This window comes from Delphinapterus leucas, chromosome 2 (genome assembly GCF_059928025.1).
Source record: "Delphinapterus leucas isolate spDelLeu-1000000601 "Yukka" chromosome 2, BTC_Dleu_Yukka2, whole genome shotgun sequence".
Taxonomy (NCBI): Eukaryota; Metazoa; Chordata; class Mammalia; order Artiodactyla; family Monodontidae; genus Delphinapterus; species Delphinapterus leucas.
In genome coordinates this window covers 155,306,704-155,450,265 of record NC_143130.1, presented here as the reverse complement: position 1 = coordinate 155,450,265, position 143,562 = coordinate 155,306,704, and the positions used below count along the sequence as shown (strand labels likewise).

Sequence of the window (143,562 nt, the reverse complement as noted above, 5' to 3'; positions counted from 1 at the left end):
ATACAAAAAGTCATGCAGGAGCCCCAGGTGGAGACTAAGTTGCTGCAAGCAAAGCATCTAGGGAGCAACATTTAAGGAGGCGCTGACTCTCAGGGGCTGGCCATGCACTTGCATAACCCTGAGAGTCGGGGCCTCCTTAAATGCTGTGGTGTCTTGCCTCCCCTCTGCGGCCTGTCCCGCCCCCCCCCACCCCCCACCAGGTCTGGGTCTGTAGAAGCTGCAGGGTGACTGGATCTAAATCTTAACAAGGCAGGGTAGAGTCAAGAGTACTTGAACAGCCAAGGGGAAAGGCTCTACGCCAGGTGTACCCATACGTGTCATATCCTCTTGTCACAGCAGCCTGCAATGGAGACATCATTAATTTCACTTTACACCTGAGGAACTCAAGGCTTAGTGAGGTTGAAGACCCTGCCCAGTAAAAAGAAAGAAAGGAGGGAACTGGTAGATCTGGAATTTGAACTCAGGATTCCCTATGTTCTATTCTCTTCACTATTGACTTTCCTGTTCTTGTCGGATGTTAGTTAACATAGAATTGATTCCATCTCACAGATGAGCCCAGTGAGACCCAGACTCCTTGTGTTTTCTGTGCATTTAATAATTTATTGCTTTTAAATCACTCATTGCTCCGCAAGACTTTAGGTCATTCATATTCATTTAGATGTCACATCCATCCACCATCAAACATGACTGAGTGGCCATCCAGTGAGACACAGCAGAGAATTGCAAGACTTCTTTTGGGGGATCTGAGAAGCCAGTGGGGAGACAAAATTAGCTAGTGGTAAGGAATGAGACCAAGGTAAGTAAAGAAGGGTGACAGACTTATACCAGAAAACTTTGTCTAAAGACGATTGTCAAAACGTCACAGAATTGGGTCCTGAGTTTCCTTGGTAAACACAGCAGCTGTTGTTAACCAATAGAAGTGCTCCGGCTAATCGGACGAGAGAAAGGTTCCCTACACTAAACTGTAAGCATAATTCGTTGCTGAGAATCTTTACCTAAGGGGCACTGACAGCAGCAAAGCCAAGAATAATCATATGGGAGTAATAGCAGTAATAATGATAGCTACCATTTATTGAATAGGCACTGTCAAATGTTACTTAATCTAAGCCTTACAACTCTACCAGAAGCAAGTATCATTATAGCCCTGTTTTCAGAGTGGGAAACTGAGCCGTTAGCAGCTTGGCCACAATCCCACAGTCAGAAGTGGCAGATCTGATTGAGAGCAGGTTTTTCCAAAGTGGCCTGTCTCCCTCGGCTGTGACCAAAGCTGCCGGTCACAGGATGAAAATCACCTCTTACTACTGAAGGGATATATTAAATAAGTGACACAGACATTCAAGTTAATTAACTCTTCTGCCCTCTGCCCTTTCATTTCATAATCAATCCTATTTATCTGAGGCCGAATTTCCTCATGTCTCCTATTTTATTAAAGTCCTCTCTTCCTGCATGCACAGGATCTGTATGGAGCTATGGGGGGAGGGCTCTCATGAGGGAGGGGTGACACAGAAGGGAGATGCACAGTGTTTTGGGTGCCCAGTAGTATCTGCATGATTGGGTGAGACTTGAGTGAGGCCAACTAGAGCATCGGTTCTCAAAGTGTGGTCCAGCAGGGGCAGCGCCTGGGAACTCATTAGATATGTAATCCTTGGGCCCCATTCCAGAACTACTGAAAACCTGGGATGGACCCGGCAATTTGAGGTTTAACAAGTCTTCCAGGTGATTCTGATTTACTCCAGAGCTTGAGAGCACTAGTGTGAGAGAGTTTTTCAGCTGTGGCTGCATGTTGGCATTGCCCGGAAAGCTTTCAGAAATACCAAATCCTGGGTCCCAACCCAGAGATTCTGATTGATTGGGTCTGGGATATGGTCTGAGCATCAGGATTCTTTTAAATTCCCCAGGTGATTCTAGAGTGCAGCCAAGGTTGAGAAGCCCTGGCTTAGAGGGTCAGTGGACTCAAGACTGCTCCCCAGCTTGGTGCCCATGAAGGATAGGGTGGGTGGGCTCCCATGGGCTCAAGAGTTCAAAGTTGTCTCTTTGTCCTGGAATTCTCCTCAGCTGGAAGCTTAGAACCAAGACTTTGGGAGCTAGGAGGTAGGTAGCGTGCTATCAAGAAAAGAACCTGGATTGGAAACAAGGTCATAGTATTCAGCTCTGTAACCACCCCCTCTTCAACCTGGCAGGATACTAGAAACAGAAGTTGCTTAGAAAAGAATGAATTAGATGAGATTATCTGGATGGAAAAGAGCCTCTCCCAAAAAGCATAGTTAGCGTTTACTAAGCACTTACTATGTGCCAGGACTACTTGCACTGTCTCATTGAGTCCCACCATGAAGTTTTAGAGTAGACTCCACTGTCCTCCTTTGATTGATGAGGAAACTAGACACGAGGAATTCAAGTAACATCCTATAACCTAGAAGTGGTGGAGGCAGAATTTGAACCAGACCCCGTGCCTGTACCCAGGCATCTACCTGCCACTCAGGTACAAACTCCAGACCTGTCCAGGGACAAAGAAATATTAGCAAGAAAGGCGATCCTTTCCTGAATGACTGGGAGGTGAGTGAAATTAATCAGGGCCCTTAAGTGACCGAGAAATGAACCACCTATTAAAATCTGTCCTTTTTTTTGCGGCACGCGGGCCTCTCACTGCTGTGGCCTCTCCCATTGCGGAGCACAGGCTCCGGATGCACAGGCTCAGCGGCCTATGGCTCACGGGCCTAGCTGCTCCGCGGTACGTGGGATCCTCCCGGACCGGGGCACGAACCCGCGTCCCCTGCATCGGCAGGTGGACTCTCAACCACTGCGCCACCAGGGAAGCCCTAAAATCTGTCTTTAATAAGAAAAATAAAGTTAGGAAATGGGTGCAATTAGTAAGTCACAATAAAAAACAGGTAAAGGGTCACTTAGAAAAATTAAATCTAGGAAGATGCATAAATCAGAGCACATAAACTAAAAGGTCTAGCCAGAATTAGCTAATGAACTTAAGGAACTCTTGACATTTACTTTCAAAAAGAGAGTGAACCATGGGAGATGGTGTAGAGAGGAAGAACATGGGACTGGGCTTGAAAAACAGGAAGAAAACCGATTCCAGCAATTCCCCCCCCAGGGAAGCCGTAAGTTCCGTTTGTAGGCAAGCCACAGAACAAATTTTATGATTAAAAATTTACGATAAGTTTTATGAGTAGAAAATCCAGTAAGCAGCTGGAGGGCAACAGAGGCCTGAGCCATAAACTGTGCTGGCAGGTTTACGCAGAAGTCATGCCGGGAAACCATAACCCTTTTTTTATTCTAACTAATTTGTAATATTAGTGGGAAGAGTGTCCACTGAAGATTTAGTGCTTTTTGATTTTTAGAAAAGCTTTTGATTCAGTGTCTCATGAAATCTGACTGGCAAAATTAATTTAAGTTGGCATGGACAGGGAACATCTCTGGGATGGGGTTACGCTGAAAGGCTATGAACAAAGGTGTGATGAATGGGAGCCACAAGCAGGAGGGGCGAGGGGCCAGGGCCGGGCTGCTGCTGGCGGAGGTGAGCTGAGCAGAAGTAGATGCCTGCTTACATTGATGGGTCTCAATGAAGGAAAAGATGCTGATCGATTAAAGCTGCATGTATAATTCAGCCAGAGTGACACACACAGGGGAGGGTGGGAAACCCGAGAGACACGAAAAGGACAGAATTACCCCCAGGAAGCAGTGTGGGCTGTGCAGCAGATGCCTAAGACCTGAAGAACCAAGGTCCACCTAGCAGGAGAAACCTGAGTCCAGATGAGTGTCTAGCAAGACCCCCAAGAGATGGGGACACACGCAGGTGGTTGAAGCTGGAAGGGATGCAAGTAATAGAAAATCTGCCTTGAACAACAAAGAAACTTATCTCACAGGTAGGAAGTAGAGAGGTAGGGTTAGCTTGGTTTCTTTGCCATTTGTTGGCTCTGCCCTCTCCCACATGTTAGTGTTGCCCTCAGGCTGGCTTTCCTCAAGATTGGAAAATGGCTGGGGTGGGGTGAATGGTGGCCCCCCAAAAGATATGTCCATGCCCCAGAAGCTGTGAATATGACCTTATTTGGAAAAGGGTCTTTTCAGATGGAATTAAGTTAAGGATCTTGGGATGAGATCATCCTGGATTGGCCTGCTGAGTCCTGAATCCAATGACAAGTATCCTTATAACAGAGAGAAGAGGACTTAGGCACAGAGGAGAAGGCCACATGAAGACAGAGGCACAGACTGAATTATACAGCCACAAGCCAAGGAACGCCTGGAGCCACCAGAAGCTGGAAGAGGCAAGGAGGATTCTCCCCTAGAGCCTTCCAATCCTGCCAGAGCCTTGATTTTGGACTTCTGACCCCTGAACTGTAAGAGAATACATTTCTATTCTTTTTTTTACGCCACCTGTTTGTGGTCATTTGTTACAGAAGTCTCAGGAAATTGCAAATGCAATGCCTGCTAGGGAGCGGCGTGGCTTTGTTCTCGAACAGACTAGCTTTGTGTGGCCGTCTGGTGAGACTGAAGAAGTTCTTTTCCCGTGATCCCCAAGCAAGCCTCTCCCCACATCTCACTGGCTGACATTAGCCCAGCCTTGTCCCTGAATCAGTCACAGGCAAGGAGCTGAGACCATGTCGCATGGCTTCCACTCACCAGCTGGGTGGAATGGGCGACACCCAGTGACTACCTTCAAGATGATGGAGCCTCGCAGCCAGCGTCTCCTGTGAGGGTGACATGGAGCAGAGACTATCGTTCTCTGTGATGAACATGTGACGTACGTGAGAAAGAACCCTTTCCTATGAACCCACGTGGCACCGAGATCTGGGGGTTATTTGTTACTGAGGCCAACCTGACTAACACAGAGGGGAAGATTATTGATGTTACCTGGAAGAACTGGCAGAATTTTGACAGGAAGATATGAGAGACAGTCCAGGCAGGCAGAACTGCATGAGCAAGAGATGAGGGGCCAGTGTATTCAGGGAAAGATGGATGAGGAAACAAGCGCTAGAAAGGAAGAATAGGGCCCAGTCAGGGAGGGACAAAGGCTCCCAGTACAGAATTTGTATGTGAAAAGGAGGGAACACGGGGGTGACAAGATAAATTTAGGAAGCTGTTGCCAAAATCCAAAGGTGCTAAGGACCTGACCCAAAGAGGGGCAGTGAAAATAACAATAGTAGTAGCAATATTGTAGTAACAGCAGTAATAGCTACCACTTATTAAAGCCTCGTTATGTTCGGGGCACGGTGCTAAGTGCTTTATCTTCATACCCTAATGGAAAGGAGGGTTAAGGTTGAGGTGGAGGCAGCCAATGCAGATCCGACACAGGTTAGCCCCGAACTAGCCAGGCCTAGTGCCCTGGGCCACAGCACCTCCACTTTGTCTCCGTAGAGCTCCCACTGCTAGGCTTGCAGACAAGGAGAGTTGCCCTGTTTTCTAGGCTGGGGACCCACTGGGGAGGAGGCAGACAGGTCCGGGGGGCAGCAAGCCCATGGCCACAGGATCACAATGCAGGGAGGTGAGCCCTCTCTTGTCTTGATCAGAGATGCACTGTTCAGAGGTGACGAGGAAGAGTGTGCTCTCTCTCCAGGGGGCTGCTGAGCTGTCGTGGTTTTTGTGCACTCGGCCACCTTGGAAGCGGCAGACCCAGTGAGACAGCACAAGAAACTCCCAGTGTCCTTTGAAGACAGTCACCTCCGCTGGGGTCATGAGAAGCACAACATTGTAAGGAAACTAAGGGTTTTATCAGCTTATGTCACGGAAAGGTCCACAGGTAGGTGTGCTTTCTTGCGGAGCTGGGACCTGGGTGCTTTCATCCCTCCCACCTTCTCTCGGCCTTCTTGGCCTTGGTCTTTCTCTACTTGGTGATGAGGCTGAATCTGGTAGCTGCAGGCCTTCCTGGTCTTTGTGGCCAGTGACCCCAGTGAAAAAGGCTGTCCCCTTTTCCATACGCTACCAGCGAAAATCACAGGGATGACCCTAGCCCCTGCCTTGAGTCGGCTCCACCTGAAATGCATGAACGAAGGATGGTGAAAAAGTGAAGTCTTTGGCTGGGTTCCCCCAAAGACCCTGAGACAAGGGTCTGAGTGCAGGTGTTTTAATTGGGAGGTGGTCCCAGAAAGCATCATTAGGGGCATGGGAAAGGGAGACAGGGAAGGGAAGAAACAATTGAACTGCATTAACAGGCAGGTTACATGATGGGCAACTGGGGCTCAGCTCCACCGAGGCCCTTGGGAGACTGTGTGGAAGCAGATTTGAAGTTGTCACACCCGAGGGCTGAGGAAGTGGGGCATTTACCCACCACTGCACAATTTATCTTTAGTTGAGGATTGTTCCTGGGGACATTAACTCCCCAGCACTTCTTACCTGCTCCATGCACGTGGGCTGAGCATGCTTCTGGGGACAGAGAGCCCTCTGGCAAGTGCTCACAGTGAGAAGTCACCAGTGTGTTTGGGAAAATTGGTACTCTCTGTTGCAATTGGTCCCCAAGGGGAAGTAAGAGGCTATTACCAAAAACAGAGGATGGGGATGCAGGGCAGGCATAAAGAGCAGATATCCATTGTAGCCAAGCTCCTGACAGAATGTACTCTGACAAGGCAGGGAAGCTGATTTATGACACTGCCCCCCCCCCAAATTTGTGCATGTTTCTGGACAGAACATCTATAGATTTCATCAGACTCTCAAAGAAAGTCTGGTCTTAATTCCAGAAATATTAAGAACCATTTCTCTAAGGGATAACCTGATAAAACTGAAGGTATCACCACTCCCAAAGGATTCATACTAATAAAGAATGATGATAGATCCAAACAAGTACATCACTAATGGTAGAATTTCAGACTCCACAAAGTTGTTTACAGTGGAGAGATTCTAGGTGAGGTCCTTAGCATTGATACCCCACAGGAGGTCATCCTCCATGGCCTATTAGACATAAGGTGATAGGACCACAGCTAATAACAATCATCACTAACCTTGTTTAGCTCTTTTAATAATCTCTGAGGCAGAAGGAATAAGTATTATCCCACACAGAAAATTGACGCTCAAAGAGGTCACACAGCAGAGCAAGACTCTAACCTGGCTCATCTAACTCCAGCTGATTCCCCCCTTGCTGTCCCACAGGTGACAAAGGGCACTGGCAGGAAAGTGTTTGCAAATGGGGCGTTATGCTCCAACTCAAAGCACATTCCTTTAAGACTCTTCCCTGTGGTCCTAAGCCTTCCCCCAAATCCAGACTCCACATGGGGGCTGAGGCAGAATGGGACGAAAGCATGGGGCCCCCTGGAGCCAAGTGTAGAAGAAAACTCAAAAGAACACCATATAATAATAATGGCAACCCACATTAGACTAGGAAGACAGGAGAACAAAAGTCTCAGAGTCTCTAAAAGCATCCAATTATTGATTTTGCAGTCACTTGATTGAGCATTTTTGCCCTGTCTGTGCCCTCTTATATATGCACAAAACAAAGTTCTCACGTGTTCCAGAAAGCATTATCTTTCTTGGTAACTGCTGCACCCTCTTGCCAGCAAATTGTGCCCCACCCTAACCCATACCATCCAAAGCGCTCAGATCAACTCTCCAATGTTGGTATTCACAGTACAGACACACCTCAGCTAGAGAAAAATAACTTACAACACTCGTGTACGCCCAGGAGGGTTTGCTGGTGCCCTGTGCGCCTTTGTGTGTTATAGCAGAGGTCCAGAACGCTTGGCTCTGAAGCTAGACTATCTGAGTATGGATCCTCGCTCTGGTGCGTCTAGGTTTTGTGATCTTGGGCAAGATTCTCAACTTCTCTTGTTTCCTTAAAAGGCAGATAATAACAACACATACCTCTTAGATTGTTCGGAGGATTAATTGAATATATATACATATATATGTATATATATGTATATATATATAGTGCTTATATTTTTAAAATCTATTTTAGAGATTTTTAAAAATTAATTTATTTATTTTATTTTTGGCTGTGTTGAGTCTTCCTTGCTGTGCACGGGCTTTCTCTAGTTGTGGCGAGTAGGGGCTACTCTTCGTTGCGGTGTGCGGGCTTCTCATTGCAGTGGCTTCTGTTATTGCGGAGCACGGGCTCTAGGCGCACGGGCTTCAGTAGTTGTGGCACGCGGGCTCAGTAGTTGTGGCTCACGGGCTTAGTTGCTCCACGACATGTGGGATCTTCCCGGGCCAGGGCTCGAACCCGTGTCCCCTGCATTGGCAGGTGGATTCTTAACCTCTGTGCCACCAGGGAAGGTATTCAACAAATGTTAGCTATTTGGATCATTGATAAGTGAGTGAGGATGTGAGAGGCATCTAGCCTTGGAATAGAGCTGCTATTTGCAGGAGGGGTGTTCCGTGAGGGTCCCTTACAACTTCTAAGGTGTCCTTATTCTTGCACCATCAACGTTAGGTGAGCTGCCTGTAAGAAACATCACCTCTGTTTTCTTGCCCAGCAACTCTGCTGGCGAAGAGGCACCAGGCTGTGGAGTGGCTGTCTTGCATAGAGAAGCTTTAGATTTGCTTGAATTTCACTCCTAAAAGGAAAGAGGGCAGGCACCCTCCCTTAGTTCAGCTGGGGATATTAGACAGAAGACAATGGCCAGCTACTCCCCCACCTCCAAGAACTTGTAGAGAGGAAATTGTCCTGACGTGAGGATAGACGTAGGTTAGTTATTGGATCAGGCATATTTCGAGGTCTCCTTCCTGAGAGTCTTGAGGGTGAGTGTTGGCTGCCTGTCTGCACTGGGGACAGCCAGTTTTATTGCCAGGACCGCTGCCCTTCTTAACTCTACTCACCCCCCAGAATTTTTTTTGGCTGTCCCTCGAGGCTTATAGGATCTTAGTTCCCTGACCAGGGATTGAACCCAGGCCCTCGGCAGTGAGAGCACGGAGTCCTAACCACCAGACCTCCAGGGAATTCCCACCCCCCTGAATCTTGCTTGGCCGATTTTTTTCCAGGGCAGAAGTATCTCACTATTTTATTTGATCTTCACAATAGTCCTCACGAGGTAGGTATAATTTTATCTCTATTCTAGTAAAGAAACAGAAACACAGAGACGTTAAGTAACTTGCCCAAGGTCACACAGCTATGAAGTAGAAAAGTCAGGTTTCAAACCCAGGTCTCTGGATCCTATTCCAGAACTTATGCTCTGAACTACTGCCTGCAGTTGCCAAGGAGAAGAATGTCTGTAACTCCTTTCAGTGCAGCCATCAGTGATCTGCTCTAAGCAATTAGGACATGAGCTGCCTCATTTAGATCCCTAACTCTTGGCTGCTCTGGTTCTGCCCTTGTGTGTTGCAATGATGTATAACACCCGCAGAAGAAAGGAGGCTCCAAGGTTCCTGCGTTTTGTTAATGGGAGAAGAGATCAAAGAGGTTCCCCCCAAAGTTCCTAGTTGGATGACCCAGAGATGGTGGCAGTGCCATGGAGGGGAGAATCAAATTCATAAAGGGGAAGCCAGAGGCAGAAAAGGCAAACTTCCCACAAATTCTCAGTTTGCCAAAGACTGGCTCCGCCTGGCACTTTCCTTCCCAGGCACCCCTTCTGGCCTCCCCAGCCTCCCTTTCTGGCCTCCCCAGCCCCCAGGCCCTGATCGGGATGCAGCATCACAGTGGGCTGTTTTTAATCCTTGCTAGATCTCTTTTATTTTTTTCCCCCTTTGCCAGGCTTGCTGGGCTGTAATTTTTCCCTCTGTGTCATCCATCACAGACACAACGTCGCTTGTGCAAATTAAAATGCACCTCAGAATAATAAAAAAGGAGCCTTCTTTCCCCCCTCCTTTTCCTTCCCAGCAGCAACTCCTCAACACAAAACATTTGTCTCTGGGCAAGAGCCCGAGCATTAACCCTGCATGTGCCATCACCAGGCCCATATAGTCCCAGCAGCCTCGTGTAGCCAGTGATCAGGGCCAGGGGACGGCTGGAGAACTGAAGAGCCTGGTTCCCACCACTTCACTGTGTGCTGTGTACCAGGCACTGTTCATACATTGCCTCTTTAGTCCTTACTATAACCCGATAGGGCAGGAGCTAAGCTGTCTTCATTTTACAAATGCAGAAACTGAGGGGGGTGTTTAGCGACTTGCCTAGTTAGTTGGAGCCAGAGCTGGTATTTGAACACTGTCTGACTCCAAAGTCCATATTGTACCCTTGTTATTCAAAGTGTGGTCCGTGGACTGGTAGCACCACGGACATCACTTGAGAGCTTGTCAGAAATGCAGAATCTTGGGTCCTATTCCAGGCCTACTGAATAAGGATCTGCATTTTAACAAGATGCCCTGGTGATGCACATGAAAATTTAAGAAGTGCTGCTCTAAACTATTTTGCTATCCTTGCTCTCACCTGCTCCCCACTCCCACAGCTTTGATGTCCCCACCTTGACCTGCCAAGAAAGGGCCATTTCTAGGGATGGGCCAGGAGCTCCAGTGGACCCAGCTCAAGCATCTCCTCCTCCATGAAGCCAGGCCCCAGGAGAATTTGACCAGATCTCTTTACCTGGGCCTATTTCCATCACAGCAAGTGTAACAGGTATTGTACTTACTTACCTATGTGCTCGCTTCAACTCTCCAGGCTGAGGTCCTAGAGGCTGGAGTTGTGCCTTATTTTGTTCTGTCCCTGTAGTGCCAGTACAGTGCCTGGCAGCTAACCAAAAGGCTGACAATGAGCCTTGATGGGCCTGTGTCCTTTTTTTTTAATTAAAAAAAATTTTTTTTGGCTGCGCCAAGCGTCAGGCAGGATCTTAGTTCACCAAGCAGGGAGTGAACCCCTGGCCCCTGCAGTGGAAGCGTGAGGTCTTAACCACTGGACGCCAGGGAGGTCCAATGTGCCTGTATCCTAATGCTCCCAAACACACTGACACAGGCACACACACACCCATATACACTCACTGTTTTTTCTAATTTTAAAAGTCATGCAGTAGGACTTCTGCTTCTGGGAAGCTGGAATAGACATACTTTCCCCTATTACTTCCACTAAGTAAAACTAGAAACCCTGGACATTCCATATAAAACAACCAGTAAAAGGCTCTGAAAGGTGAAGAGAAGATGGCAGACCAGGTAGGGATGTCGAGGCCCAAGGGACAACATGCTGGTGCCTTCTCTGTGTTTTCTTTTTGCCTCATAACCCCCCAAATTGAAGCTGAAGAAGCTCGCAACCTGAAACACCAATAAGCACAGATTTTTAAAAGCCTGCTCTCCCCATCCAAAGGATCAGGAAAGGCAAGACAGAAAACTTATAGACGATAACTACTCTAGCCAAATACCACTGAAAAAAATGAGGCCACATCCCCTCCCAGCAGCAAAGGCCAAGTGCGAAGCCTAGGTTTCCATCCTTGCCAGGTTGTGATGAGGTACCCTACCCCTCAGGGTAGTGTCGGAGAAGGCCATGTAGGGAGCTGGGAATTTTACCCCATCAGTTGGTGATGAGGCCACTCCCTCACTCTGTGGTGTCAGTGGAGGCCACATGGAGAGCAGTAACGAGGCACTCCTACTCCTCCCAGCCAGGGAGGTGTCAGTGGACGGCTGGTGAGGAGCCAGAGCTCCCACCCCCCACCCAGGAGTAATAAGAAGCACTGTCTTCGGGCGTCCCTGGTGGCGCAGTGGTTGAGAGTCTGCCTGCCGATGCAGGGGACGCGGGTTCGGGCCCCGGTCCGGGAAGATCCCACATGCCGCCGAGCAGCTGGGCCCGTGAGCCATGGCCCCCGTGAGCAATGGCCGCCGAGCCTGCGCGTCCAGAGCCTGTGCTCCTCAACGGGAGAAGCCACAACAGTGAGAGGCCCGCGTACCGCAAAAAAAAAAAAAAAAAAAGAAGAAGCACTGTCTTCTACCCTCACCTAGCAGTACAAGGCTGCACCCCCTCACCCCCTGCTGGAGTGGAGTCAAAAGAAAAGTAGCTAAAAGAGAAGGCTTAAATAAGATCCAGAGTTTCATAATATAATACCAAGTTTTAATGAAAAATTATCATACCAAGGTTCAGTAAGATCTCAAACTGAAAAGAAAAAGACAATCAATAGATGTCAGTGTCAAGACAACAGAGATGTTAGAATTAGATGACAAAGATTTTAAAGCAGCTATCATTAAAAGGCTGCAATAAGTAACAAACATGCTTGGAACAAATGAAAGAAAAACAGTCTCAGAAAAGTAATAGAAAATACAAATTAAAAAGAAGTGGACATTTTAGAACTGAAAAGTTCAATAACCAAAATTAAAAAAAAAACAACAAAATTCAATGGATGGGCTCACTAGCAGAGTGGAGAGGGCAGAAGAAAGAATCAGTAAACTTGAAAATAGAACAACAATAGACTTTAAAAATGAACAGTCACAGGAATCTTTGGACTATAACAAAAGATCTAACATTTGTGTCATCAGAGTTCTAGAAGGAGAGAAGGAGGGTGTGGTTGAAAAGTACTCAACGAAATAATGCTGAAAACTCCCCAAATTTGACAAGAGATATAAACCTACAGGTTCAAAAGTTAAGCAAATCACAAACAGGATGAACCTAAAGAAATCCACACCAACACACATGATAGTCAAACTTTTGAAAACTAATGACAAAGAAAAAATCTTGAAAGCAACAAGAGAAATGACACCTTACTTATAGGTGAAAAATAATTTAAATCGCAGCAGGTTTTTCATTAGAAGCCATGGGGCCAGAAGGAGGTGGCACAACAGTTTTCAAGTGCTCAAAGAAAAGCACCATCAACCAAGAATCCTATAACCAGAAAAAATATCCTTCAGGAATAAAGGAGGAAATCAAGACATTCCCAGAAGAAGGAAAGCTGAGATAAGTCATTGCCATTAGAGCTAACCTTGAAAGAATGACTAAGGGAATTTATTTAAACAGAAAGAATAAAAGAAGGAACTTTGAAACACAAGGAAGAAAGAGAGAATACAGTAAGCAGAAATTTGGGTAAATACAACAGACCTTCCTTCTCCTCTTAGTTTTTCTAAATTACATTTGACAGTTGAAGAAAAATTATACACAGTCTGATGTGGCTCTAAATTGTGTAAAAGAAATATTTAAGAAAATTATATAAAAGAGGAGGGTAAAGGAATATAAAGGGGAGTAAAGTTTCTACAGTTCATTTGAACTTATAAAATGATGATACCTGTAGATTGTGATTTGTACATATAATGTAATCTCTAGAGCAACCATTAACAAAGCAATACAAAGAGAAATGCTCAAAAAATAGATGAATAAAAATGAAATTCTAAAAAATGTTCAAGGAACCCAGAGGAAGTCAGGAAAAAGAAAATAGAGAAACAAAACACAGAGAGAACACAAAGAAAAAAACCTCTAGCATATCTATAATTATATTAAATATAAATGACTCAAAGGTACTACTTAAAAGAGAGTGGGGACTTCCCTGTGGTCCAGTGGTTAAGAATCTGCCTGCTAATGCAGGGGACATGGGTTCAATCCCTAGTCTATGTGCCACGACTACTGAGCCCATAAGCTGCAATTACTTAGCCCGTGCACCTCAACTACTGAGCCCGTGCACCACAACTACTGAAGTCTGTGCGCTCTAGAGCACATGTACCACAATCACTGAAACCCACACGTTCTAGGGCCTGCAGGCCACAACTACTGAGCCCGAGTGCTACAACTACTGATGCCTGTGTGCCTAGAGCCCGCACTCTGCAACAAGAGAATCCACCACAATGAGAAGCCCGTGCACCGCAATGAAGAGTAGCACCCGCTCACCGCAACTATAGAAAGCCCACGCACAGTAACAAAGACCCAGCTCAGCCAAAAATAAATAAATAAAATTTAAAAAAAATAAAAAATAAAAGAGAGTGGATAAAATAACATGACCCACTGTCTTAGCTCAAGCTACTATAACAAAATACCATAAATTTGGTGACGTAAACAACAGAAGTTTATTTCTCACAGTTTTGGAGGCTGGCCGTCCAAGATCAGGGTGCCAGCATGGTTGGGTTGCCTCTTCTGAGTTGCAGACATCTGACTTCTTTTATCCTCAAAAGGCAGAGAGAGCTAGCTAGCTCTCTGGCCTCTTCTCACAGAGGCCCTAATCTTATTCATGACCTCATTACCTCCAAAAAGCCCCACCTCCAGATATCATCACATTGGAATAGGGTTTTGACATATAAATTTGGAGGGGGGACCCAAGCATTCAGTCCATGACACCAACTATATGCCATCTACAAGATATTCACTTTATATGTAACAATATAGGTAGGTTGAAAGTAAAAGGATGGAAAAGATATGTCTTGCAAATACAAATCTGGAGAAAAGAGAAATGTCTATATCAATAACAGACAAAGTAAATTTCAGAGCAAAGAAAACTATTGGTGACAAAGAAGTACTTTACATAATGATAAAAGTGTCAATCCACCAAGAACACCTAGCAATCCTAAAGGTGTATGCACCAAACAACAGAGCTGCAAAATATTGATAAAAATGCAAAAGTTGATAAAACTGGAAGGAGACATAGGGAAATCCATAATTAATGTTGGAGACTTCAATACCCCTCTCTTAGTAATTGATAGAACTAAACAGAAAACCAGCAAGAGTATAGAAAAATTTGACAACACCATAAACCAATAGAATCTAATCCACTCCACTCCACAAAGCAGAATACACATTCTTTTCAAGTGCCCATGGAACATATATCAAGACAGATCATATTTTGGGCCATAAACTAAATCTCAACAAATTGAAAACAGTTGGAGTCATTCAGGGTGGTTTATCTGACCAAAATGGAATCAAACTATAAATCAATAACAGAAATATAATAGAAAAATCTCCAACTATTTGGAAATGAAACATTACAATTCCATGCAATTCCATGTAATCTATAGGTCAAAGAGGAAAGTCTAAAGGGAAATTAAAAAAAAAATCAAACTGAATGAAAGTGGTTAAAACTTGTGGTTTTGTAGCTAAAGCCATGTTGAGAAGGAAATTTATAACATTAAGTGCTTATACCAGAAAAGAGGAAGAGTCTTAAATCAATAATCTAAGCTCCCACCTCAAGATCTTAGAAAAATAAGATCAAAATAAATGCAAAGCAAGAAGAAGGAAGGAAATAAGAAAGATGAGACCCAAAATCAGTGAAATTAAAAACAGGCAAAAAATTTAAATCAATGGAAAACAGAGCTGGTTCTTCAAAAATATCAATAAAATTGACAAACCTCTAGCAAGACTGACAAAGAATAAGAAGAGAAAATGCAAATTACCAATATCAGAAATGAAACAAGGGGTAACACTATAGACGCTGCAGATATTTTTTTTAAGTAAAAGGATACTACAAACAATTCTACACATAAATTTGACAACTTAGATGAAATGAACTCATTCCTCAAAAAACACCAACTACCACAGCTCACCCAATATGAAGTAAGTAATTTGAATAATCCTATACTTTTGAAAAAATTGAATTTGTAATTTAAAAACTCCCATATTAGAAACTCCTGGCCCAGAAAGCTTCACTGGAGCATTCTATCCAATGTTTAAAGAAGAATTAACACCAGTTCTACAGTAATCAAAACTGTATGGAATTTGGCAGATGGATAGACACATGGATCAATAGAACATAATTTTTACAAAACAGAAACAGACCTCCCATAAACATGCCTACCCTTAATTCTCCTTTGTTATATAACGTAACCCCCCAGGAATTAGGACATGGGCATCTTTGGGACGCCGTTATTCTGCCTACCACAAATATATCTAGAGAAATAAGTTTGAAGTAAGAGCAAGGAGTATGAGAATATAAAGAACAACTTAAATAGCTGGAAATAAAACAAAAGGAACTTGTAGCAGTGGGAACATAATAATTAAACTTAGAATGTCAATGAAAGGATCAAACAAAAAATTAGACACAACTGAAGAGAAAAATACTAATAATATGAAAGATAGATTTAAACATTTTCCAGAATTTAGTTCAAAGAGACAAAGACGTGTAAAATATGAAAGAGATGTTAAAGAGGCATAGAGGGTGGAGTGAGAAGATCTAAGATACGCCTGTTTTGAGTCCCAAAAGGAGAGAAGCAGAATGAAGAGCCAATGCTTGATGAAATAATGCCTGAGGATTTCCCGGAGTTGTTGAAAGACATCCTCACATCCTGGATGTCCAATAAACTCTAAGTATAATAAATCAAAACACATTCATTCCAAATACATCAGAGTAAAATTGCAAAACATCAAAGAAAGGGATTTTAAAAATAGCCAGAGAGGGCTTCCCTGGTGGCTCAGTGGTTAAGAATCCACCTGCCAATGCAGGGGACACGGGTTCAAGCCCTGGTCCGGGAAGATCCCACATGCTGCGGAGCAACGAAGCCCGTGTGCCACAACTACTGAGCCCGCGTGCCACAACTACTGAAGCCCGAGTGCCTAGAGCCTGTGCTCTGCAACAAGAGAAGCCATCACAATGAGAAGCCCGCTCACCGCAACAAAGAGTAGCCCCCACTTGCCACAACTAGAGAAAGCCTGTGCACAGCAACAAAGACCCAATGCAGCCAAAAAAAAAAAAAGCCAGAGAGAAAAGACAGATCACTTAAAAAGGAACTGCAACTGGGTGATGGCTTACTTATCAATAGCACTAATGGAAACTAGAAGACAGTGATGATATTATCTTCAAAATGTCAACCTAAGATCTATACCCAATGAAACTATCTTTTAAAAACTAAAGTTAAGTAATACATTTCATATGAATAAAGACTCAGTTTACCTCCAATTAATATTTTATTAAGTACCTACTATGTGCTAGGCACTCTGTGTGAGCCATCAGTCTGATGAGGTAAGTATGATCATTCCCATTTTAAGTATAGAAAAACTGAGGCTCAGAGAGGCTAAGAGACTTTCCCAGATCCTTCTGATTCCAGAGTCCATGTTCTTTACCCCACACCAAGGAGGTGCATCTTAGATTGACAGTGGATGTTCCAGGATCATTCTATTTCCAGGCTGGATATAGGATGGACATTTTGAAGACAGGAGGCCGCCTATTTGAGGAAGTGAAGCTTCAGACTCCCAGATCTCAAAGAGTTTACCACTTTCATCCAGCAAATCTGGGTAAGTCTGTGCAAACAAGCGATCAGGGCTTGGGTGGAAGAACTTTCTACACGTGGTGGTTGTGTGTATGCGTGTGTGTGCGTGTGTGTGTGTGGGCGTGTGTGCGTGTGCGCGCGTGTGTGTGATGCTGCGGGGGGAGGGCTCTGGGAAAAGCAGTTCAGCTCCATTCTCCTCCCTTTTCTCTCCTCTGCTTTGCCCTCTCATACCCACCTTGCAGGTCCAATGCTCCCCAGCTTGGACAGTCCTCATGATAGTTATAATATCATTTACCCTTGGTTGCCATGAAAACTAAGTGAGCAAATGTCCAGGAGAGCAACTCCCAATGTGTACACCCCATCAACATTACTCTCCTCCTCTCTGTCCTGTCCCCACTCTCAACAGCAACACTTGATGCCATGCTCTGTAACTGGCGCTGAGAATCCAGACAAACATGCCAGAATGGGATGAGCATCACCATCATCACCCAGCCAACATCCTCCCAGTCCCCAGGGGAAAGAAGAAAGTCAAGCGAAAATTCATAAAGAAGCAAACATGTAGCCTTTCCGTGGGAGGAGAGGAAAAGGAGACAGGGGAAGAAAGGGGAAGGGAAGTAGAAATCACCATTATTCTTAATCATTACATGGGGCATTAGAATAATATGATTATGCATTGGCATTCTAACTGGGCTTAATGGGTATGAGAGAAGGCCTAGAATATACATGGTTTTATATGCTGTACATACCCCGCTGCCAGGGAAGCACAGGACCTCACATCAGGACCCCAGGACTCAGAGGCTAGAACAAGATGGCGCCCAACCATAACTCCCTACATGTGTGGCTGATGGCATAGGTATCTGGGGAACCATGATACCAATGTGTTCAAGAACAGACAGCCCAGGATTTCCTTGGTGGTCCAGTGGGTAAGACTCCACGCTCCCAATACAAGGGGCCCGGGGCCCAGATTCCATCCCTGGTCGGTGAACTAGATCCCGAATGCCACAACTAAGAAGTCCACATGCTGCAACTAAAAGATAACGCACGCTACAGTGAAGATCCCACATGCTGCAACTAAGACCTGGCACAGACAAAATAAATAAATATTAAAAAAAAAAGAACAGGGTGGGGACTAGCAGAGGGACATTTTGTGAGCTGTGAGTGGTATGGACACTCGCTGAAGGCAAGCTGGTAGGTGGCATGGGTGTGATATCGGGTGAGTTGTGACCTCCTCTCCACTCAGGGTGTGTATACCTACCTATAAAGGGTGTCTCAGGGTACATATGAGTTAGGAGTGGGACGAGGGTCAGATTTAGAGGGTAAACTCACTGTGAGTTTTAAGGATCCCCAAATAACTGGTTATTTAGAGGACAGAGAGGAAAACTACCCAGCTCCCCCTTTGCTGTCTGAGGGTGGGCTGGGCTGTCTTCATGGTGGTGAACTCACTATGGATTTCACAGTTCTTTTTTTGTTTTTTGCGGTACGCGGGCCTCTCACTGCTGTGGCCTCTCCCGTTGCGGAGCACAGGCTCCAGACGCGCAGGCTCAGCGGCCATGGCTCACGGGCCCAGCCGCTCCGCGGCATGTGGGATCTTCCCGGACCGGGGCACGAACCCGTGTCCCCCGCATCGGCAGGCGGACTCTGAACCACTGTGCCACCAGGGAAGCCCTGGACTTCACAGTGCTTGAGGCCATGTCTCCCAAGTGGCCATTCAGCTGGGTTCCTAGTTAATGGTATGATGGCTTTCCTTCCTTCCTCCCTCCCTCCCTTCCCTCCCCCCTTCCTTCCTTCCTTCTTGTTTCTGGGTGAGAGGGGTATGGTTAGGCAAGGGTCAGCATGAGCAGCGAACTAGACCAGAATGAAGATAGAAGGATAGAATATAGTTTAGAAAGTCCTTTGGGCCCCAGGGGCTACATGGGTGTGTTAGTTGTGATAGGTAATGCTGGTTAAACAAAAAAAATCAGAAACTTACTGTAACAAAGGCTTATTCACATTTATCCCACATGTTAATCACAGGTCAGCGGGGGGCTCTACTTGGCATTGTAGGCACTCTAGGATTCCGACTGATGGAGAAGCCACCATCTGGATCATTGCAGGTTTTCAGAGCAGAGGGAGGGAGAGCTCTGGCATTAAATGCTTCAGCCTAAAAATGACTCTTGGTAATTCTGCTTATAACTCATTGACCAGAATAATCACATGGTCCCCACCATGTGGGGGGCTACAGGGGGGCCAGGGAGTGCAATCCTACTGTGTGCTGAGCAGGTGGGAAGTTAGAACTACTTGGTGGATAGCACTAATGAGTTTAAGAGGCTCCATGGTTCCAAGCCCCTTTGTCATGAGCTTTCCCAGGACTGTGGCCATCAGCTACTCAGTTGTCAAATATTTGCTGAGGGCCTATTCTCAGTCCATCATTGGGCTGGGTTCTGGAGATATAAAAGTGAATAAGCCGGGCTTCCCTGGTGGCACAGTGGTTAAGAATCCACCTGTCAATGCAGGGGACACGGGTTTGAGCCCTGGTCTGGGAAGATCCCACATGCTGCGGAGCAACTAAGCCCGTGCACAACAACTACTGAGCCTGCGCTCTAGAGCCTGTGAGCCACAACTACTGAGCCCATGTGCCACAACTACTGAACCCCACGTGCTTACAGCCCATGCTCCGCAACATGAGAAGTCACCGCAATGAGAAGCCCGCTCACCGCAACGAAGAGTAGCCCCCGCTCGCCGCTACTAGAGAAAGCCGGCGCACAGCAACAAAGACCTAATGCAGCCAAAAATAAATAAATTAAATAAATAAATTTTTTTAAAAAGGTGAATAAGCCATGGATCCTGCCTTCAAAGACTTTGAGGATTTATGAGGCAGGTGGACAAACAACTGGGACTCGTTATTGTAAGTACTAGGATGAGTAAGGGTAGGTGCTGTGGGAACATGAAACCCAAATTGAAAAGTCTGGGCTGGCTTCTTGAAGGAGGTGAAGCTTCAGTGGATCCTGAGGATTGAGGAGGAGTAAGGCAGAAGAAGAAAGGGAAGGGCATTTCAAGCAGAGGGAGTGGTATGTGCAAAGGCCCAGACGCATGGTGCTTTCAGGGAAAACTACAATATGGCTGAGGAGTGGGGTAGGGAATACAATTGGTAAGAGATAATGTTGGAGAGGTAGACAGAGGCCAGGTGACGAAAGGCCTTGTCTATCATTCTAAAGACCGTGAGTTCAACCTGTGAGCAGCAGGAAGCCATCAGGGGGTGGAGCTGCATTTTGGAAACAATCCATTGGCTGTTGGGTGAAAAAAATGGCTTAGATGTGGTAAGACTGGAGACAGGGACAGTAGTCAGGAGATAGCAACAAACAATATTTCAGGTGAGAAATATTGGTGGCCTGACCCGGGCAGTAGCAATGGGGATGGATAGCAGTAGACAGAAGGGGGGGTTTTAAGCTACTTATCGAGTGGTTGGGATTGGTTGACCAGTTGGACAGGATAAGCGTGCTGTGAAAAAGGGCTAGAATTTGTGTCATGCTTTGTTTCTGTGCAAGTCTACTCTGTGTCGTCTGCTTTAATTGTTTTCTAGAGCAAGGCAGGGCATAAAACTATTATTTAATCTGTCAGTACTTCCTATTTGCTGGCTGTGCACTAGACACAGAGGAGTCAATATGAACGAAGCCTAGCCTGTGCCTGGAGGAGCTCACAGACTCAAGGTAGGTTCCTCACCCAGCCACGCAGAGGCAGAGGTGTTGGCTGGAGGTGGTGAGGGGGCGGGGCAGGAAGTAGGGGGAGGCTTAGAGCTTCTCTTACACAAGTGCTGCCCAACTTCAGTTACTCCAGCTCCACCTTCTCAAAGGTCACCAAATTCATATCCCACTTATACTGTTACATGCTTGATATCTTTATTCAAACGAACTCACATTTTAGCCTTATGAACCTACTTTAGCTTCTTCCTAAGCAAAATATCTGTAGATCGTATTTGGATAGGTTAGTAATATTTTCTCTAATACACATTAAAATAAAATAAAACAAAACAAAATTTAAAAATTAAAAAAAAAATTTCTTTTTTGGCCACACCATGTGGCACGTGGGATCTTTGTTCCCTGACCAGGGATCGAACCCGTGTTCCCTGCATTGGAAGTGCAGAGTCTTAACCACTGGACAGCCAGGGAAGTCCCAATAAAAATTTTTTAAATGTCCAAGTGCCATGAGAAAATATTTCATAATCACACTTTGAGAAACACTGTCCTATAAGGAAGAACTAGAAAGTCCAAAAGAGAGTTCCTTTTCAGGTCTGCTCCCTAGGTGGCCAGGTGATCTCCCTTCATCATTCTTTATTTTTTTTTTTGCGGTATGCGGGCCTCTCACTGTTGTGGCCTCTCCCGTTGCGGAGCACAGGCTCTGGATGCGCAGGCTCAGCGGCCATGGCTCACGGGCCCAGCCGCTCCACGGCGGGATCTTCCCAGACCGGGACACGAACCCATGTCCCCTGCATTGGCAGGCGGACTCTCAACCACTGCGCCAACAGGGAAGCCCCCTTCATCATTCTTATACTCAAATTCATTTAGCAAAGATGAAGTCCCTGACCTCCACTCTTGCTCGAGTTCTTTTCTTTCCAGCTACCTAAGGTTTCAGACATTCAACAGCACACTTGTTAAGGGCTTCTTGTAAGGCCAGCTCTATAAGCCCATGGAGGGCACTCAGTGGCTCCTTCCTTGTTGACTTGTTAAATGCTATTGGGCAGTGTTGGGTCAGGGGCAGTTGCTGAGGTTATGTGAACTGCTGACTTACCTGGCCTGGCCTGTTGGAAGCATCATTCAGGTCACAGGTGCACCCAGGTCTGGGCTCAGGCACAGAGGAATACCCTCGTTGGGAAATGCCAAAAGACACTGGCATATATGGCATTCTCTCAGGGAGCCTCAGAGTTTTCTCAGAATTCTCCAAGGGATCCCCAGCTGCTGAATAGGCACCCTTTTCTCTCAGGAGCAGACAGTAAAACTTAACAAGATTACTCCCTGTTTCTCTATTAAAAGTCTCCCCAGCCGAGAGGCAGCTTTATTGACAATTCAATCTGTGCCATCTCCAGTCACTTTCTGATCCTGGATTCAGGATTCTAACAATTTATCATCAAGGTCACTGATTATAAGCACCAGACATTGACCCTGGAGAAAAAGGGATTTTATTGGAGCAACACTGGAGAGCTTGAAGAGCTGAGGAGATGGAAAATCTGACCTCAGGCAGGGCAGGAACCGGGGCAGCTGGGTAGCTGGACCCAGGGCAGGTCCCTTGGGGGGCTGCCGACACGTGACCCTGTCCCAGAGTCTGATTGGCCGAGCTTGGATCCTGGCCCCACCCCTTGTTGGGGAGGGCAGGATGGTTGACAGCCTGGCCAGGACTATGTGGAAAGGGAATGGTGAAGTGGGGTGCTGTTATCATAAAGACAGAAATGGGTCGAGAACACCACAGATGCCCATTGCTGAGCTGCACAAGGAATAACAGAATAAGAAAATAGGAAGGTAACTCGGGGTTCATTTACTCAACCCAACAAGTTAGGGATTAGGAAATCAAGACTCAGAGAGGTGAAATAACTTTTCCATGGCAAAGCCAGACCCCGAATCCAGGCAGGTTTCCTGACTGTCAGAGCACGGCTTCTTCCACTTCACACCCTACTGTGGACAAAGGAAGAAAATATGCAACAGTCAAGTCTCTGGGATCTTCTCATCACCCCCAGCAGGTGCATTTCAGTTTGCTTATTCTTGGAGCATCTTTATTTTAATATTTTAGTGCTCCATAAAAGAGGGTGGTGCAAATGCCCTGCACGCATGGGAGCCAACACCATCTGGTTGACCCCAGGCAAGGAAAGGACCAGCAGGGTCACATGAGACCACTACTGCCCAGGAAGGGGACATTGAAGAGGACAGCTGGCTCAGGTTGACTTCCTTCCGTCTCACCAACCCCAGGATACACATCTCCCCCCAGTTTCAGAAGACACCCCAAGGAAGACGAGCAGAAGGGGACTGAGAGTCTGTGTCTGTTCCGAAAGCAAGGCACTGCCAGGTGCCCGCGTCTTGGAATGTGTTGGCTTCATTGCTCTGACAGCATGAAAGATGTTTGGTTTTGTTCCCAGCGCTGCTATCATTTATCATCCTCTTATAAAAGCTGGCACCCTCTGCCTGGTCCCCCTTCCTTCCCTCTCTCTCCCCACCCCCATCTCCAATCCAACCTCCTCATTCTGCCACTGAGGGGAGCCCTCTCACATTTACCCCAGAGGAAATTCTCTCACATTTGTTCCCAGAAGTGTCCCAAGAGACACCCCAATTGAATTCAGCTCATAAATGTGTACTGAGCGATTCCTCTGGCCAGAGCAATGTGCTTGGGGCTTTGGGTGGTAAAACATAAGACAAGTCCCTGACTTCAAGGACCTTGCATTCAAGCAAGGAAATAACATGATGTCCCAGGCAGCAGAACACAGACCTGTGCAGAGGGTGAGGGAGAAGAACCACATGTTTAGGAAGTCTGGGAAAGGTGGTACTGACTGCCTTTCAAAGAGCAGAGGCCATTGGGTGGAAGATGGCAGAAGACAGAAGGCATGCGTGAGGAGTGAATCAGGAGGGAAACAATGAAGACATCAATATCTTCAGAACAGAACAGCTAAGAGCACAAAGGAAGAGATGAAAGTCACAGCTGGAAGAGGAGCTATCAAGTTTGAGCTAGTTTGAAGGTGAAAGAGGAGGAGCCAGTGGAATGGGCAAGGTTGAAAGTACAAGACAGAGGAAATAATTGACGAAGCAAAGGCCCCAAAGGGGCTGGGGGGAGGGCTGGCTATGGAGGGAAGTCAGACAGATTTCAAGAACAAAGGAAAGGAAGAAATTGGTGTGTGACCATGGGAGGAAACTTGGTGATAAAAGGAAGTGTGTTGCCTCCATCTTCTTCGTGAATCAGGAGGTGAGGTCACCTGCTAAAGGATGAGATTGGCTTGGGATCTTAAGAATACTGGAAGTCAGAATATCCACTGAAGATAAAAATAAAAATATAAAATAAAAATTCTGGGCAATGAAAAAGTTGGCTAACATTAAGCCCCACTGCTGAGATTCAGTCTCACCCCAGGGCCTTTGCACATGCTGTTTTCACTGTTTAGAACATACTTCCACTCACTCTGCACAGTTAACATTGTCTCATCTTTCAGACCTTGGCTTTAATGTCATCTCTTCAGAGTGACCCTCCCCAATAATCCCACCTAAATTAGCTTTCCTCCCCATCCCATAGTTCTCCATCTCAGCTTCCTTATTCCTTTCTATCCCTCACACTTATAATTACTTTATTAGCTGCTGCTGCTTCTTTTTTTAAAAAATCTGTCTAACCCAAGTAGCATGGAAGCCCCAGCGAAGCAGAAACCACAATTGTCTATTTTACTACTGGATCCTCAGTGTCTACCCATGTGTCAGACACATAGCATGAACTCAACAAACAGTTGTTGAGTAGAGGAATGAATATTGAAGACAGTGTATTTGGAGTGGAGCTCACAGCAAAGCTGAGCGGTTTTCCCCAGGGTTGAGGACCACAGGCAGAGGCTAAGATGGGGTTGGGAATGCAGGACATTTATGGGTGGGGGGAAGTATGGGGAACCTGTGAAAGATAAAGGGAAGGAAGTAAAGTTGTTGCATGTGGTCTGGAAGGCAGAACCGGGATGGGCTGGGATGTGTAGAAATAACAAGAAGGCAGAGGTGGGCTCAACCCATGACTTAGTGATTAGATATGTGCAGAAATGGAATGGATCGTCCAGGCTGTAGGGTTGCCAGATTTAACAAGTAAAAATACAGGACACTGAGTTACATTTGAATTTCAGGTAAACGACAAAAATCTCATGCAATATTTTGGGCATGCTTATACTAGAAAATTATTCCTTATTTATCTGAAATTCAAATTTAGCTGAGCATCTAGGATTTTACCTGGTAATCCTACCAGGCTAAGTTTTTGTCACTGAAGTTATACAAGCTGAGTCTGGAACACCATGATGAAGAGCAGGTACGGTGATTGGCTGAGATATCAGATGGTGGGCTTGAGTTTAAGAGGCCCACCCCACCCCTAACCAGGCCTTCGATTTCCCCAGTTTTCCCGGGGCAGAGTGTTCAGGCAAGGGGCATCCTCCCCGCTCACCCATAAGGATTTAATTCACTGTCCCTGAGCCTGTCAGCTCCTTGTTTAGAGCTCTGTCCTTCTATCACCTGCAGCAGCATCCCACGCCCTGCATCCCCATCCAAGAGCAGGTCGCCTGGAGCGGGGGGGTGGGCGGTGTGCGCAGGTGGCAAAGCTCATCCCTACTGCTGGGGATCCACCGACACCCCGACCCCATGCCCAGGGCTGGGCTCCCTCCTCCCACCCCCTTATCCAGCCCCTCTCCTGGGTGGTGAGCTGTCACCCACCCTTGTGCTGCTCCCGCGGCCTGCCGTCACCACACGCACTCGATTAGGGGATCCGAGTGACTTACAGGGGCTCCTCTTCCCCAGGGTCTGTATTTGCATAGGGTGATGGATGCTAAGATGTCATCTAAACACATCCGCACTTTGCATTTTAAACAAAGCAATTTCCAGAGGAAGCTGGGGGAGCTTTGTCTCCTTCCAGGCACATTGCCTCTGAGTCAAATTCTCTCTCTCTCTTTTTCTGTTGGCCAGCTTTTCACATCTGTCTCAGGTCCCTCTCCTCTACTGGCCTCCTACTCACTCCCCACACCCACCCCACCCTCATGGTAGTGATCTCAGTGTGGAGTAGGGGGTTACACATGCCGCAGGATGAAGAGGATGTAGGACCTGGCCAGGGACAGGCAGGGATCGCGCATCCCCTCCTCTGTGCTGGACACTTGTACCCCCTCCCCATGTCCACTATGCAGGAGACCTGTGACTAAGAAAGTGACCTTAGGCAGAACCAACCACCTACCAGACATGGTTTGAGGGACACAAAATACCTGCCCCAGGCATCCCTGTCTACCTCCACCTCCCAGGGTACCCTACGATCCTCCGTGTTGTATTTGGGGACAGAGGATCCCTTCTATCTAAGCTCTGACCTCTGATAGCATATAACTGAGGCTTTTCCTCTTAATGAGTCTACGCCTTCCATCCAGGGACCTTTCGGATAATGACAGAAATGTCATCACAATATTGGCCCGTGAGGCAAGGCTGAAATTTTTCAAAGACAAGTGGGTAAGAATGAGGTATGGAGATCCTGGAATTTTGTCCCCAGTAATGTGGTCTGAAGGCCAGCGGCGTCACCCCAGCTACCTGCAAGGGGCATGACTTTGGGTAAAGTCACTTAACTGGCACAGCAAGACACCCTCCAGAGGCCCCTTTGCGATCGTGCGCATGAGCTACATGGCACAGAAGAAGGCTCCCTATTCAGCTGGAATATTGGTGAGCTGACCTGGATGGGCAGCAAGCTGGCCCTGGCAGGGGTGGGAGCAGACATCTGTGGCTTGGGGTGGCTCCTGTAAGGCCATGTGGCCCCCTGCTGTGGGAGGAGATCTGGGAAAGGAACAGACACTTGCTGAGTGCCTACTATGTGCCTGGCCCTTAAATAATTAGTCCGAAATATGGTGTGGTGGTTAAGAGAAGAGAGTTTAATTGAACTCATACAGATCTGGATTCAAATTTGAGCTCTGTGACCTTATGCAAGTTGGTTAACCTTTCTGAGCTTTAGTCACCCATCAAAGGAAGACAGTAGCATTCGTGTCAAACACTCATCATGAGGAACGAATGGGATAATACATGTAAAGTGTCTGGGATGTAGCTGGGGTCCCACGAATATGTAACTTGTTAGCATCTTTACAGGGTATGGTAAGCTCCATTGTGCAGATGGAAAGGGAGGTGCCTGGCCTTGGCCAGTGAGGGCAGAGCAGGGACTTCTGAGCCTAGGCCGGTCTGAACCCAAAACCTGTGCTTCATGACCGGAGCCAGTCCATGGAGGACAGAAAGCTTGACCCACTATCTCTAGGTGGGAGAGACGGATCTGACTATGTCCCTTCCCTGTTTAAAACTCTGCCAGGCTTTCCCATTTGTTCTGGGATAGAGAGCAATGTCTTCAGCAAGGCTGACCAATCCCTACGCAGTCTGGCCCCTCTGACTTCCAGCCTTCTCTCCTCTTCCACCCCTCTGCCACCGACCAACCAATCAAATGGTCTTCTTCCAGTTTCTTGAGGAAGCCTGGAGCACATCATCGTCTGTGTGTGTGTGTCTCTCCTCTCTCTATTCTGGAAATTCTCTCCCCAAGACTCACCTGGCTTCCTCCTCTCCTACAGGTCTCAACCTCCACCTGCTCCCAAAAGATGGTTACTTGCACAAACCCCACTCCCCCAAACACCAGGTTGGTTGCCCTGTTACACATGCCCATATGTTGCTGAAAGTCTCCTGGATAAGATGGCCTCATAAACCGCTAGTTCGCCATCTATCTTCTCTGCTAAATCAGGAGCCCTCACCATACCCCCAGATCTAGCCCCACGCCGGGTGATGAATGAATGAGTAAAGAGAGCAGGCCAAAGTGACTAGAATTAGCAAGGAAAAAGAGGGCTTACTGGCAAGAGACAGCACATCCTGGATCGAAAAAGATTTGCCTTTCTGGGTGTTTCCCTAAAACAGCTGCCAGCCTTTGAGCCTGGAGGTGGGTTCCTGGATGGGCACATCCTGATTCTGTGGGACTACAGTCTGCACGGCAGAGCCTCGGGGCAGGTAAGGGACAGCTCTCTGGGATTCCAGGTAGCATCTGCTCCTTTGGGGGCGAAGTGAATTTGCATCAGAGGCAAAATAAGATATATGAGGTGGTGAGGTTTTCAGTCTTCTTCCACTGCTCCCACCCCACACCCTCTGCTCAAGAAGAGATTTTGCTGCTTGGATCAGCTTCTAACTCCTCTTTAGCTTGTGCAGAAAAGTGGAAAGAAGCTGGGGAGGCTGAGCTGATCTAGGTAGCAAAGAGCCGAATCGGGGATGGGACAGTTGAGAAGGGGCGCCCAGAAGACTGAGTTAGGGGGAGCTGGGACAGTATGGAGATGCACAAGAGAGATTTCCAGGAGCAGGTGCTGCCTGGGAGAGAGAGATGTAAAAAGAGGTTCCTGATGAAGCTTTGCTGTACATTGATAATTTAACATCCCACTGGTGGTGTTAAGCGTATGCTAAGGGTAAGACTACAGTCACTTTTAGTTATTTTGTGGTTGCTGGACTGTTGTTTCTTTGGAAGGGACCAGCTGGGCATTGAATGTGGTATTGCGGCTTTACCCGGAACATGTATTTAACGAGGGGCCTTGAGAACGGGGTCTAGTGCAGTCCGTGTGGCCCATGGGTTGCTCCGGAGTCTTCTCTCCTTTATGCCAGCCCCTGTCCCAGCCTTGCTCCAAGCTTGACTATAGGGCTTGTCATGTGCGTGTGTGGGAGGAAGTGACGGGAGGCTCTGGTGTTCCTTCTTCTCCGCAGGGGAGGTGGGGAGACTCTTCAGTACCCAACTGAGAGCCACAGTGCCCTCGCTTTGACTTGAACTGGCTGCCAATGGGATCTTTGCACAGATGGGCTGGGCATTTGGTCTGAGAATGGGGGGATGACTGCAGAAGTGAGACCAACTTCCTGGAAAAAGTAAATTGGAAAAAAAGGTCTCCTATAGAGAAGAAGGCTTGGCATCTGACCATCAGACACGGGATTTTGAAAGGCTAAGCCCCAGGTTCCCTGCCCATCCCAGGCCAGCGAGGGAAATGATCAGAAAAAACTCACAGATGGAGCTGAACTTGTAGGGACAGTCATGGGAGGGCCACTTGAGGCCTAGAGGAGGTGGAGGCAACTTCATTCTCAGCACCTTAGACAGGGAGCACAGGGTTTGCCAGCAAGGCTCTCCACTTCCTCCAGACAGGAAGCCACAGGTGTGATCTTGCTCCCCCAAACCAAAAGTTTACATGTAAAAGGAAACCAGATCGGCCTGACTGCAGGACCGGACCCCTCTCTCCCCGTACCGCTAGGTCGAGTCTAAGTGGGGATCGTTCACGTAGAGCGTGGGACGTGTTGGGGTCAGAGCGACACCAGGTGAGGCAGAGGTGGCATCTAGTGGTGGGAGGGGCTTGGTAAGGTGAGTTGACACCCCCAAATTCTGTTCCCTGGAACTCAGAGTGGGGGGTTTCCTTGATAATGCCCAGAATGTGTGTAAATCAGGGTTTTTCAACCTCAGCGCTGTTGGCATTTGAGGTCAGATTATCCTTTGTTGTGGGGCCTGGCCTCCACCCACTAGAGGCCAGTAGCGCCCCCCTTTGTGACAGCAAAAGATGTCTCCAGACGTTGCCAGTGTACCCCTGGGGACAAAGTCGTCCCCATTTGAGAACTTCTGGTCTAAATCAAGTCAAGCAGCTGTGCATGCCTGAGTCCAGCACCCCGCACTGTTTTAGAGAATCAAGGGTGAGGTTAGAGTTTAGGCTCATTTCTCATTTCTCACAACTGTCAAATAGGGATATAAAACGGTAGTTGCTAAGCCCCTTCTGATCCAAAAATCTGTGTTTCTAAGATGAATTCTACTTTACTGACTTAGAGAGCAATGGCTGCTGTTGGCTGGATGTGAGAAGGAATCCACAGCCGCTGAAGATGGTCAGTGCTAACATCTGCTCTCTAGGGATGCTCTCTCATTCCCTGGTCCCCATTTAGCAGGCCCCACACCTGCTGTCTTCTTGGTGTCTCCTCTGGACTTTCAATAGCTTCTCAAACGTAACACAGTTGATTCCCCCCCTCTGGCTCCCAGAGCTGCCTTCTCTGAGTCTTCCCACCTCAGTGGATGACAACCCTAGACTAGTTGTTGGGGCCAAAATCTTTGAAATCCCATATGTCTCCTTTTTTCCCTCACATTCCACATCCAATCTATCAGCAGATCCTGGTGGTTTCAAAACTGATCCAGGACTCAAGCACTTCTTAACCCCTGCTCTTCCCTGACCCCAGTCTAACCCACTGTCACCTTACCTATGGTCTCCTAATTGGTCTTCCTGCTTCCATCCTTGCCCTTCTATGGCCTGTTATTAACACATCAGCCAAAGGCTCCCATTGAGACATGAGATCATAGGACTCCTTTATTCAAAATCTTCCACTTAAAGTGAAAGCCACACTTACTGTGGCCTCAAGCCCCCTTGTGATTTCCCCACTCCCCCTCGCGTTACCAACTCCACTTCGGCCACACTTGTTCCCTTGATGTTCACTGAATGCACCAGGCATACTCCTACCTCAGGGACTTTGTACGTGCTGATCCCTCTACTTGGAGAATTTTTCCTCCAGACACTCACATGACCCTCACTTTTTCAACTTACTGTTCAATGAAACATTCTCATTGAGGCTGCTCTGACCACTCCTTTAAAAATTGTTTTTGTTTGTTTGTTTGTTTTTGCGGTACGCGGGCCTCTCACTGTTGTGGCCTCTCCCGCTGCGGAGCACAGGCTCCGGACACGCAGGCTCAGCGGCCATGGCTCACGGGCCCAGCTGCTCCGCAGCGCGTGGGATCCTCCCGGACCGGGGCACGAACCCGTGTCCCCTGCATCGGCAGGCGGACTCTCAACCACTGCGCCACCAGGGAAGCCCTAAAAATTGTTTTTTTAATTAATTTATTTGGCTGCGCTGGGTCTTAGCTGTGGAATCTTTAGTTGCAGCATGCTGGATCTAGTTCCCTGACCAGGGATTGAACCCGGGCCCCCTGCATTGGGAGCATGGAGTCTTAACCACTAGACCACCAGGGAAGTCCCTCCTTTTAAAATTATATCCCAACCCCCCATTCTTGATCCTGCTTTTTTCCCCTCATGGAACTTATCACATTCTAACAAACTATATAATCTGGTTATTTATTGTGCTCATTGTCTCTCTCTTTCTCCCACTAGACTGTGTGTCCATGGAGACAGACTGTGCTTGTTCTCTTTACTGATATAGTCTCTCTGCCCTGGCACAGGGCAGACCCTCAGTAAATATTTGTTGAATGAATGAATGACCCTCAGTTGTGTTTTTTCCCCTTTCTTTGAAGCTTCAATTCTTTTGCTAACATGAAGGGGGGAATATTTGGAGAACGAACAAAGAGAGATAAAGAAATGGATAAGGGTTAAGTCTTTGAAAAAATAAGCTATTAGCTAGTCTGATCACAATTATCTAGACAAATCGAAGACCTAGTACAGAAAATCCTAAAATAGAGAGTCCAATAAAAATTTCTGTTTTGATTGCATTATATGATGCTCTGGTTGACTCTTTCCTAATTATTTTTTCTTAAGGTAGTAGCATGAATACCAGCTGTGTGTTTGTGTACACACATGTACACATGCACCAGATATAGGTGAATTGGGAATTTACCTAAAATAATCCACAGATCAGGTACTTTCATTCCCACAAACAGCTTATGTATCAAATGCACAAGACTTGCTAGGTATTGAGTTCAAAGACTGCCATGTGGATCTTCTCTTTCAAGAGCTTCAGGAAACTTACAAAGAGCCCACTGAAAGTTGAGCAGACCTTGAGTTGTCTAGGTGTGTGGGTTCTGTGGGCATAATGATTGGTTGGTCACCTCCTAGACTTTCAACCTAACCCTTTTTGTGTAGCAGCTAGACTGATGTGTGGGACTGGCCCCACCCCCAGGTGGTCACAGTGGTCCATTAACGGATAGGCACAAAAGCTGCTGGGATTTAGAATGAAGCTCTCAGATATTTTCCATGGTTGTAGGAAGAGATTTTTTTCTCTCTCCCCATGATGCTAAATAAAAATCTGGCAGCCTTCTTGCTACTATGAAAGAGGCTAGTTTGAGGACAAAGCATACAGACAGAAGAGGGCAGGACTGAGAGAATCACAAATGTAGAGCCAGAGCCCTACTGATTTTGTGAACCTCTGGATCAAACCCTGCCTGAAGCCTGATCCACTTTTAGACTTCACATATATCCAAGGCAATAAGCCCAGTAAGCCTTATAAGCTGTGGTGTCTTTAACTTGCAACAAAAAAAATCCTGATATAGTCCTCTCGATTTCTTTCAGGCCCTCCCTTCTGCCTCTCACAGGTCCTTAGTGTGTCCTGTTACAACACGTAGGCTTTCTGCACTGTGTCATGTGCATGCATACACAGATGCATTTCAAAATCCTAAGGCAATGAAATGTTTTTGGTTCACATATACTTGATGCTCCATTTCTCTGACATTAATGAAAATAATAAAGGGCCTCACCACTAATACTACAAGTCTGAAAAGAAGTAGAAGCGGTTCTCAGACCTGTCTCACACCTGCTCAAGTTACGTTCCTGAGTTCTACTGCTGAATACACATTTTAATGCTCACCTGAATCCCCAGAGGGCTCTGAGGCTGAGGTGGTTCTCCTGACGGTCTCTTCTAGCATCAACCTGAGACCTGAGGGCAGTGCTGTCCAGGGGACAGCCAGCCAGCAAAGATAATGTGTGAAGAAACTCTCCGATAGGCCGTTCCTTATTTATTAGATTCCAGATACATGGGACCCGGATGGAAGCATCCTAGGGTGTTTGGGAGAACATATACAGACGTGGAAGTACGTACAGGTGGGTGATGCAATGAGGGACCGCCATTTTAAAAAATATATACATCTTAAGAAGCCATTCCAGCCATATTATCATTATTAGAAAATAAAACAATCTCCACATAGTGCTTTTCTTTGGTGCTCTTCCGTGGGCATGGGCCCCTCTGTCTTCTGGTCACAAGTTTGTCACTACCTCCCCTCGCCACAACCCCCCTCCACCTTCGCCAACTGCGCAGGGGGAGGGGAGAGTCTGGAGGGAAGGGAGACCCCTGACACAGGGGTGGGTGCAGATTCTGGCTCCTCTAAGGCCCTGCCATGGCCTCCCACCCAACATCCTACTCTGGTCTTCCTACTCGGTTCTTAAATTGTGCCCTGGGAAATCACTGAAGTTTCCTCTATACCCAAACTGGGAGCCACCATCAAGGTTCACATGAGACAAAACCAGTCTAGAATCTTTAGAAAGGGTGGGGACATGGGGACCAAACAAAACCCAGCCAATACCACCTTCTCCATGGTTGGATTTTTTTCATTTTATTTCTTGGTTCATTTCAATGACCTGTATCATGAGAGTACAACTGAGAAGGGCTATTTCCTCTTTACAGATTTTCCAGGAAGAGCGGATTTGTGGGTAAACTTCAGTTTTGCTCTGTTTGGGGGGATGGGGTGTCCTAAACTCTCCTTGCTCCACTGTCTTCCACTAAGTCAGGGTCCCCCCTCTTCCCAGGGAGGTCCCAAAGCTGGCTAGACTTCCAACTAAGAAGCTGGCTCCTAAACTTTTTCTCTGAATGCCAATGGATCCATCAAGTACACACCAGGGCCTTTCCCATTGGACAGAATTCTCATCATTACTGATACATTTCCTGTTGCCATTGGCGCTTTTTAAGTGTAAAAGCAGCAGCAGGAGGATCCATCTCGTTAGCACCAAGCCATCAGGACCACTGCCCCCTCTTTGCTTTAAAGGGGCTCTGATGCCAGGACACTTGCAGATGTGCGTGATCCAGCGAGGCAAAGCTGCCCTGCGTACAGAACACCCACCCACCGCAAACCAGTTGTTGCACTGTTAGCCAGAGACGCTTTTTCTAGAAAAGATGGACTGCAAAGGCCAGTTGTGCACAAGCCCCTGCCGCAGCTCACAGCTTGGGTCCTCATGCTTGAGCAGTGACGCTACAGACAGCGGGGTGATGAGGTGCGACTCTCTGCCCCACCTCCTCGAGCACACGGCACAGTGAGGGGCTAGGGGAGGCTCCCGCACAGCAGACCCCAAGTTCTCGCACTGTGCCATCTCCCTAGTCCAGACTTCATGGCATGGCCCCCAGTGGCTAGGTTAGGCCTGGGTTTTACCCCTGGTCCCTTAGAGGCACCTGTGCGTCTGTCCTCCCAGATTGGAGGCTGCACAGAGAGCTAGGGCTGAAGCATCCCGGATCATTCCAATGCTGACTGACAAGTGACTGTGGCCATCCCCACAGGCAAAAGGGAGGGGGGGCACACTTTGCTGGTCTGTGAAGTCTCTTGGAACCCCTGACATTTTCTATGTGAAGGTATCTGAGAGCAGCTGCTAGGATTTAGCCAACCCTCCTGCCTGGGGTGACCTCAGCACGTCCCAGCAAAAGTTCAGAAGGAGCGGTGTCTGGGGTTGGAGAGGTGGAGCCAGCGGTAGCTGCTTCCCTTGGAAAGCTGCGAGGCTGTGGCGGAGGGCGCCTGGCCTCCTGGTCCTAGCGACGGGTGGGTGGGATCTGCCTGCCTCTCCAAGTGACTAGAGGTCGGGTTAGAATGTGTGTGTGGATTCCCCAGGGATGTGCCCCAGGGGGGACGCTCTGATCCCTGCTTTAGAAGGCAGCTCATTGGAAGCAGCTTCTCCAGAATGCTCAGAACCATTTATCCTCGGGCGATCCCCTGAGCGGCCCTCAGCCAACCCCGTGAGCACCAGATGGCATGTTCAAGGCTGCCCCAGACCTACCACAAGTGGGTGAGAACAAACTTTCAGAGCCACTCGCAGAAATGGGTGACCAACTGTCCCTATTTGGGCAGGACTGAGGGGTTTCCTGGGAAATGGACTTTCAGTGCCAGAACCGGTCCTGGGCGAACTGGGGTGGTTGTCACCTTACACAGCAGCCTGGAGGACTGATGGGGGGCTGGAGTGGTTGTCCTGCCAGAAAGCTGGTCTTCTAAGTGCACCCAGGGAGCTATGCTACACCTCCTTAGGCCAAGGATGGCAGGAGCAACCCCTCCTGTGGCACTGATTCACCCAGCCCTTGGGATGCAGGGGAGGGGGCTTCGGTGTCCACTGCCCCTGGATACCAGGAAAGATCAGGTGGGCTGGTGACCTCCAGCAAGCCTCTGTCTTCAGGGTTCCCCCGCCTGCTCATCCCTGCTTCTGGGCCTTTCTGTGCTCGGCAAAGATTGGTTTGGGCTCTCCCTACTATCCTGACCCGGTCCTCCCAGGGCTGCCAGAATCAAGTGCCCAGGGTGCCCTCAGACGGGGTCAGGCCCCTGCATCTCCCTCACTTCCCAAGGCCTACCTGCTCTGGACCTGCCCCAGGGGAGTGGGAGAAGCCAGAAGAAGGGGGAGCGCTGGGGAGTGTTGCCTGGCCCCTGCTCTTCTCTGAGCCAGCACCAGTCCCACCCACGGGCCCTGAGGTCTTGGCTGGCTGAACCCACTGTGGGAGTGAGCTCTGAGGTAGGGCAGGAAGTAGCAGTAGGACTCCTGGGGGAGAGAGGGGGAGGACAGGCCCTGGGGCTGCGGTGACAGGCAGGCGGGGGGGGGGGGGCGCACCGAGGGGTGGGGTCACCAGGGAAACGCATGAGTTCTGGCGCTACTCTCCTGATGGTGAGCCGGGCCTGGGAGCTTAGAGGAAGGATGGAGGGAGGGAGCCGTCTGGACTGTGGAAGGCGTAGGGCCTCTTGAGGGGCCCCACAGAAGCCCAGAGTAGGCAGCACCCCTGCAAGAAAGTAACTGCACTCTGGGAGAGGGAAACCTCCAGAAGGTACCCCACTTGAGTATGCTGGGCGCTAAGCACTGCCCACCCAGGCCATGGACAGAGGACAGGGGGTTCGGGCATGGGGTTAGGAAACGTGTTCTGTTAGTGCTGCCTCTTGGTGATTTGGCAGGGAGAGGGGGCACTTCCTCGGTGGTCTCCAGCCTCAGGGGAGTCAGCTCTGGCCCAGGCCTCAGCGTTGCCCGTGGCGGAGGAAAAACATACCAAAGAAAAAGCCAGTTACAGATGAGCCCCGTGCCCTGCCCTCCCATCCCCGTTCCCTACCCCACAGCACCCAGGGCTCTGCACACAGCCAGGAGGCCAGGAGCCCCTTCCTCTGGGACTGCTCGTGGCCATGATACAGGACTTGAATGTTGAGGCTGGTGGCTGTGGAAGTCTCCCCGTCGGTTTGTCTGTCCTTGGGTGGGAGTCGGTCCTTGGGCTAGGCCATCAGACCTTGGCCTCCAGCATCTCCAGGAAGAGTTTGTGCATGGGCACCTTGCCTTGCAGTTTGAGGCTGTAGAAGTGCTGCACGGCCTTGGCAGCCGTCTGCCGAAGCAGGGGCAGCGTCAGCAGCAACTTGCCCGTCCTCCGCGGCTCCTCGTGGCGTTGGCTCAGCTCGTAGTCCTGCAGCGCCTCATGCAGCAGGTCCTGCAGCTTCTGGACCGCCTCCAGATCCTCGATGTACATGGAATCTGTGGACACAAGGCAGAGCATCAGTGGGCGTGGCCGGAGAGCACTGCCCTGGGCGTGGGGGCCACCCCGCGGTCCTTGATCTCTGCTTTGGAGGCTTCCAAATCCTCACTTTACAGAGAGAGAAACCCAGGCTCAGAGAGGTTACGTTGCCAGTCTGAAGTCACAGAGGCCAATGACGGAGCTGTGGTTCACACCCAAGGAGAGATCTGTATCCATGGAGGACTTTTCTTGAGAACCCACCAAGAGGTGGCAGTGGAGACCCTGAAGGGCTTAAACACGAGCAGACCTGTCATTGTCCTGGAGGCGTCAGGTGGACTCTGGACCCAAACTGGTGGAATTGTAACCTTGTGTCCCTCACCTGCTAGCTCTGTGACTTTAGGCAAGTTATTTAATTTCTCGTGCCTCATTGCCCTAACTTTTGAAAAGAGATAATAGCCATACCTACACCTCAAGAGGTTAAGTGAGTTAATATAGATCAAGGGCTTAAAACAGTACTTGTCACAAAATAAGTGCCCGGCTAGTGGTATCATCACCATCGCCACCATCACCACCAGCTCATCATTAGCACCATCAGCACCATCTTATCACCACCACCATCACCTTCACCACCGCCATCGCCACCATCATCACCGTCATGACCGTGACGACCTTCATCATGATTATTACTGTTACTGCTGCCACTAGGCACCAGCTCAAGTCTTCAGCGCATTCACTAACCTTACAGAATAGCTGTTACAGTTATTAAGGGGCTGAGCTCTGTGTCTGCGTGCCATGTGGTGGGGGATATGGGGGGACTAAGATAGCATGGCTGGACACATGGGGCACAGTGATGGAAGATGCTCTTGGGAGTTCTACAGAATCCTGGGGAAGGCTTCGGGCTCAGGCCATGAACTTCAAATGAAATTTACCTAAATCCCAGAGGGGCAGGGAGGTGCCTGCTGACTGCTGGGTCTGAGCAGAAGCAAAGTAGAACCCACTTCATGGCCTCGGGAAAAATAACCAGCCCTCTGCTGATGTGCCTGAAAGATATCGAGCCACCACCCTGAACTGCAGCCCCCAGGGCCTGCCAAAGGTGGGAGGGTATGGGTGCATGTGAATCAAGGGAACTTGAAGCTCTGGGTGGGTTGTCAAGGAAGACTGGGCAAGTTTCCTGAATTCTTCAAAAAAAAGCAGGGCAATTCCTTTGCATGTTGGGTTGGTTTAGATACCAGACTGCCAAAGGCAGTTGTACCAACTGGCTAACCCCAGTAATTCCCTCTGACGTTTTGGATCCATACTCAGCCCATGCCTCCAAGGGTCCTGTCTCTTTTTCTTAGGAGAATAGCAGTAGAATGAGGTGGATAAGACTCTGGAGTCTCAGATGCTGTGTGACTTTGGCCAAGTTACTTAGGCTCTCTGAGATTGTTTCCTGTCTGTGAAACGGAGCAAATGAGAGTGCCTACCTCACAGGGTAGCGGTGAGGGTTAAATGAACTAGCACGTCATCAGGCACTAATAAATGTTGTTATTATCATTACTGTGAAAACTCAGACTGCAGGAGAGTGCTCTTGCAGGGCCGGCCCCATACCTAAGACTCCTCCACATTTTTCTGCTCCTTGTTACCAAGGCGGTGAGGACTCTTCCTTTGCCAGCTGGGGATGAAGCGTGGCTCCATTCCTACACTCTTGGCTGATTCCAGAGCGTGCAGCCAAGATGCACTAGTCCCTGTAAGGCTGGGACCTGGCCATCCAGATTCCTTTCCTTCCTGCCGGTTTCCTCTCCCCACCACCCCACGCTCCCCAAGGAGGCCAAAATTGGCAGCTGCCTTCGACCAAAAATGAAATAAAATAACGTTGGAAGATTAATTCCTTTGCAATCCATCAGCGAGTCTGTATCGATGGCATTGATAAACTGTTAATTACAAAATCAATGGCTATGAATTCTTTCTGCTGTCAGGGAGCCTTGGAGAGGCCGGGAGGTGGGGTGAAAGACAGCCAGCAGGCTCCGAGGGGGCGTGGTTTGGGGCCAAAGCCTCTGACCTGCTACTGCCCACTCAGCCTCCGCAGTGGCACCCGCGGTGGCCCTCGGGGCTGCCACCAGCACCACTCCAGTGATCTCCTAGCCCCTGTCTCTCCTCCAGCTAACACGCTGTCTGCCTGGGTGACTGTCCTACCTCGCTGCTGGGGACAGGTCGCTCCTCCACAACCTTTCACGGCTCCCTATACTGACCCTATTCCACCCCACTCCCTTCAGAGTCCTGGAGCCTCTGCTCTGACACCAACAGCTCTTCTAGCCATACCTCCAAACAGGCCTGCTCTTTCTCTGTTTCCTGCCTGCATCTGATCGCTCCATGATGCAACCAAGGCCTGAGGCATCACAAACTCCTCTTTTTCCACTTGGAGCTCTTGAACCTGCACAGAGCTGCAGGATGGCCTGGTAAATGCCACTGGGGCAAGAAGTCCAGGTTCCCGGCACTTTGTCTCTCATGGCAAAGCACCTACTCCGGCAAAGCCTGATGCTAGCGGCAGCTCCTGCCGGGCTCCGTCGGTCCTCAGGTGTTTTATATTTGTATGTGTGTATGTCTGTGTGTGCGCATGTGCATGCGTGCGTGTCTGTATGTACTGAGACCTAAGGCCAGAGCAGCTGGCAGAGCTAAAGAGTCCTCTGAAAGCTTGGCGTTGAGGAGTGGGTGGAGGCGACAGATGAGTGGCCTCCTTCCTCCTCACGTTCCTCTCCTGGTCTGGGCAAGCGTGAGCTCCGGTTCTTGTGAGAAGTGGTCAGGAGAGTCCAACATCCAGGGGTGCCCTCCAGGATCTGGGCAGCCTCGCTGCATCTCGCTGTGCTTGCCCTGTGTCCTCTGATTTCACTGGTTCCCTCTCCTCCTCGGCCCACCCAAACCCCCAGCCCCTCTACAACCGCTGATGACAATGCTTCCCTTGGAATAGGAGAGCGCAGGGAACTGTGACGGTGTGAAACTATTCTGCATGATATGTGATGATGGAGATTTGTCGTTGTGCATTTGTCAAAACTGATAGAACCAGACAACACAAAAAGTAAGCTCTGAAGGCAACTGTGGACTTTTGTTAATAATAATGTATCAGTATTGGCTCATTGGGCTTCCATGCTGGCTCAGTGGTTAAGAATCTGCCTGCCAATGCAGCGGACATGGGTTCGAGCCTTGGTCTGGGAAGATCGCACATGCCGCGGAGCAACTAAGCCCGTGCGCCACAACTACTGAAGCCCGCGCACCTAGAGCCCGTGCTCCGCAACAAGAGAAGCCACTGCAGTGAGAAGCCCGCGCGCCACAACAAAGAGCAGTCTCCGCTCGCTGCAAGTAGAGAAAGCCAGCGCGCAGCAATGAAGACCCAACGCAGCCAAAAATAAATAAATAAATAAACGAAACTAAAAAAAAAAAAGCCGTCAGATTAAAAAAAAAAAATTGGCTCATTAATTGCAACAAATTACCAGACTAACGCAAGATGTTAATGGGAATTGTGTACAGGGGCTGGGGAATGAAGGTGGGATGGTGTATGGAACTCTATATACTATCTGCTCAGTTATTCTGTCAATCTGAAACTGTACCAAAAAGAAACCAACAGTGTTAGCATTCTCTAACAGACTACATTACAATTTTGGAATCAAGGTGTGTGTAGATGGTCTCTACAGAAGTATGTAAAATGTTTAACTCTTTTTTTTGCATTAGTTTTTTAATAAAAGGGATTTGAACTAAAAAAAAAAAAAAAAAAGCTTCCTTCTGTCTATTAGGTCACATTTCCTGGAAGCAGAGCCTGAGATGGGGGTTCGGGTGCATGGGATTTGTGGCGAGCGTGTTTTCAGGAGAAAGGAAGGTGAGGAGGCGGGATAGGGCGAGGACGGGGCAAGCACGGTAAGGATGCACGCAGCCTGGCTTGTGCCTGATCCCACTCCAGGAGTCCAGCCTTTGGCTCCCCTGTGTGGGTCCGCTTTTGGCTGAAGGTGAGAAGGGGGCGGGGGGGTTGGATACGTAACCCTCCAAGCAAGGCAGGTGAGGGTAGGTCTCTGGCGAAGGGGGCAGGTGTGTGCTATCAGCAGCAAAATTCAGCAGCTGGGGCACGGATGCACTGACCCAGTAAAGGGGGTCTGAGTGGGGCAGTGACAGCATCCCCTGTATTCTCTGTGAAGCCATTTGTTAGGGGACCAACTGTCTCAGTTTTACAGGGATTGAGGTTTCCCAGGACATGGAACTTCCAGTGAAAGTGTGACAGCATTAAGCAAACTGGCTGGTTCCCGTATTGGTACTGTCTCCATCTGGAACCAGCTCTCTCTCTTCCATACACTGATAACACTTGTTTTCTCTAATATTAATAATAATGATAATAATTAATACTTATTGAACATTTCCCCTAGGCCAGGCACTGGGCTAAGCGCGTTATCTTCAGTCAATCATTTAAAAAAGTGCTTGGAGGAGGGATGGGGACATCCCAACTTTACACACAGGACAGAGCTACGGAAGGTTGCCAACTTGCCCAAGGTCACGCTGCTATGAAGTATCAGAGCTAGAATTTGAACTTGGGTCCACTTTGAACTTGACTGAGATCTGAGCAATTGACTACTGCATGTGCCCAGCAGCAGAAATATGTATCTGCGTGCCTGACACTCTCTCTTTAGGACAGGGACCCTGCCTTTCTCCTTCTTCTGCAATCCCCACCACAACCCCTGCACCTGGCCTGGTACCTGCAGAGTGTGGACACAGGTTACATTGAAGCTCACTCACCTGAGTTACCAACGCCCGGTCCCTCTCCCCAGATAGTCTAGCTAGAAGTTGGTGGGCGCTAAAAGAAATGGAGTGAAGCCTCCTTTTTAATGCCAGGAAAGTTTTCTCTCTTGGGCCTGAGCAATTTGAGTGGGAGATTCAAGGAGTGTGTATAAGCTTGGAGTTGATTTTGGAATCAGAGGACCTTGGTTTGGGTCCTAGCTCTGTCTGACACTCTTTAACTGTGTGACCCTGGGCAATTTGCTTCACCTTTCCAAGCCCCAGTTTCCCCATTTGTAAAATGGGGTTAAAATAATAACTTTGCTCATAGGGTTGACTGTAAGATGAAATCAGTTCATGGCTAATTGATTTAACAGACTGAGTACTTATTATATGCCAAGCATAGTGTAAGCATAACTATATATAAATAAATCCCTTCCATAGTCTTCTGGACTGTTTGTTGTTCCCATTTTACTGATGAAGAAACTGAGGCACAGAGTGAAGTGCGGCACAGACCTGCCCAAGTGGCAGGAGCAGGATTTGACTCTTAGCAACCTGCCTCTAAAATCTGTGCCCTTAACCCTGTGCTGATCTTCATGGCAAGGGCCCAGCAGGATGCTCTGCAAATCAAGGCCTTAGGAAATACTCAGCCAATGCCAGTCTTCATCACCATCTCTTCGACTCCAGGCCACCCCTTGCACAATCTTCGGTGACAAGAAGCTCTGGCGTTCTCACACCATTCCTGCCCCTTACAGAGGTCCTGCTCACAGGCCCCAGAGCTGTGCTCCCCAGGCCCAGAAGACCTCTTGCAGCTCCCCCTGGACGCCCCATACCCGCCCGTACCTGAGTTGGCCAGGGCCAGGGCCTTGAGCGTCACAAACTCCTCCTTCTCCACCTTGAGCTTCTTATACCTGCGCACCAGCTGTAGGATGGCCCGGTAGAGCTCCAGCAGTCCCGCGAGGCGGGAGCGCTCCTCGTCCATGATGTAGTCCTCAGCGTACACTAGCTTGTCATCGTAGGGCAGTGAGCGGTACACGATGCCCAGGATGAGGATCTCCATCCAGGCACTCTGCAGCAGGCTCATCTGGTCCCCCAGAGAGAGGCTGGAGAAGCCTGCAGGAAGAGGGGGCAAGCAGGGCAGCAGAGGTCAGGGGGCCTCCCTGGCGCTGGTGGGGAACCTCTGGACCCTGCCCCTCCCTTTTACCTGCTGGTCTCATTGTCCTTCCCTTGGTGAATGAGTCAGACATGGAATTCACGGAAAAGACTTAACAAAACAAGAGCTCAGTCAATGCTGACGGTTGTTATTATCATTATTATTGTTAGTTCTATGGCATTTTTCGAATGTGCAGAGAGGCTTTTTGATTAAATGCATTTGTAATTTAAGGAGTTATTGAATTCATAGTAGAATCAGGAGGTGGCAGTATAGGGTGCCTTCCACTCAGAGGAGTTTCCATATCCCCCCTCTCTGCTCAGTGCAGGGGAGGCTTTAGTGCTTTCGAGTGACGCCTGACCTCAATGCAGAGTCTCAGCTGTGCTGAGACCCAGGGGTCCAACCAGGAAGGAGGAGGAATCAGCTGTTCCCGGCCAGTGACCACAGCCTGGGGCTGCTAAGAGCTCAAGAGCGCCCAGGGTCAGGGGGCACTTTCTCACAGGCAGCCTGTCCTCCCAGAGGTCAGACCCCCATTGGCCTGGCCATCACTCTCCACCTAACAATGACCCAAGCAGTCCTGTATTCTGTGAGCTTGGATCATGGGCGTTTCCCCCTCCCTACTAGCAAGGAGGCTGAGTTCAGAGTGAAAGAAGGATGGGGGCAGGGGCAGCTCCAGAGTTATGACACTGTCTTGTTCAGTGTGCTCTGGAGACTGCCTGGGCTTGAATCCCGACTCTGCATTTACTACCTGTAGGCTGACCTTGTAAGAGCTGTGCTACTTCCCCAAACCTCAGCTTCCCCATCTATTAAATGGGTATAACAGTAGTGCCTGCTTCAGAGAGTCACTGTGAGGTCTAAATGGGACCATGATTACAAAACATACATTTACTGAGCTCTTACTATTATTATTAATGATGAGAAGAAAGTCTTCATCTGCAAAATGAGAATGACGCACTGGAACTGTATTATATATGCACTTAACTTAGGTAAAGTCAATTAACATCTTGATTTAAGAGAAAGAAAAAAAAAGCAAGGAAGGAAGGGAGCAGCGAGGGAAGCAGGGAGGGAGGAGGAGAGTTGATTTTCAAATACCTTGGTCACTAAACACAAGGCAGTAACTTCAACCAGAAACTCAGTGATGGGTTCCAGGACTGACCACACCCGATGTACCAAAAAGGAAAGGTATCCACAAAGCCATTGCACTATGCACCCGTCATGGACAACTGAAATTAAGGGAGCTCCACGGGTAATTTTGCTTATGTAGGACTCTTTACTTGCTGACCTGGAACCTAACCCCACTTAGATGCAGTGTTCTGACTCAGGGTGCAGTGAGGGTGAAAAGAGATGGCCGCGGGAAGCACCTAACACCTCCCCCTGCACACAACCGGTGCTCAGTACATGTGAACGAGGAAGGTAGGTACTATTACTGTTGTTGTTGTTAGCACGCTACTGACGTGCTTCTTCTCCCCCGCCCCCAGACTGGAGGCCCGGGGCGGTCCCAAGCCTCTGGATTTCTTGGAGTCTGTTCCACCCTCATCTGCTGTCCTCTGTCTCTAAAAGCCACTGTCCCTCCCTGTTTTCCGACCAGCGCAACAACCAGTGTCCAACTGTAAGGGGCATCCCGGGGAGGAAGCCCCCCTTCGCTCAGCAGGTACCGCTTTCCCAGTAAGCACCCTTTTTAGTCTGACTATCACAGTTCACAGGCCGATCTGTACTACCCGGACCTGGAATCACCACCCGGCTGCTGGCATCCCTGGGTGATCGCCCACAGAGCTGGAGCGATTATACTGCCGACACGGGGTGAGCGTGGATTGATGCGCCTTCTCGGGGGAGAGGCTGTGGCACAGAGGGGTCAGGTGCTCGTGTGTTGTCGTCCAGATCCCAGAGTGGGAGCGGGTGTGGGCTGCCCGTGGTGGCGGGGAGAGCCGGGTGGTAATGAAAGATAGATAGAAATGGACATCCAATTTCCCTTATCGGGCCTCTGAGCAGGAGAGGCCTGGGGCGACATTAATTAACAGATACCAATCAGCCAGCACGGGGGGTGTGTGTACGTAGGGACGTGTGGGACTGCACTGGGGGTGCGGGTCTGAAGGCAGACAGACTGGGAGGGAAGATGTAGGAGGTGGACGGGGCAAAATTAATAGACAATTGAACTGGAAGGTGGCAGAGAGGGAGGGTGAGGTAGGAGCTAGGCTTCTGGAAACGAAAGACAAAAGATTCACGAGAGGCTCAGGGCTAGGAGAGCATGAGCGACACGCTCTGCCCCCTCGTTCACGCCCCACATACTTTCTGAGCACCTACTAAGTGCCAGGCACCAGGGACAGAATGGCCAGCTGGAACCAGAGCCGATCCCTGCCTTCCAGAGCTCAGTCAAGAGGGAAAGCCACACCCCAAGTTACGGCGTGTCCCCATGAGGTTACAGCTGTAAGAAGAGCTCCAGTGAGATGAAGGGCTGAGAACATGCAACGGGGGAATGTGGCCCAAATGAGAGAGTCCGGGGGACTCTGCAGAAGAGGAGACTTTGGGGCTGAGCTCTGAGGGGCGAGGTGGAGCCCTGAAGGGGTGTGTCTGCACGGACCGCTGTCACTCCTGTGCCCCGGGCTCCCAGGAGCACGGGCACCAAGCCGCTCACCTTCCGAGCCCCACTGCCAAGCGCCCAGCCTGGTGCAAAGGGGCCCCACAAACATTCCTGGCACAGAGGCAAGAATGGACAGATGCCACCGGGCCTCGACTCCTGGGTGACGAGAAGATGGGCCAGAAGAACATAGATGGACCCTCTTAGTCCTCTAGACATGAGTCCGGATTTAGCTGCCTTTGCTTATCATGCCTGAGTCAGAGGCAGGCCTACAGGGCAGGTCGGTGGCAGAGGGTGCGGTGGAGGGGGGGATGGAGCAACTTGGGGATGTGGGACCACCACCTGAGGGTGTCCTGAGGCCTGTGTACACACCCCTTGCTAGGCTGGTTTGAGGATTGACTCAGCCCCTGACTCTTCTCTTCTTCCTTGAGCTTCTTCAGAAGGATCTAGAAATAGCTTTGAAAATCCAGGTGCACACCCCAAAGTGCTGCACAGTGGATAGAGGCTGCTTGGTTTTGTGCAAGGTCAGGGGGGAAATATTGGATATTTTCTAATATTTGAAATAGCTCAAATATTTTCTAATGTTTGACAAAAGAAACACAAGAAGGAAAAATGAGAAAATAAAAATTATCTCTAGGAGAAAGGAGGGGGAGGGGATGGGGATGGAGGTGAGAGTTCTGCCTACGCGTTTTTGTCTAGTTTTGGCTTTTGAACCTGTCCGTGTTGAAGAAGTGACATTAAATCAAGCATAACACAAAAGGCATTCTCCCTTCAACCTAGCAATCTCACTGCTAGGAATTTCTCCTAGAAAGAAAAGTATGCATAAACATAAAAAGATAAATGTGAAAAGGCTGTTTGTTAGATCTGTTTGTAACGACCCAAAGCAGGCGACAACCTGAATGTAACCAATGTACTATATGTACTTATTATATAAATGTAATAAAATGTAATTATCAGCTAGGTGAATGGAACAGTAGAAGCCACTAGAGAGAATAAGGAAGAACCATGAATGTGGATGTAGAAAGATACTCACTGCCCAAGAAAGATGTTAACTATTAAGGGCACAGATGCCAGAGCCAGCCTGTCTGTTGGAATCCTAGCTCTGCTGACCACTGGCTGTGACCCTGGGCACGTTTTCTGTGCCCCAGTTTCCTCATCTGTAAAATGGGAATAATAATAGTACTTACCTCATTGGGTTGTTTGGATTAAATGAGCTAACGTGTGGACCGCTTAGAACACGGCTTAGCATATAGTAAATGCTACTATTTCATGTAACTAAATGAGAAAAGCAGAGTGTAAAGCAGTGTTATAGTATGAACGATGGCAGGGAGGGGACACACACACAGTGGCTATACACATACACAAATTCCCAGAATGAGGCTTAAGAAAGATGGGTATTTGGAACACATCACTTCCACCCCTCTGCCACATCTTTACTGGAAGCACATATTCTTTCTTTTATTAAACCCAAACAAAGGAGCTCAAGCACTCCTCCCTGCCCTTCAGCAATGCACCCTTCACTTCTGCGTTCCTGTGCTGGGCTGAGTCTCCTCCATCAACTGATCAGCAATTCTGGGGCAGAGGGGCTGCTGGGAGAGGCTACGTGTGGCCCGTGCCCCTGGGGCTCTCCCAGCTCGCTGCCTACTCCCACCTCTCCCACCTTGAGCTCTGCTGCCCCCGGAAAGTTGCTTTATCTGCACCAACTGATCTAATAACATTCAGGCTCTTCCCAAGCCCCCATCCCCCGGTGATTTGACAGCATGAGCTTCTAGAATTTAAAAAAAAAAAAAAAGAGCACATAATTTGTGGCAAGTGGAGTTCATAATCTGTTAATTTATTATCGTTTCTGTCGACCTGGAGGGCCATTAGCAGAGGTAATAAAGGGAGATGTAATTATAGGATCTGAGGCCACTCCAGACACAGCTGCTGTCACTCGTCATCCCATATTTCATCGGCCGCTGGTGTTCTTCTCTCCCCAGTGTGAGCCAGACAGTGGCTTCCTGGTAGCAGGGTCTCTGAGGGACCCTCCGCTAGGAGGCCCCTGGGGGGTGTCCCCTGCAGAGGCCGTGCACGTGTCAGCCTGGGCTGGGCAGGGCCAGCTGGAGGAGGCTGTCCTGGCTGGGGCACCCTCGGGGCTGCCTGGGCTGGGAGGATAACACCTAATAACATCTGCAGGCTGCAATTCATCAAGTGATACCCACTGCCTGTGAATGTTTGTTGCCTCTTGTTCTAATCTCTCGCTCATGGGGAATAAGAGGCGGACACTCTAAAGACTTGGGCTTGTTCTCTGGGCAGCCCAATACTTGGAAAATTCAACTCAAGGGAAAAGCCTGTGCTGGGGTGGGCAACTTCAGACTGACTCAAACGAAAGAGTGGCTGCTGCTCTGGGGGAATCACAAGCAGCCCCAGCTTTCCCACGGGACTCACCCTTGCAAAAGTATCCTGTGTGTCCAGTAATATGGGGAAAAGGGAGGGGAGTGCTGGGAATGAGTCCGTGCTCAAATGAGGCTTCCTTCCGGCTAAGCTGGCCACTCAGTGCCCGCATGGATATGTCCGCTTCTGTGCACAGCACTTAATGTCCCTCTGGACTTTTCCTCCATGGCCACTTGCCCATCAATCCTGAAGGCCTCACTCTTGTTCTACTCTCTCCCCACAAGCCTGTGGCATCCCTCCTGCCTCTGCACTCCATCCTGTGGTTCTTCCTGCTGCATTCTAACTAAGCACCTGCCTTCTCACGTCTGAGATACAGGAGGTGGGAAATGGGTGGGTAGAGAGGAAACAAGATTGGCCGTTGAGGGGATAACTGTTGAAGCAGGGTAATGGGGAGGCTCATCATACTCTTTGGTCTACCTCTGTTTGAAATTTTCCATGAAAAAAGTTTTTTGTTTTGTTTGTTTTTAATTATCTAACTTATTCCCAAATGAGACCCTTAGGGCAGCAATTAACCTAATTCTTTAGATGGGCCACAACTCCTAGCAAGAGAGCTTACACACAGTTAGTGCTCAATAAATGCATGCAAAAGCAAGTAGGAAGCACCCTCTGTGTGCCAGGCTCTGGATTAGACGATACTGACTCATGAAATGTGGTATCCTATGCTTAATTCAGGGCAGCGGCTTGGGCTCCTCTCCAGAGCTCTAACCTGAGCCGTCTAAAGAAGACAAGCCAGTCCTTCTGTCTGTCCAGGGACCAAGATGGACAGTTGCTGACAAAAGTCCCAGAGTGGGGCCCCGGCTTGTATCCTCCCTACTCAACCTGCCCTGTTTCTCATTCTCTTTCTCATTCTCTGACCAGGTCTTCAGATAAGTTTTCCATCTAATCTGAGATGGGATTAAGTCAATTAGTTTAACTATATCAGGCACTGGATTATGTCATCACCCTTAATATGAGGTTTACATGCAGTAGCAGGAGACCCTATTAATTAATTTTACCTTAAACACTAGAAGGTCAGGCCCAAATAATTCAGCATGCAAATGTATGCAAAACAGGCAAATTAGCATTTGAGACAGACAAATAAGCCCCTATGTTTATTTTATTTTTTAAGCAAAAAGAATTCAGCTTTGGACAAGGAGAAATGATGATGTGAAAGGAGGCTTTTAATACTATTAGCAACGACAATGGTCACAGTCTCTGCCATTTATCAGGTGCCCACCCTGTGCGGGGCCTGGGCTAAGCGAGCCAGGTCCTCCCAGCAACCCAGTGAGGGAGGCTCTACTACTCACAGGTGGGGACCCTGACGCACAGAAAAATGAAGCATCTCGCACAGAGCCAGTAAGGACAGAGCTGGGATGAGAGGCCAGGTCTGCCTGAATCCAAAGTCTGTGCCCTCAGCCACCATTCTGCTCTGCCCACTGCCCTCTTGGTTGGGCACAGACGGGAGGTGGGGCTGGGAGATGAGAAGGAAAATGGGTGCAAGGGAGGCACTGCCTCCTGGTTCTACTCTACCCCCTGGGGGTTAACTGTGGGCACAAGGAGGTAGAAGAAGCAGGCAGTGACCCATGGGCCCGCCAGGAGCCACTCCTGAGCCGTGGCTGCAATGCAGTATCTGCTCAGCCTGGGAGAGGAGTGTGTGATGGGAAGGGGGTGTGTGCAGGGGGAGCGGTGCCTAACCTGGCCCTGGGTTAGTGGAGCAATCCAGGCTGAGGTATCTTAAGCAGTGGCCTGACCCCACAGTGGTGCTGAATCAGCGCAGGGCAGATTCAAAAACTACTGAGTGTGTAATCCCAAGAGGCTGAGCTCCTTAGTAAGGGCGCTCCAGCCCAGATCCCCAGGGAGCCGACCCATGAGTCAGGGAGTCCCTGTGGAAGGAATTCTAGGCTTCCTGCCAGCTAAGTGACACCAGCACCCGCTCTGAGCCGTTGTCCGCAGGAAGGCTCCTTCCTGTAAGCTGTGCCCATAACATCTTATATGAGGACTTTCTGACTTGCCCCAATCAACTGTGGGCCTTGGCATCTAAAGTTTCGGACACCTTTGCTACATAACCATGCATGCTGTATTCATCTTTCAGAGCCGGTGGCAAACACAAAAAGGATCTAGAGACAGGAAGATAAACTGTCCCACATTACAAAGCTAGGAAGAATCTGAGTCCATGGCAGGTCACTGCCAGAGAAGAACAGGACGTCTCCCCGACAGTATGAGCCAAGCTGTTAGGGCCGCAAAGGAATAAACTGCACAGACTTTAGAAAGCCCCCCAAGAAGGGTGTGATGCAGAATATGTGGGTATCGGAGTCTACAAAAACAAATTAAAAATCAGCTCCCTCCCTTTATCCAGAAGGGAAAAGACTGAAAGAGGGGTTTGGGGCCACATGCAACGAAGAGAAGTCCGGATCACCCAAAACACATTTGTAACATGTACTTTTCATGCCAGAAATGATCTTAAAAATCATAGAATCCAAACTGAGAGACAGGCCTCCCTTAAGATCAGGCAAATGGCAAGAGTGAGCATGCAGCTGACGTCAGGATGTGCCAAAGCATCATACACACGGTCGCATTTCATCCCCACATCAAAGCCCATGAAGGAGGTACTGCTGGTATTTCCTGTTTGCAGAGAGGTCGGGCGACCTGCCTTGGGTTACACAGCTAGCAAGTTGCAGACCCAGAACCTGAATCTCAGTCTGATTCCAAAGCGCATGTTCTTAACCACTCCACTTCACCTGCCTCTAGTAGGAAACAAGAGTCAATCCCTCTTCTGTGTTGTTTTCCAGTATATTGCCAATAAGATTTAGGATAAAACCCTGTTCTTTGGCCTTTAAGGATTCAAAGAACCTGCTCTGATTATTACCTATTGTAGAAGCAATCACACCCCTGCTAGAATGATAATCCAATCTGAAGAGCCCCCAGCAGTTCAGGAACATCACTGGACCTTCCAAACAACTGCTCACCTCCAATCCCACAAAGAGAGAAAGGAGGCCAGAGAAAAATAGTTTTGCCAAGATTCCACAGGGCTCCTGGGTCACGGGTTCCCATTCATCAGAACCAGAGCCACGGAGAGAGCGGCTGTGAGCCTCTGACTACACTCTCCCCCAGTCCTATGGGACTCACCTGGGATGTGCTTGGCCCAGCCAATAATGACCACGAGCTCCCTGTCTGCCAGATCACAGAGAGTGGTCAGAGCCTTGATGTCGCCCTCTGGCATGCCAGGGGGTGGCATGGCGTAGAGTTTGTCTGGCTCAGCCACCAGCAGGTAGGAGACGATTTTAGTCACTGCAACAACAAAAGGGAGAATGTAAATGCCTGGGAAAAGAGGAAAGGGGCCAAGGTGGAATCTGAGATGGCTCAGGAAGAAAAGTCGGGTTCCGAGGAGCCCCAGGAAGCTCAAACATGGCTAAAAACACCCCTCCATTCCTCCCTCCCTCCCTCCCTCTTTCTTTCTCTCTTTCTTTCTCTCTCTTTTTTCTTTCTTTCTTTCCTTCTATTTTATTGGTGATAGTTGATTTACGATGTGTTAATTTCTGCTATACAGCAAAGTGACTCAGTTATACATATATACATTCTTTTTTATATTCTTTTCCATTATGGCTTATCCCAGAACATTGACTATAGTTCCCTGTGCTATACAGTAGGACCTTGGTGTCCGTCCATTCTATATGTAATAGTTTGCATCTGCTAACCCAAAACTCCCAGTCCATCCCTTTCTGACTCCACAGAGTTGCTGGCAGTGATGATTTGGGCTCTTGGGAAATATCCCAACAAGGGAAGTTGCCTGGTGAATTCTCTTGAGATGAACGTGATTCGAGTGGGAGGTGAGGGATGCTGGGCCTGTGCCCTCTTAGGATCATGCTGCATTTGGAGCTACATTCTGTAAATGCCACAGGAAAGGTCTTCTGAATGAAGCCTGAAGTACCCGATACCAATGCCAGACACTGATGCCCCTCCCCGTGACCCTCTGTGCCCCATAACCCAGCAGTGTGAAGATGGCATTTCCCCAAGGGACGCCAGATATTCCAGGAACAGATGCTGGCAAGAGGGGCAGGGACTGCCCTGCACTCACATGGCTTTTTAGCAGGAGGAGAAATCTGTAAGCTCAGGTATGGGCTGCTCTCTGAGTCCAGCCGTCGCTTGTATTTCTGGCGGCCTCCACGCACTCGATCAAGGCGCACACCTTTTGGGGAGGAAAGGGAGAAGGTCTCAGAGTTGTTCAACATCACCAGGGGTGTTAGCGCTGACTTTGGAATTTCAGCAATGGCTAAATCTTCAGGGCTACGCGCCGATGGCTTTTTTTTTAACAGCTCCCACATGGCCAGCCTCAGGCCAGGTGATTGGACAATCCTAAGATAATTGTCTTCACAGTAATAATGGCCCATCCGGGTTGCCCTAGGCCTGGTCCTGCCTCTCTGGAGTCAACATCCTCCTGAAATCCATCCCAAGCAACCTTCAGCTCTTGAGTCTTTCTGTCTCCAAAAGACAAAGCACAACAAACACACTCCTCCAACGGCTGGGGAAAGAAGACACATCATTTTAGATCTGCCGTGAATCCAGGCAGGACTGAGTTAGCTTTACCAAGAGAGGAAAGGAATCCCTGCCATGCGCGGCCCCTCCAAAGAGCTATAACAAAGATTTGCAAACTGCTCACATAAAAAGCATCTAGATGGGCACTCGTTACAGATGTCAGTTTCTGGATCCCTCCCTCAGAGATTCTAGGATTCAGTTCTGTCTGTCTATACAAATGCCCCACGGGATGAGCATGCTGTTTGTCCTGGCCACACCAGGAACACCGGTGCCCGGAAGGCTCTCAACAGCATGTACAGAAGCAGCTGTGGCCATTCCACCCTGACATCCCTTTCCAGGAGTGAGGCCCTATCCTAGGGAGACAGACCCTTTATTGTCACTGGGTCCATACCACCTTCAAGAGTGCTGCCCACCCACAGCTCCTGCTGTCTGGACAGAGCTGTTGGTACCATTTGACAGCCCCACCAGCAGGCAGGGCGGACAGGACCTCCAGGGGGCTCCTCACCCAAGGCTACACAAGCCTGTGTGTGGCCACCAACCTATGTGACCTGACATGAAAAGATGGATGGGACACATCAACCGAGCTCCAAGTGAGAACGAACACAGAAAGCAGAGCGGCTCTCCTTTCCTTACCATGAAATGGACCTTGACTAAAACACATAAGAAGTCAGAGACAGAGCCAGCGTCCCCAGAGGGAGCAAGCTCGGTGGCTTCAACTCCTCCTCCTTTCCCCAAAGGTCAAGAGCGTCATGGGCACAGAGCCCCAGTCAGGTGATCTTCGGGGCCCTGTCTTTCCCCGGCACTTCCTCCTGCCGGTCCTACCTTCTTCCATCTTCCTAGCTCACGGGGGTGCTCGGAGGGCCAGGAGGATGCTGTAAGCACACCCAGCCAGACTGCCTGAGGGAACTGTCTTTTGGGGGCCAATCAGTGCTCGCCCTTTCATCAGCAGCATCCTTTTTACCCCACAACCTGGCACTTTTGTGTTTGATGCTGAACATGGCTGTAGTGAACTCTTTTCCCCAGGAAAGGGTCTACCCAGCATTCCACCCCTGCTTCCTATTTCAAGGCAATTCCCCTGTTGTGAGTCATCTTACTGGGGAGGGTAGCAGTAGTGCTGTCAGCCGCAGGGGTGTGGGCAGCCCTGGGCCAGACTCTCCTGATTACTGCATCTCCCGTGCCTGGGCTCTCGGGGGCTTCCCTTGGTCCTTGTCTGGCTAAGTGTGGGCCTTGAGCCTCCTGACGGGCTTGCAGTGAACTCCCCTTCTGCTTCGAGAGTCAGAATGGGTTGCAACTGACCACCTCTATAGTGGGTTCTCTGGGACAAGACACTGCGATAAGGACATGAATGTAGGCAAGTTTATTTTGGAGGCGTTCTCAGGAAGAAAGTCAATAACGACCACAGCTTTCTAGCGAATGTGGCTGTATAATCCACGTCCATCAGTACCTCGGACCTTGAAGGGGCAGCCGAATCCCATCCAGCACAAGACCAAACTCATGTACTGATGGGACTCTGGCTCACCCCTCCCGGCCCCTTCTGTGAGGGTAGAAGGAGCAGGCACATAAGGGCAGGAAGGAGGACAGTTCCTCCCTTTGGGGAAAAGGTTTCTGGGGAGAAGTTCCCTGTTTGCAAGAGTCTTCTTGACCCCATCCTGTGACACAGCCACAAAGCAGCTCAGCCCTGCCTACTACACCCGAGGCGAGTCAAACCCTCCACCAAGCTTCTCCCCCTGGAAAGCTGGCAAGACCAAGAGTGAAAATGCCAAGCGTCAGGCATAAAGGACCGTGAGGACCCCAGTTTCCTGAGTACCTACTATGTGCCAGGGTCTGACTTGGAGTCCAAGATGAACCCCTTCCCCGCTTCACTGACTTTGTCTGCTAGATGCCAGTCTCATGAGCTTCCCCCTCCCACCCAGGCTGCCTGATCCCAGACAGATGTCAGCAGGAGAGTGAACTGTTCCACAAAAGTAAAAAGAGGCGCCCATCCCTCAGCAAGGCGAGAAGATGGGCAGATGCCACCTCTGTCGCGGCATCCATGTGAAATACTCTCTGTCCTGATACAGGGCCTGGCTCTTCGTGGGTGTTCAAGAAAGTCTTGACACATACAGGAATGGATATGCCTCCACCCAGGCTGGGTGCTTCTTCCTGGGCTCCAATAACACACCGGGCTTCCCCGAACGACTAGGCGCCCCTTACAGCCAGAGGCTGCTCACCATGCTACTCCAGGGACTGTCGTGGCACCCAATGTGCCACGTGTATGCTTAGAAAATGTGAGCTGTTACTATGGTCATCGCTGTCATCATTATTATCACTCTTCCCCTGTGCTGCGTACAACCCTCTGGTAAGTCACATTGATAATGCTAATGAGAACCACAGCATATAAAGCAGGTGCTATTATCCCCATTTTACAAACGAGAAAAACTGAGACTCACAGAGATTTAGCAATTTGCCCAATAAATGAGCCAATATCCAAGTTCTTTGCCATTCCAGGGTATGACTTCCCAGGGCACAGCAGGTATAAACTCTCTAAATTTTCTCCACAGATCTTTATAGCACAATGGTCAATAGCTCCAATCAATAAGTGTATCAATTAACAGGTTATTCTGTTTAAAAAAAAAAGTAGCCTGTTGTGTTTGATTATGCACGAATTGATCCCTGGTATGAGGTGTGTTTGTTCTCCTTGCTTCCTGTCTGCTTTCCAAGTCCTACTCTGAACACAAACCCAAGTCACTCAAGCCCACAGGATCCAGTGATCAAGGTCCCTTATGAGTTGTGTGGCCTTAGCCAAGCTGGCGCTCGTGGCCTTGGTCTGGGATACAGGGGAGGGGGCAATGGTAGTAGCAACTCTGCTCACCGCATGTGGCTGTTGTGACAAATGACATCATAGTGGGAAAATTATTGGTAAATTGGGAATTGGTTTCAGTAGCCAGGTGAGGCCATCACTCCCATGGCTCTGTGCTCTGACACCCACCTGGCACTTCACATGCCACCTCCAATTCAGTGGGCTCTTGGAGGACAGGGCCCAGGTCTGCCCCATTTTCTGAGTTGTCCCTTCCTCCCCTACACTGCCCCACAGTCAGGGTTTATCAAAGACCATTTAGGGTAGAGGGGTCCTGGGGCATAGACCCGGGCTGGGGTTGGGCAGATGGGCCCCCACCTAAGTGACCTGCCCATACCATCAAAGGTACCCTTGAAGGCCCCGTTCAACTATTATCTCTACTGGGAAACCTTTCCAGACTCCCCTGGCAGAGCTGGCCACACCATTCTTGGGCTCCCTTTGTTCTTTCTCTATACAGCAACCAAGGTCAAAACAACTCTTCACCATCATGCACTATGTGCCCATCTCCCTGGCGGACTGTGGGCAACTTCTGGACGAGGACTTTCATTTATCGTTGCAGCCCAAGCTCAGCACACAGCCTGCGGTCAGTAACCAAGTGTCTGAGTAAAATGACGTGCCCAGTTAAAATGAAGCTCTTCAGAGTTAAGAAACAAAAGAATCTCAGGGTCTGATCCTTGCCCCAGCTTCCATTTGTCTCTCCAGCCTCCAGAAATTCATTCTCTCAAGGCAGCCTATTCCTCATGAAACTTTCTCCTTGTATTGAGCTAAATTCTTTCTCCAGATCACTCCTTACCCTGCATCCCATCCAACAAGGCCACCTCCCTTCCATAAGACAACCCTTTATGGACTTGAACATCCTTGGGCATCCACCTTCTATGCTCAAGTACCCTTTATGTTCTACATTTATACAGTGTTTTAGGCCAGCCACCTCCTCGCCTTCCACACATTTGTCTGTACTGATGCGACCTGATGCGAGAAAGGTCAGCCCCTCAAGGGCAGAGACAGTGGACAGAGGTCTGAATTCCTTTGCACTCTGCCTAAACAGACATTGGTCTATGTTTATACTTATTATCTGCCAATGTGTGTTTTTTGGGGGACTTCCCTGGTGGCACAGTGGTTAAGAATCCGCCTGCCCATGCAGGGGACATGGGTTCGAGCTCTGGTCCGGGAAGATCCCACATGCCACGGAACAACCAATCTCGTGCGCCACAACAACCGAGCCTCTGCTCTAGAGCCCACGAGCCACAACTACTGAGCCTGCATGCCACAGCTACTGAAGCCCGTGTGCCTAGAGCCCGTGCTCCACAACAAGAGAAACCACCGCAATGAGAAGCCCGCACACCGCAGCAAAGAGTAGCCCCCGCCTGTTGCAACTAGAGAAATCCTGTGCGCAGCAACGAAGACCTAAAGCAGCCAAAAATAAATAAATAAATAAATTTATCAAAAAAAAAAAAAGAAAAAGAAAGAAAGAAACAGCCCCTCCCCAAGAGGTAATACAGCAAGATGTTGTATCATGAATCCTTTAGAAGTGGATCACCAAATACTAACAGTTGGATCTGGCAGACATTATTAGTTTCCCACCCAATTTCATTCCATTCCCCCTCTTCCATGCTAACAGAGACTGGATTTTCTTCATAGGCACATAGGGCTTTCTTCATAGAGAGCCCTAGCCAGTCCCAGCATTCCTGTTCCCCACTTTCCCAGTTTCTCTGGTAACCAAGGCTGGTCATATGACCTGGTTCTGGCCAATGGGATGTAAGGTGAAGTCCATGGTGGGGGCTTCTGGGAATGGTTTTGTTTTTCTGATAAAAGAGACAGACATAAAAAAAAAAAAAAAAAGAGAGACAGACATAGTTGGTGCAGCTCTTTTTGCCCTTCTACTGCCCTGACCTGGAAGATGAAGCCTAGAGCTGTGGCAACCACCTTGTAACAATGAGGCAGCCATGTGAGGATACCAGAGAAGAAAGGCAGAGCCTGAGCCCTTGATGCTGTGGCTGAGAAGCCTGTGCAATTGGCCATTTCTGGTCTTCTTAGGTGGGGCAATCAATCTCATTTATCGATGCTTAAGCCACTAGCAGTCAAGTTCTCTGTAACTTGTAGCAGAAAGCAATTTTCACTGATAAAATGGGCAATTACTTTTTAAATTAGGATGCTTAAGTCTTACAAACAGCAAATGGAAAAAAATAAAGGCGGAGACTTGAACCTGAAATAAGAGTTGCCTTATTGTTTGTGTTCTTATGTTAGTGAAATATCTAAAAAAGTAGGCTCAGGGAGCATATTAAAATACTAATTAACTTAAAATTGCTGTCCAGGATTATTAGATTATATCATCTTATTGATACTTTCTGAATTTAAAAAAGCATCAATAATATTCTCATGTAAAGTATACCAGAGCTCGAAATACTATAATAAATACTTATCCTTTGTTTTAACTACAGTTCAACACTGTGTCATCTTTTAACATGTGCAGGCCAAAATTTAAGTATTCATAAGTGTGTCATGAATACGTAGTGAGTGCTCAATAAATGTTAGCCAATGTAATTATTATTAAAAATATCAATACTTCACCCTTGAAACTGTTCCGTATCTTGACTGTATCAAAGCAAATATTCTGGCTGTGATATTGTACTATAGCTTAGCAAGATGTTACCATTGGGAGTAACTGGGTAAAGGGTACATGAGATCTCTCTGTATTATTTCTTACAACTGCATATGAATCTACAATTCTATCAAAATTTAAAAGGTTAATTAAAATTTTGTTTAACTACTTGTGGAAATGTAACCCAGCGATTCCACTCCTAGGTCTATACTCAAAAGAATTGAAATCAGGACCTCGAACAGATACCCAGCTGCAAATGTTCATGGCAGTATTATTCACAATAGCCAAAAGGTAGAAGCAACCCAAGTATCCTTTCTTTTTTTTTCAAAGGTCCTTTTAAAATTTTTTTAATTTTAAGTTTCTTTTTGGCTGAGCTGTGTGGCTTGTGGGATCTTAGTTTCCCGACCAGGGATCGAACCCAGGCCCTGGCAGTGAAAGTGCCAAGTCCTAACCACTGGACTGCCAGGGAATTCCCCAACCTAAGTATCCATCGACACACAATGTGGAATTACACACACAACGGAATATTATTCAGTCATGAAAAAAGAATGAAGTTCTGATACATGCTATGGCATGGATGAACCTTGAAAACATTATGCTAAGTGAAATAAGCCAGACACAAAAGGAGAGATGTTGTAGGATTTCATTTATAAGAAATAACTCGAATAGACAGAAAGTAGATTGGAGGATCCCAGGGGTGGGGGTGGGGGAGAAATGGGAGTTATAGTATAGTTTCTATTCGGGATGATGAAGAAGTGTTGGAAACAGGTAGTGGTGATGGTTGCAAAACACTGAACGTGCTTAATGCCACTGAATTTTATGTACACTTAAAAATGATTTTTAGGGAATTCCTTGGTGGTCCCGTGATTAGGACTCAGCACTTTCACTGCCATGGCCCAGGTTCAATCCCTGGTTGGGGAACTAGGATCCCACAGTCACACAGCTCGGCCGGGAAAAATAAAAAGTTTTTAAAAGGTGAATTTTGTTGAATATGTTTTGCCACAATTAAAAAAACAATGTAATATACCTAAAACCACTGAATTGTACAGTTTAAATGGGTGAATTATATCTCAATAAAGCTATTAAAAGATTTTTAAAAATACTTCACTTTTCTCTGATTAGTGGAATTAAATAACATAAAATATATGAAACATAGTAATGTGCTCAGTACACAGTAGGCCCTCAATAGTCATCTCTTTCCTCTCATCTGCCTATGAAAGCGGTAGTGTCTGCCTTAAACTGCTAGCTTTCTTCATGGGAAGAGAGAGAAGCACACCCCTTTAGTTATAACTACCGTGGGTCAGATGTTTTAAAACTCTCAAGAAACTAAGGTTCAGAGAGGTTGAATATTGTGCCTAGGGGCACACAGCGCCAACTCAGGTACGCTCTTGGATATGCTCGGCTGCAGCCATATAGTCCCCAGCCCCCAGCGGTCTCACTAGGCTGGTGGCCCTATAGCTACAGCGTCCAACCCCACTCCCCAGCTCAGGGCACAGGAAAGAGCAAAGAAGCTGCTGGGCTGCTCTGAGGAAGAAACTGCCTGTGGGGAGGGGAGTGGGGCTCCCCCAAGCCCCTGCCCCATCTACTGACCTATCCACACTGCAGGCACGTCAGAGCAGCCGGAGCCCGCGGCTGCTGCGTCCTGGATCACATGTCCACTTGCTGACTTGATAAGATGAGGCTTCTGACTTTTTTCTTAATGGAAGTAAAATAATTCCTGCTTCCCTCCAACTCCCCCCCTTCCCCTCGGTCGCCCCCCCCCCCCACGCTGGATGAGATCCCAGCCTTTCCGAAGTAAAAATAGCAGAGTGTGCCGGGGCGGCAGCAGCGTGGGGGCAGTTTTAAGTTTCTTTCTTTTATCCCAGGCACTAAAAATAACCGGTTAAAGCTCAGAAAAGCCTGGCCCTGCACCTGGCCCCCAGCCTGTCCCAGGCGCTGCCCCATCACATTTCTCTTCCCACAGGAAAGGCTCAGACAAGGCAGAGAGGGAGAGGTTCTGAGCCTGTGTCCTTCTCCTGCCTCCTCTGCAGAGCTGCCGTCCTGACACTGCAAAGCTGTCATGGTCAAGACTCTTCTCTTCCCCTTACCTAGAAACCCGCCCCCCCCCCCACACACACAATTGAATGTCCTTGGTTTATTAAGGATGTGTGCAATGCTTTACAGTTTACAAAGCTATTTCCATATGTCATTTGATCTATGTACCAAAATTGAGGGAGGGAGAACACATGATGACTATTATTATTCCCATGTGAAAACTGAGGCTCAGAAAGGTCAGGTGACTTTCTCAGGGCCACACAGCCAGGAAAGGTCTGAGGGAGGATCTGAACCTTAATCTCTAAGTCTTATCTCCTTTGCCCTGAACTTGAGACCACCTACCCTGTATGATTATCAGAATGCCCGAAAGCCTTTGAACTACGCAGACCTTAAGGACTTACCCACTTCGAGGTTCTAAGTCAATAGGGGAGATGTACAGGAATGGATAATTTTGCAATGCTCCTCTAATGATTCTGACTACCTACCAGGTCTGGGGAGCATGCACTAAACCTATTTTATGCAGTACTTTTGTCTAACCAGTGTTCCTTCCAGGAGACTTAGGTGTTGACTCTCTACCTATAAGTTCTACCAAACTATAGCTGACCCATCTCCAGAAAGAGGAACAAATCACACAAAAGGTGATAGGAGTACTCTGGGCTCCTGAGGGCCCAGGGGCTGTGGGTCACGTGGACACACTGATGGACACCCCAGCCCAGCAGAATGCCCTGCCTAAACACTCATCTACACCCCCCGCACGATCTGAGCTCCCTTCAGCCATCCTGTCTGGCAGGAGGTCCTGGGTGACAGGTGAGCTCACCTTGCTGTCTCCGACAGGACAGCTATCTCGGGCTGCCCCTTACCCTGGTGCCATATCATAATGGTGAAGAGTGCCTCACTCCTGACTCACTATAAGCCTAGAGAGCTTTGCAGGTGGATAAATACACATGCCACCTAATATTCCAGGGCTTGTGCCAGCTGCTCCAGGATGGGTAAGATGGTACGGGGTGATGAGACCCTGGCCTTCGGCTTATTAAGGAAGTGTCTGCTCTCCTGCTGCTCTCTCCTCTGGACCCTTCTCACCCAGGGCACCGTGTCCCCAAGGACATTTCAGTAGGGCTGTGCTATCCTTGCATTCCCAGCTGCCAAAAAGTCTCTAAAACTGAACACCTAACCAGGAAAGACTATTTCAGCTCAGCCTCCCTTTCCACTCCCTTCCTCTTTTTCCCACTTTGAGGAAGGCCTACAGGCTTTGCTACTGGCCAAGGCATCTCAATGAGTTGGATTGGGCTTCTTAGAAGGAATTCTTGTATAACCAAGGAGACTAGATTCCACCCAGCTCTGTTATTTACTAGCTGCGTGGCCTTGGGCAAATCACTTAAACTCAGTTGCACTAGATCAGTCATGGCAAAAAGCTGTCAGCTGTGCCACCACCCTCCATTTCCTAGTCTGTGGCAGACATTGCTAATCAGTCACAGCACTCTTGCCTACTGATCCCAGGCACTGCCTAAGAAGCCTTCCAATCATGCATTCTAGGCAGCTGCTCCCCACCCTACAGTTGACAGTCCAGCTAAAAGCAATTTGCCATCCTGGAGCCAGCTCATTGTACTCAAAAGTCAAGTCCAGCAGGATCCAAGACCAACATGGGTAAGGCAGACTAGGAAAGCATCTTTACAGTAGCAGGTTAAGTAAATAAATAATATATATTTTAATGACACAGAAGTGCAAACCATAAAGGAAAAGACTGATACATTCAGTTTATTAGAATTACTAACTTCTGTTCATCAAAGGATGCCATAAAGAGAAGAAAGCTACAAATGAGATTTTTACACCACCAGCTACTGAAAAAATGACTCATAAAAATGACCAGAATGTATAAAGATTTCTAAATAAAGCAGAAAATTTGAGGAAAGGCTCAGACAAGTACCTCACAGAATACAACTCTGTTTACTCCTCTACATACTGTCTGTGGCCACTTTCACATTACAACAGCAGATTTAAATAGTTAAGACAGAGACCTTTTGGCCCACAAAGCCTAAAATATGTATCCGGCTGACTCCTGTAATACAGAAATGAAAATAAATGAATGATAGCGCCATGCAACAAGAAGCATTCACCTCAGAAATACTGATTAAAATAATTAAGATGCAGAAGAATATGTATAGTATAATTTCATTTAAAACTGAAAAACATGATATGATTTGAGATACAAATATATGATAAAACCATAGAGAAAGGCAAGGGAAAATAATGTGGAATCAGGATGATAGCTGCCCCTGAAAGTAATGAATGCAGCTCAGGCACAGAGGGAAGCTCAAAAGTAAGGGTAAAATTTCTTTTTCTTAGACTGGGTGGAACGTTATCAATGTTCTTCCTACTTCACATATGTTTTTGGCAAATGACGATGCCTGTCCTTTAAAATATGTTATTCTTTTCCCATCCCAACATAGTTTTAGCTGGACACATGGCATCCCAGCTAAAGACTACAATTCCCAGACATCCTTGCAAAAGACGTGTGGCCGAGTGACTAGATTCCACCAATGGGCTGTGAATGGAAGGAACTTGTACTACTCTGGGTCCTGCCCTTCAAGGGATCGGATACAGGCTTTTCTTCCTTTTGGCTATCTCGGAGATGGGTCCACAAGTGGAAACCACTTGCTAAGGATGGCAAAGCCGCCAACCAGTCCTGGATCACCTTAGACATATTGGACTGTTATATGAGAGATGAGAGAGAATTAAAGTTCTATCTTGCTTAGGTTTGAGTTTTTTGCTTTGAGGGAGGGAGTCTCTTTGTACAGAAGTTTAGCCTTACCCTAACTAATATAACATACTATAAATATTTTTCTGGATCTACTTGATGCTTACTTTAAAAAAAAAATTATTTATTTATTTTGGCTGCGCTGGGTCTTAGTTGTGGCACGCAGGATCTCTTAGTTGCGGCATGCGGGCTCTTAGTTGCGGCACGCACGTGGGATCTAGTTCTCTGACCAGGGATTGAACCTCGGCCCCCCACATTGGGAGCACGAAATCCCACCGACTGGGCCACCAGGGAAGTCCCTCAATGCTTACTTTTTAAGGAAGTGTTTTGCTTGTTTTCATTTTTATTTTTAAAGTGCATAGATATACAGTAAGGGCTGTCAACCCTTCAGGAAAGTTTTGTTGAGAAAGGGAGCAGGGTAAGGTAGCAGCAGCTGAACAGAGATAAAGTTTGGATCAAAATACACTTGTGGGTGTTTTAAATTAAATTCTGTTTGGGTGCTGATGAAAATGATCCAGCAGTGAGGAAGGGTTTGATGGGGTTGGAAGCAGACATGATGCTATAGGAGTGAAGTCCCTAATAAAGAAAGAGGAATGCGATTCAGCGCAGAGATGGGGAGACTGGCTTTTGATAGGAACAGAAATACCTCTACCAAGAGTGAAGACAGAAAACAAGTAGGTAGGTTTGTGGATTCAACAGCAGGAGGTTTAGAAATTCCCCACTTGACTGTTTCTATTTTCTCAAGCAAATATCAAGCAAGGTCATCGGCCAAGGAGCAGGGAAAGAGGCTACAGGAGATTCACAACTGCCTTCTGAAACACGGAAGAAACCAGTGATGTAACATGATGCAGAGTATCTTAAATCAGTGACTAACATTTTACTCTGCGGTACAACTCTAGGGGTTTTCCCTGGTGAATCAGGAGCAAGACGAAACAGCAACTAACTACTATCATTCCCATTTTACAGAGGAGGAAAGGGGAGGCTTCAAGAAATTAGTAAATCACCCAAGGAGCTGATAAATGGTGCCGCTGGGCTTTTACTGGGTCTGTATGACCACTGAACCTGTTATCCAATGTCTGACGAGCCAGAAGCCCTGAATGAACAGTAATAAGGGCTCAGCACAGACAAGACCATCTCCTGTGACTTCATTCAATTAACACTTCCCCAACCAGAGGTCAACAGGTCATCGTGCCTGAGTGGCCCAAGGCGTGAGGCCACATGGGAAGGTCTTGTGAGGCGTCAGATGTGTGTGTGTGAGCATGTGTGTGTGTAGGGTGGAAGGTGGTGCAGGGGATACAAACAGCCATCAGAGTTCTTGGGCTCTAGTTCAAAACTATTCTTTGAAGTGCTCGAGAGTTGTTTTGTTTCAGAACACTAATGTATTTTGGAAAAGAAAAAGAATTTTTAAAGGCAAGTCATCTCTCATCCTCTTTCTTCATTCACAGGGCCAGAAAAGTGGTATTTCTGGCATGGGCTAGAGGCGGGATACTCTATAAATACAAAGCCATTAAATCCCATGCAGCGGGAACCTGATCAGGGCCTCCTTTTAATTTCCTGACATGAGCTGGCCACTAACCCAATTACCCAGAATCCCCGGAGGAGCCCTCCGCCTTCCCAACAAGCACAAAGAGATTGAGAGCGTATTGCATGGGTGTCAGCCCAGCTTTCACTGAAATCAAATATCTTTTAGAAAACACTTGGGGAAAGGCAGACCAGGGGCTGAGGGGAGGAGGAAATGAAGCGGGCCCGGGAGGCTGGTGGCCTGAGGGAGGTAAAGTGAGGTGAGCAGAAGAAGTTTGCAGGGACAGTCTGTGCGGGAAGATTTGCAGAATTCCCGGATGTACGCGTGCCCCCTGTGACGTGCAGCAAATGGTTTTCCAGGTTCTCCTGGCTTAGAGGCCATCAGGCCACACCCTCACCTATCTGGGGAGGGCTTCTCCATGGTCCTCCCAAGGGACCCTCTCATTCTCATTTTAGACACCAGTCGGGGTCAGCCTAAGGCGATGCCACCTCTAAGTCTCCCACCAGCCAATCCAGGAGGAAACTCAAGGCAGCTGGACACTAGTATGCCCCACCTAACACAACGGGCGCAAACGAGAATATCTTTGAATCCAATATTACTTTAACACGCCCAGGAAGCTGACATTTTAAAGCGGTCCCACAGCAGATCTTACCAAGGAGTCGTCCCATCTGGTCCTCACCTTGACCTAGTGTTAGAGAGCGGGTTTCAACACCCCTGCTCCACAGGTGAAGAAATGCAGGCCCAGGCTCGTAAGTGAGAAATCATAGACAAAGCAAGGATATTTAAGAGTCAGGAGGGGACACAGGCACTGACACCCAGCCCAGAGCACATTTTGTATTCAGTTTCCTATAAAGAGAATCATCACTCTTTTCTCTGAAAATACAGATTTTCATACATGGGATTTGCTTGAAGCAAGACAGACCCTTGGACATCACCTGTGCTCCACAGCCGACGCTTCCAGAACTGACAGCAGCCTCGAGGCAGAGGCTGAGCCAAAGAAAGCCCCACTTCTGACCTTTTCCCTGGCAGCTGCTGGGCCCCCAAATCACGTGGCGATCTCTCAGGTTATTTTACTTAAGAAAGGAAAGACCGAATAAGGCATCCAGAGCTTCTGGACAGAAGAGGGAAGCAGCGTTCTGATGTGCAGGTGAGATGCGGAGGAGGGGGAGGCTGGCCTTCCATTCTCCTCTTCTCCATCCCCCTCCCCCAGAAGACCCAGGACCCCAGCCCCTGGCTCCCCGATGTCGAGGAGCCTTGAAGATGGGGCGGGGGGGGCACCTGGGGAAGGCTGGGGTCTGCATTTCAGAGTCAGGTCAGAGTCTGAGGGAGACAGAGGGAGGCTGGGTGCCTGCACATGATGGGGGGTGCGGGGACGGGCACCTAAACAAAAGCAGAAGCCAGGGCAGCTCCCTGGCAGGGACACAGGCTTCTCGAGGAGGCGCGCTCCTCTTAAGGGGCTGGTCCCCGTGGAGCTTCAGAGCCCAGGATCTTGCCAAGGCTCTGTACTGCGGAGAAGAGCTGAACGAAGGCGCTCAGAGCCTTTGTGTCATCTTCCCCCGTCAGCAGCGGGGGCAGGGCAGAGGGGGGGGTAGGGAGCGTTCTGGTGACTGCCCTTCTCCTGGGGCAGAGCTCCTGAGGGCTGAGCCCCCGGGAAGTTCACCTCAGCACACCTGCCCGGCTCCCGCCAACAGCCTCAGATGCCCACCACGCGTGTGCTCCCCACCTGAGGCTCTCGTTCCCCCAGCAGCCCACACCATCATCCTGGGACACACAGCGTCCATCTCACTCCTTTTAAGTAGCTGGCGGGGTGCCTGGCCTGCTGTTGCCGATGGATTGCGCCCCTGGCCACCTGCTTCCCTGCCTCTGTGGATCCCCTCATCATTCTGCCTTTCTGGGGCGCCACTGGGAAGTACCCCTGCTCTCTTCCCGGCACAGGGTAACCCCTCAAGAGACTCTGCTCAAAGGTTGCAAGGTGGTCCAGGGATTTCAAGTGGCGGTCCCCACTTTTTCCTTATCTCTCCCTCCCTGCTCATAATCCTGGGGGGAGGGCGAGGTGGCCTGGGATTGGAAGCCTCCCCACCCCTGACCTGGGCCATGCGGAGCAGACACAGCAGAACAGAGAGAAGCTCCAGGCTCTGGGACCAGCTCCCCTCAAACCAGCGTGAGTCGCTGCAGGACTCAATTTTGTCTCCCTTCAAATTCAGGAGTATATTGATAGCAATCAGCTTCTTCTGTTCCAAGCTCCTAAGACGCTGTGAAGTAAGCCAAGAAGGCTACACGCTCCAACCAGGAAAGGCTGTTGGACAGCTGGCCCCTGCCCGAGTCAGGGCCCTCACACCTGGCTTCCCAGAACATCCTTACAAACTTAAGAGCAGAGTCTCTCCAAGGCTGACAAAGCCTTCGGTTGCTTCTCAGCAGCATGCAGGGGGGGGAGCCAGGAGACCAGCGCTGAGCCGCGCTTCTGAGGGCCTCTGCGCCTCAGTTTCCTCATCTGTGCACCCCAGGATGCTCTGGAGGAGCAGAAAGAACCCGGTACAGAAGACAGAGGACCTGGTTCAGCCACTAGCTGGGGTCACACCCTACACAGGGGTAGACCAAAATTGGGGAGAATCAAAATGAACAGACACAGTCTTTCAGCAGGTCCAGCGCAGCCTGTTTCTAATCTAGAAAGAGAACTGTTACTTCAGTTGGTTCCCCCGGTGGAGCAGCTGGCATGTGAATAAGAGCTGAGGGGCCTCCTCCACGTCAAAAGGGTTGCATGAAACAACTAGTAAGAAACGCAGTTTAAAGGTCGATGTGCCATGTTGACACAGGGGTGGTGGAGGAACCGGGCTCAGCTGAGGTAAAGGGGGCGCCTGGAATGGAAAACGGAGGGAGTCCCCGATTTCCACATCACAACAACGTCCAAGTCGTCCTACTAACAAAGCACCTTAGATTCGGGCCCTCTTCCCAGAGGGCGCCTGGAAGCCAGGATGGGAGGAGGGCCCCGGGCTCTTAAAGGCTGGTAAAGGCTGGGCTGGGCTCCAGAAGCCCCTCCCAGTGAAGGCCTGCATTCCAGTCCTGCCCCTTCCTCTCCTCTCCCAGCCCCTCTGGATTGGATAATCTGATCACCAGCACACACCTCTTTTCCTGACTCCTCTCATTTCTGGAAGGATCCCAGGGCCCAGAATCATAAAAGCTGATCTGTAGAAATTGTCACTGGCTCCCCTTGAAAGCAGGGGAAGGGGAGAAACACACACACACACACTACCCGTCAGCCTGAGCAGATCAACAGGGAAGGTGGTGCGGGAGACCGAGAGCCGTGCTGTCCTAATAACGAGAGCCACAGGTCACTTACAATTCTCTAGTAGCCACACTAAAGAAGGTAAAAAGAAGCTGTGATATCAATGTCATAGTATGTTTTGCTTAATCCAATATGTCCAGAATATCATCATCTCAACATGTGATCATTTAAAAAATTATTACCACAATATTTTACACTCCTTTTTATCATCCTAGTAAGTCTTCAAAATCTGGTGTGTATTTTACACTTAGAAGACGTGGCTCACGCTGCCGTGTTGGATGGCAGGGCTCTAGAGGAGAAAGAGAGGCAAAAGGCAGAGAAAGGAATGGGAAGAGACAGGATGGGGGTGGGGGCAGGGGACAGGAGGAGGAAAACACTGGCCAGGTGACAGCCATGTCCTGTGCACCTGCTGGAAAACAGAGGTTGACCTTGGCAGGTGAAGGGTACGTGACGTGTCATTCTGGGCCTCAATGTCTCTGCTCTCTGCATGTCCACACTCCATGGGCCACTGAGAGGTAATAAAGCATCCCAAGCCTTCCTTCCCAGGGTGGAGAGGGTTCTTGGCCCCGACGAGGGCCTTCCCCAGAGCGCCAAGCCAGCTTTTCTAAGGCCCAAGTGGGGTCATGATTCCCCAAAGGATCTTTAATGGAGAACTTCCAACTCCTGTTGCCCAGCAGCGTCCCGAGAGCACGGAGAGCTTTAGCTGCACACGGGGACTGGAGGCTGCACACCTGCCTGCAGGATGTGTGAGACAGGCAGCCCGTGGGGCAGGGCCTTCACCCGGGCTACAGGGAGAGACCTGTTCTCGTGCGCCGCTCAGGGAGAAGGTCCTGAGCTTGCTGGCATTTCCCGGCGGTCTGAGACTTCCCGTGGGAAGAAGAGCTTGCCCAGGACCCAGGCTTCGGTTCTGCCTTGCATGGCCAAGCGGGGCCTCTTACCTTCCTTCAGCATCCCCACTTTGAGGCATTTCATGAAGCGACAGGCCTGGCAGGACTTGCGCCTCCGTTTCGTGATCTCACACTCGTTGGTGGCCGGGCAGCTGTACTCAATGTTCCCTGTAAGCAGACACAGAAGGGTTGCCAGGTACTGCCCCCATCTGCCAGCCACAGGCTGGATGGGGATTCACCGACCAAATCACTACTCTCCAGCCCCGAGGTTCCCACAGGGCAGTGGTTCTCAAAGTAGGAGGTGCTCCGAGACACGTGTCAGGGTGTTTCCTACTCTCTTAAATACAGAGATCCCAGTGCCAGAGGTCAGGTCGGCCAGGCAGCCACAGCTTTGAAGAATGGTCACCCACAGTTTTGAAGCCACCACTGAACTGGGACATCAAAACTCACTGAGCTGACATTTTATCCCAAGCAGAGAAATTTTATCCCACTGCTGACCAAAACATCAGTGTGGCCCACCGGCCCTGTGCCCTCCAGCCTGGGCCCCAACTCATGGCAAAAACCTCTTGGCAGCTCTGAACCCGCAGGGACCGGGGCCTGCATCCCACATCCCATGGCAGAGGCCCAGGCCACCCAGCTTGGCTGACCTTGAGAAAGTCACTTTCCTCTCACTGAGTTGCAGTTTCCACATCTGCAAAATAGTCTGATATCTGCTAAATGAAGGACTAAGCAAGATCAGGTATACAAGATTGCTTTAAAAACTGTAAAGCATGATTTGAAGTGAGCTGGTGATTTTAAGCACAGTTCATTACTGCAGAGGGAAACTGTGATTAATTTTCCACGTCACCCCTTAACCGGGTGATAATAATGGCTTCCGTGAACCTGACCCCATGCTCCTAGTAGGCTGTGAGCACCACGAAGGCAAGAGGTGTGCTGCTCATCACGTCATCTCTTTTGCACTGAGATCAACCCCTGCTGCACAGAAGGCGTGCAAGACAAGCCTGCTGAATAAAAAATCTACCGAATCCTCATAGCAACTCCATGAAGTAGGTACTGACACCATCCCCATTTTACAGATGAGAAACCTGAGGTTTACAGAGTGGTTTACAGTCTTATTCAGGATGAGCTGATCTTCGAATGCTCTGGGGAGGCCATTGTCCCTTTGCAGGGCCTCTTCCTGGGAGGGCTGACAGCATGGTCGGGAGAGGCTGCAGCTGCCTTTCTAACGTAGGGGCACAGCCGCTGCCCTGAGTGCTCTTACGTGTCTGCGCTCATGTCACAAATGTGCACTGTGCAGCTATAACAAGCCTGGAGGCCAAAGGAAAGGCAATGGGGGGGGGGAAAGGGACTGGAATTGTTGGGGGTGGGCGGAGAGACAGGCAATAGAAAGATACAAGTGCAGGACAGCGGACCACTGTGCCGTTTTGGATTTTATCATGTCTCCTCGGCCCCCGTCCCAGCCAGTGCAGTCTGCTTGAGTCTGTGGTTTTCAGAGAACAGACTCTGAACTACTGCAAACCTTTCATCCCAACACCCATCCAGCTGCCACCTTCTCAGGGAGCAGGGACAAGTGATGCCCAGCAAGCCGCTTGCCCAGATTCCCCTCCCGGGCCCAGCTCACCCAACAAGGACACTGCCTGGCACGGAGCAGCCTCCAAAAGGCCACTCCCAGCCCTGCACCGTGCTAGAAAGGGCAGCTCCAGGCCTGCCTGTGCCCAGAACCGCCCCCCACACACACACACAACCCATCCACTTTAGCAGCAATAAGAGCAACCTTCATTGTGCACCTGCTATGAGCGTGACCTGCCTCAGATCCCTCCATCCTCACGGCAACCCTCTGGGACCCACCAGTGCCCCATTTTACAGACCAAGAAACTGAGAGTCAGGGAGCTGAAGTGAGTTACCCGAGGCCACACAGAGCCGCTGTGCCACCCCTGCACCCCACAAGAAGCTTGGGGACTTCAGACAGGCCCCTATGCTAACCCAGCTACTGAGGTGGTCTAGAGGAAGGGGAGAGGGGCTGTCCTCAGGTGTCCCTGTGCCTCAGCCTCCCCAGGTAGCATTTGGATTTTCTGAGAACAAGCATGAACCAGGTTCCACCACTGACAAAAGTGTTTTGAAGTACTGAAATTATTGAGCCCCAATTACAAGATGCCTAATTACACTGAGTACTCACAACGTCCCAGTGAGGATTCCGATCCTCATTTTGTACAGGTGAGAAAACTGAGGCTCACAGAGGTCAACTTGGCTGGAGCACCTTACAGATCTCTCTCTCTCTCTCTCTCAAGTCCAGCCGGCACCATGCTTCTGTGGGGAGGGGGGCCAGAAGCCATCCTCTGTGCTGGAGGATGGGAGGTAAGAGGAAAGGGGAGGAATAAAGATTCCGTGTGCCCCTCCCTTCCAGTACCTGACCCTAACCATTTCTTAGGTCACTCTCTTTGTGACTTCTTGGGAAATAATTTCAATATTCACATAAGCATGGTAAGATTAAAAAGAGAAACAGGGGAGGGATAAATTAGGAGCTTGGGATGTACAAATAAACACTATTATATATAAAATAGATAAACAGGGGCTTCCCTGGTGGTGCAGTGCTTGAGAGTCCGCCTGCCGATGCAGGGGACGCGGGTTCGTGCCCCGGTCCAGGAAGATCCCACATGCCGCAGAGCGGCTGGGCCCGTGAGCCATGGCCACTGAGTCTGTGCTCTGCAACGGGAGATGCCGCAACAGTGAGAGGCCCGTGTACCGCAAAAAAAAAAAAAAAAAGATAAACAACGAGAACCTACAGGGAACTATATTCAATACCCTGTAATAATCTATTATAGAAAAGAATCTGAAAAAGAATAGATATATATGTATAACTGAATCACTTTGCTGTACACCAGAAACTAACACATCATTGTAAAGAGAGAGAGAGAGAGAGAGAGAGAGAGAGAGAGAGAGAGAGAGAAACAGAAAGGAGGAAATCCCATACATAAGCTAGTCCATCCAGGTCTATCCCGGCTTAGAAGGTTCTGTAGAATTTGGCCCCGGCCTCCACCCCACTCCCCTCCTCTCTCTCCAGCGTCACCTTCCCCATTGCTCTGCGTAACTACCAGTTCCTGGAACTCAGTGGCCTCCCAGGCTCCCAGGCCTTTGCTGCTTAGGACAAGGCCACTCTGCTCCCTTCGCCTCCTGGCCTGGCCTGCCCACACCTCCTGGTCCCCCTTGGGAAGGTGACCCTTCTCTCCATCACCCGGTCGCCACTGTGTGTCTCCTCCTCCCAAATCAGCTTTTCTCTGTAGTCCCAGTGCCTGGCACACAGTAGGTGCTCAATACACACTGAGAGCTAACACTGACGAGAGCTTGTTATGAAGCAGCTGCGGTCCTACTTTTCTTATGTTGAATCTTTAATTTTCCCAACAACACTGGAGGTAAACATCTTCCTCTCCATCTTACAGATGAGAAAGGTGAGCAGAGTCCAGGATGAGGCAGAGCAAGGACTTCAAACCAGGGGGTCTGGCTCTGCTCTGCTCCCCTGGGCGGTGAGTTTACAGGGCCTGGGGCATGGGGACTCGGGCCGCCTTGGGATGCCACTTGCAGGTGGCTAACTCTTCACGTTCACTGGTCTCAGCCCCCCAGCCAGCCTGTCAATCCCTTGAAGGACAGATCTTAGGTTGTCACTCCAGCAAGGGGTCCATAAGTATCTGTTGATTTGGCACTGCTGCTCTCCCAGAACAAGAGACTGAGCATTAACAAGAACCTAGGGATGTTCTTGACTGTGGGTGTGGCTGTGTGTGTGTGTGAGAGGGAGAGAGATCTAATTTTATTTATTTATTTTTGTTCCTTTCAATTTGTTTTATGGCCCCAGCGGCTGACTGCCAGCAAAGCCAGGCTGGTGGCCTTGCCTTGTAATTTCTGTAAGTGCCTCCTTGATAAAGTGATGAGATTAATTCATCAGAATTCCTGTGGTCTCTGGAGGGCAGTCTAGGAGAGCACAGGAGCAGGGAGGGGCGTGTATACACACACACACACACACACACACACACTCACCAGGGGCTGAGGGGTGGCAGGGTTGGGGATGGGCTCTCACAGGACAAGGACACAGCCAACATCTAGCATAAATTCAGAGTTCTAACCTGGGAGTGTGCCCAGTATAGACATATGCAGACTCTACCTCAGGCAAATCACCCAACTTCTCTGGGCCCCAGCTTCCTCATCTGTAAAATGGGCACAATATGTTCCCAACTGTACAGTCCTGCGGATTCAGCACATAAAGGGCTTAGTGAAGTGCATGCACTGGGTGGCAAGCAATCAAACTGAACATGCTTATTTTTACATGCATCAGGGCTGCCAGGGCACATATAGCCAGAAGACCCCAGGGTAAGTCCTTTCCAGGTGTCAGACCTGAGGCCAGCCACCCATTCTGCCATTTAAGAACATTAGGACCAGGCCTCCCATAGATAGACCTCAAAGCTGGTGCTGCCTGTGGGAGGGAGGGAGTCAGGAATGATCTGGATTTCAGTGTGACCTCAAGGCACAGGGGAACTCCCACCATCAACTCTCTTCAATCCTGTGCCCCAGGAGAAGGAAGGCCCAGGGGCGTCCCCATCAGCTGTCCTGAAACAGCTGCAGGAAAGTGGGCAGTCCCCTCCCTGGGGCTCAGGGATGGGGGCTGCAGAGCTTAGATAAACAGCTCGTGAGGAATTTATGGGCTCAGGGGCTGCTGGCTAACATCAGAGCCTGAATGGCCACCATTTTTAGCTCTGGAGAGACAGGGCTGGGCTGGGAGTCACTTGGTTCCACTCCCTTATTTATCTCACTCCTGGAGGAGAGAGACTCTCCCTTTCATCTCTGCACGGTCCACTGTCCTCAGCTCTCCACCCTTCCCTCCTCCTTACCCTCCAGCTGATGATCTCATTCATGCCACTGGCTTCAGCTTATGTAATTGGCAAGGACGGGCAGCAAGAGGCACTGTCTGTGCTTCAAACCCTTATATCCATCTGCCTGCTGGCTACTTCCACCTGGAAATCCCTTGAGTTCTTCACACTTCCTCCACTTGAACCCATCCTCACCCAGACTTTCTCTTACTGTGTTCCTTGTCTCAGCAAAGCCATCACTAAGCCACCCGCCACCTGGGTCAGAAACTGAGGTGGCATCGTAGACTCATGCCTCTCCTTTACTTCTAAGGTCCTTTTCATCCCACCTGCCTGATATTTCCACCCTCCTTCCCCTCCTGCCGCAGCTAGTTCCCACGCCCGTCGTCTCTTCCCTATCCTCTAATGCACTTGCTTCCTCTTGTCACCACTGCCCTTTCCAATCAGTCTACCCTCCACACCGCCCCTGGAGAGACATGAATAACTCCTGTGCAAAATGCCTCGATGGATCACCCACTTATGTCTGCATGCCTTCCCAGGAGCCCACTAAAGGGCAGCAAGGGAGTAAGAACAGTCACGGAAGAATGAAGGAAGTCAAAACCAAAGTAACCAGAGGGGATTCCAGATAAGAAATAAGCCCTTGTACCGCAGAACCTCAAAAAGCCTCAGGTGTTGAGGACACAGTAGAAGATGGAGTGAGGTATGGGAGTAAAAATGGGAATTTGCTGGAAGTCTGTATTTAAGGAGTACTTAGCTGCCACTGCAGGTGGCCACCAAGGATCTCCCCACAGCCTGCACAAGAGAAGCCAACTTAATCTCTGGAGAGTATAGGCGAGTGAATCCGGACTCAGGGGCCCCAGGCTTAGCTGAGGGCAGAAGGGAAGCTGAAGTTTCCGAATACTGCACACCAAAGAGTGAGACCGCCCAGCCCCACTCCCCAAGCTCACTCCCAAAATTCTAGCAGGCAGACATCTACTCCACACCCTCACTCCCACCCTCCACTCTCCACTCCCCTAGCCTGAAGATGGGAATTTGTAGCAATCTTCTCTGGAAAAACAAATGGCATCAGAGAAAAGACCAGCAGGTACAGGGGCAGGACAGGAATAAAGACACAGACGTAGAGAATGGACTTGAGGACACGGGGGAGGGGGAAGGGTAAGCTGGGACGAAGTGAGAGAGTGGCATGGACATATATACACCACCAAATGTAAAATAGATAGCTCGTGGGAAGCAGCCACATAGCACAGGGAGATCAGCTTGGTACTTTGTGACCACCTAGAGGGGTGGGATAGGGAGGGTGGGAGGGAGGGAGACGCAAGAGGGAAGAGATATGGGGATGTATGTATATGTATAGCTGATTCACTTTGTTATAAAGCAGAAACTAACACACCACTGTAAAGCAATTATACTCCAGTAAATATGTTAAAAAAAAAAAAAGACCAGCAGATAAAAAATAAGCCAAAGGAAAGCTCCTTCTATGCTTTTTATCCCTGTTTGCATTTAAGACAGCCAAGGATTATCACTACATCTGTGAAAAGCTTCAATATAAAAACTAACCAAGATAAACAGGGGGAAAATTATGTGGGAAGAAACCAGGACAAAGCAAGAAGGAGAAATAAACCTCCACAAGCAATACTCAGTATACTGTTGACTTGAGAAGATAAAAATACTGCATTCATGAAACAAGAACAGCATGCAATAAAAATAAAGTATAAAATGGAGCTCAGGGACTTCCCTGGTGGTGCAGTGGTTAAGAATCCACGTGCCAATGCAGGGGACATGGGTTTGAGACCCAGTCCGGGAAGATCCCACATGCCGTGGAGCAACTAAACCCGTGTGCCACAACTACTGAGCCTGTGCTCTAGAGCCTGCGAGCCACAACTACTGAAGCCTGCATGCCACAACTGCTGAAGCCCGTGCACCTAGAGCCCGTGCTCCACAGCAAGAGAAGCCACAGCAATGAGAAGCCCGCACACCTCAACCAAGAGTAGCCCCCGCTCACCACAACTAGAGAAAGCCCGTGTGCAGCAACAAAGACCAATGCAGCCAAAAATAAATAAATAAATTTATTTTTTAAAAAATGGAGCTCATAGAAATTAAAAATACAGAAAAATTCCAAAGAATCAACTAAGCAGCTACTCTAAAATAGAACAAAAAATCAAAGAGATGGACAATAAGCCAGAAAAGAGGTAAGAACTAGAAGATTGGTCCTGGAAACTCAATATCCAACCCTGAGGAGTTTTTGAAAGAGAAAACAGTGGAGAGGAAGTTATCACCAAGGGAGAAAGGGAAGGCGAGAAGAGGGGAGGGATGAAAATGTTTAAGACCAGAAGAATATGAGTTTCCAGGCCAAAAGGCCTGCTGAGAGTCCAGAAGAATGAATGAAAATGACCTGGACAGCATTATAGAGGTGGAGAACAGATCAGTGGCTGCCAGGGTCAGGGAGGGAAGAGACAGGGAGGTGGTGTGGCTGTAAAAGGGTAGCACCAGGAATCCTGTGTGATGGAACCGTTCTGTATCTTGACTGTGGTGGTGCTCACAGGAATTTGCAGTGATAAAACTGCACAGAACCTAACACACACACACACACACACACACACAGATGAGAGTGTACAGCTAGTAAAATCTGAGTAAGGCTGATGGATATCAATGCCATTTTCCTGGTTGTGGTATCTTGCTATATATACTTATGTTATATAGCCCATATGTGTTATGTCACATAGCTACATATAGTTATATATGCTACATTGTTATGTAAGATGTTACCACTGAAGGAAGCTGGGTGAAATGTATGGGATCTATGTACATGGAATCTCTCTGTAATATTTCTTATAACTGCATGGGAATCTACAATTACCTCAAAACAAAAATATAATAATAATAATAATAATAATATAGGGCCTTCCCTGGTGGCGCAGTGGTTAAGAATCTGCCCGCCAATGCAGGGGACACAGTTCGAGCCCTGGTCCAGGAAGATCCCACATGCTACGGAGCAACTAAGCCGGTGCACCACAACTACTGAAGCCTGCGCGCTCTAGGGCCTGTGCTCTGCAACAAGAGGAGCCACCACAATGAGAAGCCCGCACGCTGCAATAAAAGTAGCCCCCGCTTGCCGCAACTAGAGAAAGCTCACGCGCAACAACGAAGACCCAATGCAGCCAAAAATAAATACATACATTTTTAAAAAAATATCTGAAGGTACTAAAAAAAAAAAATAATATAAAGACCTATACACACAACATAGATTTTTTTATCATGGAAGACCAAAAAAAGATCCTAAAAACTTTCAGCAAGAGTGTTAAAAACAAGTCAAGGGCTTCCCTGGTGGCGCAGTGGTTGGGGGTCCGCCTGCTGATGCAGGGGGCGTGGGTTCGTGCCCCGGTCTGGGAGGATGCCGCGTGCCACGGAGCGGCTGGGCCCGTGAGCCATGGCCGTTGGGCTTGCACATCCGGAGCCTGTGCTCCGCAGCGGGAGAGGCCGCAGCGGTGAGAGGCCCACGTACCACAAAAAAAAAAAAAAAAAGTCAAATACAAAGGATCAAGAATAAGATTGGCCACCATATCTCTAACCATAAGGGAAAAAACCCTCTCTGTACACACACAAATACACAAAACTAGTGCACATACTCGCCACTCTTTTTTCTTCTTAGCACTCATCACCTGACTTTTGTTTATTTAGCTTGTTTATTATCTGCTTTGTTCATTGCTGTTTTCCAACACCTAGAACCATGTCTGGGAAAGAGTGAGGCCTCAGTATACATTTTCTAAGTGAATGAATCAAACTTCTTGACAGCAGCACTAGAAGCTAGAAGACAAAGCAGCAATGGTGTCCAAATTCTGGGGAGAAATTATTTTCAACTAGTGTCTAAATGTATGGGTTGAAGGATTGAGTAAAGACATTTCCACACATCCAAGATGTCAACAATTTTACCTCTCCTGTGCCTTTCTAGCATGAGCTTCTCCCCCACGCCCCACCCCAAAGGGAAGGACCCAAAAGAGGAAGAGGACCTGCCAGGAGAAAAGTCAAGGGGACATCCAGGAGGAATTGGCAATAGACAAAGAGATTTAACCAAAAATTGTGATATAACCATATTCAGACAATGGGAAGACGGGAAATGTATGTGTGTTGGGATGGTTTGTATAATGGGAACTAACTTCATCTTCCATAACAGGAAGTCAAGAAATAGTGTAAAATTGCTGTCAGTAAGTATAGCTGTAAAATCATAGTAGTAATTAAGAAGACAAAGGGCTAGAAGAAAGATTTTCTTAAATGGCTAACTCTAGATCACGGAGGGAAAGGGAGAGAATGGATAGGGTCAGGGACCCTTATTTTTCATTATAAGAGTTATACTTTGGGTCTTTGTAAACTATGTGCATACATTATTTTGGTAAAAGTTAAAAATTAATTTGTTCATTGTGTAAAGATGAAATCTAACCTCCAGGGAAAAGCACATCGGGCCCTTTATGATCTGGCCACCTCTGACCAGTCCACTGTAACCTCCCTCCACCTAGGCCCCTGGTTTGTAGGCTCCAGAAAACCACATGGAGCCTCTGGGCCCTCTCATACCTCCCTCTAGCTGAAACCCCTCCCGGCAAACTCTTCCACATCAGCGCGCATGTGGCCTTTTCAGTGACGCCCTCTTCCCTTCTGTCCCAGGTAGGCTTACATGCCCCTTCCTGTTTGCCCCCATAGGCCTCATCCATCACCCCACCTGCCACACACATACACACACTGAAAGCACTAGCTTAATGTTTCATAATCAGGATTTTGCATGCTGTCCTCCCTTCTGAACTGCGCGCTTACTGGGGATAGAGATTGTTAGGTCTTTCATTTCTGTATCTCAAGTACAGTGTCTGCCCCCCTGAAGCACCCATTGATCAAGGCAAATAAATCGAAAGCAGGAGTGCCCACCCAGAGAAACCTAGAATTCAACAATGACCTTCCAGTTGTCAAGTGCAATCCCCTCCCTTGGGCCTTCCCCATCCTGGTCCTTCCTGAAGCAGCAGACACCCATCACACCTCTTAAAACCCACTCTGTTAGATTTCATCTCCCTTCTCTCCAGGGACTCTTGTAACGTCTCTGATCGCTTCTATATTTATTGCATAGAATCTAAGATGCTTTTGATGGTAAGATTGCACCATTATTTTATATACCACCAAGAGAGGAAAAACATCTGCCAATCAAAGTATGGCTGTGCTTCCTTGACACTAGTATTTTCTTTTTTTTTTCTTATTAAAAGAGCTCTTTGAGACTTATTGATAGATACAGATTTGATCATACAGCATTCTTGTGGATACATGAAAGGGAAAACATAAGAAAAATAAATTGAAGATATTGCTAAAATTTCTCAGAGTGTGACTCTTCTTAATCCTTTTTGATCAAAGTCATTGTTTTTGTGTTTTTCCACAGTTCGGTCCTCTTTGCTAACAAAGGAGCTGAGGACGCTGTGCTTCTTGAGTGTCCCTTGTTCTCGTAGGGGTCTCCTTCCAGGTCACTGGCCCCCTTCTGCAAGTTTTAATGTGCTTGTGAGGGCAGTGACAACCACATACATCTGTCACCTAGCAGACAGTAATCGGCCCAATTCAGAGATGTTACATGGGGGAAATGTGCATCTTAGAACTGACAAAATATGGTATTTCTCAGTCTCCTTTCAAGGCTCTGACCCCTTCCTTTCACCAGGGTCCCTCTTCCTGGCGCCTTATCCCTTTACCCTCTCCTTCAGAGCAGCTTTCCCTAGAACAAGCTCTCCCAGAGGGCCTGTTAAATTAGAGCCTCAGATTCTGCAGTCCTGAAATCTGCATTTCTAACCGGCCCCCTAGTGGAGCCTGTGCTGAGGTCTGGGGACCATACTTTGAGAACTCCTGCCCTAGAGGATCTCATTAGACCCAAAACCCCACTCGGATTTTACTCTTGGGGTCTAGCCCTGCATTTCCAACTGCCCAGGTTAAGGCCTGTGAACCGATCAAACTCAACATGCCTCAGACTTCATCCATTATCCCAACCTCTCCTCCCTGCCCACCCCGCTTCCACCAGCAAAATTATTCTTTCTAGGTTTCTCCCCCGCCAATGGCCTGACCATCCTCTAGTAGCCTAAATTAGAAATCTAAGAGCCAGTCTCACAATCCAGTTACTATTTTTTTATACTGAAATCACTTTCAAAATCCTAACCTCTCCTTTTAACCCTTCTGCCACTGTTGGGGTTTGGATGCTTCTAAGTGGACTGTTAACTAGATCTCTGAACTGGACTGTTAAAATCCCCACCTAGTCTGCCGGCCCCTAGACTCTCCCATTTCCAGCCCATCTTCCCTATCACTGCCAGAATTATCTTGCTAAAAGGAGATGTGATTAATTCCCTGCTCAAAAATCTTCAATGGCCTCTCGTTGCCAAGTATAAATAACAAATAAAACAAATCCTATTTATCTAATGGTTATCATAGTCCAGGCACTAAGCTAAACACTCTACATTCATGTCTCATTTAATTTCTGCAAGAATATCCTGGGAGCAGGAACTATTTATTAGCCCCATCAGTCCCCTTTTACTGACAAGGAAATGAAGGACCAGAGAAACGAAGTAACTCGCCCAACTTGACACAACTACGAAATTGTAAAGTTGGGATCCTAAGCCAGGTGAAGCAGCTCAAGCAGAAATATTACTCTATACTTTTCCTACCAAGGGCCTGTGAAAACCTTTGACATCCGGTCCCAGCTTCTGTTCCAGCCCCTCACCTACCACTGGTCCCCTCTTGCTGAGCAGAGCACACTCAACTCCTGTGGGCCTCTTCCTGCTGTTCTTTCTACCAAGGATGTTCACTTTCCACTCCAGCTTAAATGTCCCTTCCTCCGGGAAGCCCTCCCTGCTCTGTCTGGCTGTGTCTCACCTGACTTTCACCCTGGCTGTGCCTCTGAAAAGAGGAACTGTGATTTGTTCTTCCTCTCATTGCCTCAGTGCCTGGCAGACAGCAATGTTTTGTGGGTTTAATTGACTCTTTTTATGCATTTGTACAGATGAGGAAACTGAGGCCAGAGGATCCTAGGCCCTGCTCAAGGTCAGCTGGCTGGCGAGTGGCAGGGCTGGGACAGCACTCCACTCCGGGCTCCCACTTACTCCTGGCTTGTCTCTGCATCCCTGTCATAGTCTCTGTCCCCTGGGATCCCAGGCCTCATTCACCAGGACAAAAGGCCTGGAGGTGGTCCAAGGCAGGATAACCCATCAATCATCCCCCTGCCCCTCTCCTTAGGGAGTTTCCTTCCAAGCCTGCATCGGGGCCCCATGTGAACAGAGGGAGCTCGGTGCCAGGGCCTCTTTCTTGCTTGTTCCTCTTCATCTTAAGGAGCTACTCAAGGGGCCTCCTGGTGACCTGCAAAGTTGGCCACTTGCCCTGGGAACACAGGGAAGGGGACAGGGCAGTTTTACCCTCCGCACAGCCCCTCATGGCCACACAGCATGTGTTGTCAACGGCTTCCATCCCACCTAGAAGAAAATCCAAGTGCTGCACTCACCACAGCCTGAGTTTTATCAGCCTCTCAGCCCCGTCTCCTTCCATTTGGCCTTTACTCACTCATAACAGCCACAATGGCCCTCCTTCTGGTCCTGAAACAGATCCGCTGTTTCCCCTGCCTGGAACGCCCGAACTTCCCCTTACCTTGAAAGTTCTTAGCACGGCCTTACCTAATCCTCAGACTAAATTAGACCCCCTCTCTCAGCCACCTTTGCTCTCATCACTGGTTTTTCTCTTTCACAGTACTCACCTGGGTCTGTCATTATGCCTCTTTGTTATCGTATATACTGTCTGCCTTACCCCCGAGAATACAAGACCACAGAGTAGGGCCCATTGTTCTGTCTTCAGCTCCCAGCACAATGGTTGGGACTCAGTAAAGTATCACCAAAGAACTGAACAAGTGCTTCCTAAGCTCAGATGTAAGGCAGGAGTTTTCCCCCAACACTGTCCTTTAGAAAAGAGGAAGTGGGCTTCCCTGGTGGCACAGTTAAGAATCTGCCTGCCAATGCAGGGGACACGGGTTCGAGCCCTGGTCTGGGAAGATCCCACATGCCGCGGAGCAACTAAACCTGTGAGCCACAACTACTGAAGCCTGCGCATCTAGAGCCCATGCTCCACGACAAGAGAAGCCACCGCAATGAGAAGCCCGCGCACTGCAACGAAGAGTGGCCCCGCTCGCCACAACTAGAGAAAGCCCGCGCGCAGCAACGAAGACCCAACGCAGCCAAAAATGAATGAATGAATTTATTAATTTTAAAAAAAAGAAAGAAAGGAGAGGAAGTTGCTTAATATCTTTATCTTTGTGAAGTCTCTTATCAGAGGTGCTGTGTCAGTCCCTTCATCTTGAACAACTGCCTTTTGGGGAGACTCAGTGCCCTGAGAAGACCCCAATCAAGGCTCGTCACCGGACTGAATCAGTAACAAAGGCAGAAAGAAATTTAGCCCAAATTTAGTTATTGCTGGGGATATGAACCATAATTAACAAACACTGAGAGTCAAAAGCAGTATGGGAGCTTCCCTGGTGGTGCAGTGGTTGAGAGTCCGCCTGCCGATGCAGGGGACACGGGTTCGTGCCCCGGTCCGGGAGGATCCCACATGGCGCGGAGCGGCTAGGCCCGTGAGCCATGGCTGCTGAGCCTGAGCGTCTGGAGCCTGTGCTCCGCAACGGGAGAGGCCACAACAGTGAGAGGCCCGCGTACTGCAAAAAAAAAAAAAAGAAGCAGTATGGTACCTGATATGTTGTGGAAACCATGACTATAAATTGACCCAACTATATAAAATAGGTAAACAACAAAGATCTACTGTGTAGCACGGGGAACTATACTCAATATCTTGTAATAACCTATAAAGAAAAAGAATCTGAAAAAGAATATATATATATATACGCACACACACATATATATGTATAACTGAATCACTTTGCTGTACACTTGAAACTAACACAACACTGTAAATTAATCAAACTTCAATTAAAAAATACTGACACAACTAAAAAAGAACTATCCTAATGGTCTAGGAAATGTACTTAGTGCTCAAAATAAAAATCTGAGGGACAGCAGCACATACACGCTCACATAATCTCCCATAACCAAGATGAAGTGAAGGTGGTGTGCTCTGGAACACGGCACCAAATGATGCGGAAAGTGGCAAAGACACTTTCATCCAAGAGTCATGTGAAACATTTGATAAACCTTGCCTTCCAAAATGTTAAGAAAAAGTTTTTCAAAAAATAATAATACATGGTCTTACATAATATGACTGAAAATATGCAAGTTTAACAAAAGGGCATATTGTTGTGGGTTTTGTTTTGTTTTGGGCCACGCAGCTTGCAGGATCTTAGCTCCCCAAACAGGGATCAAACCCATGCCCCCTGCAGTGGAAGCACAGTCTTAACCACTGGACCTCCAGGGAAGTCCCAGAAGGGACTTTCTTTTAAGACTGGAGATACTAACAGTATTTAAATGCTGATGGAAAGGAGCCCATAGGGAGTGAGATGATGAAAGAGAGGAGATGATGGGTAGGAAGGTCTCTGGGAAGTGGTGAGGAGATGGATTCCAAGCCTGAGAAAAGCTGAGCCTGGGGTGGGAGCCACCTCTCCCCGCACGAGTGGGTAGCAAAGAAGATGTGTGCCATCAGTGAATGAGAGATGCTGCCAAGAGTGGGTAGGGCTGGTGGCAACAAGCTGAGGGAGTTCCCATCTGAGGGCCTCCACTTTCTCCATGGAACAGGAGAGGAGGCAGGGTGGTTGCTGAGAGAGGGTCAGAGTTTGGGGGTATAGCTTAGCAAAGATCCCCCAGGTGGCTCCCCGAAAGGCCCCCTCATCGCTGCAGTACTCATGACAAAGGTTTTCATTACTGTGGGTCAGCGTCACAGTCCAGAAGCTGGCACTTAGCCCTATGATCCAAAAGCCTGACTGTGCCAGCCACAGAAAAGGGCTCCATCTCTCAGGGGCTGACTCCCATTGCCCAAATTCAGGGACCAGATGTATAAGCCCAGGATGCCTGCACACTCAAGTATGATAAGAAATTGATCTACCCAGCCAGCATTCTGTCTAACCAGCAAGGTGGCTCCAAGCAGAAGACCAACAGGGTACCCAGATTATAATCAGAAAGATGTTAATCAAATCCATTGAATGTTTAATCACAGTAGGCTGTCCCAGGCTGACTCCCTTTACCTCGGGCGGGGACTTTGCCAAAGTCAGCTTTCTTTTTCTGTGCCTCCAGGGCTGATCCATCCTCTTTTTTTTCTATAGATATGCTAGTAAATTCAATCAGGTTGAGGGTGGTTCCTTTGCCATGGAGCCTTTCTGTCCCTTCAGGACTGTGCCTTTTTGTCTATCTCCGAGCTCATCTACTCTGGGTGAGTGTCATAAGGCCCAGCACTGACAGCATAGAATTGGACAAAGTGTAATGAAGACTTAACATGCATTACTAGGCATTGAGGGCTGGTGGGCTGCATCTACCTTGTTCAATGCTGAAGTGCAGGGCGGCGGGGGGTGGGGGTGGGGGGTGGGTGGTACAAGTTTTTACTGTAAAAAGCCAGAAAAGTGTCAATGCTTTCTGCGTGTGGCCAGAAGGTCTCTGACAACTACTCCACCAAAGCACCAAAACAGACAATATGTAAACAAATAGGTGTGGCCCTGTTCTAATACAACTTGAGTTACAAAAGCAGGAAGCCTCCGGCAAACTGTACTTTGCCCACCACTCCCATCCCCTCCCCCCATCCACACAGCGCTAGCCCCCTGGCACAGACAAGCACACACTGAGTGCTCGATCAATATTTGTAGGCAAGGAATGGCGGTCTGAGGGCTTTCTCCCTAAGTCTATCGTGACTTCTTTGTTTCCATAAATTTCTTCCCATGTTGACGTAACCAGCAAATTGGGCAGATGGAAGGGATCTAAGGAGGGAAGGGGGGGTTGTGAGCTAGCATGATTTTCAGAGCTGTCCAGGCGTTTACTTTGCGAATGGATCATTCTGTGACTAAAGGCCTTTTTAAAGATGGCCTACATACCCTCCTTAATTGGGGAGGTGCTTAGGAGACTGCCCTGGCTGGGCTAAGGCTCTGCCTGCAGCCTCGTGTGCTCTAAGCCTTAGATTCCAGCTTCTTGAGGGCAGGTACCCTGTCTCTTTCTCTCCCTGAAGCACCTTACTCAGGGCAGGGACTAAATTAATGCTCTCTTGGTACTAAACTGACTCTGGGGTTGTCCAATTGTAGATCATTTGTTTCCTCTTTATATTTTCCCCATTTTTCCAAATTTCCTACAACTATTATGCTCAGAAACAACAAAATAAAAATCTTTGTTAGTAGAAAACCAAAGAATTGATAAAGTAACCAGAGCAATCCGTCAGCCTTAGAGTTCACTGGTCCCTGTTTCAGACAGAAACCTTTCTGGTTGGAAATGAGTAACTCTTCTTGTGACAAAGAAACGAGAGTACTTCAGTTCTGATCGCAATAAAGCCTGCTGTTTGTCTTTGGACTTCTAGGAAGAGATCTTTATCCTTTACGGGGTAGCAAATAACTAAGACTATTTACAAATCCTTCCTCTGGGCTCTTTATTTATTTATTTAAAAAAAATTTTTTTGGCTGTGTTGGATCTTTGTTGCTGTGCGCGGGCTTTCTCTAGCTGCGGCAAGTGGGGGCTACTCTTGGTTGCGGTGTGCGGGCGTCTCATTGCGGTGGCTTCTCTTGTTGCGGAGCACGGGCTCTAGGCACGCGGGCTTCAGTAGTTGTGGCATGTGGGCTCAGTAGTTGTGGCTCGCGGGCTCTAGAGTGCAGGCTCAGTAGCTGTGGCGCACGGGCTTAGTTGTTCCACGGCATGTGGGATCTTCCCAGACCAGGACTCGAACCCGTGTCTCCTGCATTGGCAGGCGGATTCTTAACCACTGCGCTGCAAGGGAAGCCCCTTCCTGTGGGCTCTTGACTTGCAGAGGGTGTTGTCAGCACCCAGGCCGCTGTTGAGGGTATAGTAAGGATCCTGAGTCTACACCAGGCTCTGCTTTCAGAAAATTCAATCCAGAACTCTCCAGCACATTTAAGAATATGGACAGAAGAAAATGTAACTGTCTCTTAAAAAGCAATTTTTCAAAAACCGCCCTCCGAGAGTCTAAAATGGTGGCAATCTTACCAAGATTACTTCCCAATTTGGAAAGAAAAACACTGTTATTTCAGTAGCTTCAATTGGTTTAAACATCTCATGTTTATTTGTCAAATATCCAATGGCACTGATTGGATATTGGACTGGAGGCTCTCAACCCTGGTTGAGGCAGGATACTGAGAATTAATGCAGTGCTTTTGACATCTAGAGGTTCCAGGGCCTCCTCCCAGACTGGGGAGTGTGAAGCTGGCAGGGACCAGGGTGCATCCGTTCACTGTGCTGAAGGCTAGCACGGTGCCTGATACAAAAGTGCTCAATCAATATTTGCTGAGAGAAGTTGGTATCATGACTCCTTTGAGAAAGGTCTAGGGAACTGGGGCCTAGGGTTTTAGGAAAACTTACTCTTTACTGTCTTATTCCTTCGTACTGTTTGAATTTTTACCATGTTTATATTTTTTTAAAGGGTTCACCTAATGAATAAATTTATCTATAACTAAAGTAGCTAAAATAGTTTAAATCCTGTTAAGTCAAAATAGTGATTGTACTGTTTCATTTAAATGTATGTTAATTACAAAGGCCTGCTCTGGAAGATAAAACAAATTTGATCTGTTGTCTTAATAATATGTCCTAAGTGATATTGCGAAAGTGAAAATAATAATTGCAAACATTTATTTAGCGCTTACTAAGTGCCAGGCAAAAGTATGAGTGCTTTGTAGCCATTAATGCACTTAAGCCTGTTTTAGCAGCTCTATGTGAGGTAGGCATGACATCATCGCACCTTACCCAAGAGCAAACTGAAGCAGAGAGAGAAACTGAGGCAGGCCCCAAAGGCATTGAGGTATAAGGTAAGGGATGGAGCTGTGTGACCCAGGAGCCCACCTGGCGGTTGGCCAGGACACCACACCATCTCAACTAACACATAGAACTGGAAACATAGCCAATCCTAGCGCCCTCAATTAGTTTAATAAATAACTCGTCACAAGAAATTGAAACAAATATTCGCTGAATGAACAGGCCAAGAATCACCCCAGGGAAGCTCAGCCTGCCTCTTCCAAAAGTGAAATAGGGGAGTGGTGGAAGGGAGGACCCCCTCGGACCGCCGGGCAGGACGGGGACAGGATTGGCACCCCTGGGTTTCCTCCAGTCTGGTTTGCAGTTTCTGTCCCCAGGGGTCGGCATCTGCTCATCTCTGTGACCTCCACAAGCAGGGCTTTTGGTCTATCCTAGCGTCAGGCTGGACGGGAGGGAGCGCATGAAGCAAGCGCCCCACGCGTGACCTACTGTAGAAAGAATCTTGGCTGGCATGTCCAGCCATTCCTCTGCGCTGGGCCCTGTGTCATGGCCTTCATAACAGCCCTGTGAGGGCGGACCCATTGTTATCCCCAATTTGCGCAGGACTGACTTCCTCAGAGTGAGTACCCACCGAGAGAGACAGCCACCTCATGGCCTTTGGAACATGACTCAGCTGATATGCACATGCCCTCAAAGAGCGGCCCCACGGGGATGGGACAGGATGAGCAGTCAGGGGGAGATTTCCCTTGCTCTGTGGCCCTGACCATTTCACGATGAAGAAAATAGTCACATTCCATTTGTGCAATTAAAAAAGATAAAACCGAAAGGAGAGATCCATTACAGTTCAAGAGGTCTGGAGTTGCAGGGCAAATAGGGCTTTTTCTCCAAAAAATTCAGCTTTCTAGGGATACTCATTTGACAGCGTTCCCCATCCTAGCGAGAGAGACACCCGTGCTAAGGCATTTGTGTGGATTTTCTTTGGGTCTTCTGGGGCTCCCTGTGGGGGTGCATGCCATTTCAACAAAAGCCTGGGACTTAGAACCCTTGTCCAGAATCCCAAAATGAGAAAACCTGGGATACAGAGAAGGGAGCCTCCAGAACTTGGGCTCCAGTGGCTCCCAGACCCAAGCTGGCAGCTCGCGAGAATCACCCGGTTCCCTGCCGGGCCCGCACCCCGCCTGGACCCACCCTGCTGCCACGCACCTTGGATGGTCCTCTTGAAGAAAGCCTTGCAGGCCTCGCAGGAGGCCACACCGTAGTGGTAGCCGGAGGCGATGTCCCCGCACACGAGGCACAGGCGCTTGGGGATGGCGTTGAGCATGTACTCGCACTTGATGGCCGAGTCCTCCATGATGCCGCCGGCACAGTCCTCGTAGCCCTTGCGGCAGGGGGTGCCTCCCAGCCCGGCGCCCGCGAACATGGGCGGCGAGTCCAGACCGTTGGCGTGGGCGCCCAGGGCCAGGCCGAAGCCGCCGCTGGCGTCGGACGAGCCGCTGGGGCTGTGGTGGCTGAGGGCATCGATGCCCGAGGACGGGCTGGATGGCTCGGTCTTGATGAAGGAGCCGCAGCTGGAGACCAGGTGCCGGTCGTCTGCGGACATTCTGTTCAGCAGCCTGGGGACACAGAGCGCAGGAGTCAGCTCGGAGAGGGTGCGGTGGGTGTGACGCTGTCCCCAGGAATTAGCTTTGGGCTCCGGGCACCGGGTGGGCGGGGTGGCTGGGAGGGGCCCTACATTAAGGCATTGGTGAGATAAAATGCTGGCCGAGAAGGTCAATTGGGCTGAAAAACGGCACAGCCCAGAGCAAGTTTCTGGCATTACCCACCAGAACCTTCTGAGTCCTCCAAACAAAAACTACATTTTGATCGATCAGTAGAGACTTCAGATGAGGCCCCCCAGTCCTTTGCAAATTGCTGGTCTGAGGGTGACAAAAGTGGTAATAATTCAGCCAAAATATTTGGCCAACCTTCCGGCACAACAATAATACATTTGAAAGTCCAGGGGTGCCAGGTCCTGGACCAGACACCCTCAGTACAATGACCTGATGACCCACTTCACCTGAGCCCCGGGGGCAGCAGGTAAGCCCGAGCTTGGAGCTTCCCACAAATGCCACCATCGCTGAGATTGGGACCAGAGACGCCAAGTCACCTGGCCAGGGCAAGAGGCAGGGCTTGTGGCCAAGGCGTCCGCCCAATCGGCTGCCCTCCGGGTTTTGCCTGTGGCCCAAGGCACATCTGGTGGGTGGCCCCCAGGCCCCCTCTTTCATTCCTCTTCCGTAGCCCCGATCAGGCTGGCCTCCCCCTCAAGAGACTGTGCCTCAATCATGCAGCATGAGGAGGCCTTCCAACCCCAACTCCGCGCATCCGCCAGCTGTTTCTTAACCTTAAACTTCAACCTCTAAGGCCCCTGCCTCACTGTAGAGTCAAGGGAGCATTAACAGTGAGGCAGGATCACGAGGAAGGGTCATAAGACGTTTCCCAAAACGAAAACCCCTCCTCCCAGAACCATGCTGAGAGGGTAAGAAGGCAAAGTGCGACCCTCACACATCCCAGCTCCCAGGATGAGGGGAGGGGCTTCTCTCCCACGTGAGCAAGGAGAGTGAAGGGCCGGGAAGTGCATTCAGGAAAGCCCAGCCTTGAAAGTCCATATGCTCAAGAGCTCTGGGCCAGTCAGGCCCTGGAGTCGGGAGGCTGGGTCAGGGTTCATCTGTCCATGTCCTGGCCTGGCTGGGTGGAGGGTAAAGAGGAGGCCAAGGTGGATGCCTAAGGAGCAGGTGAAAGTTAAGAAGGAAGGGTCCTGCACAGGTTCGATCCCTGGTCCGGGAAGATCCCACATGCCGCGGAGCAACTAAGCCCATGCGCCACTACTGAGCCTGTGTGCCACAACTACTGAAGCCCGCGCGGCTAGAGCCCGTGCTTTGCAACAAGAGAAGCCACCGCAATGAGAAGCCCGCGCACCGCAACAAAGAGTAGCCCCCACTTGCCACAACAAGAGAAAGCCCGCGTGCAGCAACGAAGACCCAACACAACCAAAAATAAATAAATAAATAAAATTGATTGTTTAAAAAAAAAAGAGAGAGAGGGAAGTGTCCTGGAGAACGAAAAGGGCTGGAGAGGGTGGCAGTACAGCCCCATTCGTCGAAAGATGGCCCCAGTGGGGAGGGAGAGAGTGTCCCAGTGCTGGAGGGCCCACTGGGGAAGCAGCCACAGTCCAACGATGCTCAGAGGTAGCCCCTGTTTTCTGAGCAGATCACTGGGGAAAGGATTATTCACCATGTGGGGAAAGGCCTGTCTTATCACACCCACAAAGCCCACCCTCCCAAGAAAACCTTGGCCACACACGTGCACCACCAAAAGCAATCTTATGATGGGGAGGGGCCTCCACTGTCCCTGGTCCCACCAGTGATTTCATAGTCAATACCCCTCCCAGGGCACTGTCCCATCCATCTACACTTGAACATGTCCGGAGGCAGGGAACACATTGCCCCGCAGACAGTTCTAATCAGAAGCTGGGAGCTGCTTCTGATAAAAAGATAAAAGATGCCTATAAGGACCCTACTGTCAAGAAGTTTATTATCTACTGGAATGTATTGTTTGAAGATAGAGGCTCCCAGGTCTGTTCTGTTCCAAACTGAATATTCCTGAGTCTTCTGAGACACCTCTCCTACTAGCCCATCCCTTACATTGGCAGAGGGTACCACACTGAAAGTCTTCTCTGGTGGTTTTTTTTTTTTTTTACATCTCTGGCTGGTGCCCTGTCATGTCCCCAGCCTCCACAAGGCTACCTGCCACCCCTCCATCCACCAGAGGCTCCCTGGTGTGTTCTCAGGAAATGCCATTGGCCTGAGAAACACAAATGCACCTGTGGGTTAACTCCCCACAGTGCCTTGTGCTGGGCCTGCAGGGAGAGCGGACCAGGTGCTCTTACATTTGTAATCCCCTCCTACTGCTGCTTTAGGCTCTGCAGTGCCCAGGAACATCCCAGGCCCACTGTGACAAACACTGCAGGACAAGGCAGCTCCCAGACCCAAGCCCCCCATCCCACTCCTCTCCCAGGCTGTGAGCGCCCCAGAGGTTTCAGGAGATACACTCGATACAAGCAGTAATTATAACAGCTGCTATTTAGCGAGCACGTGTTACATGCCACCCGCTTCAGATCTGTCCCTTGGACGGATGAGAAGCTTGTGCCCTGAGAGACGCAGCTGGGGAGCCCTACAGCCATGCCTGGTGGACAGCAGGCCACAGTTTCCCCAGCTGTCTTCCCCAGACTCACGGCTCAGCCAGCCCTGCAGGACACTCAGGGCAGGCAGTGGTTTCATACCCTAAGCCACAGGTCTCCCCTCCTGCCTCTCTCCTTATTGGTTCAAAGCCTTCTTTAGTGACCGCTGCCCCCAGGCCCTGGTCAGAGACTCTAGGACTGAGAAGGAAGCAAACTTGACCCTGGCCTCAGCGTTGGCACAGAAATCCACCTACTGGTTTAGTGCCTGAGCCCCAGCTGAGGGGGGTCTGATGATTTCATCCCTGCAGGCGTCTCACTTCTGTGACCATTATTTTGGCCCCTAGAATGTCTTTTCCAGGGTGAGTCAACAGGTACTTCGGGCACCTACCATGTGCCAAGTGCTGGCCAGACAGCAGGACGTGACCAGCGCAGCCCATGATGTCAAGAAGCTCATCCTCTCACCGGAAGGACAGACACAAAAGAAACACACGTGTGCAGAGCGCCAGCAAGGCAGGGGCTGGGGGTGTGGAACACGACACAGACAGGGCTCCCTCCGCCCCCCCCTGCCATGTCCCTTTGGTCTGGCTTCATTCATTCACTCATTCATTCATATTTGCCTTCATTTTCCCTCCAGGAAACCTACCCCTCCCTCCACCCATCCTTGACCTCCTGGACATTGTTCCTTTATTCAAAAGCAAAATTTAAAGGAAGGACAGAGGGAAATAAGTCCAAGAAGAGGGCAGAGAAGAAGTGGCCAGAGGAGCTGGAGGAGAAGAGAGAGAGTCGTGGACATGCAGTGAGCAGAGTCATCGAGAGGGAGGTGGCGGCACGTCACGTGCAGCCACAAAGTCAGGTGAAGTCAGGAGTGCAGTGTCCCCTGCAGTGAACAGTCAGGATGTGGCTGGTCAGAGCAGTATCACGCACGGGGGGATGGGAGCCACAGGGCCGGGTCTGCAGGAGGCACTGAACAGCAGACAATCCTTTCAGGGAGTTTGGCCATGTCTGGCCGAGCCGGGCAGAGGAGGGAGTAGGGGTGGCGTCCTCCTTGCTTACCTGTAGGCAGCACCATCCACTTGAACTTAGGGGCGGTGGCGGCAGGGAAGGAATGTTTTTGTTGTTATTGTCTGTAATTTATCAGCCTCTTTGATGAGGAGGGGGTGTGTCAAGAATGTAAGGAATTTAAAAATTACTTTCCAGTTTGCCCTGGGCAATCGTGATCCCACCTACTGACCCCGTATAATTACCCATCGCTCCCCATTACTCCCCAGAGGAGGCAATGAATTCTATGGTGACTCCATGTTACATGCTAATGGTAAAGAGCAAATCAAGATGGAAAGATTGCAATTACAAAAGATTTTTCTCAAATTCCAGTCCAATCTTCATCAGAGTCAGCCAACGTGCTGGTTGAACAGGTAGCTTCCTGGACCCAACCTCACCCCAGTCATATTCTGGACATTCAGCCCTGCAGGAGGGGCCCAGAAATCTGCATTTAAAAAATTTTTTTAAATTTATTTATTTTAGGCTGTGTTGGATCTTCGTTGCTGTGCGCGGGCTTCTCATTGCGGTGGCTTCTCTTGTTGAGGAGCACAGGCTCTAGGGCTTCAGTAGTTGTGACTCACGGGCTCTAGAGCGCAGGCTCAGTAGTTGTGGCACACGGGCTTAGTTGCTCCACGGCATGGGGGATCTTCCCAGACCAGGGCTCGAACCCGTGTCCCCTGCATTTGAAGGTGGATTCTCAACCACTGCGCCACCAGGGAAGCCCCTGCATTTTTGGTTTTGCTTATTGCTTTGCTTTCAGCACCCCATATGTGAATCTTAGGGGAGTCAAGTTTGAATCCTACAGGAATAACACATGCAGTCAGGGGACCTGGTGGGAGTTTGCAGGGTATCTGGATGCCCTGGAAGAGAAGAGAAACGAGCCAAAGCAGTAAGAGGGGGAGGGAGGGTTGGCTGTGCAGAGGGGAAGTTTGGAGGTGGCCTCCCTCGCCCACCACGTGGCCTCTCCTCACTCTGTGGGAGGTGAGGTCAGGAGATCTAGGAAGAGGAGGGAAGGAGGCGAGAACACAAACCAGGGCCATAAAGCTTTACCAGGCCCCTTAACTCACTCTGCAGGGGCAGCAACACAGGGGAGCTTTGATCTGCGTTTCTCAGCCCGGGCACGGCTGACATTTGGGGCCAGTGATCCTCCACTGTGGGTCCTGTGCGCTGCAGGACGTTTAGCAGCACCCCTGCCCTTTACCCACTAGAAGCCAGTAGCACCCCCAGCCCCAGATATGACAACCCAAACCTTCTCCAGACACTGCCAGATGCTCCCCGGGGGGCAAAATCACTGCCAGTTGAGAACCACTGACTTGGACGTTGGCGGAAAAGGGGTAGGCACAGGGCCCGGGAGCTGAAGCGTGGGCACATGGTGTAGTTTGGGGCTAGAGTGATGTCACAAAGAGAGGAATTGGGGGAAAACGGAGCGCCCAGGAGCACGGGGGCTTCCAGGCGGGGGAGGCTGAGGTACGGCAGGAGGAAGGAGCAGGACAGCTGCAGGGATGGGAGATTGGGTCAGGGAAGATCTCAGAGGTGGAGCCTGGATGCCAAGGCCCAGGAGGATGTGGCCACTGGGTAGGTGGCTAGGATGGGCAGCAGGGAGAGCACAGCCTAGGGGTTGCTAGGGAGGTGGCTAACACTTGCGCTCCCTAGCGCAAGGAAGGGGAGGTGGCTAACACTTGCGCTCTGGGGAGGAGAGGGTCATGTCGAGTCCATCATCTGTGGTTGGCTGGGTCCCAGTTCCCAACTGGTCGATGACTATTGACTTTAGAGGAGGGGACTGCTGCCCCATCTGAGCCGCCTTTGAAAGAGCAGTAGTCAGTGGTCGAAGCCCCTCGAGGCATCATTTTCCCTCTGGTCCATCTGGTAACAGGAGCACAGCCAGAGCTGCCCTGGCCTCAATGTCACCACCATCGGATGAATGTGGGTCCCCTCCCCCACCTAGGCCTGCCCCTCTTAGCGTCCAGTGTGGGAGCCTGACCGCCTGAGCTTACTGGGGACTCTCTGCCTCTGCTGCACATCACCTTCCTGGACAGTGAAGTGGGTTGAAGTTTTCCCGAATACAACAGAATCTTGGAAGTTCTGAAGGAAACCCAAACTCTTCAGCTACTTAGCCACGGACCGCTAGAGGAAGAGAAACTCCAGGATATCAGCAAGAGACAGTCATAAATCTTTAGGTTGGAACAACTATACTGCAATAAATTTTTTTTAATAAAAAGAAATAAAAATTAAAAATTTTAAAAATAAAATAAAAATCTGAGCTGGAATCCCAGGGATCTACCCCCCTCAAGGCTACCTACTGGTGGGCAGGCAGCAGAAGAGAAGCTTCTGGAGGAACAGAGGCTCCTGGAGGGAAGAGGGATGTGATGGTCTGATTAGGGCCTGGCTTGTTGTCGTCTACTGAGTAGAGTCCACCCTACAACACGCCAGAAGCCAGATCACATGCAGAGGGGCTGCCCTCACAATCGCCTTTTGGCTCTGTGCTGGGGTTGCCCCTGTAACAGCAGAAACAAGCCACTGAGTCACTTAACGGTTAAGAGCCATCGCTCTGACGTCAGATGAGCACTGCAGTTCACAGTAGCTGCTGACTTTGCGTTAAACAGGTCACCCTCTCTGGGCCTCAGGGTCCTCATCTGTAAAATGGGCTCCACCACAGCACCTCCTTCCTAGGGTTGTTCTGGGCGAGCAGGGGCTAATGCAGGCAAAACGTTTAGAACGTGCTAGAGCCCAGCAAGCTCTCAGGGGACAGTGGCTGCTGTTGTGATTCTCCCAGGAAGCCCCTTCCAGAAAATCCAGCAGCTGGCGGCGGCCTGTGGTTAAACCTAGCAAAGCTCTTCGCTCAGCCAAGTATAATAATTCCACAAGGAACTTGCCATTTACCAGGAAAGAAAGTAGCAGGTTAGGTGAATTAAGAGGATAAATAAGCCTGAAATGGGAATCCACTCTACAGAAGAAAAATGGTTTCCATACACTTGAGAAACTCTTACGTACATTTCCATGATCAATTTGCTAACCAGGGGCCACTGAGCTATTCATTAAAGCAGACCTTCAGACCCTCCAGCAAGGCTTTATTTGTTACGAATCAGCCCCTCAGGCACCTGAAAGTAACACAGCTAAACTTCCTTTAAAAATATTATTAGATAATGCACAATGGGCCTTTAATGGACGTATAGGATGGGGGGGACCATATGGCTAAATTGACAAGGTCCCAGTATTCCTGTTGGGACATGGATCCATGGGTACTTATTACACGGGAGGGAGGGAAGAGAGGAGGGAAGGAGGAAGGGAAGGGAGGGGGAAGGAAGGAGTGGGAATGGGAAGCCAGTGATGAAAAGTATTAGGAACCAAGGATTATAATTAATCCACTTCCATGCATCTGAGTCTATTCGTTATATATTCTTTCCTTAAACTCAGATATTTCTTTAATTCAAATTGACCTTCCCTCGGAGTGGTCTGAATCACCTGTTTTAATAAACAGTGTTTTTATCACTCCTTGTGAAATCCTGCAATGAGTATCTTTCATCAGTGGATCTATTTTTCTGGACAGACAGAGCACAGAGGGAGTCAGTGAATCATAAGTGCTCAGAGATTCTCCTGCCTGGCCTGGTGGCTTTCAGATGAGGAGCTGAAGGCCCTAGAAGTCGTGACTCACTCAGAGACACTCACTGGAGAGCCAGGCTGGCTGGGGGCTGGCTGGGGGCTGGCTGGGGGTGTAGAGACACGGTGGGTAGGTGACCTGCGCAGGGGAGCAGGTTGACTCAGCCCACCTGCTACCCTCCATCACCACGTCACTACCACAGCACCGGTCCTGTGCTGGTTCGATTTTGTCTGGTCTCCTCAGGAATACTTTCCTCATTCTTTCTTTCTCTCTCTCCCCTCAGGGGACCCTCTGGGACTTAAGACTACAAAATGACCTGATAGCAAACTGTCTTCAGTGAGAGCTGCCTCCCCCTGTACGCCAGAACTCAGGCAAAAATCTGTAATTAAGCATCTTGTCGTTAGAAAGATTAGTCAAAACCAGGTTGATCCCAGACAACTGATTGAAATCTCGTTCCATACAAATTACGGCATGGAAAATAATGATGGGTAATTAGTGCCTTTCAATCGGGGCTTTTTATCCATGATGTCCCAGGCTGCATCCATCATCATGAGAAGTGAGAGGCTCGCCAAAGCAGGAGGAGACCACTGGAAGCGAAGTGGCTGCCACGGGACAGCTGGGAGGGCCCAGTCCACCCGCAAAGCTCCGGCCCACAATGGGCAGCCGCTGCTGGCTCATTCTGTGGCTGTGTGTGGATTAGAAAGAGGGGCCCCCTCTGGGGAGACCAATTCGAAATTTCAGCCCTCACCTCGGTCCTCTCAAGGGAGTGTCCTCATGCAGGAGCCAAAGGTACTTGATGGCTCTTACTTTAGCCCATATGGCCACCTCTAGCCTCTGACACCACAAAGGGGTGTGTCTGGAGGAAGGACAGCTCACAATTTCAGAAGATGCCCCCAAACACACCTCTAGCGATCTTCCTTTCAATATCTCTTGGAGATCTGACATCTGTGAATTTATCTTAACTCTACTTGAATCTGTTTTATTTTTACTTGATCTTTATCATATCAAGCAGTGATACAGCATAAACATACCACCTACTGTCACTGAACAAATTCAGCAGTTTCCGGATGGCATCCAGTCCTGGAGGAGCTGAGATGCTGGGCCGTAGAGCTGAGTGGTTGGAGCTGGACTGCCTGAGTCCGAATTCCAGTTCTGTCTCTTACAAGTTATTTAACCTTTCTGAGCCTCAGTTTCCTCATCTGTACAATAGGGATGATAATAATTATTGTATTCATCTTATAGGGTGGTCTTGAGGGTTAGCGAGTTAATACAGAAAAGAGCTTAGAACTGTGCCTGGCAAAAGTGCTCTATAAATACGTTAGCAGTTGTTACTAGCGCCCTTTTTGGTAGTGAGGAGATGGCTTCCATTCAGTCTCTAAAAAGTCCATTCCCACAGCAAGCAAGACTGTCTTGCTCCCTCTCCCCTTCCCATCATCTATCCATCCGTGCATCCGTCCATCCACCATTTAATCATGCATTTGTGTGCCTCTCTGCATGCTGGAACTTCCACTGAGGAAGTCCCTTTTCAGACAAAGGGGTTCCTTATTCAGGCACTACTAGAACCAACTATTAGAACTAACTAGCCTCTCTTCTAGGAGCTGACAACCGACTCCAGCCTCCTTTCTCTCTTATTCCTGTGTGCACGCCAAGCTCCCACAGGAATCGCCACATTCGCATGCATCTCCACCTGCTGCCCAGCAGAGTCACCCAGGGCTGCGCAACTGACCCAGGCTGGGCAGTGAGTCTCTCCCATGAGACCTTGGTGTCACGGCTGCCTCTCCAGGGACAGAGGCAGTAAGACGGACAGCTCAAGTGTGAGCGAGGTCATACTTCACACCAAGAAAGAAGAATACGGAAGCTGGCAGCAGAGAAGGGTGCCAGCCAGGGGCAGGGGCCCGGGAGCCTTAGTTGGCAGCTGCTCGGCAGCGCGGCAGCGCGGCAGCACCTCTGCTCAGGTGAGCGACGAGGCCTGACTCCCGGGTGTGGCAGCTCACACAAGGAGGTTCTGACAGCTAACCAACTGACACGCCCTCTCATTCGTTCATCCACTCGCTCTTTCCCTCCCTCATTCATCCCATTACTATTCCTTGAGTACCCTCGGTGTGCCAGATACCGTTCTAGCCCTGGGGATGGTTGGTGCCCAAGGTGGACATGTTCCTTTCCTCAAGGAGTGACAGCACCATATTTCATTGACTCTAAACTACACCCTTTTTTCACTTTTTAACATCTTGGCAATCAGAATGCATCTTGAGTGGATGGCTTGCCATAGTTTAATTTAATTAGTGGTTCCAAAAATAATGGTGTCTATGATGTCAAAGATTCAATGAAATATGATAATGAGTAGAGCTGAGACTGCCACGAGGTCATCAAAAGCAGTTCCATGTTCTTTCTAGACCCAGGAAGACCACATTTCCCAGTCTCCCTGGCAGTTAGCTGTGTGCATCAACTGGGTCCTGACCAACGGAATGTGGGCAAAAGGATGTAAGGCACTCCTCCCTCTGGCCCATAAAAATCTCCCATGGCCCTCCCCGCCCCCACTTCCTCCCTCTCTCTGTCCTCCCCCATCTGCAGGCCACACAAGGTCCATGCAGAGGCTCCAGGAGGGGACTCCAAGGCCCCGGGGGATGGCAGAGCCACAAGTTGGAAGGAGCCTGGGCCCGTGAAAAACCTCATGAAAGGTGATCTGCCAAGTACCTTCACCAAAATGTTATGTGAGCAAGATGTAACCTGTCATGCTAAGCCACTGAAAAACTGAGGTTGTATGTAACAATAGCTAGTGTGACCCACCCTAACTAATACAATAAGTAAACAACCAAATAGTATAAATTCAGTTAGTGATGAGCACTATGAAGAAAGAGCAGGGCCGGGGACAGATGGCAGAGTGGAGGAGTGTCCAGACACAGTGGCCAGAGAAGGCTTCTCTGAAGGGGTGACATTTAAGCAGAAGCCCAAGGAAAAACAGATAAGGAGGCATGCAGGGAGAGCTCTGTGTTGAAGGAATAGCAGAGAGACAGGGAGAGGTAGACGGGCAGGGCCCTGTCCCAGCCAGGGGCACTCGGACCAGGCCAGGACCTCAAAGGGCTCCTGGTCTGTCCCATAGGCTGCCTGCCTTTGCTAAAGACCCCAGTGATAAGGAGATCACTAGTTCAGGCAGCAGCTGTTTCCATCTTTGGACAACTTAGATTTTTTTTTTTTTTGCGGTACGTGGGCCTCTCACTGTTGTGGCCTCTCCCGTTGCAGAGCACAGGCTCCGGACGCGCAGGCTCAGCGGCCATGGCTCACGGGCCCAGCCGCTCCGCGGCATGTGGGATCTTCCCGGACCGGGGCACGAACCCGTGTCCCCTGCATCGGCAGGCGGACTCCCAACCACTGCGCCACCAGGGAAGCCCTTTTTTGTTTTTTTTTGTTTTTTTTTTTTAAGTTCTTTGTCAAGAGCCAAAATATTTCTTCTTTCTGGAGCTTTCAGTTATAGTTTATACAGCTCTCTCCCTCAGGACCTACAGAACAAGTCTAACCCCCCGCTTCCATCTGACAGCCCTCTAGATTGCTGAAGGCAGCTTCCTGCTCCCTGCTGAGCCCCGTCTTCACCAGGAGCACATCTCCTGGACCTAGAATCACTCCTGCACACATTTTGCCCTCCTTTGAGAACAGTCCATCTGCTCTGTTTACTCCTCAGAGAAAGGAGCATCAGAATACAGCACAGCCTTCCAGGTGAGTTCTGACCAGTGCAGAGCAGTTCTGACACCTCTCTTGTCCTAGATACTATACTTCTGTTTTTTTTTTTTATCCTCTAAAGCTAAGTTTGTTTTAAAAAAAAAATTTTTTTTTTGATACTATACCTCTGTTGATGCAACCCTAGATGGGATCAGCGTTTAAGGCCCTTGGTTCACACTGCTAACTTCCCCTCTGCTCCTTATGCAATCACACACCTGAGTCTCTTTCATGTGTGCTGTTCCTGGGTGTCACCACCCCCTTCTTATGTGCGTTCCTGCAGGGCAGTGTGCAAACCCAGTGAGAGGAACCACACTTTCATATATCACCTGGTCACAGCAGTGGCCCTTTCCATGTGGCCTTATGCACAGCAGGGATGACACAGGAAGCTTGGGGCTCCCAGAATCCATTTCTCTTCCTGACCCAGTTTTTCAGTCTTTGTGCCAATGGGCAGCCTGGGCAGATGACAAAGATACACCTTAACTCGGGTGAACAGGTGGGGACCTGACACTGCAGCCAACTGGGAACCTGCTTCTGAGCTCCATAATGGTGACGACAGAGGGCTCACTCTGCACTGGGCATGAAACTATACGCACGAGGTCAGCGATTCCTTTCAACAACCTGTCATCATTTTGCAGATGAAGAAACAGAGGCCAGAGGGGCTAAATATCTTGGCAGGGGTCTCACTGCCAGAAAGTGCTGGAGTGAGTTACAAAGCAAAGGGGAGTAAGTCACAACACTCCCCTGCTCCAGACAGCCAGGGACTTCCCATCACACCCCCAGGAAAGCAGGAGTCCTTTCCGCAGCTGCCCACTCCCCCACGGGGTCACTCCGGGCCGGCCACACCGGCCTCCTGGCTGTTTCTGGACTAGACCGCATGCTTCCACCTCGGGGCCTCTGCCCGCCGTACAGGAGGGCAGAGGCTGCCTCTGCTTTCTTCTCTGTTGCTCTCCACTGTCTAGGACGCTACTGGACACGACAGATGCTCAGAAAAGATTTGTTGAGTGAACAAATGAAGCAGGAGGTTGAGATTTGGGTGGGATACGAGTCCCCAAGGCCTGCCCCCCCTCGGGCTGTGACAATCACAGGCCTGAGCCACAAACAAGATAGGGCCAGAGTCAGGACAAGGGAGTCAGCCAGCACCTCAAGAGCAGAGGCCCAGCCAACAGTCCCACTGAAACCTGCCCCCAGTTCCCATCAAATTCCACTAATCCTGGTGGAAAAGGCTTTGCTTATGATGTATGGATTTTTCTTACTTTTATTTATTTATTTTTTTAAGCACCCGAATGCCTGTCATGTGTTTGGAAGGAACTTAGAGAAGCTAGCGTCTCAGACCCACTTATCAAGAAATCTAGTTTTGAAACGTTAAAGAAGATATTTTAACACAAAAGGCAATGTAATTAATGAAAACCTGTGGGAAGTGAGGTTGGAAAAAGCTTGCCTTGACTTCAGAGCCAGGACCCCGACTCTGTATAAGTGAAAAAAAAGCCACTGCCTCTCCCTGCCCTCTAGAGGGGACAGAACCAGGCCCAGGCACAAGGGTTCTGGGCCCAGATCACCTGGGTTCAAATCCTGGCTTTGTCACCTACAGGCTGTACAACCGGTTGCTTTTCCTCTCCATGCCTCAGTTCCTTCATCTGCAAAATGGGTAATATAAAGATACCTACCTCTGAGAAGTGTTCTGAGGATTAAATGACACAATAAATGGGAAGCACTGACACCAGCGCCTGCACATAGTAAGTGCTCAATAAACGTGAGCTGTTACTATGATTCCTCAGGTCTCTGGGATGCAGGTCCTTCCAGCCATGGCAGGTATGCTCTGACAATTTGGCTCACAGTCGTCTCCTCTATAAACTGGATATAAGAAGAAAATGAGGAAAGGGGGAAGCAGTGGTGGGTCACTCCCAGGCTCCTTGGCTCTCCTTAATCTAAACCTTTGGGAGTGAGGGGCTGGATTCACCAGGCTTGCCCTTGGAAATGCTGTCACTTATCACGCGGACTTCTCCAGATGGGGCATTTTGACTATTGATCTGATAAATAAACAGCCTGCTGGCTCGATCAAAATGTTATTTTGCATTCCAATTACTGCTCACTAATGCAACCTTCATCCCGCCAAGGTGCTGCCGGCAATGACACCAGCCCTGCCACTGGCTTGAGAGGTGGAGTCACCCCCTGCCAGTGCTAAGCAAGGATTAGGGCCCTTCTCCCTGGGAAGTCACAGCCAGGGTGGGGAAGACAGCTGCTCTAGGAAGGCAAGACAGGAGGATGACAGGAAATTGTCCTTTTCCTTCATGAGGGGAGCCCCGGAGGGGCAGGGGCTGCTGTCATTCCGGACAGGAAAGGCCCTTGGGGCTGCAGGTATGCCAGACTGGGATACCCCTAGGGACCTCAGGGTCAGGCCTCAGTGCCTCCACTGCCTTGTTGAGTGGCCTTGGACAAGTCACTATACTCCCTGCATCTCAGGTACTGCACTGGTAAACTGGATCCAAGAAAAACCACCCTACTTTCCTGGGTGGTTTTAAAGACTCAGTAAGAAAATAGACGTGGAAGCCCTTTAAAGGAAAAAAATAATAATAATGCTGCTGTATTATTTAACGCAGTAATTATACTAAATTTCCTATCTTGTTTAGCAGGCATTTACTATGTACGAAGCGTTTTGCGCATACAAGCTTATTTAATCCTCCCAATAATTCTGGATTTTTAGTCCTGTTTTACTGGGAAAACGGGAAAGTCTATGGGGGCACCGATGGTGAGCCTCACGGGCCACACAGCTTCTATGGTTCATTGAAGGTTGAATGTTAATCCAACCTGACACCAATGGTGAGGGGTTCAGCCACTCTGCCCAACCTGCCCCCTTCCAAAGATCAAGGACTGTCTCTGGAGAAGTGTGATGACTCCAAACAGTTACTTTTTCCCTTTCTTGGCCAGTCTGGTCTTTAAAGGTGGCAGAAGAGAAACTCTTTCCTCCTCCTAGTGGGTCTGGCTGGGAAGAGGGGCAGAGGCTACCGACAGCCAGAAAGAAGACAGCAGGTGTCATAGACCCAATGTGTATGTCCTCAGCCCAACATTCATATGTGGAAAACTAACCGCCATTGTGATGGTATTAGGGGGGCCTATGGGAGGTGACCGGGTCATAAGGGAGGAGCCTTCATAAGTGGGATCAGTGCTCCTATAAAAGAGACCACAGGGCTTCCCTGGTGGCACAGTGGTTGAGAGTCCGCCTGCCGATGCAGGGGACACGGGTTCGTGCCCCGGTCCGGGAAGATGCCACATGCCGCGGAGTGGCCGGGGCCGTGAGCCATGGCCGCTGGGCCTGCGCGTCCGGAGCCTGTGCTCCACAACAGGAGAGGCCACAACAGTGAGAGGCCCGCGTACCGCAAAAAAAAAAAAAAAAAGAGAGACCACAGAGAGCTCTCTCCCCTACCCCCTGCACCACGTGAGGCCATAGGGAAAAGACAGCTCTCTGTGAACCAGGAAGTGGCCGCTCCCCAGACACCGAATCTGCCAGCACCTTGATGTGGGACTTGCCAGCCTGCAGAGCTGTAAGACATAAATTTCTGTTGCTCATAAGCCACCCAGTCTACGGTGTTTTGTTATTGAATCACAAACAGACTCAGACAGCAGGTCTGAGCAGAAACTCTTCTCTGGATCACCCAGGTACGGTGACCCATGTCCCAAGGCCAACCACCAGGGCCAAGAGGAGGGGGGAGCGGGCGAACACTCAGCCCGCTCCGTGAGACGCTAAGCTTCTCAGAGATCTGAAAACCTGGGCACACCTTGGTGATGGGGGACACGCAGAGGAGATGTCACTTAGAGCCAGAAGAATTGCCAGGGCCACGTCATCCTTGTGCAGAGCTACGAGGTGCTGGGGGCAGCCTGTGAGCCCCGAATGTAGAAAGTTCAAAGAGGATGGAATGGGAACCTCAAATATCAAGGGAATGGCAGCCACAGGCCCCAGAGGTCCTTTCAGAAAGGACTGCCCACCCCTCCACCCTCTGTGTGCCTTGGTGGAATAGAGGGTACATTTTGGCTCTCAGGCTTAAATGTCAAAATTGCTTTGTTCTCTGTCCTCATAGTGTGCGTACACACACACACACACACACACACACACACACACGCCCTCCAGCTCCCTTTTCAAGGGTGGAATTGCCATTTTGTAGTTTACATTTCAGGTTTTTAAAGAAATAGTAAACAGTACAAGGGTCTTCTGAGTTCTTATTATGCCAGGTAGAAAGAGCCCAGTGGCTAATAAGGCTTCTGCCCCAGCTCCAAGGCTGTGTGTTCTTGAGGCAGTCATTTGCCCTGTCTGATCTCAGTCACTCCATTTCCCTTTCTGCAAAATGGAGACAGCCTAGCCATCTGCAGGAGAGGCCTGAAGACACATGACACAGGAGGTAGCACAGTGGGCCCTCTGGGGGGAAGCTGGAGCCACTGGTCCCAAGATTTCCCCAGGAAGCAGGCCCCAGTCACAAGCTTTTGGCTCATCCCAGTTTCACAGGTAATTCAAGGGTTAAAAATGAAATCACTTAAAGAAAAAAAAAAACAAACCCACATTACAAAATGAAAACACTCCCTGGGGCTTCCCTGGTGGCGCAGTGGTTAAGAATCCGCCTGCTAATACAGGGAACGTGGGTTCGAGCCCTGGTCTGGGAAGATCCCACATGCCACGGAGCAGGTAAGCCTGTGCGCCACAACTACTGAAGCCCGCGTGCCTAGAGCCCGTGCTCTGCAACAAGAGAAGCCACCGCAACGAGAAGCCTGTGCACCGCAACGAAAACCCAACACAGACAAATAAATAAATTAATTAATTTAAAATAAATAAATAAAATAAAACAGGGTTAACCCATCTTGCTACCTCATGGAGTTACTGTGGGGATCAAGTTAGGATATTAGTTTCAAAAGCTTTGCAAAGTGTCAGCTTCCGACAAAGTTGTCAAACCTTCCCGGCCATCCTGCTCGCTCTGGCATTTCACAACCCTGGCTCCTGGAGAGGAAGTGAACAAGGTCTTCAGGGCAATCAGTCCCAGCAGGTGTCCATCGAAATGAAAACGAAAATGAAACCTGAATTTCTGAGCACTTAAGCAACCATCCAGTGAACCCTCACCAGGTCCCAGCGGGAGGCAACTCACGCCCACTGTAAGGGGGGAGGAACGGAGGATAGAAGGGTTCCTCAGTCACCTCCTGGGCTGGGGGCACAGCCAGGATTTGAACCCAGGCCCTTCCAACTCCTGCATCCCCAACGTCACGATTTCAGATGGAAATAGAAAGTTTAAAAATGCAAAAGCAAAATACCCCAGCAAGCTTCAAAGCTGTCAAGGTCATGAAAACTAAGAAAAGTCAGAGAAGCTGTCACAGACCAGAGGATATTAAGGAGACATGACAGTTGGATGCAGGGTGGGGTGGTAAGCTGGGTCCTGGAAGAGAAAAGGGACAGCAGTGGGAAATGAATGAAACCTGAACAAAGCTCAGTGTTTAGTTAATAGTAGTGTCCCCATGTCATTTTCATCATTGTGACAAACGTACCATGATAACGTTGTAAGAAGTTAGTGACGGGGAAGCTGGACAGGGGTGTACAGGAACTGTCTACACTACCTTTGCAATTTTTCTGCAAAAGCAAAACTATCCTAATAAAGTCTTTTAAAAAACTGGAAAAAAAATGGGGACTTCCCTGGTGGCGCAGTGGTTAAGAATCTGCCTGCCAATGCAGGGCACATGGGTTCGAGCCCTGGTCCGGGAAGATCCCACATGCTACAGAGCAACTAAGCCCGTGTGCTACAGCTACTGAGCTGGCACTCTAGAGCCCGCGAGCCACAACTACTGAAGCTCGCACACCTAGAGCCTGTGCTCCGCAACAAGAGATGCCACCGTAATGAGGAGCCTGCGAACCGCCATGAAGAGTAGCCCCCGCTCGCCGCAACTAGAGAAAGCCTGCGTGCAGCAACCAAGACCCAACACGGCCAAAAATAAATAAATTACTTTTTTAAAAAAACTGGAAAAAATGTAAAAGCTCCAACTTTGCCTCTTGAAGAGAAGGTGAAGAGCCACGCGTGCTGACTGTCCTTAGGTGGCATCTACCTTCCCATCGCCCACTGCTCCTTCAGGGCCAGAGGCCTCCGGACAAGACTTACTCTTCCTTGGCTCTGCTCCTTTGCACTCACACATCCGCTGGCTGCGGTGCCTTCCCCTCTCTCCACCACAAGTCACAGCCTGGCCTTACTGGTCTAGTCACACAAATGATCAATCACCAAACCAGTCACCTCAATGCCTACTGCTTTAGACTAAGAAAGTTCCAGAAGCCAAAAGCCATATGCCTGAAATGCAACCTGTAGTGTTCACTTCAAACACACATGAGTGCACACACACACACACAATGCACACACACTGCCCCCTGGAAACAACCTCAGTGTTGGTAAATAATGTCACATCCACTGGGTTGACTTTTGAAACAACAGGAACTGGAAGACAATGGCAAAACCTGTTGGGAATAAAACCCAGCCCCTACCAAGGTCTACAAAGCCCTCATGCCCTAGCCCTGGCTGCCTTTCCAACTTCACCTTCCACCCTTCTCCCCATGTTGCAGCCATCCTGGCCTCCTTTCTCGTCCCCAAACACGCCAAGGGCATCATCACCTCAGGGCCTTTGCACTGGAGAGATGTATATATTCACAACATAAAAAGGGTATGCGTGGAAGATAATATACAAAAAATGAAAAGAGAAGTGATATTTGGGGAAATTAGCTGAACATTTTAAAACCCTTTCTCAAACTATTGAACACTGTACATGGTAGAAAAGTATATAAAGAGGACATGCTTTCATATCATTCGCACCTCATTTACTTGGTGTGTGGCTTTAGGCAAGCCATTTAGCCCCACCAAGCTTCAAGTGTCCCGTCTGTAAAATTGCTATTGCATTTCCCTAGTCACAGGCTTGCTGTGAGGATTACAGAGGAAATGAGAAGAAAGGGCTTAAGCACAGTACTTGGCACAGAGGGGTGACCTCCATAAAGGTCACTGCCCCCCATCACAGTCTGTTTTGTTTCGCTTTGCACTGAGGTCACCCCCTCTACAGCTTTCCAGAGTTAGGGACTCCCCTCAAAACCCTGTTGAACTTAGGACACAGGTAAGCTATAAATGCTGGAATGTGCTGCTTGTCAGGCTATCCCCACCGCAGCTCCTGGAAGGCAGGGCCCCAGTCTCACTCACATCTGGATCCCACAACACCTGGCTGAGTGCTGGGCACAGGGTCTCAGTGATGCTGAATGAATGAGTGATTCCCAGACCAAGGCGGGAGCGGGGGCAGGGGCGGGGGATGGTGGTACTTAGATGTAGAGTTTTTATAGCATTTTTGGGCAGGAAAGGATCAGAAGGCTCACTGAGTTCAATCCCCTTTTTACAGAGGAAGAAATTCAGGCTCAGAGAGGGTAAGGAACTCACCGCAGGTCACTCAGCCAGGTAGGGTCAGGTGCCTGGCTCCCAGCCCACCAAGCCATGCCACTGCGTCCCTAGGGCAGGAGCCCTGGACCCTAACAACCAGCCCAGGTCCTCTCTGGGCAAAGGTACAGGCTGCGGGAGGAGAGGGTTACAGAGTATCTCCTTCCAATCAGTGATTGTGCTAATCAATCAACTCAATTAAATCTCGAAGGCTTTAAAAAAGTAATAAACAAAAACAGCAGCAGAAAGTAATGACTAATAATCAAGTAAAATTGGATTATTTCCGTGCTGACTGGTTGTGGTGGGGAGGGAAGTGAGAAAGTTCACCGGAGCGAGGGGAGAGAGAGAAATGGCAAGCTCAGCAAGTTGGGGGCGTGGGAGGGGGTGAGGGTGGGCTGGGAGGTTCCGCAGGGGCAGGATTACAGAGCCCTCCAGAATGAAATCCACTGCCCAACACAGAACAATGTCCAGGCCCTGTTCTAAGTGCAGCACTTACTTCATCTTAGCAGCAGCCCTAAGAGGTCTGAACTATTACAGTCCCACAGGAAGCGTGGGGAACCTGAGAGGCAAAGTAATTTGGTCACAGAGCTGGTGTAGAGCCAGGATTAATTTCGACTCCCACGGTCTAACACCAGGCTTTGGTTCTTAAGGACATGCTGTATGCTTCCTGGGGGATGTGGTGCCTGGGGATGAAGCACATTTACCTCACATAAAAAAAATTTCATTTACTACAAGTTTACTGAGTCAAACACAAGGACCCTGCCCCTAATCTCAGCAGCTCGTAGCAGCTACAAGCAAGTGAACGCTGACAGTAAAGTGTCCAGTAATGTTCTGATAGAGTCACACATGCCTATGCACGGGGACTCCTGAAGCAGAGAGGAAGGGTGTCTAACCTTCCTCAGGGGAAAGGGGGTCAGGGAAGCCTTCCTGGAGGCAGTGTCCTCTAGGCTGTCTTGAAGGACAAGTAAGGTGTTCGCTAGGCCAATAAGGAAAGCGGGTGTGGAATGGCCTCTAGGTAACGGGACCACCACGTGCAAGTCACAGATGGGAAGCAGCAGTATACATCGAGGAATTGGAATCTGGAAAGTCTAGGACAGGGGCAAATGAGGGCACGACAGGAGATCTGGATGGAGAGGTGGGCAGGGGCTAGTTCCAGAAAATCCCTGGGGGCTACGTTAGGGCGTCTGGACCTCTGAGCTTTTGCGGGGCGGCTGCGGGGCTCTGGAGCATCTGCTGGGCTGGTGCATCACACCCACAGCGCGTGAGGCGGGTCTGTCCCCCCTGCTGCGGTTCGAGCTGGGCGCCTTAGCTGTGCAGCGCAGCCTTGACACAGCGGTTGGCGGTCCTCCTGCCGACACCTCAGGGCAGACGCTTCTCATTTCCGTCAAGGAAACTGAGGCTCCACGAGGTAAAATGCCCGTCACGCAGCAGGCGTAGAACGAAGACCTTCTGCCTCACAGTCCTGTCCCCTTTTTTCTCCCACCCCCTTTCTTTGCAGTACAAATGCATTAGCAAAGCCAGCTATTTAAAGGAACCCCGCAGCTAATCCTTGTGTAAGCAGAAAATCTTTAAGCAAAGCTAATAATCGCCCCGTAATCCAGCTGTTACATAATTCTGGGTTTTACACTTCAGCATCAGGGCTGAAGTCTTCTGGTCCCTACAGACTGTGGGGAGAGGGAGCCTAGCCCTTTACCCCATACACTTCCCAGTCCCCCCCAAACAGCTTGGACTGCGATTGACTCCCCTGTACTCATTCTCCCCTAGAGAAATTAGATTCAGAATGGATATAAAAGAGAACCAAGATCTCGATTTAAGGCTGGTAAAGGGAAGGGAAAAAAATGCAAAATCACATTTATTGAGCGTTTCTTGTATGCCTATCATTACACTAATTCTGTTCTTTAAAAGCTCTATTATGTAAACAGAATTATAATTTAATTAATATTAGCTATTAAGTAATAGTAAATAACAGTATAATAATATAAGAACAGTACTATTCTTATATTTTGGTTGGGGTAACTTGTACAGAGTAGATGAGTAATATATGAAAGTTTACCTAGGTAGTATTACTAATAATTGCTAATATTTACTGAGACATTACCATGGGCCAGGTGCCATGCCATCATACCATTCAGACCTCCCAAGAACCTTATGACGTTGGCACCAGTACCATCTGTAATAAGCTGGGCGCTGACCCTGGGTTCTGAAGCCACACTTACTTTACAGCCCGCACTGCCACTTGCACACATTTCTTCCCTCCTCCACACACACACAAGTGCCTGGTAGGGAAGGGGACAGAAGGAGGCCGCCCACCATATCCTGATAAAACAGACAAGGATTCACTCAAGGCCTTCTCATGAGGGCTGTCGAATTGGAGCCTCCCACCAAGATGCCCTTGCAAGTTTCCATCCTGTTTTGAAGATTCTTGAGTAAAAGTGGACCAAATGACAGCACATGAGTGGACTCAAGAGAAGAGCTGGAGAAGTAAAAATCCAAGGGTTTAGCTTTAAGCAGTCCCCTCTCTTTTCAGGACTGGTACATGATTCCATGAAAAGACTCCAGGATTTAAAGCCAGACCACTGACAATCTGGATCCTGGCCCTGCCACTCACCAACTGGCATTTTACCAATCTGAGCCTCAATTTCTCCAGGCTCCCTTGCAGGTTTGCTGGAAGCGTTAAGAAAGCTCTGTATGCCCATGGAAAATCTGAGAAAACATATAAGATTCATAGAAAACTTGGTAACAGTGGTTACTTTGGGAAGGCTGTCTGTGGAACCAAGGATTATGGGAGAAAGAATAACTTACCAGTCATTGCCTATACTCGCAAACTCTTTGACTTTCTTGGTTATACATGTGAATATTACCTTAAAAAAAACTTGTAAAATGAAAACAAGATACATATAGGGGCTTAATAAATTGGCAAGCAATGCAAGTCCCTTTAAAAGTTGGCTTCATTCTCCTGGACTGGCTAAAACCATCAAAAATGCACACCCTTGGCAATGTTGGGTACAGCTACACCCAGGACCTGCGCAGAAAGCACCTCTTTCATTTCCTCAGCCTTCCCACCATCTCCCTGCCTCATCCCCACCAAACCCTCTCCCCAAAGGAGCCCCCTCAGCTTGTTTGGCTAATGTATTCGCAAACCAAATTAGGGGCCCTGGCTCCCAGGGAGGTCCCCAAGCCAGTTGCTAGATGCAGGGAATTAGATACCATCTAGTGCTCAAATCCGATTAGGTCCCCCCCACTCCCACCCCACATGCAAAAGCCCACTTTCTAATCAATTTTACAAAGGGCCCTCTGCAGATATACACTAATGGTATTGAGCTGAGATCTTTAAACCAAGTCTGCAAGAAGTCTGCAGAGATAAAATGTACACGCTGTACGAAGGAGGAGGCCTGTCGCCACAGTGTCCTGCCCCTCAAGGAGAGGGGCAGGGGTGCAGGGGGATTGTCCGCTGCAGACAAATGCCATCCCTGCTCTAGGGATACCAGCCTCAACTCTCTTTCTCCTCCCAGACTGAACCCTCACCCCAACTCCTTCCCCTTAAGGTTCCTTTTCACTTAACCTTTACACACTAGAGCCCAACAAGTGATCCAGAGACTAGTATGTTATTCGCCCTCTCCTAATTCTTGGTCCCCTAACAGCCTCCCCACAGTAACCCCTGCTACCAAGTTTTTTTTGTGAATCTTGTATCTTTTCACAGATTTTCCATGTGCATTCATGCATAGCTTTCTTAATCCCTCCAGGAAACCTGCAAGAGAAGCCTGGGTATCCCATTTTACAGATGGAGAAATCGAGGCTCAGATTGACTAAGTACCAGTTGGTGAGTGGTTTAACACCTGGCTCTACCACTTACTACCTGCATGGCCTGGAGCATTAACTTAACCTCTCTGGGCCTCGGGCTATGCAACTGAATAATGCGAGTGATAGCAATCTCCAAGGGTTAAAGAGATTGCTATCACTCCCATTATACATTGGCATCGCCTGAGGGTTAAGAGCATGTGTAAGAACATTGCCTGGTTGGGACTCAGTGTTTAATAAAAGTTAGCTCTTACTTCTCTCCTCTACACTGCCGCTCACACCAAATTTCTTGGCACTCCCCGAATATTTTATGACGCTCACGCCTTTGGAATGCCTTTTCCCTTGTCCTTAGAGAAGAAGCCTTCCCTTGCGCCATTCTCACTCCCTCCTCAATGTTCCCCTGCACCTCTCTCTTCAACAGAGATTTACTGGGTGTCTGCTGCGTGTAGCACTGTGCACTCAACGGCTGCTTGCTGCTCTGTAAGTGCTTGTGCCTTGGGGCATGATTTATTGGTTAAGTTCCTTGAGGACAGGGACTGTCTTATTCATCTTGGTGTCCTCATAGAAGGTGCCTAATACATTTTTGTGGAATGAACAAAAGAATGAGTCAGTGGGGCTTCCTTGGTGGCGCAGTGGTTAAGAATCCGCCTGCCAATGCAGGGGACACAGGTTCGAGTCCTGGTCTGGGAAGATCCCACATGTCGCAGAGCAGCTAAGCCCGTGCGCCACAACTACTGAGCCCGCGTGCCACAACTACCGAGCCCGCGTGCCTAGAGCGCATGCTCCACAACAAGAGAAACCACCGCAATGAGAAGCCCGCGCACCGCAACGAAGAGTAGCCCCCGCTCGCCGCAACTAGAGAAAGCCCATGCACACAGTAACAAAGACACAATGCAGCCAAAAATAAATATAAATAAATTTATATATAAAAAAAAAAGAACGAATCAATGAGTGAGGCCAGAGTTCTGGCAACGGCCACCTGCACTCTTTTTGGGCCAAGTCCTGATGGCCCCTCAAACCAGCCTCATGACTCGGGGGTCCCAAGTCTGCTCTGCAGATGTGAGTCACTGTGGCCAGACACCCTGTCCTCGAAGATCACTGGTGCATTTGTGACCTGCACACCATGTGCTACCTGGTGTCTGTGAGAGGGCTGGGCAGCCAGGACCCACAGGCCAGTGTCAACAGTCACCCAGCCAGGGCCTGCACCAGAGGAATTCACGGGCCCCTTGCACAAGCAGATCAGGCTGGGAGGATTCAGAGAAGCAGCCAGTCAGCTGCCTCCATCCACACTGGGCTCATTCACTTTGGGCTGTTCAGCTTCCAATGCCAGCACTTCTGTGCCCCGTGCCAAGGTCTTCAGGCAGTAACCGGTTACCTCTGACCTCCTGGGGGCACCCAGACCTGCTCCTCCAAGACAGTTCAGCCCCTATCGATGTTCAGGCTGAGTGTGAATCAGGCCCAGTGGCCTGGCTGGCCCCGCAGGACCTGGTGTGCGCCCTGAGCTGCCTGTGTGGTTGGCAGCTCCCAAATCCTCTGGTCTAAAAAGAAGAAATAGGCAAACTAGAACTCCAGCACCCAGGGGTACCAAGCCAGAGTCACGGTTCTCAGTGCAGGCCCCTGGGACCTTCAGAGGGGCAGCCCCATTCCCGCCTGCCACCAACTTTGGAACCATGGGCTCTGGGGTCACACTGCATTCCAGCCTGAGACAGCCCAGGGGCTCTGGGTTCTTGTCTTGATCTGCGAAATGAAGCGAAAGTTACAGCTAGTGCTCGGTGAGGGCTTCTCTCAGTGTGGTCTGGTGACCAGCAGCATCAGTATCACCCAGAAAGTTTGTTCAATTCAGATGCCAGGGCTCTGCCCCAGACCCATGGAATCAGAATCTTTGGGTGTGAGGCTTCAACCTGCACTTCAACACGTTCTCCAAGTGACTGTTACCAAGATGGAAGTTTGAGAACTGCTGTCCTGTGAGCCACGTAGTGAACACCTGGAAAGCCCTCTGCAAACAGAAAATGTGCTCTGACTCCTGGGGCCCCTGGTACATTAGTTTATCATTTGAAGAGTGCATCTCTTCTCACCTGATTCTCCTAACAGCCACTGGAGGCAGGCAGACAAAGATCATTCATTCGCTCATTTATGGAGCCAACAAGTATTTACCATGTGGAGTTACTAGGTGCCAGACACTGTCCAAGGGGCTGGAGACGCCGCCATGAACAAAACACAGTCCCACTCAGGAAGAGGGTCCAGACAGACCACACACAAGTAAATAAACTAATGCACGACAGTGGACACTCCCTACTCCCTTGTCCTGATTTATTTGTCTTCATAGTATTAATGGCTTCTTAACACTGCATCATATATTGGAGAAGGATGAGGTACCATTTTAACTAAGATGACATTTGAGTAAGGTCTTGACTGAAGAGAGGGAGGGAGTTAAATGGCTGTCTGGAAGGTTGGAGGAGAAGCACCCCAGGCAACAGAACAAGGCTTCAATGCCTTTTTACAGATGAGATCAACTAACAATCAGAGAAGACTCCAGAACACAGCCCTGACTCTTAGCCCTAGCTCCACCCCAGTTGGCTCTCAGAGACCCTGGGCTTCTCCAGCCATCACCTTCCCCTTCCCCACCTCCCCCTCCTGCCCCTTCCCTACCCTGTAACTCCCAAGGGTGGAACAGGGTCGGTTTGTCCACTCAGCTCTATATACACAGAGCCTCTGGCCTGTGAATTTTTTCAAAGACCTTCATATATTTGAAATATGCAAAATATTATTAATCCCCAAATATGAAAAGGAAAAAAATGCAAAATCAAAAAATTTTTAATGTTTAATTAAATGTCCACAAAGCATAACATGATGTCAACTTGCCTCGTTAATGATTTATTCATAAACATTTCATCACATCTGAAAATAATCGGTAGGTTAGATTGTTTTTTTTTTAGTAAGAATATCTGAGTTGGCTTAATGATTTCCAAGAAGTCAGAGTCTATTGTAAATTCAATGAGTTATTTGCATTCCTGAAATTCCAAATGTTTTTCAACCTTTCCAAGTAACTTTTACAATAAAAATTATATTAATGAGGCATTTAATATGGATGCTTTGATATGGATTTGTGAAGATCTCAAACAGCCTTGGCTGGGAGCATGCAAGGCTCTGTGCTAAGCTGTGAGAGCAGCAGCAGGGGCAATGGCTCCAAACCAGGCTCAGTGCCCAGTGCCCCAGGATCAGGGCTCCCGGAGCTTGGGCAGAAAGTGGCAATGCAGCTCAAGGGCCAGCGCTGTAGACAGAATGAAGGGCCTGCCCAGAAAGAGGTAGTCTGTGAGGCAGGGCACAGCCATTCTGTCCCATTCTAACTATGCCCAGGGGTAGCAGGGCCAACCTCTGCCTCTGTGGGGGTCCATCCATCACAGGAGAAGGGCCTGGCTTCCTGGGTAGCTGCTCTCCCAGGCAGGTAGTGAGCACAGGGTGGAATAAGATGCAAGCCCAGGAGAGAGGAAATCAGAGTGGGAGGAGTCGCTGCCGAGGTCCCACAGTGACACATCAAAGGCGGAGGGAAGGCTTGGCAGAGAAGAAGAGCTAAATTAACCTTGGTTTACCAACCTGACCAAAGCAGGCCCTTGGAGATTCTGGGCTTTGTCCACTTCCCTCTCCCCTCTGGGATCCGTTTGCTGAAGTTCACAGAGCTTCACCCCCAGGTTCACTAGGAAAAACTGCCGGGAAGACTCTACCCTCTTCTGGTCATGCCCATAAACTCAGCATCCAAGCTCCCAAACCACCTTAAGAGGAAACTTAGAAGGCAGTTCATCCCACCCTCTGGGCGCTGGGCCGTCTTCAAAAAGGTATTAATAGTCAAAAAAATATTAGTCTGATTACTACTACACTCATTTATCATCTCTGGGTTAGTGACCAACTTGGCCAACAAACCAGCTCATGTGCTTGGTTCCAAATGACTTTTGTCTCTTAGAAAAAAAGGTAAAAATCGTCATTAAGTATATTCAAGAGGCTGGGCTGAAGCCAGAGATGACTCTGAGCACCAGGGACCTGGAGGGGAAACTGAGCAAGAGGGAGGGGAAGAGGAGACGAGGGAGGGGGAGGAGGAGTAGGGGGAGGGAAGGGGAGATGAGGGGGAGGGGAGGGGGAAAAGGAGGGGGAAGGGAGGGAAGGAGGGGAAGGGGAGGGGGAAAAGGAGGGGGAAGGGAGGGAAGGAGGGGGAGGGGAGGGGGAAAAAGAGGGGGAAGGGAGGGAGGGGACAGAGAAAGGAGGGGGAGTGGCAGGGGGAGGAGAGGAGAGGAGGAGGTGGGGGAGAGGAGGAGGGAGAGGGAGGGGGCACAGAAGAGAGGAGAAGGGGAGGGTGAGAGGGAAGGGTAGAGGGAGGGGAAGAAGGGAGAGCTGGAAGGGAAGGAGGAAGGGGAGGGAGAAGGAGGGGAAGGGGAGGAGGAGGAAGGGAGGGAGAGGGTGGGGGGGAGAGAGAAGGGAAGAAGGGAGGATAGGAGAGGGGAGGGGAGGGGTGGGGAGGGGAAAGGAGAGGGGAAGGGGAAGAAGGCTGAAAGAGCTAACTGAAGTTTCCCAAGGGCTCTGCTGAAGGGGTGCAGTTCACATGAAGGTGTAAATTTCAGGACAATTTACTAAAAGATTATACCTAGTGGTCTGTCCATTCATCCATTCATTCATTCATAATATTTCTTGGGTACTTCAGTGCTCTGGATACTCCCTGGCAGTGAAAATAAGGTGTGTGACCTCAGGCAGCTTTTATTCTCTTGGGAGGGACAGGTGATTAACAAGGATATAATACAGTATAATACATACTTATAATATAATTGAAATAACTTAAAAGTACTGGGTGATGCAGGAACACATTTATGTGTGGTGTGTACACAAGTATGCAGACACACTCCTGTGGGCACCTCTGTGGCAGGAGCCAGCCCCTCCCTGATGGGCACCGACTGCTGAAGACAGACATGGTCACACACGCATGCACACACACCGCTCCTCCTCTGTGGAATACCCTTGTGCCAAATCGGATGCAGCTGCCTTGCTCACTTAGCAGATAGGCAGACAGCACGCCAGATATTTGGGAGCACCCAGCTTGTCCAAGCCAGGCCTATGATTGGACCAGAAGTCCTGCTCCCGGTTAGCAGGACCTTGCTGCCTGTTACCACCTCAGCCCACTGGCGCTCTCAGGGATCATCTCCAAGGGCACCAGGCCGTTCCTGCTCCAAGTGAAACACACAGCTGAGCAGGGTCTGTCTGTCACCAGCAAGGGGGACCGTGGGCTGTTGCTCTTCTGCCTTTCCCTCTGGAACATGAGCACATTTTACAAACACAGTCTCTCTTCCCTAACTGGCATTATCTTCCTCCCCTTCCCTAATCTCTCCAATTTTCTCTTTTGCCATCAATAGACCGATTTCAAACTACATGCCTGTGAGAACTTTGCTTCCTTTGTTCCTAAAGGTTTCCCAGTCACACATTGCAAATCAGGGTAGCACGGTGGTAAAGGGCATGGTTCTGGAGCACGTGGGCTCCAGAACCCACGTTCAAATACTGACTTCCCATTTGCTAGAAAGTAATGGAAACTCTGTGCCTATTTCTCTCTTTTTTTTGTCTGGGCCACGTGGCATACGGGATCTTAGTTCTCCAACCAGGGATTGAACCCGTGCTCCCTGCAGTGGAAGTGCGGAGCCCTAACCACTGGACTGCCAGGGAACTCCCACCGTGCCTATTTCTTTATCTGTAAAATGAGATACCAGTTCCTAACTCAAAGGGTGGTTGGAACAATTAAATGAGATCATTCATATAAATAAGGCACTTAGCAGCAAGCCAGCACTGAGTAAGTACCTAAGAAAAGCCACCTAATTAAGAACTCTCAGAAAGTTCTCTCCTAAGTCCTTTTACTTTTGGTTGCAGTTTGACCACGATAGTGCATGAAATCTTCTACATGCACAATAGCCCCAATCATGGACAGGCCACCTTTGTGCCAGCACAGCATGGGGGAGAGCAGGGAAGAGAAGCCCAAGAAGCCAAAATCAAATATTTGCAGGGATGCAGTTATGGCAGAGGAAGTTCTGAGGACCAGTGATGTCTCAACTAATGTCTCCAGGGCAGTGTTTCCCACTGCCTGGTCCGCAGAATCTAGTTACATGAGATTTTAACAGGTATCTTGTCTGTTCCCCACACCACCTCCACAAAAATAAAAGAAAGAAAAAAATCATTGTCAAATAAATAAGCAGAACACTTGGGTGAACAAGTCAAATAGGTTTTTTTTAACTGCAGAACTTCTCAGAACCTTTAATATACTAACACACACTGGAAGGTGTAAGACACAGCTATACTATACAGAGTATCCCAAGTTCTTCTGACCACGTGATGGTTAATTTTATGTGTCAACTTGACTGGACAACAAGGTGCTCAGATATTTGGTCAAACATTTTTCTGGCTGTTTCTGTGAGGGTGTTTCTGGATGAGATTAACATTTGAATCAGTAGACTGAGTAAAGCAGATTGTCCTCCCTTATGTGGGTGGGCCTCGCCCAATCAGTTGAAGGTCTGCATAGAACAAAAAGGGCCTCTCCCAAGTACGAGAGAACTCTTCCTGCCTGACTGCTTTCGAACCGGGACATCAGCTTTTGCCTGCCCTTAAACTCAAACTGAAACAGCAGCTCTTCCTGGGTGTCCAGTCTGTCGGCATTTGGACTGGAACTACACCATCAGCTCTCCTGGTTCTCAGGCCTTTGGACTAGCTGACTGACCCGCAGGTCCTGGGATTTGTCAGCATCTGTAATTGCATGAGCCAATTCCTTAAAATCTCTTTATAGATACATATATATGTATATATATGTGTGTGTGTGTGTGTATCTATATGTGTGATACACACACACACACACACACACACACACACACACATACACCCTCCCTATTTGTTCTGATTCTCTGGAGAACCCTGACTAATACAGCCACAGAAACCTTTTTTTCCCCGAGAGCATCTTGCAGTCCCTAAGTTCCACGAATGCTTCAAGGAGTGCTGTAGCTGAGGGTCAGAATCGAAGAGGGCTGTAGGATCTGCTCCCACCCACTGCCCAGAAAGTGGAGCCACCCCCAACCTAAATCCTGGGGTGCTCTCTGAAGTAATGTGTCACTGTGGTCACTATTCATCATGGCCCTTTAATCTGAAGTCTTCCAAGCTGGAAAGGCTGGAGTGGGGATTAAGGAGACATGCTCTTTCATGGATGACAATTCCCAGTCTGTTTCAGATTTTCCTTTATTGTTCCCTTCTCCTTTGACGCAAGGAGTTGCTTGCTTTTCTCCCCTCGATCCTCCCACGTGAATATCTGGGGCTATGCTGGCCTCAACAGTGGCCTGGCCCTGAACTGCCATTACCACAAAGGGTAACAGGAGCCTTTCTTCTCAGACACGCAGCTGCCGATGCCTCGCAGGAGGCCAGACCTTCGGGTGGAATCCAGGGAGGGTGAAGACAGAGTTCTCAGCAGCACTTGGCCAAAGCCGAGAAGAAATCTCCTCTCTCTGTGACTTCTGGTCAGCTGCCCTTTGAACAGCACAAAGAGCAGAGCTTCAAGGGGGAAGAAGATTCCTGGGTGGACGGAGCCCCATCTCGTAGGAGCCTCCCCTTGAAAAACATCAGGTGCGAGCACTAGTTTCCCGTGTCTGCACTTGCTGCCCCAGGTTCCCTGCAGAACCCGCGGTCCAACCTGAGGACAGCTGGTGTCTGGGTTCTGTGTTCTAGGCCAGTGGTTCCCCATCTTTCAGTCTCACGGAATGAACCTCACTCTACCCCACTACCACCAAATTTGGGAATCAGTACAAGGTTGACTATTTTGTCAGGTAAGAATGTTAATGAAAAAAAAAAAAAGAAGAACCTAGTATGACCATCATTTCATAAAAGAAGAGCCATTTAAAAAGAAAAAAGAAAAAAAGAAAAGCCATTTTAGCACCCCAAATGAGGAAAGCAATAATCTCACAATAAAGGACAATCTTGCCCTTGAAGTGAACGTTTTTGGGAGGTTCGTGGTACTGCTCCTTTCCCATTTTGTTCTGATCTCTAACCGTCTTCAGACCAGCATTTGAGGTCCACCTGCCACTATTCAGGGTTCTCTGCCCCCGTACTCTGCCTTTCTCCCCAAGTTATGTTCTTGGCTTGCTATTTTCTTATTCAAAACTTCCGAATTTCTACGTTTCCCAGAACAGTTTCTCTGGAAGTTTTCCCAGAAGCAAAATGCCAGGGAATGGCAGTACAAGAAAAGGGGAATTAAGTGCCCATTTTTAGGGCTCCCACTGCCAGGTTAATTCTCAAGAGCAAATGATGTACTGGGGGTCGGGAGGGGCTGGGTGTCCTTTTTCCCTTTTGCCTCCCGCTAGACTCTCCAAATCTCCGGCTCATTTGGCCTTCCTGGCCAAAGCAGCATGGGTTCTGCTGGGTAATTTGCAGGTTTGGCTGGTAAAACGAGAAAGTTATAGGCATCTTGCTGGGCCGTTACTTATTCTGCATGGAGCAGGGACTGAGACTGACCCGTGGCTGCCACAATTACCCAAGTTCCCCTGGATGCCTGCATGAGCCCCCCGTCCCCCCCCCCCGCCCCAAGTCTGCTCTGCCAACGGGGGCAGCTCGTCAGGAGCAACGGAGTGTGACTGTGAAGTCAGGAGACCAATTGTGACCAACCGATATTTATACACCTGGAGAGTGCTGTCCCCTTCCACGTGGTCACCTTGGGCATCCCTTCCCAGTTCCCAGCGATGCTGTCTTTGGTCAAAGCCTTTTTAAAACTCCTCTTGGGAACTGCCTTGAGAGCTAGATTACCTGAGACAGAGTCACATCCTCACTTTTCCTTGTAATCAAGAATCGCTTTGTCACCCAGTTAATTCCCTACACTTGCCTCCATATGACCTTGGCTACATTAAAAATGACATCACCCCCGTAGGAAGAAGACTCGCCACCAGCGGGCAAATTCAGAGATGATGCAGACTGTGGGGCCCACCAAGGAGGAGTGAGGGATGGAGGCACTGCTAGGCTGTGCCTCCCAGGGAGTCGAATCTCACCGTTGTTGGAGACTTGATTTCACCTAACCCTCACGTGTACCCAGTGAGCTGGGGTGATATTATCCGCATTATACAGATGAGAAAATGGAGGCTCAGAGGCTGACTAGTTAAGATGACAGATCTACCAAAGGGGCTAAGCTAGGGCCTCAGACTCCGCCACAGGGAACTTCCTGTTGGACTGGCCAAAGCATTCCACCTGTTTAAATCAGGATGTGAGTACTGATTTAAAAACAAGCAAAAACCAACCAGCCAGCCAACACATCATCCAGTTTCCTCCCCTTGCACACAGCCATGTGACCATTTCCTTCCAAATGATCAGCATCTACTGTTTGGACCCCTCTGCAAAGAGAACAGACCGGAGACAGGGGACAAGGAGGGGCCTGGTGGTAACTTTGGTCCCCAACTTCTGACTTCAACAAGACACTCTGGGGCCTCACGGTCTTGATCTGGAAAAGGAGGATTAGAATAATCCCTCACTCACCTACGGAACTGCATCTCTTCTGTTTCCCCATATATCCCCTCAACAAGAGAGCAGAGACTGATCTCTATAATATGCAGGATGGCGGTGGAGAGACTGAGTTAGGAATCAGGTAGATCCTGATCTGATCTGAATCTGACTCCACTGTCCACTAGCTGATCAACCACGCAGCCAATCTGGGCATCAGTCTCAGTGTCTGTGCAGCGAGGCACAGGAGAGCTTCTGCTCCACTGCGTTATTGCAACGATTGGATGAGCATGTGTATCTGGGGCCTGGGAAGGCTGATGCTGAATGAGGTGCCTGATGCTAAGCACCCCCTACCCCAGGTGAATGCCCTCATGTGGCAAGAGTGCTGCCCAGAGAGTCCTCTTCTCAGACCCCCTCCCCTGTAGCCCTGCCCTCCTCCCAGCCATTAGGCCTGCCAAGGCAGGAAGCAGCAAAGCAGAGGCCACCCAGTTTCTTGACTGCCTTTAAACTCTGATAGCGTAAACAGTGACAAAAAGGAGAACCAAACAATTTCCAACGGGGAGCAAAGAATACAGAGGGAGCCATTTGTCATCTACAAGTGTGTCCAGCAGAGTGGACTCGGAGGTGGATCTGGGTTCAAATCCTGGCTTTGCCTTTTATTAGCTCTGTGACTTTGGGGATGCTACTCAACCTCTCTGAGCCCCGGCCTTCTCATCTGTCAAATGAGAAAAATATATGTGCCTACCTTGCAGTACTGTTGAGATTCAAAGATGAAAAGTAGGTAAAAGCATGCAGTGCTGTGCCTGGCACATAGTTAAACACATAGATATGTGTTAGCTATTAGGGTTATTGAACCAACTTTCCAGTAAGTGCAAGGTAGCTCAGGAGGCGCTGCCCCATGCTGGAAAGATCAGAAGTAAAAAAGTGAGATGTTGTCCAATGTGGCCCCGTGCAGGTGCACCGTCTCCTCCCCACCAATATGAAACGAAGGGGTTTTTTCTAAAGAGCAAAGTGTACAACAGCAAGCTCAATCCAAACAGGTCCCCTTTCCACTTACATGCTCCTAGTGATGGAGAACTCACTGCTCAGAAGATAGTCCAACTTTGAGTACCAAACATCTAGGTTAACCAAAGACCCTCTCCTTTGGGACTTCCCTGGTGGTGCAGTGGTTAAGAGTCTGCCTGCCAATGCAGGGGACACGAGTTTGATCCCTGGTCCGGGAAGATCCCACATGCCACGGAGCAACTAAGCCCGTGCGCCACAACTACGGAGCCTGCGCTCTAGAGCCTGCAGACCCTAGAGCCCGAGTGTGGCAACTACTGAGCCTACGTGATGCAGCTACTGCAGTCCGCGCGCCTGGAGCCCGGGCTCCGCAACAAGAGAAGCCACCGCAATGAGAAGCCCGCGTACCACAACGAAGAGTAGCCCCCGCTCGCCGCAACTAGAGAAAGCCCGCACACAGCAACGAAGACCCAACGCAGCCAAAAAAAAAAAAAGACCCTCTCCTTTGCACAAAATTACTTTACCCCAAATCACTCTGTTTTGGAATTACTCTAAAGCCAGCAACCTCTGCCTTCCTAAAGCAAATACAGATCTGAGACTAAAGCCGATATTCCCAGGGCCAAGGTCAAACTCTACACATTTGCTGACACCCCAGATTGGGTACCTGGCACTTTGGCTATTTTGTGTGGGAAGAGTCAGACTGCAGGGAAGGAAGCCCAGAGCTGGTAGCACCAGGAAGTTCTGGGGCCAGGCCTGGCCCCATGGGACTGGCCTGCCTGGGGCGGTGAGTAGGGTCTTGCCCTCTCTGCGGTCCTGGGCCTCACTGTGCAAGCCCCCTCCTGAGGCATCCACAGGACGGAGGCCCCTGGCCCCCGCAGGCAGCCTCTGGAGGCTGCACCTACCTGTGACCTTGAATCAGAAGGCCCCGCCAAAGGAATAACAATGAGAAATGTCACCAGACACAGCTCTATTTGATGTGTCCCGACCTGGGGAATTCGTGTCAGAAGACACACAGAAAAGCCAGATGGTATGTTCCAGGGTCACGGTCCACCACAGAGAGAAGCCCAGGGCCCCTTTCATGTCCTTTCCCGAGTCCGTCTGTGCCAGGGCAGCGGGGGTGGGAGGCCGAGGAGACACAAGATTAATGGCTTCTGAGGCAGGGGGGCAGCCGCCCACTCATCCAGCCAAGATCCTCCAGCGACTCCCCCGGCCTGGCTCTGCGAGGTGTGAAGCGGAGAAAGGCTGTGGTGAGGAGGTCAGCCCTTGCCAACCCGGGAGAGCCCGGCTGCCTCATCCACTGTCAGCACCACGCCTGCGAGCCCAGCCTGCGAGCCCAGCCTGCGGGCGGACCTGCACCCAGGTTCGTCTCTGCGGCTGCTGCGGGCAGAGGTACCCACCCCTGCGTGGTGAGGCGTGCACTGCAGGGGCCAAGGGGGAGCAGGGGGGCAGGGAGCCCGGCAAGGACAGAGCCCCGTTTCTGGAAGTCTGTCTGTCCAGAGCACTGGCTTCCAAGCTTGTAGAGGACCCTTTTTTACTTCGATGTTTTTCTTGGGAGCATTTGCCAATGTGCTTGCTTAAGTCGGTTTCCTTAACTTTTAAATTACAATTGTTTTCATATAGAACCCATACTCACATATGACCAAAAGGGTAAGGTCAAAAGAAAAATCTTTCCCAATTCCAGGATTCCCAAGCAGACTCCCCAGCGGTAACTCAAATGACAGCTTTTTGTGTCTCCTTCCCAAAATTCCCAAAGCATATGCCCAGCATTTGGAACTTAAAAAGCCATAAATGTAATTTTACTATATATTCTGCTCAGCCATCTGCTTTCTCACCTAACTCCATGCTGTCTACAGCTCTGCATCAGTCCGTATGGACCCAGGAGGGCTTTTCAGTATCAAAACCTCTCCTGATTCCCCTGTGTCATAATCTTGGTACCTTTATTCTTCATCAGTTGGAAAAATACATAATAAATTCACAATTCAGTCATACCTTAAAATGAATTTGCACGTTTCCTTTCAATGACCACAGAATGTTTACAGAGAATGCTTGGGGCATAATGGACATTGTGAGGTCCTGTATGAACATTTTACAAGCATTATTGCATTAAAGCTTCTCACAACCCTTAAGGGAAGGCTTATTATTTCTTTTTTTTTTTTTAGCCGCACCGCGTGGCATGTGGGATCTTAGTTCCCCGACCAGGTATCGAACCCGTGCCCCCTGCAGTGGAAGCGCAGAGTCTTAACCACTAGAGTGTCAGGGAAGTCCCAGAAGGGTTATTATTTCTATTTTTCAGATGAGGCCAGCGTGGCACAGGGAGGTTAGATGACTCTCTCAAGGCTGCACAGCAAGGGGAGCCAGAATTACCAGGTGAATTCAGACCAGTCTGACATCAAAGTTTCCACCCTCTCCAGCACATCACACAGGGCTGGTCTATTCCTGCATGTCCGCTAGTGTGAGTCAGGAGTCAGGAAAGGGTACCCTCTCCTTCCTCCATGGGGCTCTTCTCTATCCTCGCCAGCCCAGCCGGGTGCGTTTATGTACACGGCAGTATTACAGACCCTGACGCTGACCTCAGATCAGGGATGGCCAGTTAGGTGCTGACCTTGGACATGGGCTGCGGCAGCTTGGATGCTGCCTGAAAGTGCCCACAGTGTTGGCAGCAGGGCAATGTGTTCTTTTTTGGTGCCAGCCATGGGGTGAGGCACCAGGAAGGCCAGCGTGAGCCAGACAGAGCACGTGGTCATTACTGTCACGTGGCTCAAATCTCCCACCTTCTCCTCCACATGGGGAGATCCTTGCTGTCTCCACCTTGGTCACCGAGAGCAGAGCCCAGCCTAAGAGATGCCCTGGGAGGGAAACATGAAGGAGCTCACAGGCGTGCATCGGGGACAGATGGCAGGGGAACCACGAGGAGGGGGGGGCCTCCTTGCCCAGGACCACCAGCTCATCTCTCTTCCTGCCAGTTTCCAACTATTGAAACTCTCTCAATCCTTCGATGTTTTAAAATGATTGGAATTGTTCATGTCAGTCTGTCCAGCACCCCTATGATTCTGTCTGGCTCCCGCCGGCTCCTGCTGTTGCCTGACCCGGCCCGGCTAGGGTGGACGCACAGGGTAACAGTGGAAGAGACAGATGGTGGCGAGCACTGCTCGGCCCTGAGGCTCACAGTTCTGGTCCTGGAGGCCCTCCCTGAAGCTGAGGGCAAAGAGGATTTCCATCCAGAAAGACAGGCAGTGCACGAGCAGGCGCTGGGTGGGGCCTGGGCTGGATTCTGCACACGAGCTGCAGGACTGCAGACAAGACCCTCATCCGCTCAGGGCCTCAGTTTCCCATCTGTCAAAGGAGGGCTGAGGCGCCCATGAGCCTCCTGGGTCTTCCCCAGCCCCCAGGTTCTGCCTTCTCCCTCTGGGAAGTAGGGAGTCCCACACGCCACCCATGTATGGTGCTCAGGGGCTCCCAGGGCTGAGTCTTTAGAACAGAAGGTCTGGAAAGAGAGGACGGAAAAGATGCGCGTGTCCACAGGAAGCACTTTGCACGGTGCCTCGCTCGTAGCAGGCATTCAGCAGATATTAGTGATGATGACTGTGGCCATGAGCAGCAAGGAGAGAAAAATACAGTGAAACAAGCCTAGGATAACAGAGGCAGGACTACAGGGCTGGGAGGCAAGTATGATGGAGAAAGAGAAAAGAGCTGCAGACGCGGAGAGAAAGTGGTTTAGCCTGCAGTGGCTGGGTCTCCCGGTCATGGGCACCATCTCTGGCCTCACCTGCATGGCCAGGAGTTGTGATTACTGAATAAACCAGAATCCAGTGACCCCCCCGAGAAGACTGCGGCTATGGCGTCCCTTGCCCGAGTCCCCACCTCTACACCCCTCGGTCCTCCTGCATGCCCGTGGAGAGGCCTCTGATTCAGATCCTGCAGGTATCTGCTGCACATGGCCACTGGCTGCTGGCTGGGCCCCTGCTCGGCAACACTGTAGACCCACCGACCCATGAGCAGCGGCCCACACCGGCCATACCCACGATGACGACCTGGCACTGCCAGGACCCCTGCCTCCCGTCCTGACCTCTGCACTCCCTGTGGGCCTGGCTTGGCTGCCAGGGGTCCCTATTTTCTGGGACTGCTCTGATCTCAGGTTACTTTAACCTCTGCCATAAAGGTATTTCATGCAATATCTAGATGTCACAACATGTAACATTTTGTAGATAAATATATTTACAGACCAAATAAAAAAAGATCCATTGCGGACCACTGTAACTACATTTTTTACTATTACCGGGGGAAAGTACCTGGCAGAGTAAAGACTTAGGAGGTTGCAGGGGTGGAGGAGGGGTGGGCAAGGCTGACAGCCATGAGCACACGTGCGGGTGTCTAGTTGGGCCAAGCTGGGGCCCTTCCCAAGGCGATGAGAGCCTTTTTGCTGAGGGGTGCCTGTCCCCAGGGAGGGCAGGCTGGGTCCCCTACTACTGCCCCAAGTCAATCCTGGGACTGCTCTGCTGGTCGGGGTGAAGCTGCGGCGATGGGGAGGTTGGATATACAGGAGAGAGAAAACCTCAAACCCAAACCCAGGCCTGCTAAACACTGGCCACAGCACAGACAAGCCAATGCAGGCTCCCTCTCCACTGTGCCCTAACGGCTACACGCAGGACCCTGGCCTCTGGCACATCCCCTCCCCCACAGACCTGCATGGAGGCCCTTGGAGGCACCGGCCACAGGCCTGAGCTCCAACTCGAGCAGGCTGACTGCTGTCAGCAGCTCCAAGGCAGCTGACCTGGAAGCAGCGAGGGGTGGTGCTTCATTCCTCCTCCTCCCTTTCTGGCGAGAAGAGGCACTTCCCTCAGCCCAGCACAGACATCCACAGGCACCTACATCCACACTTCCGGATGCCCTGACCCTCTGCTCAGGTGTCCCGGGCAGCTCAAGAGCCACATGCCCTACTCAGGGGCTCTGCTCCCCCTTCCTGAGCCCAGGGGCAGCTCGGGACCGCGTTATCGTGACAGGGGAAATGTCAGGAGGGCTGGTCTGGAGTGCTGCACTATTTCAGGGAGGCTTGGATTTGCAGCCTGGATCTTTAAAGTGGACGCACATGTCACCTTGGGCAAGTCACTCAATCTCTCTGGACCTCCAGTTTCTCTTCCCATAAAGGGGGATAGGACCCCCTACTTTACTGAGGTGTTACTGTAAATTTAAAGAGATCATGCCTGTGAACACCCGATCAAACGCTAACACAGCAGTTCCCTTCCCTTTCAAGTTACTAAGCTCCAGCGCTCCCCAAAATCTACTCACCGAGGCCCTTGGAGCCCAGGGACCATGTGAGACTCCCCCTCTCACATGCCCTGCTAGCCAGGGCCCCCGCCTGCCCACACCCACACACCACCCGGCCCCTTGAGTCTGGGAACACAGGGGCCCAATGTGTTGGGCAGCAACAGAACAGGGCCTGGGTGACCCTTCCTGGTCTTGCCTATGGAGAGCTCTGGGGGCCCACTAAGAATTGCAGTTAGACAAAACAGAAACCTTTCTGAAGACCTTATCAGGCTCTAAATTCAGGCTGCAAGGATGGTGCTGAGCAGCTCTAAAAACACAGCGGCTTTTAGAGAACCAAGGCATATGCTAGTTAGGGGGGTTGTTCCCATTGTGTGTCAGAGCCTGAGACTCCTCAGCCCCTCTAGGCCCTGAACTTGAATACTCACTGCCTCTCCTCCCTGCCATGTGTATCTTGGGGTTAATTAGAACAACTAGGTTCAGACCTCACCCACACCCTCAACCAGGAACTCTTGGTCAGTGAACAACCTGTACAACTGTACGGGTGGCCCATCAGCAGCTCAACTCAGTACACAAATTTTCTCAAATTGTATCCAAGCTTTCACCTCGTATTTACTGAAGGTTCCTCCATGCCTGGCCCTGCACTGCAGATTCACAAATAAATTGGACCCAGGCCTTTAAGGGGCTCAGGGTGATGGGGCAACACTCATGGAGATGTGGGAAAGAGGGTTTGATTCTCAAGGCTGCCTCTTCCTTGACAAGGCCACTTCTAAGGGCATTTCTCTACAGAACAGGGATTCAGAGAACGAAGTGAGCCCCCAGCGATGAGATGCACCCCTGGCCTGGAAAGCTGTGCAGATCTAGCTGTTACCCATGTCTGCAGGCTTGCAGGCCACTCAACACTGAAAGCGGGCTGGCCTGGCCTGGGGGCTGTGTGTGACTGAGTCATTGAGCTGAACCTCCTGATGCCAAAGGTCTCAGCCAGAAGCAATTTCCAGGGAACTGCCAGTGCAGAGACCTCCTCTGGGGCCAGAGTTGACTGCGGCCCGAGAATCCAGCCGAGGAAGAGTCCAGGAGAGCCTAGCCCACTCTGGCCTCTCCTGGGCCTCTGCTGTGCTGAGAGCTGTGGATTTGCCTGCGGCTTCCCCAGCAACTGCAGCTCAAGCTGATTACAGAATGTGTGCTAACTTGGGGATGGTCTGGAATATTCCTTCAACTCCCAAACCAAGGGAGCCCTTGCCTCCGCAGGCATGGCTGCACTGCCCAGCATTTCCTGGGAGACGATCTGCCCCCTCATGTGATCTAAGGGACCCATTGCAGCCACTGCACAGCCTCCCTTCACCCTGGCGCTTGGCTATTCTTTGCATCTGCTCTGTTTCTCTCCTGACTTCACCTGTGCCCACCTCACCTGCTCAGCCACACTGGTGGCTGCTGTGGTCCCAGTTCCTCTCTTGGCCCGGAGGCTTGAGTGTGCCTCTCCACAGGGGCCTTTCCCCCTGGAAGATTAGTGCTTTCTGCTTCCTGCTCTTGGCTACCACAGTTAAACCCCATGGGCAAGGGTCCAGCAGGGAAAAACGATAACCTTACACTCTAAGGATAAAACTCACACGCTGCTATCTGGGAAAGTCATTAGTTTTGATAGAATTTCAATAGGGACATGCTTGGAACCGTGAGGAAGAAACACTGAAAAGAGTCAAAATTTCTGGAGCACTTACTGTGTACCAGTCTCTGCTTTAAGTACCTTATATTGATCAATTTTTAATCTTTACAGAAATGAAGGTCGTCACTGATAATGAGGAATCGGAGGCACAGAGAGATTAAGTAACTTATCCGGGGTCACAGAGCTGGGATGTCACACAGCCAGGCAGTGGTGTGACAGTAAATGTTTAAGAACTGGATGGAAGAAGGGGAATGATTTGCCTGCTTCCATAGTGTAAATACCATCGTGGCCAGCTTCAAGCTACCAATGTGACATCACTGATGCCGTGTTACTGTGAAGAGATGGGCAGTTAACAATCTGTCATATAGTATTCCTACCATGCAGACATACTAGATGCAAATTTAGTTCAAGAACATAAAGGTAATAAAATATTAAAGTAGTGAGTTTTGAGTATTTATTACCTTTGGGTTTTTTTGTTTTGTTTTTGTAAAAACAATTATTTTCTACTTAGCTTTTTAAAAAAATTTATTTATTTTATTTGTTTTTATTTTTGGCTGTGTTGGGTCTTTGCTGCTGCATGCGGGCTTTTCTCTAGTTGCGGCGAGCAGGGGCCACTCTCCGTCACGGTGCGTGGGCTTCTCACTGCGGTGGCCTCTCCCGTTTTGGAGCACGGGTTCTAGGGTGCGCGGGGTTCAGCAGCTGTGGCACGTGGTCTCAGCAGTTGTGGCACAAGGGCGTAGCCGCTCCGTGTCATGTGGGATCCTCCCGGACCAGGGCCCAAACCCGTGTCCCCTGAACTGGCAGGTGGATTCCCAACCACTGTGCCACAAGGGAAGCCCTACCTTTGTTTTTAAGACAATGTATTTACTAGTAAGTTTATATAATTTCACTTTTAATGATGATTGTGTTTAACAGTCAGCTACAAAATTCCTGAAAATGTAATGGTCGGTTCTCCCGAGCCAGTTTGAGCTGGTTCCAGCACACCACTGGGGCCAGGATTTAGACTCAGTCATTCTGGAGCCAGCGCTTTCCCCCCTAACCATTACATTATACTGCCCCCAAGAAGGGCATGGAGGCCACCTAGCCAGCCAGATCTGCCCTCATTGGTCAACAGGGCAATAGATGCTGCAGAGCCAGGCCCCTCCTGGCCACTGTTTCCATGGCCTTCTACCTCCGTCTTATGCCTCCAGAATTCCCCTTTACCCATATCTGATCTCCCTAGGTGAGCCCCACCAACATGCATTAAGCACCTTCTCCATACCAGGTGCTGTTCTAGGCGGTGGGGACAGAGATGAGCTTGTACTCTAGGGGCTCATGAAGTTGTGGGAAAAGATAAGCATATATTCAAATCCAACAGGTTACAACCCAGTCAAGGGCATGGGCCAGACTGTAGCTGCAAAAAGAGAGAGATTACTTCCCCCTGGGAGGCGTCAGGGATGGCTTCACTCAGAGGGGGACACATGAGCAGGGTTTAAAGGATAAATAGAGGGGACTTCCCTGGTGGTCCAGTGGTTACAATTCTGCACTTCCACTGCAGGGGTCTCAGGTTTGATCCCTGGTCAGGGAACTAAGATCCTGCATGCTGCGTGGTGCAGCCAAAATAAATAAATAAATAAAATAAATAAAATAAATAAATAAATAAATAAAAATTTCAAAAAGTTGAATAAAACTTACAAAATTAAAGTTAAAAAAAATAAATAAAGGATAAATAGAAGTTTGCCAGGCAGACTGGGGGTTGCAGGTATATAATAGCACGAATAGGAAATAGATCTGAGGTGTATATTTAGATAGACGCTCCATATCCTAGCTGGGGGCCCCTGCATCAAGGGAGGGCGAGACAAGGGAGACACGGGGAGAAGCAGCTTGGAGGGCGATGCTGCAATTCTCTTTTGCAAGTGCTGGCGTGAGGTCCAGCCAGGAGCCCAAGCTGGACACCAGAGTCCAACCCTGAGATTCAGACTTAGGAGTTGTTGGAGAGCGGGTGATGAGAAAACAAGGGGAAGGCATGAGATTGGAGAAAATTACAGCTTCAACATACATTGATGACAGTCTCAGAGGGAGGCACGAAGGGGGTGCCCCTGGAGGTTGGCCATGGGCTCTTGGAGGATGAGGTCAGGAAGACTAAAAGTTCCTTTCTCCAGCCTTCCCTTCTGCCCATGACACAGGCTAAGGGGGGAACAGGGCCCAACCCGCTGTGGCCATTCTTCCCTCTGCTTTTCTAGGAGCAAGACATGAGGCCCAATTTTCCCCTTCCACCTCCACCCCAAACTTTACCTATGTGTTCGACCCACACAGCTAAGAAGGGGTGGTGTAAAAGCTGGAGTTAGAAAGCTAGAATTCTAGACTCAGTGAGTGACATACAACACATATAGCGCTGGGTGGAGTGCAGGCACACAGCCAGATTGCTCCTGAGCAAATCCCAGCTTTGTCAGCTGTGTGACCTTGGGCAAGTGACCTAGCATCTCTGTGCCTTAGTTTCCTTACCTGTAAAATGGGGATAGTAATTGGACCTAGTTCCTATTTTCTAATTAACCCCAATAGGGTTATTGTGAGAAAGCAGTGAGTTAATACATGGAATGTTCTTAGGACAAAGCCCGGCACCCAGTAAGTGCTCGATAAATGTTAACGACTGTTATTATTATTAGTATTACAATTGTCCACCTCTGACCCTGCAGTTTATTTTCAGCTCTCTTGTCGTCCCCAAAATTTTTCTTCCAGCAAACCCTAAATGATCCCCAGGGAGTTAGGCGTCTTGGAGAAGACAGTCTGGACACAAGTGTCAATTGGGCTCTGAAAATAGCACTGGCTGCGGTGACGCCTGGAGGGCATTCCTTAAGCTGAGTGAGGCCTGAGCGCTGCTCAGCCTGTCGGGAGGTCAGGGCAAGCCACGGAGGCAGAGTCCTGCGTGTGTATGTGTGCGTGGGGGGAGGGCATTGGCATACCACACAAGGAGGCAACTGCAGTGCTAAAAAGCATGGAGCATGGCTCCGAAAGGCGATTCCAAAACCAGAGCTACTTTCTGAAGCCGGGATCCTAACCCTAACCCACTCCTCCAGGATCCTGTGTTGCTGCAGGCTCACCTGCTGGGATCCTCCACATTCCTTCCCACCTTCATAAGGCTCTGTAAGTGGGAGTCGCCCACGAGGTGCAGTGCCACTGATGGCCTGCAGGGGGCTCTAGAGCTCTTCCATTTCCCATATTCTGGGCTGCGAGGGTACCACGCTTAAAACAATGGGTTGTCTTTGCCGGGCTGAGCAACTATGCTGCTCTGGGAGGTGAGTGAAGAGAAGCTGGGATTTGCTGGTCCCTCGTGTGCCCCAGTTCATCCATGCCCCCAGCTGACTGTATCAGGTTCAGCCCCTTGGCCTTCCTACTCCACCACCTAACACTAATTTGGGCAGTTTCCCTCACAGCCCCCTAGGGGATGCCTCCAAAAGGTCAGCCTCTTGTCCTTGTGTGGGAAGGCAGGGAGAGGCCGCTGCTTTGGCCTCCCAGGTGCAGCAAGGGTAGCTTCCAATTGCTGGGATGTCAGGTTCTAACAATCCAGCCCCTCAACCTGCTTGTCAGGGAAACATCACGCAGAGGCAGGTTCCCGAAAAGGCTCTGCTTACCCTGTTTCTTCCTAAGGCAAAATTCAGTAGCTCTGGGTGCTATGCTAGGAGACCTCATTCGGCAGATCTGTTTACCTGATTGCAACTCTATCGATATATCTGGATGACAGAAATCACTTGTACGCACTAACTTCCAAGGACATGGCCAACCTAACAAGTTAATCTTGGCAAAAAGTTAAAGATAGTCATTTTAAAAACACTTTGAAAAAACTACACATAATTGTTCTTTGGGGCTTTGTCGAAAGTAGAAAAGATAAGGGAAATGTGTTTTTTAATCAGACCAATTTAAGAAAAACACCCATGGTAGGGTTGCCAGATTTAGCGAATATCACATGGGACATACTTATACTAAAAAATTATTTGTTGCTTATCTAAAACCCAAATGTAACTGAGTGTCCTGTATTTTATTGGGCAACTCTACCCATGGTCCAAGGATATAGGGATTCATTCAGAGGAAATTTCCTATTCATCACCTCGGCCCCAAATCATAATTCCCTCTGTAATCCCCTTGTGTTACATATGGAAACCCAAGCCACATTGATCGCATTAAACAAAGTAATCAGTTCAAGCACCCCAATCTCACTGCTGAGTAGGAAGGACTTTCATTGTGAGGTTATATCAAAGGAATGAAAAGTAACTTCCAGTAAGATAGCATCAAAAAATTAACAAGAACATCAAACATTTAATGTACACCCACTATATGCCTGACACTCGTGAATTACCTCTGTCTAATCTTCACAATAACCCTGGGAGGAAGATAGTATTCTGGAAACTAAAAAGAGTATCTACAAGTCTAATTTCTCTACTTCTTGCAAAGGCATGTAAATTTCTAGTCAATTACTTCCCAGGGAAAGAAAGGGGAGGGAAATCGAGAGACAGACTCCATTCCATCAACAAACTGGCTTATTCATAATGCAATGCCGGGTCTGTTGCTCTTTGGTTATGTGCCACTTACACAGGAAACTGTCTTAATTTCAATGAATGATCACTGACTTGCGGTATGGGATCGTGGGAGAGAACTGGGTGGGAAACCCATAACGATCTTCAGTAAGTTGGCCTTACAACTGAGGAAGACGTGTTACACTTCGGGATAATAAACAGCTCATTTGCTGTGAGTAAAGGCACGCTCAAGCCACCCCAACACTCGGTGACAATGACACGCAGATTCCAAATGTTCTCTGTAAGAAAAAACACCCTTTCTCCTAATCCTTCTTAACTCAACAAGACTGATTGGTTTTTATTATTCATGAATTAATTTTTTACTCAGGGTCCAGCAAGGGAATTGAAGCTATAACGTTTCACACCGACTGAGGGGGAAAAAAGCAGATCTCAGCCTCAGCAACACAGCCAGATCCTTGCTGGGATTCCTTGTGGGGTAGGATGTTTTGTTTGTTAAATCAGATAATAATCAATTAATAACCCAAAAATTTAGGTTGTTGGGTATTTTGGGGGGAAAAATTGAGTAAGAACACGAGTAAGAATACTGAAGTAGGAAAAAAATACAGTCGTGGGACCTTGGTATATTAGGTGTCTCCTGTTATGTTAGGCTGGTATATTAGGCTGTCTCCTATTTCCAAGTCGCACATACAAAAATAGGGGGTGGTGGTGAGAGAGGAAATAACAAAGGCAGCACCAATTTCAAAAGTAATGCACAGATGAGCAGTTTGCAGGTGAGCAGTTCCAGGCCTGGGTATCGGCATGAAAAGTCACAAGAGGGGTCTCAGGGATCCAGAGGGGGCGGCTCCCTGGTGCCCTCCCTCTAATTTCTGCCTCCAGAGAACAGGTTGAGGTACCCAGGAACAGGGACAGCAGCCCTGGGAGACGCTGAATGGCCAAGAAGGTGATCAAGGGTGGTGAGGTGACTTTGCCTCTCTCTTCACCCAGTTTTTTTCCCAGCTATTCACATGTGCCAAGTCATAACCCCTCTTGTCCTCTGTGTGCCTTTGGTCTGCAAACTTCTCCTGAGATTGCAGCCAGAGGAACCAAGGAACGTTGAGGGCATGGAGAGGCAGAGCCTGGCATGGACCTCAGATGCTTGTGACAGGAGGGTCAGACCCGACCCAGTGTCCTGTACAAGAAACATTTCTCCCTTCCCAGTTCAAAGGCAACACACCTAGCATTTCTGAGGGGGACCGTGTGGCTGACACCATATTCTCCTTCACCAGTCTGTTCAAATTTCAAACACCAGGCATTTTTTGCTCTTGGATGAATTTAGACATGCAAACCTGAAGCCTGTGCAAGTTATGTTTGCAGAAAAACATTTATGTTCAGAGGCAAGACACAGCAACCCTAATCCAGTTACTACGAGGAAACTGGTTATGAGAATTGCTTTGCGCTTTTGGGGAAGAAAAAGCTGCAAGCTGTTATTACTGTTATAATTATTACAACCATCACATTCTTGCTATTATTTCTGTGAAAGCGGTGTCCTTTCTGCCAAAGCTTGTTAGCCTGACTGCTTAGGTAGACAATGTCAACACACCCAAGGGACAAATGACAAAGAGTGAGGCTAAAAGGAAAAGGATAAATACTGCGCTCTGCATGCGTGCTGAAGACATGTCTCACCATCAAAAGGGAATGTTTTCTGCCCATCGATTAGGAAAGCAAAAACAAAAGCATACGCTAGCTCATTCACTCAGCAACACCAGGATCCCAAACTAGAGCTCAACGTGCTAGGAAGTGAGATAAGAGAGCAGAGAGATGGAAAAATAGACTTCGAATAAAGTTTGGTGCGTCCTGACACCCTCTCACCTGCACCTCCTCAGGTAACAGACAGCCAACCTGGAACGTACGGTTTTTACCCTCTTTGGTGTCCCCACCAAATGCGAGCAGGCCATTGACAGTGGGTCAAGGCCTTGATGGCTGAATCGGAACAGGGTGGCCCACAACAGCCATTCTGCTTTGGGACTTGTCTCGGCTAATCGCGCGCGGCAGCTCAAAACGGCTCCAACACACCCTCACACTCAGACACACACACGTGCACACACGCTCAGGTAGGCACACACACAGATGCACACACCCTACACTCCTTCCTCCAAAACATATAAAACCAAAGAGGGATGAAAGGACAAAGGCAAACTAGAGCAAGTTGGGATGAAAATAGAGGGAAAAAAATAAGACAAAGGAAAATGTTAAATTGTAGAAGACATGAGAGAATTTCATCTGAAGCATCACCCTTCACATCCTCCACCCTCCCCTAGAGCATTTTCTTATGACTGTATTTCCTTGTTCTTTGCCCTCTGGAAACCAAGAACACACGAAAAGACCAGTGATGATCAAAAACCTTTTGCCGGGTATCTTTTTAAACATACAAGCCAGGTGAAAAAACCGAAAGCATAAATCTAAGTAAATATAATACTTTAAGAATTTTATAACAATAAGAAGAAAAAAACCCAAATTTATGAATTCAAGTTAATTCAAGCAATTAAAAAAAATAAAGAGCCACGTTAAAATAACACTTAGCATTTGGGGTTTTGAAACTCATGGCTTCCTAGATAGAAAAGCTTGACTCTAATTGGGCACTTCACATCTGTGCAATTTTAATGTAGTGTTTCAGTAAACACCGATGAGGCGTGAGGCTGACTGCTGCTGTAATTGACAGGAGAGGATTCTGATACAGTTTTAAATGAAAATTGATCACATTTGAAACAAGAAGATAAAAACAAAAGCTTGTTGGAGTTTGTTTAACTGCCTTTTGACCTCTGGATGAAATGACATTGAGAAACAAAATAACATTATCCAGAAAACCATTTCCAGAAAAGGCTCAATCCCGGGGACACCAAATGACAATATTGAATAGAATATTTTAAAGTCCTAAGGAACAGAGGACAGAAATTTAAAGAGAGAGAGAGAGGGAGAGAGAGGGGGGAAGGGAGAGAGAGAGGAAAAGAAGGGGAAAAAAACTTCTTTGGGACTACAATGTGTATAGGTTAAAAAGCATGGCAAAATGAAGATGAAAAAACTTATGTCTGTAACCCCCAGGAAAACTTTTGCTTGGGGCTTATTTTAACCCAAGCACACACAACTCTGAATTTAAGACATTTTGCCAATAGATTTTTCCCCCATCTTGTCCAATTCCATACTGAACGTCCCACGGGCAGATTAAAACCAGTCTGATTTTCCTTGACTTAAGAACACGTTTGACCTTTTTAGCGATAGACTGTCAATGGCCCTATCCAGGGAGAGAAGGGTTAGTCGGGGACCTGGGGCAGAAATCCCAATGCTCCTTTGAGCGTGGCCATCTGTTCTGCTGGAGAAGGGCAGTACGGCCTGCTCACCCTCTCTGGGGTCTGCCAGCCTTACCCAGGCCCAGAAAACTCAAGAGAGCCTCTAAAGAAAGACTGAACTCCTCTGGCAGCAGGGACAGCCAGCCCTTGAGTCTCTCTGTGCTCCCTCTCACACCACGGAAAAACCCCAAGGCTCAGCAGCCCCTCATGGAAATGTGGCCACAGCCTGACCTCAGTCTAGGCAAGGGGTAAAAGGCAGGGTGGCCGGGGCTGTGTTTAAACAGCAGAGCCCGTCGCCCCCGTGACGCCCATCTGAAAGGGGACCCCACCACAGCACGCTCTCACACCCGTACACACACAGACACTCTCCTAGGAACAGATGCGGCTCTTGATGTTTCGGGGTTCAGAGATATCCTCTATATCAAGGGTGTTGACGGCAACAAGAAGGGTCTTGACACTCCCTTAAGCCAATGCTTACAACTAAAGGTGCTATTAAAAATCCTTTCTGTTCTAATCTGATCGGTATAGAAAGGCCCTCTAGAGACCAGTACACTCACAGGAGGGGCTGGGGCTAGGGACCAGGCGGCTCCAAGTTTCCCACTCATCTCGTTTGTCAGTGTCTTTTTTTTTTTGCGGTACGTGGGCCTCTCACTGTTGTGGCCTCTCCCGTTGCGGAGCACAGGCTCCGGACGCGCAGGCTCAGCGGCCATGGCTCACGGGCCCAGCCGCTCCGCGGCATGTGGGATCTTCCCGGACCGGGGCGCGAACCCGTGTCCCCTGCATCGGCAGGCGGACTCTCAACCACTGCGCCACCAGGGAAGCCCTGTCAGTGTCTTTTGTTGGATGGTTGCTTGGCGGTCTCTGCTCCTAGGGACAAATTGAGCCCACGCTGTCCTATGGCGTGCCTCCCCGTGCCACATCCGGAGTGGGGGCAGCCCCGCAGAACCTGGGGGCCAGCAGGCACTCACTCCCCGCTGCTCGCTGAGCCCCAGGAGCAGTCCTCCGAAGCCACAGGACGCCCCCTCCAGCGCCCTGCTTTCCCCAGCAAGGCGCCCAGAGCCACAGACCAGCACGCACCCGAAGTCTTCTGGTGACCTGCTTCCAGCGTGGCCCAGGAAGTGCACGAGGAAATGCCCCAGGGCAGCCTGCCACGTGGGGTCACACTGTCACTAGTGGTAAGGGTCACATGCCCAGTGGCCTAGGGAAAAACTACACCCTCAGCGACTGACCTCTCCCAGGCATTGCCCTGACAACCTCTCCGAGGAAGGGGTCTGGCCCTGCCATCCCTCCCCCGGGACAGCCCTGCCATTATCAGTGAAAGGTCAGCGGCCTCACCAGAGGGAGGGCGGGGGCAGGCTGGCCCAGGGAGGGTTAATCTGCCGGCCAGCCAGCACAGGGGTCACTGTGATGTGCAGAGAAGTTGAGCTTCCCAGTCCCCCCAGAGCTGGTCTGCTAATTACATTTGCAATTATAAACACCGCAACCTCCCTGCGCAGGGACCTGGCCATACCAGCCGATGGGACAACCGGGATGTGATCCTGCCGCAGGCCACCCCAGCCACGCGGGACACCGGGGCCAGCAGAAGCCTATGGGCCTCTCCTCCGAGGAATGACCATGCATGTGACCCTTCCCCGGAGGTCTGAGGCTGATGGGACTGAGAAAGGGGATGCTCACCAGAGATGAAACCCAGTCAGGGGTCACCAGCACTTAACAGTGCTAAAAAGACCTTTGATTTATCCCTAGAAATCAGCAAATGGCCTCAAGGGCAGGAGGTGGGCTCAGATTTGTCTGGTCCCAGCATCCCCAAGTTGAGCCCTTCCAGGATTCCTGGCATGGTCTGTGGACCCCCTACTAGCAGCCCCCTCCTGGGCCCACGCACCCTCTGGGAACCACGGCCACTGCGGAGGACATCAGAGGCTCAGCCCTCAAGCCATGCTGGGGTCCCCCATGGGATCATTCAGCCAAAAGCCACCCGATACCAAGAAAGAAGCTCCCAGCAAGAGCTGTGAGGAGTCCTGGCTAATTCTGGGCAGACCTCCTGGTCAAGCTGGAAGAGACTGGGAGGGCCTTGCTTGCAGAGAGAAAAGACAGAGCCAGATGATGGCTGGTAGGTGTGGAAAGGCACCGGCCTGGGGTGTTCAGGGTGTGGGCTCTGGACTTGACTTTGAAGGAGTGGATTACGGTCTAAGTATTTGCTATTCCTTCCCCTTAACTTAGAACCACGAATAATCTAAATCATATTGAGGAAACCACTTAAAGCATCCGCGAAGACAAGTTCTAGGGAACAGCGCTGCAGAACCGTGTCAAAAGCATCCCGCCTCTTATCTAACTGTTCGGCTGTCTTCCGAACTGAACTTGATTTCCTTTTGAATCCTCACACAGCCAGCTCCATCGCCCACCCGCCAGGCAAACACGCTCGCAATGTCTCTCTCACAACCCACCCCTCTTTTTGGGGGCTGCCAGACTTGTACAGAGCTTCCCAGTTCCAACTGCTCAAAAGAAACCAGGCATTTTGCAGAGCACTGAGGAAGGTGACAAACTTTCAATGAGTATGGATTATCTTAAATAAAAACCATTTGGCAAAATGTCCCATTATCAGGAATACGGATCAAACACACAGGACAAGGTCACGAAGGCCCCCTGGGCTAGGGCCGGGGTGGGGGGGGGCACTCTGAGAAGGCAGGGTTGTGACATGAAATCTCTATCACAGCCACTTCCCTCACAGAGCTTTCCCCGAAAGTCCCCTCTGTCCCTCCTCTCTTAGACTAAATGGAATAGGTATTGATTACTCCAAATCAATAGAATGGAAATGTTCTTGTTTGGTGGGTCAGTTTGTTTCTTCACATATATTTTTTTAAGAAACATATTTTTATATGTCCAATTATTGGTAAAATCAAGGACTGTTTGTAAAATGGAGTTGGGGAAATAAGCTCCGAGAGGAAATTTCCAGTTGATGTCAAGACCTCACTGAGCTGGAAAGGGCCTTACCAGGGACTGGGGCCCTCTGCGTTGACCCACTGTTTCCTCCTAGTTTATCACCCTCAGGCCTGAACGAGCCCACCCTCTTCCATGGCAGCCCACACCTCCAGAAGTGTGGCAGGCACGTAAAAGTTTATTTCCTAGAGCCCCTCCCTCAGAAAACCAAGACTAATGTCCTCACTCTGATTTATTTTTACATGTACCATTAAAAATTAATTTCCCCCTTTGTTTTTCTCTGGGTCACTGATTCTAATTACCATGTGGCATTTTTCCTACGTGTGAACCCACATATTTTACCTTCAGGACAGTTTGTTCTCTGTTTCTTTAACATCAGCAAAGTGGTCATCGGACGCTGGGTGACGCAGCGCCCCCTGCTCCCTGGATTTTATGCTGAGGGTCTCCATCAGGTCCGTCCCCGACGCATTTGTACACAAGCCCACACAGGCCAGCACAGTCACTCCCACTCTGGCTGATTATATATGTACATAAAATATTGATTAGAACTGGTAATGGAGTCACCTACAGGACTGGCTACAGGAAAATGAAAATGAAGGAGAGAAAGGTACGAAGGTCCGGGTATATCGTGTGTGTGTGTGTGTGTGTGTGTGTGTTAATTTCTCACCTGGAAAGTGAAAATAACACTAAAGCATTAAAAAAATGCTCTCTGTGTATCAGCAGGTGAGAAGGAAGTATGGGAAGTTCTTTCTCACTGGACTGTGGTCCCTGCACCCTTGGGTTTTTTCCAGTCCAGGGATATCAACTAAGCCAAAGAGGTAGAAATTGTGTGTACAGAGCACTCGAACCCACTCTTGTATATGTTCCCCAAGAAACATCGGCACCGTAATGGATGGATTCATTCTATGGTCCTTCCAACAGACCAAACAATGCAGTCCTCTGTCTTGTTACTTGGCTACCAGTGGCTCTAAAGCTGCTTGTGAAGCACCGGGGCTGAGGTCAGAAAGATGCCTCCCCCCCAAACCAGCCTCTGACCTCCACAAGCTCGTCCTTGGAAATTTTGGACCCCTGTGACTACAGCAGAGGTAAACCCTCGCCAGGAGGCACACACCTGTATATGGGGCCAGCTCACTAATGCTTCGGCGGTTGCCCAGCAGGTCCTGGGCTCTGAGAAACAGCATCTCACAGGGATGCTTAGCTCCTCCGTAGAAAAAGCAGGCATGTTTCTGGCTTTTCCTCTGTTCCATGGAGTGAGAAGCTAATTCCTTGCAAAGAAACCAAGAAGGCTAGGGAGTCCAAACCACTCTCAGGCTTACTTTATAACTGATTTCCACTTCAAACCTTTCCCAGACACCCAGGACCTCAGCTCCCTCTCTCCCCTTTGCCGCTTCCCCGACATTCCTTTTTTGCCCATATTTCTCCTCAAACTCAAGCCAGGGTTGCCGTCAACTCGATGAATTACCCAACTGCTAAATCCCCCATCTCTCCTTGCTTTCTTGGTCAACATAATCAAAAGATGTACTTCCCCATAGGAAATTTCATATTTATTGACTGTGACTTGAGCCAGGGACAAATACATAGATATTTCAAGCTCAACTAAAGAAGGCACCTCTGGAGAGAGCGACCTAAATAATTTAAATATCCAATATTTGTCGTACTTGGTAGTTTTACATGAGGAAATGCCCCCACAAACATCCTACATTGTTCACAGCTTCGCCCACGCCGGAGGTTCCTTTGGGGGCTCCCACTCTCTTACGGAAGGAGCACCACCGTGTGAAACTACCCCTCACTCCACCCCCACCAGCCACGCAAGCTGGGATCAGTGTAACCTTTAAAGAGAATGAAAAGCCACTTTTCAAACTGATGGAAATCTGAATCCATTATAATTAAAGATTCCCCTCATCTCCCAACGCAATCGCCTTCTTCTGACACTCTGTCTAAATTCTGGCGGCATCTAAAGGACCCTCTGCCGAGGGAAACCCCAAAACTACAAACAAAAAGGTCAGCGTGGAGGCTGGACAGTCCGGTCACCCCCAGGAGATGCTGCTGTGAAGTTGCCTCCTCTCTCACGCGTGGTCCACCTGGGGTGGAAGTATTCTGTGCAGCGAGGGGGATGTAATCACACTTCCTGGGACCCCACGTTATCCAGAGTATTGTTGTAGGGATGTCGCGGTTCTTGGGAGGAAGGGGTGGTACAAAAATGAAAGGATGGCGGTACGAGAACTGACTTTGGTAGTTCTGTTTGCTTCAGGAAAAAAAGAGGGGAGGAAGAAGAGGAAGAAGTTAAACAGTTCCGCGAGAACCTAGAGTTTTCATTGTATTATTGTTTGAAGCCTTCCGAGGGACCACTTTGCACGCGCCCACACCCCGACGCCGGGACACCAGCCCGGAGCGCGGCGGCACGCTGCCCAAGCTCGGGGACCCGCGGTTACTGCGAGTCGCTTCCTGCTGCAGTCCCCGCCGTCACCCACGCGCACGCCGCTCAGACAACCCCGGGTTCCAGGGAGGCGAGCGCTAAGCCGCCCCGGGGCACGGAAATCACGCCAGTCTGTTTCGCAGGGCGCAGCCTCTCCTAAAGCCGCGAACCAACTTTGCCTCCGCCGCTGCGCTGAGCCGACTGTCCCCACTCCCAGCGGGATGCGGGCTCCCCTCGCAGGGCGTGCGGGGCGCAGTCTGCCCGGGCCGCGCCGCCCGCACCCCTGGGGTGGCTTGAGTCCACCGCGCCGCGTGCGTGCCCTCGGGGCGCCCCACTGGGACTGCGGTGCGAGACGGCGCTGGCCGCCCACAGTTTCCAAACCTGCGCGGCACGTTCGATTTCGTCCCCTTGCCGGGATCGTTTTTGGTCCCCAGTATGGAAATAAACATTAAAGTCAAAGGGCTCGCAGGGAGGCTTTCCCGGATGGGACCCAGTATCCTTGCGACACTCCCGCACCTGTTCTAGGCTTGCTCCTCCCCAACCCACAGAAACGCAAAGATTTTCTCCCCGCGGGGAAGGTCTGAGAGAAAGAGTGAATGAGAAAGCTCCGCTCTTACCTAAAAGTGAGGGTTTGTAAAAGGGGGTGAGGGAAAAGTTAGAGTCGGGTTTATCCCCAGAAGGAAACCCAGGAAGTGGGTGGTTTTCCCTTTGCAACCTCCCCACCCCCCCAAGTGCCCCCGGGGTCCCTGCCACTTCAAGAATGCCTAGAAGAAGAACTGCGACACCCAGACGGAAGGACAGACACAGACGGAGAAGCAGAGGACCTACTGGTTGTGGTAGCCGAGGGGGTCCGGGATGCAGAGTTCTGACACGTCCATCAGTCCCCTTTTAGCATTCCCAGTTGGTAGAGAAAGGCGGCGGGGAAATCACGCGGAAGAGCGAGTGAAGGGCACCGGCGAGGTGCGAGTCCGGGCAGGGGCACGGTGAGCGGGAGAAGGCAGAGTGGAAGGAAGCACCGTGGTGGGGCGAGAGGGAGGCAGAGAGCCTTGCGCGCCCAGCCCAGCGCTCCCACTGATGCACACACTCCGAGCGGGCAGAGGGGATGGGGAGCCGTGGAGGAGGCTCGGGCACCAGAGACTTGGAGCCCACTAACCCTACTGTAGCTTTAAGGCTGGGAGACTGATGTATGGTTTGGCTCCTATTGGCTATCTCTCAGGGGCTGGACTTAAAGTGACAGAATCGAGCTGGGGTGGGGGGAGGGGGGTGAGCCAGAGAGACTTCAATGGAATCAGACGCTCGCGCGAGGTCCCTACCTCCTGAGGAGTAGGATTGTGCTGTAGAGCTGCAAGGCCTGTCCTCTCGCCATTAAAGAAAAAAAAAAAAAATTGTCCAACTGGCTGGTGGGTTTGGGGGGTTGAAAGATATGCCCCTTGTATATCTTCTCACCCCCATCCTATCTTTTAACTGGCAGGTTTAGCAAACTCACCCCTCAGCCTTTCGGAAGGGGTCTGTTTTACAAATTAAAAATGAGTCACATTTCTCCTCCCTCACATCAAGGAGAAGAGGCCAGCGCCTTAGAAATTCATAGCCTCAAACCTGGTGTTCGGTGCACAGAAGTGCAAAGGGTCAGGCCAGCAGGTGAGGCCCAGCAAGAGAGAACAGGATAGAAACTGATTCCCTTCCCAGCTCTCATCACCTGGGCCAGTGGGTTCTGAAAGGCTCTCATATGGTGAGACGCAGGGCACGCTTCTATAAGACGCTCTCTAGATGTATAAAATGATGCTCACTGGCAACTCTCAGAAACATTACCCAGGACACAGACACGAGCAAATAAATTCCTGTCTGCTTAGAAAAACACAGTTGCGGTTAAACAACCAACTTACCTGCCACATCCACTTCGAGGCACAAGTAGACACTTCAACATACACACCTGAATCCCCAGCTACAAACACACCTGCAATCCCTGTCTGCTGCTCCCTCCATGAACCTGAATGTTACGGGGCTGCCACTGTACCAAAACCAGCTTTACGTCGAGCCCCAATCCTTCTTCTGGGGCTTGTCATCTTTTGAGATGTGACAGCCACAGGGATAATCAATTTGATGATTCAAATGAGTGTGGGGAGAGGATAGGTATAGAATTATTTAAAGAGGGGGAAAAGCCCTCAGGAGAGACCACCACCTTATTCTCCTATATTCTGCAAAAGACAATGAGCCCAAGGGGGGGGAATTTCATTTTATCACCAAAATAATGTCTAAATGGAGTGTAACTGCAGGCAGTGTCCGAGCACTTCAGGAATAAAAGCAGGGGGTTGTGAGCAACCCTGGGAGGGGGGAGGGGCTGGGGAATGGGCAGCAAGACAGCAGATGACACTCCACTTGGATAAATGGAAGCTCGTGCAGGCTGGGAAACAAAGCTGAGGTTTCTCCTATGTGCTGAAGTGCAGGAACGCATGGGATTCTCCAGGCTCGGGGCGCTGGCAGATATCTCACAGAGAGATGGATGAAGATGTCGACTCTGTCAGCAGAACCCCTGGCAGCCCGGATTGTTTTAATCACCTAGGTACTTGGTTACGTTGGAGACGGAAAGAGAGGTGCAGAGACACAACCACCATCTCTTGCCAAGACCTCAGTGACTGGTTTCTCTGTATCCTTTCTGGCCCCTGGAAATCCACTCTCCAAGCCACAGCAGCCAGGGAGTGCACTGTCAGATGCACACCCAAAGTCTCCTTTGCAATTTGTTTCAATCAGGAAAAAGGCCCCAGTCCTTCCCTGTGGTCTACAAGGCAAGCCCCAGAGGACGGGCTCCTGTTGTCTCCCCACCTCTCCTCAGCCCGTGCCGTGTCCCCCTCAGGCTCTGCCCCTGCCACCTAGAACGCCCCACCTTCCAGATCACGCCAGAACCTTCTGCTATTTGCCTTGCTTCAGGTAATTTATTAGTTTGCAATTATACGCATATTGGTATGAATAATACCCCCTACGCCGGCACACACACACTAGATTGTAAGCTCCATAAGGGCGGGGACCTTGTCTGTCTTTGCTCACTGGAGAAACCCCGGTGCTTACCGGTGCCTAGCACACGGCAGTTGCTTGATAAAGACTTTGTTGAATGAAATGTTAGACCACAGCAGTTTGGAGGGTGGGAGTGGGCAAAGCCCACAGGCTGGCTACCCTGGAGGGGCTTAGTCCCTGACAGGTTGTATGAGATCTGTTGGCTCCTTGCTTTGGGTGGGTGCACCTTTTTTTAAACTGGAGACAGAGCACAGTCGATGGAGCATGAAAAGAAAGACAACTTCACAGCCCGGAGCAGTGGGTGCAAAGCCACTGGGGGCGAATGAGGGAAAACAGGCTCAAAACACACACACGCTACTATATATTATATAAAGTAGATAATTAATAAGAATACGTACAGCACAGGCAACTCTACTCAGTAATGACCTGTACAGGAATAGAATCTACAAAAGAGTGGATATATGTATATGTATAACTGATTCACTTTGCTGCACAGCGGAAATTAACACAACACTGTAACTCAGCTATACTCTAATAAAAATTAATTAAAAAAAAAAAAGCTAGGCTAACGCCCACACAACTACTGTCTGCATCCAAGGCACAGGGATGCAGGGACTGAGGGCCTCATCCCTGGGCACAAGCAGATTGTCCTCCAGGGCGAGAATGAGGTCCCTAAGATCTGGTCCTCTTCTGACCGTCTTCCTCCGCGGTGCCTGTCCAGTCCCCTTGCACATGGCCCTGGGGCAGAGTTCTTCCTCCTTTCCCTCCCTGGCAAGTGCGAGCCTGTGGACTCCACTGCAGGGGAGAAGAGGACCCACCAGTGGAGACATCCTGGTGACCTGATTCAGCCTGGCAGACCCAGGCTTCTCCTGTGGTTTTTCCAGGCAAACATGGCCAGGACACACACTATTCATGGTACCAGCTTTTCTCCCTCTCTGTCCTCAGCCAGCTCATGGGGGGATGGATTTCCTTCCCGAAGCTAGAGTGGGTTCCACGCCTGTAGCTGGGGAAGCGGTAGTGTG

The 143,562-nt window shown here is 49.5% G+C and overlaps 1 protein-coding gene across 3 annotated transcripts; it reads right to left on the bottom strand.

Moving 5' to 3' along the window:
• Positions 1 to 35,864: 35,864 nt before the first annotated feature.
• ESRRB (estrogen related receptor beta) lies at positions 35,865 to 140,409 on the bottom strand. Of its 3 annotated transcripts, XM_089907999.1 has the most exons (7): positions 140,360 to 140,409; positions 86,350 to 86,759; positions 67,458 to 67,574; positions 51,033 to 51,143; positions 50,084 to 50,245; positions 41,664 to 41,933; positions 35,865 to 36,109 (listed from the first exon to the last, which is right to left on the bottom strand). In XM_089907999.1, the coding sequence occupies exons 1-7, from the start codon at positions 140,407 to 140,409 to the stop codon at positions 35,865 to 35,867; spliced, it is 1,365 nt and encodes a 454-aa protein (XP_089764125.1). The 3 variants fall into 3 exon arrangements, with proteins under 3 accessions (XP_089764125.1, XP_022431582.1, XP_022431580.1); XM_022575874.1 differs by lacking the exon at positions 140,360 to 140,409 and having other exon boundaries at positions 50,084 to 50,275; positions 86,350 to 86,755; XM_022575872.1 differs by lacking the exons at positions 67,458 to 67,574; positions 140,360 to 140,409 and having other exon boundaries at positions 86,350 to 86,746.
• Positions 140,410 to 143,562: the final 3,153 nt, after the last annotated feature.

Excerpts from the sequence above, each read along its gene's own strand:
- ESRRB (XM_089907999.1), bottom strand. The coding sequence starts at position 140,409 with ATGGACGTGTCAGAACTCTGCATCCCGGACCCCCTCGGCTACCACAAC. Across the intron at positions 67,575-86,349 it reads CTTCAAGAGGACCATCCAAG|GGAACATTGAGTACAGCTGC; the intron begins GTGCGTGGCAGC and ends GTCTGCTTACAG. Across the intron at positions 50,246-51,032 it reads TCCTCCTGCTAAAAAGCCAT|TGACTAAAATCGTCTCCTAC; the intron begins GTGAGTGCAGGG and ends TTGTTGTTGCAG.